The sequence below is a fragment of the Euprymna scolopes genome, chromosome 21 (genome assembly GCF_053919585.1).
Source record: "Euprymna scolopes isolate OS-2025 chromosome 21, ASM5391958v1, whole genome shotgun sequence".
In the NCBI taxonomy this organism is placed as follows: Eukaryota; Metazoa; Mollusca; class Cephalopoda; order Sepiida; family Sepiolidae; genus Euprymna; species Euprymna scolopes.
Genome location: NC_136502.1, coordinates 126403338 through 126520353, shown reverse-complemented (window position 1 = coordinate 126520353; position 117016 = coordinate 126403338). Strand labels below are relative to the sequence as shown.

The 117016-nt window shown below is 36.7% G+C and overlaps 2 protein-coding genes across 2 annotated transcripts; one reads left to right on the top strand and one right to left on the bottom strand.

Annotated features, from left to right (window-relative positions):
- Positions 1–22972: 22972 nt before the first annotated feature.
- On the bottom strand, positions 22973–101825 carry LOC145242889 (uncharacterized). The gene is made up of 5 exons (XM_080105997.1): positions 101442–101825; positions 94638–96344; positions 93542–93788; positions 54920–55654; positions 22973–25021 (listed from the first exon to the last, which is right to left on the bottom strand). The coding sequence occupies exons 2-5, from the start codon at positions 95296–95298 to the stop codon at positions 24073–24075; spliced, it is 2592 nt and encodes an 863-aa protein (XP_079962123.1). The 5' UTR covers positions 95299–96344; positions 101442–101825; the 3' UTR covers positions 22973–24072.
- On the top strand, positions 62674–78790 carry LOC145242742 (uncharacterized). Its single transcript, XM_080105885.1, has 2 exons — positions 62674–62764; positions 76704–78790. Exon 2 carries the CDS (start codon positions 77167–77169, stop codon positions 78217–78219), a length of 1053 nt encoding a protein of 350 aa, XP_079962011.1. The 5' UTR covers positions 62674–62764; positions 76704–77166; the 3' UTR covers positions 78220–78790.
- Positions 101826–117016: the final 15191 nt, after the last annotated feature.

Here is a 117016-nt window from a genome sequence, read left to right as displayed (position 1 = left end):
TCCTTTGAATTTCAGCATCAGGGAGGTCTTCGCGTTGCACTTCATTTTCGTTAACACAAGCAGCCGCATTTTCCAGAATCACAGGCGGGTCCAAACCAGTCTCTCTCCCGCCATCTGTGCAATCAGCCTCGAGATGCTCATCACGTTGCTCTCTTCCTACATTCGCTCCTTTCACGCACCATCCAATCACCAACAACAGCACAATTATCGTTACCAGCATGCTCACTCCCGCTCCTGTAACCACTACCTTGTGAAGCCTATCCCTAGCTTCTGTAATCTCCAGGGCCTGCAATTCACTCAAATCTATTCGTCTAACTCCTCCCATAGCTTTTGATAGCCTAAGTCGAGTATATGGCGGTGAACGATGGATCAGGGGGTTCCAGAGGTCAGTGAGGTTAGTCAATTGGTCATTCGCCCACTCTACCTCAGGTGCTTTTAATAAATACCGTTCCTCATCCTGATAATACGCAGGTAACCCTATGCCCTTTCCTCAGGCTTCATAACCCCTGTCCAGTTCTACCATAGTTAAAGGTGGTCCCACCTTGATTATCCCAGCAGCCGTGTTACCGCATACCTTAGACAATTCCATCTTCTGTTGCGTGGATACCAACCAGGTGCCTTCAGCTACGCTTATAGCCAGTGGCAAAAGACCTTCACTTGCGACTTCAACCTTGCAGACGCTATTTATCACTCTCTCATCCCCCCCCTGAAATAATCCCAATACACACAACTCATGATCTCCAGTGACATACAATGGACTCTGTGACTGGCAAATTCCAAGACCACTATTTCGGCATATTCCTGCCTCTCGCTGATTCAACAGCATAAATCTATCTCTTGCCGTATTAAGCGCTACACATTCTGACTCCACTCTATAACTGGCTATAAACCCTAACTTGGATGCGTCCAGTGAATAGAGTACAATTTGATAAACCTTATATTTGGTTCCTCGACTTATCGAATCCTCTTAGATAATTCAAACACAAACACTAATCCTTTATCCTCCAAGAGTTAATATTCGGTATATTATTCTACTCCCCAAATATCTCTTATATTCATTAACGCAGCCACGACTGACAGTCATCGATCTCCCCAACCGTCCTCCAGGCGGAGCGCTCATCAATGCTATTTTTTCCTAATCACAAGCAGAATGAACGGGGTGCTCAGGGCCACCGAGGGTCAACAATTCGCGATTCTTTCCACGTCACATTACACAGCTCCCTCCTTCTGCCAGCTATCGCTCGCCGCTCTGCTATCAGACCATCTCTCCTGATCTCCACAGATACACCAGCTTGATCACGTCCATCCCCGGAACAAGCGAGGAAAATTCCGTCTGTCAGTACACAACTATTTACAAAAAGTCATGTACCTTTCTGTCACAGGCTGTTTAAACAACCAATTTAGTTTCACTAAAATTACTCCGTACCCTCATGGATAGTCAAAACAATAACCAAAACTACAGGAAGCTAGATACGCCCCATAATTTATCGAATTCCTTTCGATATTTCAAAACACGTTCCCATAATACACTCTTTCTCCGTGTGACACACACACGCTCGTGTAGACAACGACCTCAATTTCAACATCTGTCTCCTTATGGACGGTTAATCAAAAAAACACACGGAGTTATCCACACGCCCCCAGCGTCCTCCCAGGCAGCATGTCCGAATGGATCCATATCTAGAAATGCACCACGAGGTCACGCAAGGATCGGCAAACTTAAATTATTACTTGAGGAGCCGTTCGTTGGTAGGTAGGCCAGCCATTGAGGCACTTAAGTTCCTAACAATCCACCCAAACTTACATACCATCAGGAGTTAAAAAGGAAATTTCCTTTTTAACCCCTGATGCCAGAACTATTCACAGGATTAAGCACATTTGGGAATGAATATAACATAGTATTACACTCGGCTACGAGTCCACACTCAGTACCTACACCACAACGCGTATCACTACCCTTGATGAAGAAAACACAGGCAGAACTCTAGAGAATGGAAAAGCTGGATGTCATAAGCAAAACTGACAAAACCACCGAATGGTGTTCCCCAGTGGTCGTAGTACCAAAAGCAAACATGCACTGACGACCTTCATAACCCCATTCGGACGGTACCAATTCAACCGCCTCCCATTTGGTATTTCATCAGCTAGTGAGATCTACCAGAGGTGCATGTCACAAGTACTAGAGAATCAAATCGGAGCGATATGCATGCAATATGACGTGTTAGTATATGGCAAAAACCAACAAGAGCATGATGACCGATTAAAAAGTACACTAAAAAATGAATGCTTCTGTCAAAAAACTAAACTCAGAAAAAATGCGAAATATCCAAATCATTAGTGAAATTTCTTGGACATATACTTAGTGCTGGAGGGTTTTCACACAACACCAGTGGGCGTTTTCGGATTTGGTCTGCGACCAGACCAGGAAAGGCTCATTGCTATCTTCAAATTCCCAACACCAACGAACATGATGGAAACCCGCCGGTTCATAGAGATGGTGAATTAATTGGCAAAATTCATGTCAAACTTGGCAGACATGACTAAGCGATTAAGAGACTTATTAAGTCAGCAATACGGGTTCGTTTCAGTCAATGCACAACAGGATGCATTCAGCTTCATCAAGAAAGTATTGTATTCAACACCTGTGCTATGCCTGTACAACCCATCAAATGAGACTGTTATTTCCAGCGTCGATCCATCTAACGAGCTGGGAGCAGTATTATACTACGACAGGATGACACAAAATTATACTCCATTTTCTATGCTTCACAAGCCATGTCAGAGACCGAAACTCGTTATGCCTAAATAGAAAAGAAGGTCATAGCAATAACATGGGCTTGGGAATGCTTTTCTAACTATCTTGTTGGACGACACTTTAAAGTGGGAACAGATCACAAGCCACTGGTGCCACTATTAGGTAGCATAGACCTCAGCGAACAAAGAAGTTTCGTATATGTTTAATGAGGTATAGATGCGCAATTCGCTATCTCCCTGGTAAGGAACTATATACAGCTGATGCTCTGTCAAGAGTGGTATCCAGCAATGCCCCCACCAAACAAGACAGGGGCCTAGAAAAGTTCGCAACAGCATTCGTCCACACCATGATGGAATCTTTACCTGCCACAGTAAATCATGTAAAAGAGTTAGAGGAAGCCACTAAAACTTATGAAACCAGCAAGTACATATTACAATATGTAAGAAACGGCCGGCAATCAAAGGACCATGTTCAGCATTGATAAACCCCTATTGGGCCTACCGCAGCAGCATCATGTGCGAAAGCAGACTATTGTTGTATGGCTCACGGATCATAATCCCATCTGCTGAGACCAACTATCATTGCCAAAATCCACTCTGGTCATCAGGGAATTACCAGGTGCAGACAAAAAGCTCGCCAATCCATATGGTGGCCAGGACTGTCTGACCAAATCAAAAGGACTGTAGAAAACTGCCCAAAATGCGCTGAGCTAGGACACCAACCGCCTGGCACTTGAGTGCGATATTGTCTTGTAGGAAGCTTAGTTGTCATAAGACAACTAAGCTTCCTACAAGAACAACCGCCTGTCATAAGACAACTAAGCTTCCTACAACACCAACCGCCTGGCACTTGAGTGCGATATTGTCTTGTAGGAAGCTTAGTTGTCATAAGACAACTAAGCTTCCTACAAGACAATATCGCACTCAAGTCTCTGATCTATTTGAGTTGAAAGGCAGCAGATATGTCATAGTTATCAACTACTCTCCATATGCCTATCGATATGATATGAATATAAAACCGAACTCCACAGCTTCGAAGAAACGTTAAAACACAAGTACTGGTCGAGTAGTGAGGATGTCATTGAATTAACTTCTTTGTTTTCCCCCAATTGTAGGGTTACTGCTCTTACGACAGAGGGAAAAGTTATATCTCAGGTCCAAATAGTGAAACAAAAAAACATTCCCCAAGAACAAATGAAAAAGGTGTTGAATGTTGGATCTGTGCGGGTTCGCACTTAAGAAAAATTTGCCCTGTTAAAGACTAACCTTGTGCCAAATTTGGTTTAGTCGGACACCGAGGCCCCCAATGCGGAACTAAACAAAATAAACAAAGACAAAAATTTAAGTCTAAAGTAAATGTTGTGTTTTCAAAAGAAGTGAGACGAGAGGGTGAACGAAAATGGTTACATAGCGTGTCATTACTTATTGAGGATGTCAATGGATTAGAAAGACAGAACAATCGATCGGCTTTTACATAATAGCGTCTTTATCACCATTGAAAACAAAGCAAAACGTACACCGGTAAGGGACGCAACTCGAGACGGTGAAAACTCTTATTAGTCCCTCATTCAACATCTTCCCCTTTCTCAATGACAAAACAAAACAAAAAAAGTCTAAGAATGAAAACAGAGTCTATAAAATATAGTGATCTAGGTATTCATTGTGCTGACTACCCTCATACGTAACATGGATTATTCTTATGTTGTGAAATTCCTGAATCTCACAGGATCTCTTACTATTCTTCCCGACCGTGTTATCCGCAACCTTTTCGGGCTTGGTTTTGTTGGAGATGGGGTCGGGTTTGGCCTTTCTCTTATTTCATCTTCATATTGAGGTGGTTCTATGGTGCATATCTCTTCTGTACCCGCCCTGCATTCTTAGGTAACTCGCTCTGCACTTCATATGGCTGGTGTATTACTGATGTGAGTGGGAGTGTCTCTGCACTTTTCTTAAAATCTACTCTATTCAGTCTTTTATATTCGTATATCCTTCCATATTTACATGAATAAACCAGAAAAGCAGCAGCAGCTGCGACAATAATGGTGACGCTAAGAAAAATCCGTTCGTTGATGCAATGTAAATGAATTCACTAGACACTCACGACAACTTCAAAGCTCATTTTTCATATATACACATCAATGGAATAGCTAACACATCACTTCAACCAAGAAAATCGCCAGGTGAAGCCGCACAACAGAAAAAAAAACCCCGAAAAAACAAAACAAAAAAAACAAAATACAAAACACAAACATCGCAGTAAATGCAACTCAGGAAGCATATAAACGCAAATAACTATTTCACAAAACACTGCAACAATAAAACGCCGACTAGGTTACATTCACAACTTTCTAAGCTTTGAATCGATATAAGACATGCATACATACACCAAACAGATGATTTCCTACAACGCCTTAAACCACATAAAACAAACACATTTAAAAAGCAAAGCTCAAGCTAATGATCAAACTTCTGTTTGCTCTCACCTACGTCCGCGGCATGACTATAAAAACGCCAGCCTGAGCGACGAACAGTCAGTTGCCCAGACTCACAACAAGTCGACCAACATGGGATAATTATCGGCTCCGTCGGAATACCCCCAACCCCCGATAATTAACCCACTTTCGCGCACATCATCCATCCATTTCTCCACGTGGAAGAACCAGCATCGTGAATTAACATTTTCACTTCTTATTTCATCACAATTTGCTATTAGCGCCCGAATTTTCTCCCCTAAGAAGTTACAAACATTAACTTTATGCCAAAAATCTTATTTCCATAACATTCTCACATCCTTACGATCTTTGAACACTTTGTTTTGTTTTCTCGTTAAGTTTGTTTTTATAAATAAATGATTGAGAAATCAATCATTTAAAATTTAAACATATATTGTTTGTCTGGTTCCTTCTCACCACCATACGCTTATTCCTAATATAACACTGGTGTCAGAGGTCGATATAATTCCCCATCCACTGTTATATGGTATGATTGCTCATCCAGTCTCCCTCCTACCACTTCTTTCCTCCACTCTTTTTGACCATTTATATGTGGTTTCATCCGTACTACATCTCCAGGATACAATGCTTTCAGTGGTTTTACTTTGTAGTTGGAAGAATGTTCTTGCCTCCTGCGGTCTTGCTTCACCATTTTTCTTAGATTTTTTAGCAATTCTGGCTTGAATAAATCCTCTCTGGTTGGGAAAAGTGTTTTTGTTTTCCTTGACATCAGCTTCTGAGCTGATGATAAGAGACCCCTGCCTGGCGTATTCCTGTGATCCAACATTGCTAGATATGGGTCAGCCTTATTTTCCTCGCTTTCCGGAAAAGTTTTTTTTTCTCCATCTTTACTGCAGATTCCACCTTACCATCTGCCTTGTTATTGTATGGATTGGTCGGTTAGGGTTAGGGTTAAAACACCACCTTTTTTGCAAAGATAGAAAATTCCTGGATACTAAACTGAGGCTCATTATCAGTTACCACCTGATCTGATATTCCATGTCGTGCAAAATGATGTTTCAGTTTAGTTATCACTGTCTTTGCTTGTGCATTGAGAAGACGATCAATTTCCCAAAAGTTGCTCATGTAGTCAACTGTGCAGAGATAGTCCTTATCTGCAAACTTAAAGATCTATTCCCACTATCGCCCAGGGTCTGTCAGAAACTTCCTGGACCCTTAATGGTTTTGCCGGATTGGCTACTTCATATTTTCTACACGTGAGGCATTTGGAAACGTAGTCCCTTATGCCACTGTTCATATTTGCCCAATACAAACATTCTCTTTCTCTTCTGCAACATCCCTCTACTCCCAGTTGTGTGGAGTGCAGCTTTTCTTTCAACACTCCCCGCTGTGTCAGTGGGACCACTACCCAGTTTCCTCTGAAAAGTAACCCATCTTGCACCGCCATTTCACTCCGCATATTAATATGGTCTCACCTCTAGGTCAAAATGTATTTTGTCTCCTGGCTAACCTTCCAGAATTACTTGCTGCAGCTGCTGCATGCTTCTGTCTTCCTTCGTGGCTGAGCGCAGTTCAAGCAACCTTCTCTCTGTTACAGGAATACATTCTGCTTCCTTGACATCATCTTCATCGTCCATATTTACCGCCCAATCCATAGATGTATGCTCTTGATAGCGTGTCTGAAAGGAACTTTTTCTTACCTGGATGGTACAGAACTGTAGCATCGTAAGCCTGTAGTCGCATCAGCATGTTTTGCAGTCGTTTTGGCCATTTTACCAATTCTTTTTTGATGATCGCTTTCAGTGGCCTATGATCAGTTAGTACTGTTATCTGTCGACCAAACGTATATTGGTGAAACCAGTCACATGCGTAGACTACTGCTAGTAGTTCCTTTTCAATCTGTGTATACCGAGTTTCTTTTGCGGACAACACGGTTGGGAAGAATAGTAAAAGATCCTGTGATATTCAGGGATTTCACAACATAAGTGAAAGGGCAAAATAATCCCTGTTAGGTATGCCCAATTAATGCCTAGATCACTATATTTTATATACTCTTTTTCATTCTTAGACTTTTTGTTTGTCCTGAAGTGCCACTGATATTCTCCGTGTTGCTGCAACATTTGATATTACTCCTGGATCCACCTGCAAATGTACCTCTCCTGGTAATTGACCCAATTCTTCCCTAAACACATCTCTGAGGTCATTAATAATGTTGTCTGAGTACTTGCTGCTGGATTCATTAATTTGTGAAACTTTGGCGACCATTTTAAATTTGTCGTTATTGATTGTGACAAGTTCCATTTTCTGGATTGCATTTGATTCAAGTAAGGGATGGAAATCCTCTTTCCCAATGATAAACTTGACTGCATATTTTTGTCCATTTTTGAGGTTTATCATTTTTACTCGACACTTTCCCAATGGCTTCACTTATGCTCCATTCAACATGACAAGAGTCTTATTTGAATGTTCCAGTGTTTTTCCAATCACGTGCTTTTCATTCAATGTGTTCACGGACGCTCCACTATCGAGCTAAAGACAATTGGTTTTCCTTCCACCATCATTTCCGCTTTTATCACCTCTTGACTTATAGCATTCACACTCTCCTTTATTGTTACGATGTCTACATGTCCATAGTTTGAACAACTACTACTGGTGTTTTCCTGGTCATAATGCTGGGGTTTGAGCGTCTGCACCTTCTTTTTCCTTGATAATTTGCATTTCACGGCAAAGTGGTTTTTCCCTTACATTTATAACAGGTTTTACCAAATGTAGGACATAACTCTTTGCTCGCTCCATGCCGCAATGCACACGCCCAGCAGTCTGTCAGATTGTTCCGATGTCTTTCTCCTGTGTTTACAATAAACCCTATTCACTCCTCAGGCCTTAGGATTCTGGACTGGACTGTAGCATTTTCAGACAGCTTACAGATGTCAATACATTTTTGTAAGTCTAACGGTCTTATTTTCAATAACTCAGCTTGTGTCTGGGGGTTGTGTATTCCCAGTACTACCTGATCTCTGGGAACTGATGAAATGCAATTGTCGCAAAAATTGCACGTTTTTATAAACGTCCGAAGTGCCGTAATAAAGGATTTCACAGTCTCTGACTTTCCTTGCTTTCTAGAATGAAATACGTAACGCTCATAGGTTTCATTCGTTTTCCCTATAACATATTTATTAAATGCCTGAATAATTTCGGTGGGTGTTCTTTCGTCCTCGGGTGTTGAAAATTGAAACCATGATATATTACAATATCAGGGTTTCAATTTTCGTCAATTTTCGTCAAACACGTAATAATGGTGTAGTTATACCATTTCAGTTTAAACAACTTCCAATTCGTCGCTAAATTGTCTTCCATACATAGGGGCGCAGGAGGCCTTATGCCAGCCACTGGTCTGTTTGTTTCGTCGATGTTCGCTTCCGACATTTTTTCCCGTTCACGTGGCGCACGTATGAATTACAATTTGAAACAAAAACAATAAAGTTATTTATCTGTCTCTGCTAATAACTTTCCGCTTCTTACTCTTTTCTACATCTTATTTGGACTGTTTCTATCGGCGCTGCCCGGCGCTGCCGCCATGTGTCAATCACATCTTATTGAGGATGTTGTGGAGAAATGCGTGACTTACCTGGATAGACCACGTGCGGGTCGGTCACCAAAAATAAATAAAAAGAAAGAAAAGAAATGGTCAAGACTCTTATTTATAGAGTAGTGATCACGTGAGTTAGAAGAATATGCAAATAGAGGTGAACGATTTTGCGATATAAAAAGCCTGTGTTGTTAAGAGGGAGGGGAGACTGTTGGCAGAAGTCAGTGCTGTCAGACGTGCTTTAGAGTTTTGTTTTGTTATTATATGCTGTGTTCGATTGTTGGGAGAGAGAAAAGAGAAGAGAAGGAACCAAGAAGACATTCTGCAGATACTTGACTTTGTGTTGGTTTTAAGCTATCTCGGCGCTTGGTGTGCGGTTACTAACAATGGACAGATTCGACATTCGCTTAATACCCGAGTTCGACGGATCTACCACTGGACCGGCTGTCGTTGAATGGATTGAAAAGGCAGAGAAAATCTGTAAACTGTGCAAAATTAAAGAACCAGCCACAGTTATCCCTTTGAGGCTAACCGGAGGGGCCTATGCAGTCTACCAACAACTCGGGGATGAACCAGACTGGGATGAAATCAAGCAGAGCCTGTATACAGCGTTTGGTACAGATCCATTTGTTGCGTGGCAACAGTTCACGAGCCGGACACTTCAACCCAAGGAAACAGTCGACGTGTACCTAGCCGACCTGCGAAAATTATCTGTACCGTTTGGTGGGGTCAACGATAAAATATTAAGCTGTGCTTTTTTGGTAGGCCTACCCGAGGAGGTCAGTAAACTGTTGCGGGCATCATCAAGAATCGATGAATTGTCAACTGATGAGTTATTGGTCCGAGCTCGAAACATCTGTAAGGAACAGGAACCAATTGCAGCAGCAGCTCGTTTTCGACATGGAGGCAATGTGGACTCTCTTCCAGATAGTAATAAGCATGCCACCCCAGTGTGCTATAAATGTGGGGAGGCCAATCATTTTGCTAAAGAGTGCCGGAGTGATAGGAGAGGTGTATATCCACAATCAAAGAGACCAGTGCAATGCTATCGCTGCAATAAGTTTGGGCACATATCTCGCAACTGTTCGGGAAACGAAGTTGGGGGCAAGGTACTATCGCTACCCTTGCCCCCTGCCAACCAATAAACACAGGATTGCCTGTCATTAGCGTTAAACTTGATGATGTGCAGTGTTCAGCACTTATAGACACGGGGTGTTCCCGGTCTATAGTTAGTGCCCATTGCTGTCCGGTGTGGCGGAGGAACCCAGTTGGCGTTATGACCATCAATGGCTTATCACGGGTATGTTGTGGTGAAGGGACAGTCACAATCTGCACTGAGAAGGGTGACACAGCTAAAGTTGACGTTCTGGTGATGCAGGAGAAACCCCTTGGCTACGACATGTTGCTTGGAATTGATGCAATACAAGCACTAGGAAGCGTTACAATCACAGCAGCTAGAGGTATCAGGCTTGGAGAAGGGAAAGACGTCTGTGCAGCCATGTCGATTGAAGAAAAGGACTTCTGTGCTACATTTGATGACAACGAAAGGGTGTGGACTGCAAAGTGGAAATGGGCCATGGGCCAGGAACCAGATCGGCTGTGCAACACGATTCCAGAGTATGCAGTTTCTACCAAGAATAGGGCCGCATATGAAGAAGAACTTCAGATGTGGATTGACAACGGTTGGTTAATACCATACCCACAGGAACGTCTGGGACCACCCAAGGGATTAATTCCGCTCATGGCTGTTGAACAACCTACCAAAGAAAAAATTCGTCCCGTAATGGATTACCGAGAGTTGAATCGGCATGTTGATGCGTTTACCGGAAACGCAGATGTGTGCGCTGCTAAACTGAGAGAGTGGCGTCAAAAAGGGAGCAATGTAGCACTTCTGGATCTAAAGAGGGCCTACCTGCAGATACGTGTCCATGAGTCATTATGGCCGTTTCAGACAGTACTACTCAAGGGAAAACTATATTGTTTGACACGTTTGGGTTTTGGCCTAAATGTAGCACCCTTGATTATGACAACCATTATTAAAACTGTTTTGATGCAGGATGAGACCACAGCAAAAGCTGCTTCAGCCTACATAGATGACATCTATGTTAATGAGGACATAATGTCTGCGGATGCAGTTCGTATAAAACTGAAAGCGTTTGGGTTAATAAGCAAAGACCCTAAGCGCCTAAAGGATGGAGTGCCCGTGCTAGGCCTCGAGGTCTGGGAGGAGGGCAATACGTTGCGATGGAAACGAGGGAGCCCACTTCCAAAGTTACCCAATGTATTAACAAGACGTACTGTGTTTTCTATCTGTGGTAAATTGGTAGGACATCTACCTGTCTGTGGATGGCTCCGATCGGCAACAGGAGTGGTGAAAAGACGAGTGACTACAGTAACAAAAGGATGGGACGATGTTGCGGATGATGATTCTCTCCAACAAATGATGGCTGAAATGTTGTCCAGAGTGCATAGGAATGACCCTGCCCGGGGTGAGTGGCAAGTGTCTGGAAACGAACTAAATGCATGGGTTGACGCAAGTTCGTTGGCTACAGGTGTCGTGTTGGAGCAACTAGGTGTTGTTGTGGAAGATGTATGCTGGCTTCGTCCGAAAAATGATGCCCAACATATAAATTTGGCAGAACTTGATGCCACGTTAAAAGGTCTTAATCTCGCATTGCAATGGCAGACTAATGTTGTGCATCTCCACACTGACTCATTGTGTGTTTACCATTGGTTAACCGACACCTTGACTGGAAAGGCTCGAGTTAAGACTAGAGCTGCAAGTGAAATGCTAGTACGAAGGAGACTAGCAATAATTAAGCGTCTAGTTGACGAATACAGCTTGCAGGTAGACATTACGTTAGTCTCGTCGATGCAGAATTTGGCTGATAGCTTGACTCGAGTACCAAAGAGGTGGATCGATGCAATGAGGCAGGGATCCGATCTTCAACAACAAACATGCGCGACTGTAACGGATCAATTAACACCTGACCAGATCCGTATGATACACCAGCAGATTGGACATCCTGGAATTCAGAGGACTGCATATTTTGTCCGAAGAGTATGCCCTGCAACTACAAAAGCATCAGTGAAAGCAGCCATACGTTCGTGTGAAGAGTGTAAGAGAATTGATCCGGCACCATCCCAATGGCAAAAAGGGAAGCTCGAGGTGGAGGGCAACTGGCAGCGAGTAGGGATGGACATAACACATTATGGGGGCAAACATTTTTTGACCATGACGGATTGTGGCCCGACGCGTTTCACAATATGGCGCCTGTTGACACGACAGGATGCAGCCAGCATTATACAACAGTTGAGAGCCGTCTTTTTTGAACGTGGTGCCCTGATTGAAATTCTGACTGATAATGCCGCCACATTTCGATGTCAAGAATTTCAGAAATTCGTGCACGAATGGGGGATTAAAATGCATTATCGGTGTGCATATTATCCCGAGGGTAATGGTATAGCAGAACGGTGTCACCGCACCATCAAAAGAATTGCAGCCAGGACGCAGTGCTCTATTCCAGAAGCTGTGTACTGGTATAATATAACACCCAAGGACAATGCAACACCAGCAACTGCACCAGCCAATGGGATTTACCAATATGAACAGCGTGTGAAAGGAGTTGATGCCATACCATCAGTGGTGAGTGTTGTCAATACACCATATCAGGTGGGAGACCTTGTTTGGATAAAACCCCCAAATGCTGGGTGCACTACGAAATTTTTCCGGGGAAAAATAGATGAAATCATAAGTCCTCAGACCATGTTGATTGGTGGCATACCACGTCACGTAAAAGATATCCGCCCTTGTTATACCTCTTCTGATTCTGAGGACGATGAGGAGGATCAGACACCGTTCAAAGATGATCCTGATCACTTACTGCCCCTTCAGGTGAGCATAGAAACACCACCAACAGAACCAGATGAGGGAATGATGGGACATACTGATGACAATAGTGAGGAGAGCGATGGACACAAGGAAGTAATGCCTCATCGAAATACTCGACAGAGACGAATACTGCCCACCCCCCGTGATTGCGAAACCCAGCGAGAAGGGATGATGGAGCATACCGAGGAGATGACGCCTCCGATTCTTCGGAGAAGTACCCGACAAAGACGGATACTGCCCCCTGCCCTGATTGTGAGACACCGCCTATGGAACCACGAGACGGGATAATGGAACAGACTGGTAGTAATGATGGTGGTAATGAAGAAAACAGCAATGAGGAAGTGCTTCTTCGAAGGAGTACCCGCCAACGACGATTGCCCGCATGTCCTGTTTGTGATCATGAGATCAGGGGGGAGTGTGGAGAAATGCGTGACTTACCTGGATAGACCACGTGCGGGTCGGTCACCAAAAATAAATAAAAAGAAAGAAAAGAAATGGTCAAGACTCTTATTTATAGAGTAGTGATCACGTGAGTTAGAAGAATATGCAAATAGAGGTGAACGATTTTGCGATATAAAAAGCCTGTGTTGTTAAGAGGGAGGGGAGACTGTTGGCAGAAGTCAGTGCTGTCAGACGTGCTTTAGAGTTTTGTTTTGTTATTATATGCTGTGTTCGATTGTTGGGAGAGAGAAAAGAGAAGAGGAGGAACCAAGAAGACATTCTGCAGATACTTGACTTTGTGTTGGTTTTAAGAAAGACAGAACAATCGATCGGCTTTTACATGATGGCGTCTTTATTATCATTGAAAACAAAACAAAATGTACACCGTTAAGGGACGCAACTCGAGACGGTGAAAACTCTTATTAGTCCCTCATGCAACACATAGTGAATCGATGAAGTGACCTGTAAGAGAATTGGGTGTCCAAAACTGAAAAAAAAAAGTTTTAAATTGTCAAAGGAGTATACGGCAAGAATTTGATGAATGATGCTCGCGAAGGTGGTTGTTTAACGCCGGGAAAAAACCCGACGGAGTCGGTGATTACAGCATGCTGGTTCGACTTAAACTATTGGTCCGACTGACTGGTTTTGGCGCGTTTTTCCCTTTTATAGTGGACAGACCGGCTCCCAGAGAACTGTTAGGCAAAATATTTTAAAATTATCTTTCTTTGCAATGCGATTGCCTGAAAACACAACATCCCTGTGACGTCATGTGCTTTCAGCTACGTCGGCGCACAGAGGCAGAGTTTTAGTTTTTACGATCGCGAAAATTGCGTGGGTGTATACAGCAACTGTATGCGCCACAGAAACGTTGATTGTACAATCACTTATATAACACTTGCTGGAACACGCTCAAGCCATCATCAGAGATAAGGAGGACCTAGGGAAAACCAGTTGCGATAGCAGCGCAGACAACCTAGAATTGTACAGGGGATACTCCTAGTCTGAACTCCACGACCAATGGGAGATGTTTCCTCTACGACCGGCATGGTCATTTCGCGAAACTGTATCGAACTTCTCATCGATGTCTATTTGCATCTGACTATTGCCAATTTTTAATTCAACATATGCCTCAGTAATGGATGATGGCAATTGGTGAATGGAGTGAAGATAAATTCTTCCCTTGAACCACTAATTTGACTTTCGCCTTGTGTCGTCATGTGGATTCGCCCATTTTTATGCCACTGTGGCGATGTTGTTTTCTGTACTTGTTTTTTTTATCTCCCATCTTCAAGCGGCAAACGTTGGTAAAGTGTCCTTTTTTGTTACATATTATGTACGATTTTCTTTGTGCTTGGCACTCTCCTCGAGGATGTCCTTTGCCACAATATCCACACTGTGTTCCTAGCCTGAATTGCATATGTACTGCTCTCTTCAACTGGGTGACTATTGCTTCAACTTGCTTGTAAGTCGCCATCTCTGTCTCTACTATGCGTAGCGCTCTTGCTATAATCAGATCATTACCTTCATTGATTAAGGATTTCTGCGCTGACTTTATATAAATTCCAAATATGAAGACATCGACTACAAAGGTATTATCCACTATTTGGTCGTATTCACATTGTTTGAGTATTTGACGAAGCTGCTTTAAAAATGAAAGTGCTGATTCTTCTGAAGTTTGTCTGCACTCAGTTCGGGTCTCGCCACGTGAAAATTCGGCCTTGGGTTCGCCTACTGTATAAAGTATTTAATGTAATTTTCGACTGTCTTTTTTTTTAGATAATAATGAAGACAATGAAAGGAAGTCTCATTTTAACATTTAAAAATACAACTCTATTTGTCATCTTTGTTAGTAGCGTGTACAAGAGAGAAACGGGTTAGTATGGGAGTTCCGTGTTTGTGCGCGCTTGCATTTATAGTAGTCATAAAAAGAGTTTCTGATGTGGGGACGTAGATTAGATATCCAACAGGCCTGTTGAAAGAGAAGGAATAGTGTTTAATGTGTTGTAGGAGTGTGCATCTGATAGTAACGATGGGACAAAGAGTTGGTGTCTCATGGTAGGAAAGACTATGCGTGTGAAGCGCACGTGGAAGCAAGTTTTGACAGTAGCCATGTTGGCTTGTGATACTCATGTTAGCCTGGGGCCAAAAGCCCACACGAATGTCTGCTGTCAGCGAAAGGCAATGAGAAAGAGGAAGAAGAGTTGCCGATTTTGCCTTTTATATACTCGATCACGTGATTGAGAGCTGGCCTCTCATTGGATAAGCCAGAAAGAAAATGGATTTCAAATTTCGAGCCGCGAGAATTAACTCCTGCTACTGTGCTTATTGTAAGTTTGTCTACTACACTCTATGCCAAAAGACGATTGTGTCACTTATTTCTTGTCCTTCGACACCAGCCCATAACAAAAGATATCTAACATTGATATTGTCTTTAACATTGTGCATTAGATCCTCACTGCACAATATTAGTGGTGGAACTTGGGATGGAGCTGCAAAGACAAATAATATCGATTAGGTATAAGATACTTATTTTACCTTTCGTGGTTAGCGGCTATGCATGTGGTGTTTTTTTTTTTAACTCGTGTGGAAAAACAAATGTCACTGCTTATTCATTATTTCCAATTCGATTAATTTTGGTAAAAAATATGTTCTGGTAATCCCACTTCTGACACCATGTCATGTTGGGAGGGGATTTATCCCATAGGATGGTTGTGATACAGAATGGATAAGAAAAGAACGAGAATTAAAAAATAAGCTTTACTTACAAAAGTCGCCATGATAGTAAAAATGTACAAGGGAAGTAATTTTTCCAAACTTCCGATTTGTTCAAGGGACTTAACTAACACAGCTACTCACAGAAACGGACCCATATAAAAAATGTGACCTAATTAGAATATTTGAAAATAATCAAAGTGCTATAATCCTTTTCAATGATCCTGGCTGTACACTGACAAGTGTGTAAATATATAGATATAAAATACCATTTTATCAAGAATGCCCTAAATAACAAGAGTATAGAGATAACTTATTGTCTCACAACAGATATGCTAGCTGACATCTTGACAAAACCTCCAACTCGAGCAGAACTAGAAAAAAAATAAAAGGGCTTTATTCGGACTTTAAATTTGTTTACTGATATGATGCTCTTACATATTTAAAAATAAAAATAACACAAGAATATTCTAAGAGCAAGTGGGGGTGTTGAAAGTCCAATAACTCGGGTTGAAAGTCTGATAACTCGTATCTTTTCATCTCCCTTTGTAACTATCCCATAATCCTTTGTATTTAATAAAATTTCTTCTCTCCATCCGTCCACATGTGTCATAAATTTCCTCCCTGGGATTTCTGCATATTTCTTAATCCCTTCCACTCACAATGTAATTCACAACAATTTACATTCAAATTGTATCTTGAATGACGTAATATCAAGATGTACTAACTACTTGCTGGTAACCGCTTGTTAGTGTTTTTATAAACTAAGTAATTCATTCTGTCGGTGTATCAAGTTCTTTCACGATATCACTTTTATGGACAGTTTTATTTACAGTCAAACCAATAACATCTGTGTCTGCTTGCCTTAGACAAAAAGGGATACATACCAACTTATTGGTCCAAACTCCAAAAGAACACGATAACGAGTTATATTTTAGAGTTTTTATTTGTCTTATGATTCCCTTTTCAGAGTTTGGCACATTGAGACTCTTTTTCCATTTGCACTGGTTCTTTCCTTTCTGCATCCAATAGGGTCATCTGCATGTTTGTTCGCTAACACTCCAACTCATTAGTTTGATTTCTACTAACTACTTATTAGGTTAACAAAACCCTAATCACGTGTACAAAGACACAAACAGGTGATCTCTCATGTAGGCCAAATCTGTTTACTTTAAGCAAATTCCACAACTACTCGAAAATTCCTAAATCGATTTTGTTTCTTTTATTTTTGAGTTATAGTCCTTACTAAACATTTCATGCTATAATTCTACATATTCCAAAATTTAATTGTTTTATTTTTCTAATATTAATAATCGATCAACTTACTAAGTGTTGCCCCGGTATGTTAATACTACAATAATTTCTTATGACACCACACTCTATAACAGACATGAGAAGACGAATGAACATATATTCAAAGAAATGGCACAAACCTTAGAGGAAGACGTCCAGTCTGTATGGGGAATAGAGATGTAAATGGATAGTAGCAAGACTAAACTTCCGTCATTCAATAATTATAAGAAACCTTCTCAACCACTGATAGCCATGGCTAATGACACATTACTTGAAAAATACTTCGTTCAAACTCCCCGGTATAACGTTCACTGGGAACATGAATTGGAACAGATACATTGAGGGCATTGCCAAGGCTGCTGCAAAGGTGGGCTCTCTCTATCATGTTAGAAAGTTATTTACACCTACAAGGCTAGCATTCGCTCATGTGTGGAGTATTGGTACCAAATTTGTGTTGGTGCACCTACTATCTAGTCTCTCACTCTTAAATAGGGTTCAAAAGAGTCGCCAACCTAATAGGTCACGCACTGTCAGGTAGGCTTTAACCTCTGTTCCATCGACGAAATGTTGCATCTCCCTGCCTGTTTTACATGAATTTTAATAGTAGATACTCTGACGACCTTCAAACATTTGTACCCCCTCGACGTAAATATCTCAAACAAACCCGACAAGCAACTAAATCACACCCCTATATACTAGAGATCCCTAGATGCCAGGAAGCATTTTACTCTAATAGTTTCTTCCCTTAGACTGCTACACTTTGGAATTCCTTTCTGGGTCCTTGCTTCTCTGACTGTACTAACATGCAGAAGTGCAAGTGTAATTTTAATAGGTATCTTGCTGCTCAAATTATGCCCCATATAGTAGCCCAGTAAATCAAAATAGTACTGTGCCTTATTTGTCGTGAAAATGCAATCTAAAAAAAATGTCCTGCAAAGCCAAAAAAGAAGCCATTTTCATTTATTTCCTTTTCTCCTTCCCTTTGTCTCACTAAATTGGACCAACAATTCCTCATAATTGCAACTCTGACACTTAAGGACATGATTCAGCGACTGAGAAGTTCATAACCCAGAAATTGGATATGCATCCCATAACCCTCTACATTGAACTTATCCTAGACAAGACAAGTTGGAGAGGCTCAATCCGATCAATTGGATGATCCTGTCAAACCCCAATATATAAAACCCACAGCAACCTACTCATAAAATTAATATTCTTATTTCAATCAACTAATTGGTTATTTGAATCTGCAAACGACTATTACTATAAAAATCTTTACCAAAATTACTAGATTTTTCATCACTCATTTCTGGTCTTTTCTCAATCAAAGGATAATCCATACGAGTCTTCGCTCTTCTAGATTTTTACATGAGATGGCTTTCCTTTTTCTTAAACAAAAAGAAAACGCCTAAAATCTTTTGCACATGCTCCAAAATAATTGGAATTTGAGGAATATTTATCAATGGATGTGTAATTTTCATAAAATTTTGAAAATGTCTCAATTTTCATGGAGAGACTTCATATATTTACCGGTTTTGAATAAACGTAAATAGAAATAAATAAAGCTAATATTATCGAGATTAATGCTTAGCAGCTATGTTATAACATTCATAATAGTAGATAATTAGTTAGGAGTGAATCTTCTATATAGAAATATATAAACATATGCACTGCATTAACTTTATATTTGTGCTTAATTTATGTTTCAAGATTTTTCAGATGAGAATTGATTTTCCTATTTTGGGGATGCTTCGAACTACTATCATCATTTTGAGTTTTATTTTAACAACATTTTGGTTAACCTCCGACCTCCTTCAGATGTATAGTTTTGGAATTGAAAATGTTTCATCCCCATGCCGAGAACATTTAAAGAAATCTTTCTCCTTCAATCATCATATGCAGTTCTTGTACTTACCTCTTGGTCTCAATTTCTGGTTACTTCAATTTTTTGGTCAATTGAATAAAAGTAAATTAATATGCCTCGGATAAAATTCAACTAATTATAAATTACCGTTTTTGATCTATTTTTTCTTGGTGTTTTTGTACATTATGGCTCTATGTCAGTTCATTGAAAAGAAAAATGAAATTCTATTTTTTGTCGATTACATGTAAACTACATAAAAACATGTTTAAAATAAAATGAAAATATCTAAGTTTCAGAATGAAGGATCAGCTTGATATATCAATTTAACACAAAATGAGCACCCACTTTCTGACGAGATAGATTTTGGAACGATATAAGTATTTTTAGGTTTTAGTTAGTTGTTTTTATTTGTAAAGTCTGTTGCGAAGATATGTTTCCAGTATGACCATTTAAGTATAAAATATTTTCTTTGCATCAAATTTTTTTTACAAAGGAGTCAACACTTATCAAGGCCCGGGGGCCACTTGAGGATAAGGGTTAATGGGTATACATAAGTAGTGGAAATTTTGTAAATTCGATTACTTAGGGGGGTGGTTAATGAAAAACTTGTTTATGTTGGGCTTGAAGACAATCAAATTGTAGTCAACTGGAAAGCAGGCAAATGGAAGAGTTTCACAGGCGTGAAGTTCTAAGAAAGAAGCTTTATTCAAGGAATTTACGTTTATGTTTGGGCACATATAAGGAATGTAGGAAATTATTGATAGTGGTTTTGGCTAGACGAGTATTTTTTGTGAAAGTTTGGCTAGGGGGACCATAGATTGAAGTTCAGATGAGCACTTGCCATGAAAATAATGATAAAGCAGAGACAGGCTCGCAACATCTCTTCTGTGAGAAAGAGGTCGCAGGGAAGAAAAAAGGTCATCCCCTACTAAGCTACGAAGTCTATTTTAAACTGTGTCAAGGCAGTTTCAGGTTCTTCTAGAAGCTCCTGCCCAAATGTGGCAACAGTACTCCATCATTGACTGTACCTGGCTTTTATATAAGTAGAGAATTGCATTAGGAGTGAAATATCTAATGGAGCGGTAGAAGAATCCTACCATTTTTCCATCAACCTTGGCAACAGATTTGATGCGTGTGTTCCATTTCAGATCAGGGGTGAAGGTCAAGCCCAGAACCTTGTCAAAACATGGAGCCTCCCAAGACGAGAGCCATTTATTCAATTGATGTCAGATGAGGATCAGAGCAGTAATGATGTAAAGATAGGAGCCTGGTTTTAGATGCATTAAAAGTAACCAGCCACCGCTTTCCCCATTGTAGCATGTGCTCAAGATCAGAGTAGAGATAGTCAGAGATAACTTTGTCCTTTATGGCTTTTGATGTGTTGCCACAGATGGTAGTGTCGTCAGCATAAATGTCAAGAATGATTTTAGGATGTTATTTGGAAGATCATTGATGTAGACCAGAAAGAGAGAGGAACTCCAGCATCAATACTGAGAGCTTGATTTCTACCCATAAACTACTACTCTTATGAATCTATCCGACAGAAATGATTTAATAATTGAGAAAACATTTGCAGCTATACCATAGCTGGATATCCTATGAAGTAGACCTTTATGCCATACCCTATCAAAGGCCTTTGATATGTCAAGAGTAATTGCCCTAGAAAGGAAGCCTCTGTCAAGAGATTCACTAATTCTCTGAGATATAATCGTCAACACATCTGCTGTAGATTTGGCAGAACGGAAACCGTATTGCATGACACTAAGATTATTTTTGCTGGAGTGGTTTACTACTTTCCTATTTAACACAGATTCCAGCAACTTATGACGCACAAGACACTAATTGGTCTGTACTGAGAGGAAAATGACCGATCACCAGAATTCTTAAATATAGGGCATACTGATGAGATTTTCCAGGGCGTTGGGAAGCAATTCTCCTTAAGACAACACTTAAACAGTTTTGTAAGTATGGAAGTTAGTTCTGGTTGAAGATTTTTCAGCACTATAATTGGAATGCCATCAGGGCCAGTTGCTTTACAATTGTTACAGTAATAATAACATATACAAAAACAATGCTATCAATGTTTAAAAATACACTTGTAATGAATTAATACAAACCTCATTAATCAGTTAAATTTAAGTATAATCTGTCACATGCACAATTCGTGTTCTCCGTTCTTTATATTGCTGTAAATGCAAAGTTGTATAACATAATTAAAAAGAATTAAAGTAATAGTTCAGAATATAGCGCTTTTTTAAGCTTTTGTAAACAGAGATTTTTATAGTCGGATTTGTTTTAGGATTGTCTCTAATTTCTCTTGCCTCGTTTTTGATCAGCCTTTCAATGCCAAAAACGAGAGAAAAGTCTCATCAGTCCATGTGACAAGGGATAAGAAAAAGAGTTAACTGTGGAGTTTCCTTTTTACAGTTTTATTAAGTCTCAAAACAATATCGCTGATTTTTCTTCTAAATGAATCTATTTTAAGTTGCAGATACTCAAGAAATTATGATTAATGTTAGATAAAATGTTAAAAATTAGTTTGTCTAGAAATATTTTAGATGAGCAATTATAACTTATATAATCAACATGTGGTTAGTATTCGTAAATTGTAATGGTAAAACACCAAATTATACCCAGTAAGAAGAGGTTATGAGTGAGACAAAGATGTCCTTTATCATTCCTGCATAGAAGAGTCTTGACATTTCTTACATTACCAGAATAATGCAAAACTCTTGGTTCCACAATATATAATCTGCACTTTTGTTTCATTTCGTTAAAATAATAGCTTTTAAAGCTGTTGTGGAGATGCCCACTAATTAACGTAGGTGGGTGAGTGAGATATATAAAGGTATCAATCACCAATACTGGGGGAGTCTGGCAACGACCGCCAAATAAGCAAGATGCCTATGCTGCCTCCAGTAAGACATGCAACACGCCACCTGCCAGAATATCTTCAACTGAAGTATATCTGAAGATATGTAAATATGTATGTAACTTTTCTTCCTAATATATTATTGTATACCTTTACTTTCGTATTCTTGTTAATTATTTGTGCAGACACAACAAAAGCAAAATTATTTAAGGTTGAAAAGACCCCCCCCCCCAAAAAAAAAACTTACATTTTGCATCATCTTTCAAAGCCATATAGTTATGTATAAAGATATATTAAACCAAGAACTATCAATTTCAGTAATTACTGTTAGTAAAAGATGGGGGATTAAAAACAAAAGTCAAAAAATCACATGTTCAGCAGGGACCAGTTATACCTCTCTCAGCTTGCCTATACAATGAGTGCAAGATGCAGCGGTTATAGCCAGCCCATCAAGGAATGGGAATGGTGGATATAAGTGAGCAAAAATTGATTTCTCAGTATTTGTAGTACCTCTCTCTTCAATTCATTTCTTCTAAATCTCTCTCATGCACATTCTCAACTAATCAGCTAGGAACAATGTGAGATTATGATGGTAAGTGTATACAACATTACTATTGAGTTCTTGTGAACTAATGACCTTGTAACCTGTAAGTGATCTTATATTAGGAAATATTCAAGAAATACAAAACAAATTCCCGACTTAACTTTTTAATACAAAGTGGTATCTTGCATTTTTCATTTGTAGATGTAAAACAAATATTGCATGAGTGATAAAATATTTGTACATGTGTGATACTTTAAGTGATAATTTTGTACACAATTGATAAATGTAACTTCTTAAATACAATAGATTGATAAAATTTTACCTGAGCTTCACATGTCAGTTTATACGTATAACATATATGCATAAGATTTTTCAATGAAGAGATGCTGATAGAAAATTTGCAGCTAATTTAATAAAGATTGCAACAAAAAAGACAAGTCATCATGTAACATTCAAATAGATACAATCCTTTAACTTAAACTCTCAAATCCACTGAATTCATATGCATACATTTACAGTCAATATTAAAACTATTTAACATACAGAGAAAAAAAAGAGTTTTTTGGCAATGAATTCTTTATTTAGACATTGAAATAATCAAAAGGTCATCTATTATATAAATCTCACCTGTCTGTTTAAATACATGTATGCCTGTCTAAAACTTTTGACAGAGGCAACAGATTTTCACAAGATCAGTATCGTTTTGAAGCATGGCCATTCGAACGACAAATACTATTACTACGATACTATTCCACTGATTACTGTACACACAATGACCCTTATTCCTGAGTGGCTTCTGGGCCTTGATAAGTGGTGACCTCCGTGTAAAAAACAAATATATCGAAACATTGGCTAAAAACATTAATTCCTTCATCCGCAACTGGGTACTTTTCTACAGGGAGGAGTTGCTTTTTTCACCAATATTTTTAAAAGTCCTCACCTCTTTTCGATTAAGTAGCCCTAATTTAAACCTTCACCTTTTTCGCTTTGGCAATGAATGCAACAACAAAGATATCATATTTTATTGTTTATCATATTCTTCTTCTCTGCAGTACGAGTCCGAGCCTGCCTACCTACTACCACTTTTCTTTTTTTTTTGCTCAACACACACCTCCGGGCACACAGGCTAGTCATGCTGTAAAGAAATAAATCATCAAAAAATGAGATTCTAGAAACAAAATCAATGGTCTGTTACAATACTACACTTAAACTCATATTAACAATGAAATTTTAAGATTAAAAAATGTGTGGATTTTTAAGGTCAACTCATCTTCAAAACTGAAAATATTCAGGCAAATGTAATTATTAAAATGTCGACTGAGTTAAATGTAAAATGCTCTAAATCAGCAACTGCTGGGACTTTCATGCTGAAATTTTTAGTATTCCTTAGTTTTCATGATGTCCATCTGTGGTGTAAGTTACAACAAAATCAGAGGATTTGGAATTCAAAACTCTACATTTCTGAATGATTTGACAAGGATATATTTATATATATCCATGTCAAATCATCCAGAAATGCATATATATTCTTTTATCAAATTTAAGAATGAAAAAATGTGACCTTTTCACATTTAGTCATTTTAACAGTACATTTAAACTAATAAGATTATAGAATATTTTGAAAAAAATAGTATTTACAATAATATATTTAAACAACACTACACTAAGTGTTTTCGCATATGTATCTTTAGATATCCATTTTGTGAAAACGTTGAACCACAAACATCGCATGGAAAAGATTTCTCTCCAGTGTGTATTCGAAGATGTGTTTTTAATGACGAATTTTGTGTAAATGTTGATCCACAAACTTCACATGAATAGGGTTTCTCTCCTGTGTGTGTTCGCATGTGTGTCTTTAAAGAACAACTTTGTGAAAATGTTGATGTGCAGATTTCACATGCATAAGGTTTCTCTCTCGTGTGAGCTCGCATGTGTGTTTTTAAGTACGACTTTTGTGAAAATGCTGAACCACATACTTCACAAGAATAAGGTTTCTCACCAGTGTGTCGTCGCATGTGTGTTGTTAGAGAAGAATTCTGTGAAAATGCAGAACCACACACTTCACAAGAATATGGTTTCTCTCCAGTGTGTCTTCGCATATGTGTTTTTAATGAAGAACTATGAGAAAATACAGCTGCACAAATTTCACAAGAATAAGGTTTCTCTCCACTATGTGCTTGCATGTGTCTTTTTAAGCAATAATTTTGTGAAAATGCTGATCCACAGATCGCACAAGAATAAGGTTTCTCACCAGTGTGTGCTTGCATGTGTTTTTGCAGATACGAATTGCGTGAAAATGCTGCGTTACACACTTCACATGAATGTGGTTTTTCTCCAGTGTGTATACGCATGTGAGTTTGTAAAGAAGAATTTTGTGAAAATGCAGATCCACATACGTCACAGGAATAAGGTTTCTCACCAGTGTGCGTTCGTATGTGCGTTTTTAAATAAGACTTGGTTGAAAATGCTGAGTTACAAACTTCACAAGTATAAGGTCTCTCTCCAGTGTGTATTCGAACGTGGATTTTTAAATCACAATTTTGTGAAAATGATGAGCCACATACTTCACAAGTAAAAGGTTTCTCTCCAGTATTTGTTTGCATGTTCCTTACTCAATAAGAATGACTTTAGTTTTAGTGATAGAATAAGTTTTATATGTGGGTCCGTTTGTTCAAATATTGATTTTATCACAATAAAATTTTATCTCGGTATATAATTTCGTATAAGAAATGGTTTTCAAGAAGAAATTTTTTCCTTCTGCCAAAACACTTATTTACATACATTAGAAGAATAATGCTTTTTCAAGTATGCAATTTTATGAGAAAATATCTTCTGAAAATCCACTGCAAAAGTGGAATTCTTTTCTGTCTTTCCTTTTAATAGGATGAGTTAATTCATTCTTCAATAAGTCTGTTATCTGTAAATAAAAAATGATATTATTAATCAAAAGAGGTTAATGTAATTTGCTTACAATTTATAATAGTCATAATATGCATGTTTAAAAATTGAACACGTCTGATGAATTACAGATTTCTGAAAATATTAAATATGGATTTTCCATCTGACCATGCTTACACAACTAACAGCACAATACATGAAATATAAAAATGCATACATATTGTATTAATAACCATGAATCTGCCGAGTTATTTTAACATTATATTTTAATTTACTTCAGTTTATGTCTATCCACTACACCTCTGCATTGTATTTCCTTCTTTGAATTAAAATTTCCTTTGTATCATATTCATGAATGCTAGAGCTGCATATGTAAAAAACTGATAGCTAGATTAAAGAAAGCAAGTTTATTCAATACTAAAATTAAAAGATCAGACATCCCTTTAATGGCAGTGGGTAAGAAGTTAAAAGTACAACTAGTAATACACAGAGGTTTACACAATTAAGTATTAAACTGCTCAGGAGAAGTGTTATTTTATTTTGTTAATGATCATTTTATATTAAATTTATATACAAAACAAAACTCTCCACTCTAAATAATTGCTTTATTCTTTCGACCAAGTTTTTTCCAAGGTATTTACACATCATTCCATCCAAAAGTATGTGTCATTTCAGGGATGTTATTAAACAAAGGATATTAATCTGCAAATTTACAAATATTATTAGTAGTATCATTGTTATTATCTTATTTTGTTTTTTTCTTTTTACATTAAAATTAATCTAAAACATATCTGTTGACAGAATCAATAATCGATCAACTGTTTACAATTAAGAAAATAATACAAACATTCTTTGACAGAGAGAAGATACGGAATCGTTAACAAAGCCCCTTACACACTCTTCTCATGTTAAAAATCTTTTTAAATAGTAACATGATTATTTAAAAACTTTTTAAATATGGAGAGAGGGCTTTCTTAATTATTCTATTTTGACACCATCTTATTTTGCATACCAACTATTGATTATTTTTAATATTTTATGAAAACATTCAAATAGCATTTTGTCAATTAACAATGAACTACTTAAAATCGGTTTTGTTTTAAAGGAAATAAGTCTTACATTTTTCAATCATTTACAAGGAAACCAATTAAGAAAATATTTAGGAAGATCTACTTGTGTCATAAAAACGTTTAACAGATAGGTGTAAAAAGAAATGCAAATATTTTAAAGGGGTTAATAAAAGGATAGGCGTAAGTAAACTCTAGAATATTAAATTTGTTTACCACAACTTACCATTTATAAAAATAAATAAATCTTGGAGAGTATATGATAAATCTGAGAATGGTATTGCTAATCTGCTGTCCTAGGTCATAAACAAAAAACCTTCTAATAAAGAAATGCATTGTTTATTTCATTTGTTTATTGATAAGTAAAATATTTAAAGAATAATTTTTAAAATTGGGAATAAGGCTGACATTTTTTTCTGAATATGATACTAATAACAATACTCCAAATAGTTCTGATTTTTAGATTTCTGATTCCAATTAATCATCTTAAAACTAGTTTTTGGTTAAATGTCATGATGATACTATTAATTGTATTGTGTTACTTCAAAAAAAAATACTTCAATGACATTGCTATTAGCAAAAATGTAAAATAAGTGACACAAATTCAAATAAAATTGACAGAAGTTGCATGAAGTATTATAATCCAATTGCACAATTTAATGTTTTTATTAATGAGGAGCAACACATAAAATGTTGACTGATAATGACACGACCAATTGCAATTTGCAAGTTTGGTAGATTTTTTTGGTGAATGGAAAAGGAGGGGTTACTGCAGATACAATGGACATACATTTCATCAGACAATGACATCACAGAAAGTAGGCACTGCAACAAAGAAGGTAAAAGCAACTCTATTTATTTTGGGATTACATGTAAGTTAAGAGATGATAATCAGTTGATGCATATGTTAATGGAGACAGAGTAGAATTCAGATATTGAGAAAGATGGCAAAGTTATTGAGATTGTTCATAAGTTTTGCTACCTTGGTTATACTTTTAGAGCACAAAGAATAACTAGTGCTGGTTTGAGTCTTAGAGGTACATTTTGTAAGTTCTGTGAATTTCTGTCATTACAAATCAGCAGAGAACTACTATTGTTAGCTAAAGGATGAGTATCAGCCACGTATACACCTTGTAATGATGGAAGTGATACCCAGCCAGTGAAGATTAAGGATGTACTGCATGGAGAAAATTATGTGAAAATGATACATTTCACTGGATTGGCCAGGCAAAAAAGAGCTTATGTTGTTTTCAATTTTTGCTTAAGACTTGTAAAACTTATCATCCAACACTATTGTAGCCATAGTAATTTAAGATTGTTACATCAACAATGAGAGCAGTCATGTCAGGTACAATAATGCATATTATTAAATTTAATTGTTGTGTAAATGAAATAAAATCCGAACTCAATCACACAAGAATATTTTTTATTTCAAAGCCTATGTTGCTTACAAGGTTTTGCTGGGGTCTTTTACAATTAATGTGAAAATATATTAGAGACCTATACTGTGACTGTTGCTTTTCATTTGTTTTAAATGGTTTCTTTATGTTTTTTAGATATGTTTTATGCTATTGTTTTAGTGTTCGCTTATGAAATAATAAAAACTGTACTTGTTAAGACTTTTAGAGCATATAGAAGTAGTAGTGTTAGTGAGAGTGTTAGAAGTGAATTGAATAAGTTTGAGAAACTGCTACCATTACAAATCTATTGTTTACTAATAAATGAGCATCAATGGGATAATGCATAGAAATTAAATCAAGTCAGCGAGGGTTGCAGATATCTATTGCATGGAGAAAATTGATCTGAACATAATACAATGGAGGAGAAATGCAAGTCTTAGAAACAAACACGAAATTACAAACTGAAGTTATAGCCTAATTACATTGACTCACCGTTCCTCATTAGATCAGTAAAATTAAATGTTAACCCCAGTCAGTACCAAATCAATAAAATTATTTAAGAGATACTGTATGTAGTCAAGCGTTAATATCACCCTAAGCTAATATTGTCAACTTCTCTGACCAGACTATACATACAACTAGGGACTGCTTGTGAATTTACTATTCTCTAGAAACTTCCTTCTTTGAAGGAAGCTGAATTTAACTGCCTAGAGTGAATGTTACTTTAATTTGCAAACTTAAGCACAGTGGTACATGTTACTTCAAATGTAAATGGTTGGATCATATTTCTCTGGATTGGTCGGATAAAAAACGGGTAAGAGAACTATAACTCTGCAAGGTATAATCTCAGTATGTGAAGATAAAAAGATGTATCTGACTAGTTGACTCTGAATACTCCTGTAGTTTAATAGGTATGCCGAATTTGGTAGAATGCAGATATATGGACTTGTGTTTATCAACCTTGAACTGAGAAACTGAACGATAATTGTAACTAAGGTCATGACAATGCTGGAAAACCTGTTTAGGATTGAGGTCCTGATCAAGATAGATGCAACAAAAACTCTAGCAATGCTATCAATCTCTGGGACAAAGGTATAATTTCACAATCAGATAGTTTCTACCTGTATGACTGCATCAGCTCCTCATTAAAGAATTTAACCAAAATTAGTTTGTGATACTACTGATCTGCCCCCAGCTTAAGGGTTAGGAAGTAAAAAAGAAGAAAAAAATAATTTAAAAAGGAAAATTTTATCGGCTGAACGATGGAGAGGAAGTTGTTTACCCAGGTATACAAAAGATGAATAGGATTGTTAATCAATATAACTTCTGGTGAGAGTTTTAATTTCTCAATTTTATTTATTTATTTAATTGTCAGGTGAAAGTACAGAATAGTTAACAAAGAAGCTTCGTCTTCATGTTAAGAATGGCTTTCTAAATAATAACGTTATTTCAGCATAGTCAGTTAGCTGCAAACTATTTAGGAAGCCATCCTTAAAATAGAGGTGATGTTTAATTAACTATTCTATACCAACAGTTTAAACGTAAAGTACTTAAGATCAGGAATTGAATCTGAACAAATGCAGTTGTTGACTTTGTTGTCGGGGACTCTTTTAAATTGCTTGAATATTCACTATTCAGTATTTATAAAATACTGGAAAATGTTTAAAAATTAAATAAAAACATTTTTGCCAAGAAAAATAATTATTATGAGTAATTATTATAAAACGATGAATATATAAGTATTTTTATTTTTTTTAATTTATTTTTTATTAGTTTGTGTTTGAATAATTTTGTTTGGTCACCAACTGACACACACCTACTGCTTCAAATAAATCATTGACATAGAATGTACTAGAAAAACAAAAATTACACTGATTTTATAATTACTAATTTTACTTACCGACATCGTCAAGGTGGAGACATATTGTTGAATGAAGGTATAGAGAAAAATAATTCAAAATACATACATTCTTTTTTTGTAAACAGGATTTAAAAAATTTCCTTTAGTTTTTTTTTTCTCTTATATTATTTTGGCAAACTTTAAAATTATAGTTGGGTAAAGAGCTGTCAAAAAAGTTATATAAAATTGTGTATAGGCAATTAAAAACACAGATTACGAAAAATCAGTTTAATATTACACATTAATAGAAAGAAAAACATATCTTAACACGTTTTAAATTAGGACAGCGCCATATAAAAATAAGCAGAAATTAGTGAGCAGTGACTCTGACACATTTGTAGTCTCGATAATGGCTTAAAAATAAAACAAAAAACTGGTAGAAACCCAACCCAATACATGCTCTGTAACAGTTACTGGGTGGATTTCTACCAGTAATCTGTTTATTTTTATTCTTTGGTCATTATTATGATTACAAAGATATGACTCTATCATGTCGGTCATTTTTTCTTGTTCTCATGTAATGCTCAACACTACTTGTTTTTCAAACAGAATACATGTTTTAAAGTTTATTGTAAAACAAACCCCACATTTTTATTATAAACAAGTTTTATTTAATTATTTGTAAATGTAAGTATATAAATGAATTTCGCCAGTTTTCTGTATTATATGTTTTTTTAAGTAAAACTCTTTTTAGTGAAATAAAATTAAAAGCAGTGGGGGCATATGATTAAATCATTTAATTAATTTTCCATTTTCAAGACTTCAAAAATAAACTTAATTTAGGTAAATATGGCAGCAGTAAAATTTTATTTAGACTTTTTTCAAATTATTGTACATAAATATTTATTATAAAATAATTATAAAATAAAACGTTATAATTATTCTTTTTCCGTGCTTCTACAGAATTTGAACCTAACCAAACGAACTTTTCCCAACTAAAGCTAAAGGAATTAGCCCTATTTAAACTAGAGAAATGAGAGCTTAGCCTGCACTACTCGAACGATGCTAATTTTCCGTTGTCAAATTGTCGTTTATACCTATTTATTCACTTTTAACCGGTGCCCTTATATATATATATATATATATATATATATATATATATATATATATATATTAGGTACGGGCAAAATGAATGCTGATGCTCAAAATGTATAAACATGTTGACCCCTCCCTTTACTTAAAAAATCACCAAAAATCAGGAAATTACCAATTTTAATGAAATTTTCATTATTTATCAAATGATGATCGGGGAATGTATTTTTTAAACAAAAAATACCTTTACTAAAGTTATAGTTTTCAGTAGTAAATAAAAAACGCAAGACTTTATTTTTGCTTTTTTTTATATAAATAAAGCATCGTAATTTGTAACAATAAAAATAAAATAAGATAATTTTTATAGGAACATTACGAAAAAAGCCCATATATGCGTATTAATGAATTCTATATGACTCGAAAAATGAATTCCTCAAACTACCGATATTACCATTAAATTAAGCATTGCTTATTTAATATTTTCCCACAAAAAATTATAATTACAAAAAATATTTCTATTTTTTTTTTAAATTACGGGTTTCGCATAATTTTTATATGCAAGATTTTAATAATTTCCTTGCTCGTAAGAATGTGAAACTTTTGGCGTAATATATTTTTTATATAATATTGAACAATAATTAAGAAAAAAAAATAATTTAAAAGTAGGAACATAGGAAAATAATTGAATTAAAAAATGCAAAAATTAATACAAACGTTCAAAAAAGGAATGTACGGATGTGTGACTGGGGGAGGGAGAAAGAACTTCCTCCCTTTTAATTACATGACGTCATTTTCAGTCTTTCGACTGCCTGAAATTTTGGGCCTTCGTAATTTTCGTGTTTACAAAATTTTAGTTTGTTACGTTTTGCAAACACCAGAAGCACTCGGTTTTGGGCTAATTAATTTATGTTTTGTACGAACAAGGTGTTTTTTTTATTATTATTGTTCTGGGGTAACTGACACCCCTATTCCTGTCTTCACACGGACTCTCCCATCGCTGTGAAAGGCAGCCATTTTGGACTCTCTAATCAGAGATTCCATGCCAGCCTAATCGCTGACATGACTTTACAGACTCTCCTGTTTGATATTGTGAACCCCTAAAATAAGGCCACAACATCTGGCGACGTAGGAATGAAAAAACCTCACAAGGACCCTTTCCTTTTGACTAATAATCAAAAACGTCTATTTTCCTATTTTTCTGACTATACTTTAAATTTTTCTACCAGCTTTGAAAAGTTCAACAAGTTTACTTCTTTTTTTCAACAACAAGAAAAAAAAAGAAAGTTATCGCCAAACCAAAACTGTGAGTAGAAAAAAATATATATTGCTATCCTAATCAATTTCTTGTTTTAAAACGAAATAGATTACATTCTATGCTGGAAAAAAAAGTTATTGGTGAACTTGAATTTACACTTTTGTATTTTTGAACACACGTGTTTCCTATTTTTCTGGTTCAACTTTAAAAAGTTCAACAAGTTTACTTCTTTTTTTCAACAACAAAAAAAAAAGTTATTGGTGAACTTGAATTTACGCTTTTGTATTTTTGAACACACGTGTGGTTAGCTGGCAAGCAACCATTTTTTTCTCTGTCACGGTGAACGAGAAAAATAAAAACAGAAACAGAAAAGTCATTAAACCGACTCTACATAGGACACTTGCATCTAACCCACAATTATTTATTGAAACAAGTTCTACCAACGTGCCAATGTGGATATGTACTGACCATAAAAGCATATTCGAGGATTGTAAAAATACAACTCTATAAAAGGAAAATATTTCAGCAACAACAACAACAAAAGGAAATTAGAAAAATACTGAAATTCGAAACTAAAAAAGTTTATGGACTTCAAAAAAACAAAAAAAAAAAGAGAAAAAAAACCCGGTAACTTTAAAAGATTTTTTTCTCTCTCTGATATTTCTTAAATACTTTTGATGTTGGCAAAATTCTCTGACTTCAACAAATAGTACAGTTATTCACTATTTTTTTTTTCCTTTCATGGAAATTAAACAAAAACTTTTTAAGTATCTATTACATTTTCTGCTAAGATATAACACGGAACTTTTTTTTTCTTTTCCTTCTGTCCCTCCTCATGTGTGAATATTTATTTCATATATCATCTTCATAAAATTGTTTTTTTCTTGGTGAAATTTCTCAGACCTAGAAATTCGGAGACTAGTTATTTTTCAACATGGAAGAACTTTCAAAACAAATAGCTGTTATGATACAGTTGCAGCAAACTCAGTTCTCCGAAATACAAAAGCAAAGAGAAGAAAAAAGAAAGCAAATGGAGGAGGAAAAACGACAAAGAGAAGCAGAAAGGTTCGAAGAAAGAAAATGAAGAGAAGAAAGAGAAGAAGAAAGAAAACAATTTAATGCCTAAATACTTGAAATTCAAGAACAAGCAAAGAGAAAGTTGGAAATATTATCTAAGGTTATATCTAAAAAAGACAGTAGAGAGTCAGACAAGGACGTTTTTTCCCAAACTGCAATCTGGTCAGCGTTGGAAACTTTTCAGTACCGGCCTGATGAAGAATTAACTTTTGAAGCCTATTTCCGCAGATTCGGCGACGTGTTCAGAATTGATTGTAAAACTTGGAGCGAGCAGATGAAGGTTCGTCTCTTACTACAAAAATTGGGAGCCATGGAACATAGTAAGTTCCTGGACTATATACTGCTAAAACAGATGAACGAATTGTCATTTGACGAGGCTGTAAAATCCTTAATGGAGTTATACTGCCCCAAAACTAGTTTATTGCATAAGAGATGGAAATGTATAAACCTGACTCGCAAAGAAGACCAAGACAACACAACATTTGCATCAGTCGTGAACAGGCATTGTGATAATTTTAAATTATCTTCGTTAACGGCCGACAATTTCAAGGTCTTGATTTTTATTCAAGGTTTAGTCTCAACCAAGGACGCTGAAATCAGACGCAGGGCATTGAACACACTCGAAAAGGAACCGGACATTACCCTTCAAAAATTGGCTGAGGAATGCCAAAGAATTATTTCTGAGAAACAGGACTCCAGAAATATAGACGAGGCAAATGTATCATACATCAAGAAAGTGCAAAATAAAAAAACGTTCTTCCCAAAAAGTCAAGTGAAAACCAAACGCAATACTTAGGAAACATACCAAAATAAGCCTTATTTACCACGTCACCCATGCTGAGGATGTGGAGAACTCCACTGGCAGAAAGCTTGTCCCTACCGGTCCCGTAAATGCGATCTATGCAGACGCAATGGCCACAAAACCTCGCATTGCAGAATAAAAGGACCTCGCAAGAGTTACGTCAAAACGATGAGAATTCTAGGGAAAGATGAAAATGTACGGAAGTACGTAATAGTCAAAATCGGGTACAAAAACGTAAAGCTTCAACTTGACAGTGGCTCAGATTTGTCCATAATAAACTATAATACTTGGTGTAAAATTGGCAAACCAAAAATGAGACAAACCAACAGAGTGGCTCACTCGGTAACGGGAGAACGCATTAGGTTTGAAGGCGAAGTCACTACAAATGTAACATTGAAGGGCAAAACATTAATACTAAAAATGTTTGTGTTAAAGAAATCAAATAATCTTTTCGGGACAGACTGGATTCAACAATTTGAACTCTGGGACTTGCCCATGAGCGATTTTTGTCAGAAAATAGACAGCCCTACAGCTGAAGCAAAAAAACTTAAGGAAGACTTGATGGAGTCATTTCCTAATGTTTTTTCGGGCAAATTAGGCTGCTGCACAAAAATGAAGGTGAAGTTCGAATTAAAAGATAACATCACCCTGGTTTTTAAAAAGAAACACAGCATACCATTTGCCTCCATACAAAAAATTGACGAGGAGCTAGATAGACTCATCAAGGCAGGAATACTGACCCAAGTCGACTACAGTGAGTGGGCTGTCCCCACTGTATACGTAAAGAAAAAATCAATGGATATTAGAGTCTGCGCAGACTTCTCGACAGGGTTGAATGCAGCACTAAGGGATCACCACTACCCGCTACCTAGCCCCGAGGAAGTATTTACGAAACTCAATGGAGGAAAAATTTTCTCAAAACTAGATTTAAGCAAAGCATACCTACAAATTCCCGTGGAAGAAGAAAGCTCCAGACTCTTGTGTATTACCACCCACAGGGGACTGTTCAAGTTTAATAGGTTAGCTTTCGGGATCAAGGTCGCCCCAGCTATCTTTCAGCAAATAATCGACACTATGTTGAGCGGCTTTGATTTTTCTATAGGATACCTAGATGACATTCTAGTAAAAAGTGAATCTATAGAAGAACATAAAAGACATGTTTTTCGGGTATTTGAAAAAATAAGTGAGTATGGCTTCACACTGAAAGACACCAAATGCAAATTTTTCCTCAACCAAATTAAATACCTTGGTCAGATAATAGACAAGAACAGTAGACGGCCCGATCCTGAAAGGTCCACAGCGATAAGAAATATGCCTGAGCCACATGACTTAACAAGTTTGCAAAGTTTCTTAGGCTTAGCCAACTATTATTAAGCTTTTATTCCAAACCTGCATACTTTACGTGCACCTCTAAACGAGCTACTTAGGAAGGACAAAGTTTGGGATTGGACCACAGAATGCCAGACTGCATTCGAAAAGCTAAAAAATGTGCTCACATCAGAACTGTTCCTGACCCATTATAATTTGAAACTGGACATAATCGTCGCTAGTGACGCTAGCGCATATGGAATCGGCACATGCATCCTACATAAAATGCCGGATGGTTCAATGAAACCGATAGCACATGCGTCTAGAACCCTACCACCGGTGGAAAAGAATTATTCCCAAATAGAGAAAGAATCTCTAAGTATTATTTTCGCTGTGACTAAATTCAATAGATTTTTACATGGAAGACATTTTAAGCTTCAAACAGACCATAAGCCGCTCATCGCTATCTTTGGTTCAAGAAAAGGATTGCCTACACATACGGCAAACAGACTGCAAAGATGGGGAACAATCCTACTCAATTACGACTTCGAAATGGAGTTTCTACCATCAAAGAAGTTAGGACATGCTGACGGGCTATCCCGGTTAATACCAAAAACTGGAGAACCGCTTGAGGATTCTGTTATCGCATCACTTCAATCAGAGAAGGACTACAGCTTGATTCTTTGTAACACAGTGAAAGAACTTCCGGTTACCCTAGACGACATAAGAAAAGAAGCCAAGAGTGACGATTTTATAAAAGAAACCAAAGCAAAACTGGAATCGGATGAACAAGTAGCAGAAGCTTTCTCAGTGTGCGACCAGGTTCTACTATACAGAGATAGAGTAGTTATTCCAGCGACCCTACATAAAAAAATCCTCAAGCATTTTCACACAGGACACCCTGGCGCCACCAGAATGAAGAGCCTCATGCGCTCATATGTGTACTGGAAAAGCATGGACAAGGACATTGAAGAAAAAGTGAAATCATGCAGAGGATGTGCTCTAGCTGCGAAAGCACCACCTATTCAATTAAGTCCATGGCCCAAAGCCGACAATCCATGGTCACGAATACATGTGGACTATGCAGGACCACTTGATGGACACTACTACCTTATAATAGTGGACAGTTTTTCCAAGTGGCCCGAAGTCTTTAGATGTAAGAGTCCAACTACGGACTTCACCATAAAAACTCTTCATGAGTTATTTGCACGATTCGGAGTGGTCGACTGTTTAGTGTCAGATAACGGCACTCAGTTTACGTCCGGGGACTTTAAAGAGTTCATTAGAGACTTCCAAGTGGACCACATTACAACTCCGACATACCACCCCAGGTCAAACGGCCAGGCGGAAAGATTTGTGGACATACTGAAGAGAGCTTTGAAGAAGGCTAAGGACACGCCATACGAAAAAGCCCTACAACAATTTCTTCAGGTGTACTGCATAACGCCCAATGAAAACACACCATCCCAGATGTCTCCAGCGGAAGTAATGTTTGCAAGGAAAATACGGCCAGTTTTTGATAAGTTATTACCAAAGCAGGTAAAACACACCAAGCTGACGATACCCAAGAAGAACGACATCCCGGGAGAAAAGATATTTTTCCAAATGCATAAAGATAATAGTACCTTCTGGGAGCGGGGAACGATCATTAACAGGATCGGTCGTATGGTCTATATGGTGGAAGGACCACACTCCACACATAAGAAACACTTAAACCAAATTCGCAAACGCACTTCAGACGAGCCAAGTGAAATTCCATCTGAAGAAGAGACGATGGACCTCCTATATGAGGCATTTGATCTGGAACCTCCTCAAACCAGTACGGAAATACGTTGTTCCACTAGAAAAAGGAAGCTGACGGACCCCTTGGAAGTCAACCCTAAGAGAAAAAATTATATTTCAGGGAAATAAATCTTCGGAGGGGGGTGTTCTGGGGTAACTGACACCCCTATTCCTGTCTTCACATGGACTCTCCCATCGCTGTGAAAGGCAGCCATTTTGGACTCTCTAATCAGAGATTCCATGCCAGCCTAATCGTTGACATGACTTTAAAGACTCTCCTGTTTGATATTGTGAACCCCTAAAATAAGGCCACAACAATTATTTAATTCAATATCTTAGGAATTTACTAATTATCTTTGAAATAGACCCAGAAAACTAATATTTATCTTTTAAAGGAGTTTTACAATGAATTTATTTAACTTCAAAATTTAGCTGAATTGGTTAGCTCGCCATGAAAACATTTTCATAACTATTATTTTTTTTTTTTTTTTCACGTGTATAAATATTTTTTTCCGGGTTTGTATTACTGTACACATAGATTCGAAAAAGTTGTCAAAAAACAAATATATAACAAATGAATGTTATCAAAGGCAAGATAAGTTACTTTTCTACCAAACTGGATATATTTTTCGTGTTTTTATTCAATGTAACATGTTTATTCAGCTCGAAAACAATACAGTGTTTACCGATGTATTGGAAAATTCAAGATGGCGTCTGATTCTCTCTTTAACACGGTAAGTTTGTGAAAAGGTGTTATAAATAAAAAACTATACAAAATACTATTAAAAACCCGCCGAATACATGTCAACCTATGTCACGGTAACATATATTGAGCGAGTTTTTAACAGTATTTTATCTGGGTTTTTATTTATAACACCTTTTCCCAAACTTACCGTGTTAAAGAGAGAATCAGACGCCATCTTAAATTTTCCAATACATCGGTAAACACTATGTTTTTCGAGCTGAATAAACATGTTACACTGAATAAAAACACGAAAAATATATCCAGTTTGGTAGAAAAGTAACTTATCTTGCCTTTGATAACATTTATTTGTTATATATTTGTTTTTTTGACAACTTTTTCGAATCTATGTGTACAATACAAACCCTTTTTTTCTTTTGGAAATTAAGTTTAGTCCTTAATCTTTTAAATACAATCAAAAAGTAGTCGAAAACCTACAAAAAAAAAAAAATTATGATAAATCGGCTTTCAAAACTTAGTTCCCCATTTTTGTCCGTACCTAATATATATATATATATATATATATATATATATATATATATATATATATATATATATATATATATATATGGCATTTTCGTGCCATGATGAGTACGTACATAAAGGATTTTCTGTATTTTTGCTTTTTTGTAATTAGGTTGAATTCTGGATAAGAATCCCATATTAAATATACATTGTTATTATTATTATTATTATTATTATTATTATTATTATTATTATTATTATTTACTGAATATGATTTTTTTAAGCTGTAGAGAGGGTGACTTCTCCGTTTATATGCAAAAATGAACGTTGGCGCATTTTGACATCTATATGTAAACGAACAGGAAACATAATTGTTCGGAAATGCCTAATAGTAAAAAAAAAAAAAGAAAAAAAAGTTAAAACTGAACCCCCAAAAGTAAGTAAATCCATGTAACACTTACTTTTTTGTCAGACAATCTGCATTCGAATGACTTATCTGCTTTCAAGAAAGAAACAATATTTGACATTTTTAATATTCAAGATGGCGACCGGAAGAGCTAGTTCGCAGAAAATTAAAGACGAACTTTAAATGAACCATTGAACCATTTCTATAATTTGATGAATATTAAAACTGCAATTATTACAATTTTATTTATCACAATTTTTTAACGCGAAATGGAATATTGGTCTTATAAATATACTCCGCCGAATATAAGAATGTTTCCTTACTAAAACGAACATCCTGGTATGGTTATAAATAAGTTTTCAAATTGGCATAAAATAGGCACGGGCAAAAATGGGCGGGCAAAAATAGAGAGGCCTAGTTTTGAAAGCCGATTTATCATAATTTTGTTGTAGGTTTCCGACTACTTTTTGATTACATTTGAAAGATTAGAGACTAAAGTTAATTTCCTAAACGAAATAAAAAAAAAAAAAAATTGTACACGTGAAAAGAAAAAGTGGTACTAGTGCACTAGTGCAGAGAGTGACCGGACGAAAATAATAACGTTATTATTTAAAAAGCCATTCTTAACATGGGGAGGGTGTTTTGTAGATATTCTATACTTTAACCTTACTATTGAATAAAAAAACATATCACAAAACTTTAATTAAACTTGAAAAATCACTCTCTGACTCTGCACTAGCACCAAAAAAGTTATGAAAATGTTTTCACGGCGAGCTAACCAATTCAGCCAAATTTTGAAGTTAAATAAATTCATTGTAAAAATCCTTTAAAAGATTAATATTAGTTTTCTGGGTCTATTTTAAAGATAATTAGTAAAGTTCTAAGATATTGAATTAAATAATAATAATAAAAAAAAACCCACCTTGTTTATACAAGATACAGCTTAATTAGCCCTCAAAAAGCAAGTAATTAGGCCGTTCGGCAAAACGCAACCGATAACAGTTTGTAAACACGAATCAGCGAATCAAAACGCTGTTTCAAAATGAAGGCATGATAATAAAAGGAGGTAGGGGTGTCAGATTTCTTCTTTTTTTTTCTTTTCTTTTTTCTTTTTTTTCCAGACGGTCATCCATACATTCCTATTCTGAACGTTTGCATCAATTTTTATAATTTTTTAATTTAATTATTTTTTATGTTCCTGTTTTTAAATTATTATTTTTTTCATTATCGTTCGAGATTATATAAAAATTACGCCGAAAGTTTCATGTTTTTGCGAGCAAGGAAATTATTAAAATCTTGCATATAAAAATTATGCGAAATCGGTAATTTAAAAAAAAAAAAGTAATTCTCTTGCAGTATGCTTCCCTCAAAAAGATAATGTAAGGGAAACAATCAAAGGTTTTTGATCAGTGAAAATAGTGAAAGAAATGTGTGGTAAAATAATAATCACTTGAGAGTAGTCTGCACCGGTCTAGGAAATTGCCTCCCTTTGTTTGATATACCGAGTCGCCATCTTGTATATGTATCGTGAGTTCTTCTAGTCGAATAAAACCTAAATATCCTAAAGGTACTCTTTATTCTTGTAATTCGCCACAATTTATTCGACTAGAAGTTATTCAAAACTCATTCAAAACTTATTCAACACAAATTTATTCAAATGGATAAGGTATTGAAACCAGAACGATTCAATCAGGACGCTAATTCAACTGTCGCCGTTAAAGAGTGGAAGTTTTGGTACCGGACATTTAACAATTATTTGGACGTTATTGAAATGCTTGGATTACCACTAAATAAATTGAATGTCTTGTTAGGCAACATAGATAGGACTCTGTATGATTACATAGAACATTGTGACACATACGAAGAGGAAGAGGTTATATGGACACTGGAGAATGTTTACGTTAAGTCTATAAACGAAATATTTGCACGTCATCTCCTGTCTAGTTGGCGCCAGAAACTGGATGAGTCTATCAACCAATTCGTACAAGCTCTGCATGAATTGTCTAAAGACTGTAACTACAAACCAATCACAGCTGAAGTTTATAAGGAAGAGGCTATTCGTGATGTGTTCATCAATGATCTGGAGTCCAATTCTATTAGACAGAGGCTATTGGTGAATAGGACACTAGACCTATAGAATGCTTACAGTCAAGCTCGGTTTCGCGACCTTGCTCAAAAGAATGCTATTGCCTTTATCCAGCAATATTCTCCCGCACCTACTATGTCTGCTGCTGCTAGAGAAGAGGGGACATCTATGGAAGCCACGTTGGCCGCTACAAAACCACAATGTTGCTTCTGTGGAAATCTATGCCACCCACGAAGTAAGTGTCCAGCAAGGCAAGTAACTTGCCATAAATGTTCCGAAATCGGACATTTTTCAAAATTGTGCCATTAAGGCAATTCCAGCACTCATTCAGCTGCAATTCTCAATTTTATTCAGTCAATATCAAATAGTAAGGGCCTTACACTCTCAACCATTTTCTGCTGCTACTGAGTCGGGGTTTAAAGTATCCACTAATTTGTTTCTAAAAGGACATAAACTGAAAGCTCTAATCAACAGTGGAAGTACTGATAGAAGCTTTACAAGCCACAATGTTGCCAAAAGACTTAAGCTGAAGCAACACAGAAGCTTAGGATGAATTCGCATGGCTGCGGGAGCACAGACCACAAAAATTACAAGATATTGTTTTGTGGACCTCAGCCTTCTTGGACGTGGGTACAGGAACTGTAATTTAAATGTAATTAATGATTTGTGTACTGATGTGATCCTTGGTACTGATTTCCAAAAACAACATGAAAAGTGTTGTCATCAAATATGGTGGCAGTAAACCCACATTAACATTCTGTGCCCTCACGAATATCAATGTTGAACCTCCAACCCTGTTTGCTAACTTATCGAAAAATTACAAGCCTATCGCAACCAAACCATGGAGAATCTCAAAGCCAGACCAGCAGTTCATTGACTTAGAAATACAACGGTTATTGAAGGAGGGAATTATTGAGCCAAGTCTATCCCCATGGAGGGCACAACCATTGGTCGTGAAAGAGGATGGAACCATAAAAAAGAATGGTTATTGACTATTCACAAACAGTCAGTAAATATACACTGCTAGATGCATACCCCATGCCCAACATTGAAAGCACTGTGAACCAACTTGCACAGTATAAATACTTCAGTAAAATATATCTGAAAAGTGCATACCAGCAAATCCCTTACATCCCGATGACAGGCGTAATACTGCTTTCCATTCTGATCTTGTAAAAGATACTTTTGCAGCCACGTCAGCATTATCTACTGGATGCGATTAGCAATAAAACTAGCCCCAAAGCTCATGAGAGTAGAGCTTTTTGAACATCACAGAACTAGCATTACACCGCAACCAACAGGGAACAAGTCATAGCAGGAATGGTCTATCTCTGTTGATTTGAGAGTGGAGTTAGGAAAAAAACTCTCAGGCCATGCTGAAGGTATTTATTTCTCTCACACTGAAAGAGATGTGACACCAGGATCAGAAAGTGGAATAAAAATATCGTTCCAGAGGAGAAGCACTCTGACCCTCCAAAATATGCCTGTCGGCATTTCAGTGAGGGTGCCTCAGAGTATTTTAAATAAAGTAACCTCTTCTAAAAGAGAGAAAATAAAGCCTTAAAGGATAAACTTTCAAGAATTGCACAGAACTAACATTGTACTACAATAAACAGGATACAGGTCATTACAGAAATGTTCTAATCCCTGTTGATTCTGTTATACTCGCATATCCCTCCATATTCACATGAATAAACCAGAAAAGCAGCAGCAGCAGATGCGACAACGAAAATAATGGCGATGCTAGGAAAAATCTGTTCGTCGATGCATGTGTTATATAGGGGTTTCATTATTATTTCATTGTTCTTGTTGTTATTAATAGTGAGAGTCTTAGAGTCTTATAGAGAGATGTTGTTGAGAGTCTTATTAGAAGCACAGTCTTGGAGTCTTATTGAGAGTTTTATTAAGAGGGATGTTGTAAGAGAGATGTTGTTATAAGAGAGAGGGATGTTGTTGTAAGACTTAGAGATTGTTCGTTTTATGATGATATTCATATATTTTAAAATGTTCATTACTTAGAAGTGTAGAAGCTCTTGAGTGTCGAGACATTGTATTGAGACTTCTTAGTGTAGATATGAGATGTCGAGACGTGTATGAAAAGACATTTTATAACACAGATATATAGACATATAATAACAATTCACTTTACCTTTTGGTAGAATCACAACACAAAGGCGACGTTTATAAAAACACATGATGGGTTTATTTCTTCTCACGACCGGCCGTGGTTTTCTCATCAAGAATTCAAAGCTTCACATATTAAGTTTCAAAGTGACCGTCTCGCTTCTAGACGTTTGAATTCCAAAACTGCAGACTATCGTCTGTCGTTCTCAAACTCTCTCTCCGTCTCTCCCCTGCTTCTCTCTGCTTAACTCCAAAGTTTTTCTATCTATATCTAGAACTTCCCATTTTCCATGACGTCATACACATGTTAAAACATGTCTCTTCTTTCACGTGTTCTGGACATGCGTGTCCAAAACTTTTCCTATTTTTACAAAAGGAATTTTAACCTATATTCTCAGTAACCTATATTTCCAATATGTTAAAAACGTGTTTATTAAATTATCTTGTAGCTGCATTCTTTCAATTGAATTTTCATAACAAAATTGACAGTGCACATTCTTTTCTTGAAACTATTTTATCTCTATTCTAAACAAATCGTTTGTTTTACATTCCATTCTCTAATTCTCATACGTAATCTATTTCTAAACCTAAATTACGAGGTTCGAATTTCTCCTATGCTATTTCATTTCCATTTTAACTAAATATCTCTATTTTTATACTTACATGAAAAGGGGACAGCCCTTATCATGTAACACATACAATGCAAATGAACTCACTAGATACACACGATAACTTCAAGCCCATTTTTTCATATACACACATCAATAGAATAGCTAAGACATCACTTCAACCAAGAAAAACGCCAGATAAGGCCGCACAGTAAAAGAAAAACCAAAATACAAAACACAAACATTGCAGTAAATGCAACTCAGGCAGCATAAAAACACAAATAATTATTCCAGGAAACACTGCAACAATACAACACCTACTAGGCTACATTCATAACTTTCTCAGCTTCATATCGATATAACACATGCATACATACATCAAACAGACGATTCCCTACAGCGCGTTAAACCACATAAAACAAACACATTTAAAACGCAAAACTCAAGCCAATGATCAAAGTTCTGTTTGCCTTCACCTACGTCCGCGCCACCACTATAAAAACGCCAGCCTGAGCGACAAACAGTCAGTCGCCCAGAGTCACAGCAAGTCGACTAGCATGGGATAATTATCGGCTCCGCCAGATCCCCCCCCCCCCGACGTTAAACCCACTTTCGCACGCATCATCGATCAATTTCTCCACTTAGAAGAACCAACAGCGAGAATTAACATTTTCACTTCTTATTTCATCACAATTTCATATTAGCGCCCGAATTTTCTCCCCTAAGAAGTTACAAACATTAACTTTATGCCAAAAATCTTCTTTCCTGAACATTCTCACATCCTTACGAACTTTGAACACTTTGTTTTTACTTTCTCGTTGAGTTTGTTTTTTATAAATAAACGATTGAGAAATCAATCATTTAAAATTTAAACATATATTGTTTGTCTGGTTCCTTCTTGCCACCATACGCTTATTCCTAATATAACAATTCCGTTCAATTCCACTGAGTGCTGGTCTCCCCTTCCAACTGTTCCAGCTGCTTTCCAAGAGGGTTCGATGCAGTCCCAACCTCTAAATCCCGATATAGTGCCTTTCTAGACTGGGTGAGGTCAGAAAATCCTGGCAGCCCACAAATGCAACCTGGCATTCATTCAAGAACTGCGGTTGGTCTCTGTTGTATTATTCCGTTGTATTTGTTAGGACGAATAAGTAAACATAAAGGAGAGATAATGATGAGTTCTTTTTAGGGTACAAGAAGCCATTTTTATTATATTCCAAGGGACGTAACTTGTAAAGTTAAAAATACAAAACAAGATGATATAATCCATATCTTGACATCTCTCTTACATAAAGGAAATGTTTGATCAAGCAGGGTTTGCTGGAAGAGTTTTCGAATATGAACCTCTTCTACAGGTCGCATCTTTTGGGTTTTTTTACAATACTACCCGATCTTGTGGTTGCTTCAGATGGTTTATGAGTATTGGACTGTGTTATATGTGCAGGACTGTATGTTTCTGCAGATGAGTTGCAGATGCTTTTATGCATATTGGGAGTTTCTGCAGAATGTATGTCTGAAATATTGGGTGATGTAAGCTGAGTATGATGTGAGGGTGTATTATGTGTAAGTGACTGTGTCGTATTAGAGGTGTGAGCAACTTTCTTGCGATGCATGTGGCTTCTGCGAAGAATCTGTCCTGATGGTGTCTCGACAATGTAGGAATGCGGTTCAGCGCAGGCTTGTCTGATGCCAGTTGGAGTCCATTAACTCGTGTCTGGATCTTGTACCTACGCTTATTGTCCTGCACTAAGATTAGGGAGTCATTGTTGATATATATTCAATTGCTATAGGGTTATCTGCCCCTTTCCAAAACCCTTTTACTGTGGGGATTCTCTCCCCTTTTTATTGTGACTCTTCGGTGCTCAATGTTGTAAATAAAATACACACACATTGTGTGCGTCTTAGTATTTCGTCAAACAAAATGTGTTCATAATAATTTTTAAAACCTTTCTGGATGTCGCAGGCTCCGGTGATGAGGTATGTGTCCCCACATTTTTATTAAATGACTTCCACTCATTTTTCAACATTGGTTATGGACCCAGTCTACGTGATAACGTCTTGAAAATAATAGTGAAGCAAACACGTGTGGTAATTTTTCGCCATCTTGGATTTTTTTTTCTTGTCGTCGAATTTTTCTGTCTTGTTTTTTTTTCTTTTAAGTTAAATAACAATGGAAAAAAAACTAAGCAACTTGGTTCCACTAAATGGTTCAAACTTATAATACCTGGAAGGTCCGATGCGAAATGGCATTAATTAAGGATGGACTATGGAATATAGTTAATGAAACAGAAATTGTTCCGGATAAACGAAATGAGCCAGCATTCCACGTGAAATATTTATCGAGAAGAGACCGGGCTCACTACTGTATTTAATTGGAGACCCTGACGACCCTGCAGTTGTGTGGAAGAAATTGGCAGACCAATTTCAAAAGAAAACATGGGCAAATAAACTAGCGCTGAGAAGAAAATTATACTCCCTTAGATTAAAAGACGGCGACTCTGTCCATGAACACATAAAGACTATGATGGAATTATTTGACGAATTGGCTGTCATTGGCGATTTCATTGACGAGGAGGATAGAGTTGTTCACCTTCTGGCTACTCTCCCAGACGATTATAATATGTTGGTAACAGCACTTGAAGCAAGTCAGTACGTTCCTAAATGGGTGTTAGTGACTGAACGCTTGTTGCATGAAGAAAGCAAAATTAAAGAGAGGGAAATTAACAGTACGGAATTGAAAGCCATGACATCAAAACATCATGTCAACAAACGGGGACCTAAATGTTTTCACTGTGGAAAAAATGGACATATTAAACGTGACTGCCGTTTACTTGAAACAAAGAATGTTAAGTCGAACCCTCCAAGAAAGAAAGTTTTCTTTACTAAGAAAATACAGGACAACTCCAGCGACTCTGGTGAGGGTGAGTGTATTGGACTTTTTACACATCATGCATTATTGTCTAATGGAAAAAGGAGTGATTGGATTGTGGACTCTGGAGCCACATGTCATATGTGTAGTGATATTGAAAAATTTTCTAACTTTCGAAAATTGGATGTAGCTGAGGAAATAACCCTTGGTGATGGATTCTCAGTTGAGGCAATAGGAACAGGAACAATAGAGCTAAAAGTGGGTGTACCGGATGGGAAACACCAGAAATGCAGGTTGTATGAGACCTTATATGTTCCTAAATTGTCCTACAATCTTTTGAGTGTGTCCAGAGCCACTGAATCTGGAAAAACCTGTATCTTCAGTGACTCAAATTGTCAATTTTTAGATAACAAGCAAAAGGTGGTGGCTACAGGTTCCAAAATTGGGAACCTTTATTATTTAAACTGTTCTGATATAAATGAATCAACCAATGCAGCAAACTCCTGTTTAGATGGTAACACAAAGGAGGAGATTTGGCATAGACGCTTTGGCCACCTTGGAGAAAAGAACTTGCAAAAACTAGTAAAGGACCAACTAGTTACTAGCCTTGACTATAATATAAACAAGGAAATTAAGTTTTGTGAGCCTTGCTTGGATGGAAAACATCATCGTTCATCGTTTCTAAAATCTGGAGGAAAGCGAGCAACTCAGCTTCTTGAAATTGTGCATAGCGATGTTTGTGGAAGGATAAAGGCAAAATCGCTTGGTGGTGCCGAATATTTTGTCACGTTCATTGATAACAAATCCAGATTTGTGTGGATATATGTGCTCAAAAACAAACGAGATGTCCCCCAAAAATTCAGTGAATGGAAAACTATGGTGGAAAAGTTCACTGGTAAAAATATAAAGATTTTACGAACCGACAATGGAGGAGAGTATACTTCAAAAGAATTTGAAAACTACCTGAAGAAGGAGGGGATTAAGCACGAGTATACTGTTCCAAAAACGCCGGAACAAAATGGTGTTGCAGAGAGGATGAACCGAACATTGGTGGAGATGGTTCGATCAATGCTATCGGATTCTAAGCTGCCTAAGAAATTTTGGGCTGAGGCATTATCAACGGCTTCGTATATTAGAAATCGGAGCCCAACAAATGCAGTAGAAGGTATGACACCATATGAAGTGCTGAAGGGACGTAAGCCTAATGTGAAACACCTACGCATTTTTGGATGTGATGCTTTTGTCCATGTACCGAAGGATGAAAGATTCAAAATGGACTCAAAAGCAAAGCAGTGCAAATACCTTGCTTACGGGATTGGTATAAAAGGGTATCGACTCTTTGATACCAGAAAATCCAGAGTGTTCCATAGCAGAGATGTCATCTTCAATGAATCAGGTTCAATAGCTGAACAGGAGAAAGAAGAAATTGTAAATCCATCTCTGGTAGAAATTGGACACCAAGATAGCTCCGATGATGAAGACAACCCACAAGAGCTAATAGGACCCTGAAGATCATCAAGGCTAAAGAAAACCCCAGATCCGTATGGCGAATGGGTTTACATGGCTCATAACTTAAATGACCCATTGACCATGAAGGAAGCACTTTCTGGTCCTGAAAAGAATGAATGGTTGAAGGCAATGAATAACGAAATTTCTTTCTTACATTCTAATACAGTATGGGACCTGACGGAATTGCCCAGTGGACGAAAAACTATTGGTAGCAAGTGGGTGTTCAAGCGAAAATACGATGCTGATGGTAATATGGAACACTATAAAGCTCGACTTGTAGCTCAAGGTTTTCTTCAGAAGCAAGGAATCGATTATGACGAGACTTTCTACCCAGTTATGAGATTTGAATCGGTGCGAACAGTTATTGCACTAGCAGCACAGCATGATCTGAAGCTGCATCAATTGGACATAGCCACTGCTTTCCTGAATGGAGAGCTGAAGGAGGAAATCTACATGAGGCAGCCAGAGGGTTTCAAAGTTAAAGGCAAGGAACATCTTGTCTGTAAATTGAAGCGAAGTATTTATGGCTTGAAGCAGTCCCCAAGATGTTGGAATGATGCACTACATGGTCAGCTGAAGAAGATGGACTTCAAACAGTTGGAAAGTGAACCTTGCATCTACATAAAATCTTCAGGAGGAGACATTTTCATAACAGCTGTTTATGTTGATGACATCATTGTGGCATGTAAATCCACAAGTCTTATTGAAGATTTCATGAAAGCGATATCAAAGATTTTCCAAATAAAAGATTTGGGAAAACTACACCATTTTTTGGGTGTGAAGATTATTTATCCCGAAGCAGGAAAAATATGGATTGGACAGCCTACATACACAGCAGATGTCTTGAGAAAGTTCCAGATGGAGAATTCCAAACCTGTGTCTACTCCAATTGATCCCGGAACAAAATTGATGAAGGTAACGGAAACAAGTAAACTGGTCAACAAAGAGTTGTATCAGTCTGCAGTTGGCAGCCTATTGTACCTGTCGACAAGGACACGACCGGATATTGCTCATGCCATTGGAAATGTTTCGAGATTCTGCTCTCAACCTACAATGGAACACTGGAAGGCTGTGAAACATATCCTCCGGTACTTAAACGGTACACAAGGATATGGTTTACTTTATGACAAGAAGAAAGCCACCAATCTCCTGGGGTACTCCGATGCTGACTGGGCTGGTAATTTGGATGATCGCAGATCAACATCTGGATATGTTTTTTAGCTGAGTGGTGCGGCAGTCAGCTGGAGACGCAAAAGGCAAACCTGTGTTGCTCTATCAACAGCCGAAGCTGAATACATGGCATTGGCAAGTACAGCACAGGAAGCTGTTTGGATGCAGAATCTTCAAAGTGCCTTGCTAGGATCTCCAGTAACACCAACCCTTATATATGAGGACAACCAGTCAACCATATGTATGGCAAGGAGTCCACAGTATCATGGAAGGGCCAAACATGTAGACATAAAGTTCCACTATGTTCGAGAACTGGTCAAGCGGGAAACTGTTAAGCTCAAATACTGTCCAAGTAAAGAGATGGTAGCCGACCTGCTAACTAAAGGACTTGGAAGCACACAGTTTGTAAGGCCCAGGGAACTTTTGGGACTCCATAAACTATAATGCAGACTGTCAGCAATTGAGGAGGAGTGTTGATATATATTCAATTGCTATAGGGTTATCTGCCCCTTTCCAAAACCCTTTTACTGTGGGGATTCTCTCCCCTTTTATTGTAACTCTTCGGTTCTCCATGTTGTCAATAAAATACACACACATTGTGTGTGTCTTAGTATTTCGTCAAACAAAATGTGTTCATAGTAATTTTTAAAACCTTTCTGGATGTCGCAGGCTCCGGTGATGAGGTATGTGTCCCCACATTTTTATTAAATGACTTCCACTCATTTTCAACAAGTTTCTGCATATTATATATTTCCGTCTGCTACCGACTTAAATCGCAACGTTAAAAGTGTGCGTATTTAAAAAAAAAATAGCACAATATTTTGTGTACAAGAACACGTTATGTGCAGATGTTAATAATAATTTTAAAAAATATAAGTAAACCTCCTTTTTTTCAATAACAATGTTATCATATCTATACAGGCGCACACTCTAAGCAAACAGCGAATTTCACGACACGGAACTGTGCCAAGCGACAGTTCCTCAAGAGGCTTTCATCAGCTGCCTAAAGCGTCTAATCCGCGCATGCGTACAAGAGAATTTCATTAAGAAAGTGTAACTGTGAATTTCACAGCTCCAAGCAAGTTTTATTTTTGTTATTATATGCATTTGGAGATACCGACATTAAAGTTAATGATTTTATAATGTACACATAGAAAAATAAAATAATAATAATAATAATAATAATAATAATAATAATAATAATAATAATAAACAAACGTATTATTTTAAATGTTATCATTAATATTGTGTAGAAATAACTTTGGGGTGCTGCTGCAGTCCCACAGCTCAATGCACGAGCCGCCACTGATCTGGATATTGTTTCAGCTTAACAAAAGGCGGTCCACTCATTTCCTGGAAGTCAAAAAGACAACCCATGGTAGCGTTATCCACATGCGAAGCCGAATATGTGGCATTAGCAAAAACAACCCAAGAAGGTATGCACCTCACACAATTACTAAAAGAAATGGACTGGTATAAGGAATACACACCCATTAAAATATTCGACTACAGTCAAAGCGCTATAGCACTTTCTAGAGACCCAGTGCATCGACAAAGATGTAAACGCATAGACATAAAATATCATTTCATCAGGGACGCTTTGAACAACGGCAACATAAAAATTATCTATTTCCCCACAACAGACATGCTAGCAGACATCATGACCAAACCCCCAACCTGAGCAAAACTAGAAAAATTCAAACCACTTTTATTCGGGCTTTAAATTCGTCTTTTTGCCGATATGATGTTCTTATATATACGCATATTCTTTTTTTATAAACACCAAAAAAATAAAAAATAAAAAAAATACGCTCACACTCTAAGAGCAAGCGGGGGTGTTGAAAGTCTGATAACTCTTGTATCCCTATTACCTTCCTTTTCCCTGTACATATCCCATAACACCTTTTTGTTCTTCCCCTTTTTACAATAAAGAGTTCTCCTTATCAGTCAACACGTGTATCTATTTTCTTCCTTTGAATTCTTGTTCATTTTTGTCTCCATTCCACTAAAATGCACCACTCAACACACTTTATTGGAAGATTACTGACTAGTTTGCGATTAAAAATTCTTCCGGGGAAGGGACAACATGATCTGCTTTGACAGTATCTACACAGCTGTTCGATTGGGAGTATCTGGAAGAAGGGTGATGTGCTCAAAATCCCATGCTTTAAAAAATTCTTTGAAATACTGGGAGCTAAAATGTGGGCCATTATCACTAATGAGCCTTTCTGGGACTCCTTGCTCAGTAAATATTTGCTTGAGAAAACTAATGACTTCCATGCTGGAGAATTCCATGAATCTGTGGATTAAGGAATACTTCGAGCAATAATCTATGATGAAGAGATAATTAGCTCCATTAAAGTTGAAAGATCAGTGGCTAGGATTTGCCACGGCCGCACAAGAATCTCATGTGGCATGAGGGTCTCAGCAGCTTGAGATTTTTACAGTTCTTGGCATATGACGCATTGCTGTATAATTAGGTCAATGTAATTATTGACGCCACTCCAGAAAACACAGGTCTTGACTCTTAATTTGAACTTATCACTTCCTTAGTGTCCATAATGCACCTTTTCCAATACTTCTGGTTGCATTGATTTAGGGATCAGAATTATGTCATCTTTGAGTAATATGCGATTCTCAATAGAGAGTTCATCTCGATAGGACGAGTACGGTTGAAGAATCTTGTATAATTTTCTACAAGATTCAGTCGATAATTGAACAACGTCTACTTTGATGTCCAGATCTATGACTTCCTTACTCCCTTTGTTGGGTAGCATGGATAGTCCATCAGTCAGTAGCATTTCATTACTTGATCGATATTTTATGATCAGGTCGTATCCTTGGAGCCTCAAAAGCATCTGTTGAAGTCGAGGAGGCACTACTGTAAAGTTTTTGAGGCACATAATTCCCAATGGTTTGTGATCACTCTCAACTTCGAATGAAGAGCCGTAAATATAAGTTTGAAAATGTTCAGAGCCAGGAGCTCGCACTCGATATTGGCATAACGTCTCGGTCAATGATTTTGAAGCAAAAAGCTATGGGTTTGCCTTCTTGTATTAGTGCTGCTCCCAATCCTCGGGATGATGCATCAACTTGTATAATGGACTTTTTGGAAGGGTCATAATATCGAAGTAGCATCTCCTTGCATATTAAGTTCTTTTATTTGTTGCAGTGACTTCCTGTGGCTATTACTCCATTGAAAGTCAGCATCTTTTTAAAGAGTTCCCTAAGGTTTGCTGTGAGGTCTGAAAGTCTCGGAGTGAATGGTGCCACAGAAGTAATGATTCCCCGTACTTTTTGCAATTCGGTAACTTTGGTTGGGCAAGGAGCGATTCTATTTGCTCCAGATTTTGAGGATCTGGGTGCATCCAATTCTCATTGAAGATCGCATCGAAGAATCTAATTTGCTTTTGGTTGATTGCACATTTGCTGCTGTTGAATGTGGGGCCAGCATTTTGTGCAGTTTTCATCAACTTTCTTGTGGTCGTGCTCCTCTTTGCTTTTACCCTGGATGATCACATCAATTAATGCTAGGGTATGTTTCATTGATCATGTCCATTTTTTGTTGAAAAACATCCAAAAGACAGTCACTTAAAACAATATCTCACAAAGGGTGAGTTGAATGTGGTTAGTAGCTGTGATTCTCTGTCGAGCTAGATTGACCAGTAGCCATTTTTTGCGAAGAACTTGGCACCAGGCAGTCTCTGTGAGAGTTCATTCATGGTTAGGGTTTTGTAATAGCAATGTTCAGATTTTTAGGATTTAAACATAGGCTAAGTTTGACATTACTCTTACACACATGCCTAATACTGCCCACGCTATCTGTTGGTTCATCTATTTTTTGTATTATCCCCTGGGACACTATTTCACCCAGTTCTACATTTATGTTGATGGGGTATTTTCTGGATCCGTAGATTATGGGATAATTGTTTGGGAGGAGTACAATGTGGTATCTCCCATCAAAGTTACCAATCAAATTGAACTGGCCCGGATAAGCTTCCATCAGCTATCTTGTAGATTTTATTGTGGTGTTCACATAAGATCAGCTGGGGTACATTTTGTTCTCTCAATGGAACAGTGTGGGGTGGCCAAATTTAGATCTCGGATGGAGGGTAATCCTAATATGGTAGGTCCATTGCATGTGACCACATAGAATTTTACGAACCTCCATATGTCATTGTAGGCACATTTTATTTCAATGGATCCGTGCTGAGGGATATTAGAACCATTGTACACTGTAAGAATTGTTGCTTCTTTATGTGTGGTGTCTACACGTAGGTGTTCATTTTCGTCCACACATTCTGGAAACATTTGTTAGAACATACGCAAGGGGAGTGTATTTCCTTTTGCTCCTTTAATCTTTAGTTCATGAATACCTTTGTTGTTTGGGAGTGCAACATTCAGTTTAGCGAATACTTCTGTCCTAGATGCTTTTTCTTTAAGTTCATGCACTGAATAGAAAGACATTCTCTTAAAGTCACTATCCATTTTATCTTGCACGTTTATGCAGATCTGCCGGTTTCTTACTGTGCCCCGTGCTGGCCCAAATGTTTTATGCTTGGTCAGCTTGTTTGTTTGTGTCTGCCTATTAGTGATGTGATATGTATGATGAAGAACATAGGCGAAGACGGGTTAGGAGGGAACGGAACACGTGTGTTTTATTCAGGTTAATTACATAGAGAGTAAAGCTATTATTAGTTTCGTACTAAGTTTGTTTGCATATAGTTGGTGTTAGTTTCATATCATAACACCCCCCCTGTTTAGTTATGTGTTAGTGTGTTTTTTTTGTTTTTTGTTTTTTTGTTTTTTGTTTTAGTCCTCCAACTTTGTAGGGGTTTTTATGACTCGTCCAAATCGAGTACGGGTTGGACTTTCTTGGACTGGGTCTTCCTGTGTGCCTTTTGTATTGTTGCAGTGTGTGTTAGTTTGTTTTGTCCATTGTGTACATGGGTTTGTCCCGTGTTCTGCATTGTTGTTGGTGCTGGGTCGTCAAAGCAAACTCTTTTCATTGTCGTCCGTATTGGCACAGCACGAAGGTGGGCTCTGTTGCGGCGGAGTCTGATCCCGTTTGGAGTCTGTACAGTGTAGCCCCTTGGGTTGTCCTCATCCTTCCGAACAATTGTCCCGGGGTACCATAGCTTATCGTCTTGGTTTGCTATGGTCACATTTTGACCTGGGTATATTGGTGGTAGCTCTCTGGTTTGCATCTTACCGTCGTGGTTTCTCTTCATTTCGTCTGACCTTTCTTCTAGTTGCTGCCGGTGCTCTTCCCTTATTAGCTCTAGTGTCGTGTGTATAGCTCGCCCAATAGTAGTTCAGCGGGTGATGGTAGGTTGCTATCTATTGGGGTTGCTCTTATCTGCATTGGTGCTAGTTGCATGTCACCTTTGCCTTTAAGGCATTTTTTTCATTACTGATTTGACATATCGCACAAGTCTCTACATTAAAGCCGTTGCTTCTAGCGAAGCGTGGTGAGCTGGTGATATGTTTAATACCCCACGATGTAATGAAGTTCTGGAAGGCTTGCCCGGTGAATTGTGGACCATTGTCCGTTATGATTTGGTCAGGTTGGCTGAATAGGAATGCGTAGTTCTTGATTTTGTCAGCTACTGCTTTGCTGGTAATGGGTGTGGGCATTTCGTCAACCACTGGGTATTTTGAGTACCTGCCCATAGTGAGGAGATATTGCCATTCATTTATTTCGAACAGGTCCGATGCAATGTATTGCCACGGTTGTGATGGAATGTTGTGTGACTTGAGTGGTTCCCGTCTGTTGGCATCCTGGTGTTCCTGGCAGAGTGAGCAAGACTGGCACATTTTTTCGGCATCCTTGTTGATATTAGGCTAGTATATGCTTTCTCTTGCCAGGCGACGCGTTTTTTTCTATGCCTTAATGGGCCTCGTGGAGTTGGTGCAGGATGTCACTCCTCATAGATTCTGAGATCAGAACCTGCCTTCATTTGAAGAGTATTCCTCCCTCGAGAGCCAGTTCTTCACGGAATGACCAGTATGTTCTGATGTCAGTGGGGACATCCCGGATAGTTTCTGGCCATCCCTGGAATACGATCTCTTTCAGGAGGTTTAGAATTCTATCCCTTGTTGTCTCGCTACAGAGCAAGGCTCTCTTCTCCGCTGAGAAATTGATGGTTGCAATAGTGAGGTGTCCATCATCGACTTCTGTGTCTTTGCCATCAATTCTTTCATCTAGTTCGACAACACTGTTGTTTTCTGGGTTGGGCAGTCGGCTAAGTGTGTCTGCAAGGATCATGTCTTTGCCTGGCCGGTAGACTACCCTGAAATTGTAACCTTGTATCTTTAAAATCATACGTTGTAGACGCAATGGTGTTGAGTATAGCGGCTTTGAACATATAGTGACTAATGGTTTGTGGTCGGTCACTACGGTGAATGTACTTGCATAAAGGTACATATGATAACGCTGGATACCGCGCACAGTTGCGAGCATTTCGCACTCGATGTTGTTGTATCTGGATTGGCATTTGGTCAGCGTTTTAGAATCAAATGCGATTGGCTTGTCTGCCTGTGTCAGTGCTACCCCCAGACCCTTCTGCAATGCATCCACTTCCAGTGTTACTGATTTTGTTTGGTTGTAGTAGGATAAAAGGGAATCGGCGGTGATCATTTCTTTTAGGTCATCATAGCATTTTTGGTGGTCTGGATCCCATATCCAGGGTGTTTGTGATCTCAGGAGACTGCGCAGAGGGTGTGCTTTCTCAGCGAAGCTTGGTATATATTGGGAAAAATAGTTCAACATTCCTAAGAAGCGCTATAATTCTCCCTTGCTTTGCGGCTGTGGCATCTGTTGGATACCATGTACTTTGGTAGCGTCTGGCTTGATGCCAGTGGGTGTGTATGTGTTTCCGAAAAATGAGATGCTGCTTTTTCTGATGGCACATTTCTTACTGTTAAACACAAGACCAGTTTTAACTGCTCTTTCCATTAAGTTTCGCAAATTTCTGTCATGTTCCTTGTCGTCCTCTTCATAAACTGCCACATCGTCAGCTATACTAGCTACACTTTCCAAACCTTCAAGGATCTGGTCCATCTTTGCTTGGGATATGTCTTGCGAGACACTTAGGCTAAATGGTAATCGTTTCCAACAGACCCTTCCAAATGGTGTTCTACAGGTTGTCAGTAGCTGGGATTGTTCATCCAGCTGAATCGACCAATATCCTGCTTTGGCATCTAGCTTACTGAATACTTCTGCTTTCGAAAATTTCGGATTCAGTTCTTCAACCGTGGATATTTTGCATGAACACCTTTTCAAACTAGAGTTAAGTTTCTGTGCTAAAAGCCAGACTGGAACACCAGTCTGTGTGCTCCTCTACTTTTCTTAGCACATCCTCTTCTATCAATCTCTCAATTTCTTGTTTGATTTTGTCCTTGAGATGGATGCTGCATTTATGAGGAGGGTCAATGAATGGCTCTGCGTCATTTTTTAGCAGGAGTTTAGCCGTTCTGCTGAAGTTTCCGATTCTGTCAAACTGTTCTGGATACACGTCCTTAAGTTGTACGACATTGTGGAAAGGTGTATGTGGAAGTTCTGGCGCTGCCTTCTTTATAGCGTCAAAATTTATCATGATAAGGTTGAGCTGTTCGCTTTTAGGCAGGCCTACAACGGCTGGTCCTGGAACATCTACTACATAGAATACAGTGTTTATCAATTTGGAGTACTTGTGTCGGCATGGGACGTTGATGGTTCCTGCACAGGTGATTGTGTTGCCACTATAAGATGTGAGTCTTATGTGTGATGATGGTTGTAGTGTTCGAACATGTTTTCCCACACATATACACACCCACACGTACCCACACACATACGCACACACGCACGCATATACCCATCCTCATACACACACTCACATTCATGCGCATGCACACACACACACACACACACACACACACGCTAACGCACACACACACACCCGAGCTGTGATGTCACTTCCTTTTAAATGAAAACCAGACATGCACACCCAGAACACTAACTCCAGTATAAAAGTCAACGAAACCTGTCAACTTCCCTTTTTCATCTGGACCAGCGTCCGAGCTGCTTAGTCTACGAACCGACCACATATTCTAACATCACTTTCCCTGCTACTGTAATGTGGGGCAAGCGCAAGCACACTTTATACGCTTTCTCTCTCCATGAACTGGATTGACTTTACCCACTCTATCTCCCCTTCACTTTGGCCCATCGACACAGACATGTGCGCGACGTTCTACTGAGCTAACCCTTTCTTTCTACAGACGGCTTGCCACTTCGCATTTCTCTATTGCATTCCCTTTCCTTCCACGCGCGTAGTCGTCAACGGCTAAATGAACATGTGTACACCGAAGACTTTCATTTCTCAACAGAAAATAAACGACATGTTTATTTTATCCCAGCATTTGAGTTCATTGTTTTCTTCATTCAATTCGTTTCATTATTTTTTCTTGTAGCGAGTTAGGGTATTTTATATCCTGGTCCGCAACATGAAATGGTGACCTCTTTATTTAAATGAAATGAATGAGAGTGAACAGAACATGCGGTAAACTAAACTTTCCCACAAACATTCACGGCACGCACGAAAAATAATTCCCCCCCCCCCCAAAAAAAAAAAAAAACTTGTCAACCACGAGGAGGAACAATTCCAAACCACACACACGAAATTGAAATATAAAAATTTCAAAACAAAATGGAACTTCAACAGACGGATTCCTACAACGAAACCATGGCATTAAACATTCCCTCTTCAACCCGACAAATACAAAAATATGGTTCATACAATGACAAGCCATATTTGACGCTTAACAGGTAACGTCACAACGAGCACATTACTGTTATTTAGTGGAAAAACTGCCGTTGGAGGTGGAAGAGGAAGTCACGGATTTCCTCGAAAATGTACCGGAGGAAAGACCGTACGACACGTTGAAGCAAGCAATCCTGCAACGAACTGGTGTTTCTAACGAAGCCATGCTTCATAACTTGTTCACACAAGTGGAGTTAGGAGACCATACGCCTTCTCAACTACTTCGCCACATGAAAGCCTTGCTGGGAGACAACAAAATGTCGGACAGCATTATAAAGAGTCTATGGTTGGGTAAATTACCCCCAACTACCAAACAAATCCTCACTCCGATGTTGGAGGAGACAGCAACAGAAAAGCTCGCCGACATAGCCGACAGAATCCACAAAAGTATACGCCCACCAATGGCAACCTGACCAAAACCAAGACGAGGGACTAGCAGAATTAAAGCTGTCGGCTGAGAAGCCTTCGAAGTAGCTTGCTGACGCACTTCAAAAGCATCATAACAATAATATGTGGTCAACTTGTTTGCTTTCGTCAATGCCTCTGACTGCAAAATATAACTCACATTATTGCTTGAAGAATTTTAGGAATTCCTCCAAATTATTAGTATCCCAGCACATCTGTGGTTCTATTGTCCGATTAGAATTTTTTTTTTTAACAATGTAAGGGAATGAAAAAAAATATTAAAGAAAAACAACTCCCAGTTTTATGAGTAAGAATTTTATATGGCGTTTTTGGAAACGCAACCGCAACACATGTGTTTTCTCGTTGTCCGGTAAGAAAGCTGAATTATTGTTGGGCTGTCCTCAATGTTCTCTTTCTCTCTCTTTTCCTTTTTTTTACATTAAAGTTTCATGCTTGGGTTTTATCGCTGCCACTAAGTTGTATTATTTCGTTGTATTTGTTAGGACGAATTAGTAAACATAAAGGAGAGATAATGAAGAGACGTCTTTAAGGTACAAGAAGCCATTTTTATTATATTCCCAGGGACGTAATTCGTACAGTTAAAAATACAAAACAAGATGAGATAACCCATACCTTGACAGTCTCTTGGCCTGCATTGGCATTCATTCTATTTGGGAAAGGTAATCTCTCGGCATGTCTGTGACTTGCCAAGTCCAGCATTTCCAAGCTTCTATCAATCATACGTTTAGTGCAGACTGCAGACCTGCTTGTGGACAAGCGATTTCCCCTCATCTCACAATAGTGAGAAGAGGAGACATGTCAGCGACACTAGGTGGCCCATATTCAGGAGTAATGCAGTCAATTGGTAAAAGATTAATGGAAGATGTATATGGCATCTGCCTCCCTTCCAGCATTAAGGGAAAAATCTCTTTGAAGCTAAATATTTACAGACGCTTCAGCTTTTGCCTGTACTTCTGACTAATTCTTGTCCAACTGGAGATTTTGTCTAAATCACATGCCAAGAATTTGAACTGAACCATCGGTCTAGTTGAAACGGCCTGGTAGTGCAGCCCCGCCCCTCCAGGTAACCAACCATAGCCCATTGGATTTGATAGGTTTGACTATGACCCCTTGTTGTCAATATGGATTATCTCTCTTAATAATCTAAGATACAAGCTGTGTATTTCCGCTTGCTGAGTAGACAAGGAGTCAAATTCTTAATTGAATAATAAAGATTACTAGATGGAAACTTGTTCTGTTTTCGTTACAATTTATGCAATTAAAGAATGGAACATTTTATATGACTGGAGCGATTTACAACATATTCAGAAAGCGATTCAGCCGACAAGTGATGGATGCATTAAGAGAGACCTTTACAAAGCCAGGAAGAAAATGGATTTCAAATCTCGAAGTCATGAGAAGTAGCTCCTGTCTGTGATGTAGCGGGTGTTGGTTGCTACAGATACCCTCTTGTTGGATTCGTTTTCAGAAGAAAACCAAAAATGTTTATCGAAATAAAAGAAAGGTTCTTTTATGTGTGTCAGTTGTAATTTAAAAATTCAAAGTAGTGAGGATTTTGTAATATGTCTGTCCGTAACAGTTGCTTGTAAAATCCACTTTTTGTGTCAACACGAGGCTTGATGCTTGTGACCGTGTTCAAATTTGTTTCGTAAAATTGATTATAATTTCTTTAAATCTGAACGATTCCTTTGGAATTTGAAGTCGTTAAGTTGCTCGTTTCTAAACGTCGGTGACGAGCTATTTTGTTGACTGGTTTACTTCGGTGGAGCTTGTGGAAAAATAAATGTGTCAGGTGTGTTCTCTGCCATCTCTCAGAGTGGGAGACCAGGTCAGGATCCAAAATCAAACTGGCCCTTGCCCAAGAAAATGGGACAAAACTGGAACTGTCATTGAAGTTCATCAATATGACCAGTATGTTGTACGCATGGACGGATCAGGCAGAGTGACATTATGCAACAGGAAGTTTCTACGAAAGTACATGCTGGTGTATTCCCCTCCTGAAAAACATACCATCGACCATGACATGAGATATCACTTTAAAGGAAGAAATCCCAACCTACCTACACCAGTGAGTTGGATACCAATAGCCCCAGCTGTTCCATCTCAGACCATCACAGACTTGAAACTACAGAACAGTGGGCATGCACCAGCTTCACGAAGTCATTGTTCACCTCCTGTCTGTATTACACCAGCTGAGCAGGGGGGGCCACCTCATGTCACCCAGCCTAAATCACCAATGCCATCAGTCTTGGACAGACCACCACCAGTGGATGACAGTCAACCTCCCACGCCTGCGTCTACCAGGCCACCTCCTACACCACAGGCTCCAATGCCTCCATCCACAGTACCAACTACACCGAGAAGGAGCGTGACACCTAGAGTAAGACCAGAACAACTTTCCTTCGACCAGACTCCAAGACACTCCAGTCGCCCACGACAAGAACCAAAGTGGCTTAGTGATTATGAACATTAAACGGGGCAGAATAATCCCCAAATCAGAGGGCAGTCTTCTAAATGATGGTTCATGACTGTCTCTTTATTTTATGTACAAGCAATACACATATTAATTGTTATTTTAATTTCATTTTCCCACATGATTTGAAGTCATAGTACAAAGACAGTATAAAGACACTATTAATATGTGCTTTGAAAAGAACATCATCCTATCTGTAATCATCACCAGTAACAGATATTAAATCAGTCATTCAGAATACTCTCAAATGACTCAGGGAGGGATAGAGGATAGTGTATTACATAATCATAATCCAGCCATTAGTGCATCTTAGATTTATCCAATAGATAGTTGAATTGTTATGTTATACTCATGTTACCATGATATCATTGTATGTTTATACTCATGTTACCATAATATCATTGTATGTTTCAGACCTCCATCATTTTGGATGAATAAAGTTATTATCTGAAAATAGTATCAGCCTACTTATCTAGAACTGAAGACTTTTGCTGAAAAAATTGCTTAGTTTATAAAATTGCATTATGGTTACAGGAATTGGATAGTTAAACATACAAATGACTAAAATTAATTCCAGACTGTAAAAAAAAAATTTACAGTTAAAAAATATTTAGGGATTTTATTGTCTGTGTATATATGTATCTCGGTCCAAAATTAAAGTCAGTTGTTTTTATTTAGATTGCAAAAAAAAAAAAAAAAAAAAATGAAATTTTTGTTTTTCTTTGTATGCAAAAAGTCATCACTATTTGCCATATACATTGTTGTGATATGTTCGAAAGGAGTGTATCTGTCACGTGTCTTGTTTCTGTCGGCAGGCATATTCATGGTTGTAAACAAAATGTGAGCAGTAACTTGACAATTTATTTTTGGGCACAAACATAATCTTTTTAAATATCTATATTAAATTTGAAATTATTTAATTCATTTTATAGTTTTGATTTAGAATTCTACCTCATTACAAAAATACAGAAAAATCTTTTTGGTGTACCTTCAAGTTATAAATGTCATATTCAAAAAATTACCCAAATTGATCAAATAGTTTTATTTTTATAAAGAACATCATTTTTAAACAATTTAAAGCGATCGATGTGAAGGATCCATCACAAAGCTAGCATCGCAAGTTGCAGTTATTGTGGACTTATCTGGCCTTATTCGAAATGCGATACAGCCCTTTCGTTTATTCATAAATTTGATTTTCTTAGTTAAAAATAAAACAATTTGATCAATTCACGTGACTTTTTTTTTTTTTTAAATACGATATCTTCGTTTCGTGACGGGTACATTTTGGGCGAAATTTTGTCGTGGATAAATAGAGTTTTCAGATAAAAAAAAAAAAACAATGGCTTCAATTGATTTTTTTTGTTGTTGTTAATTCTAATAAGTTACAATAGTAGCCTCCAAATTATGCACTAGAAATTACCTAAATATTACTGAATTATAAAACAAAACGACTTTAATTGTGTTAGCCGGTGGAAATTTGCCGCCATCTTGTTTAAATCAAAACGGAAAATTACCTCCTTTTTGAACTATCCTGTGTCTTACGATCGTTTTCATCAACTTCTATTTTTATTTTCTTTAATAAATAATTTTCCACCTTATCGGTTTTCGTAATTTTTTTACGAGGAATAATACGTAGATACCGTTGTTTTCATGTGAAATTCAGTACGATTTCCGAAATTTTGTTCCAATAGTTTAGAAGCGCCAATTTTTCTATATTCTCGTTTTTTAATTTTGTTGAATTTTAAATAAGAACCGAATTTATTTTATAAAAAATATTTCACTTATTTCAACAAAAAATTCGATTTTTCTCACGTGCTGCTGACCTACATGTTTGCAACACAAACAGGGGAGACATTTAGGAGAAAATGGCTTATCTCAACAACCGGGTTCGGAAATGTGATATTTTGTTTTATTTCCATTAAACTATCAAAATATTGCGAGAAATTAAATAATAATTTTATACGTAATATTTACCGAAATGATCGACCGTTTCGTAATGGCATATTTACATTAGGTAAATTCTAATTTTCTGCGAGCTTGCTTTTCCGGCTGCCATCTTAAATTTAGACTTCCACCCACCTGTCGTTTGTTTTAATTAACAAACTTTATAATCGTTTCTTTCGCAAAAGCAATTCACCAAACAAAAGGTAAGCATGACTTGAATTTAATTGCTTTTATGGGATTCTTTTTCCTAGAAAAGCAAGCCCGAGCCATTATGATTCCCTTATTATTATTTTTATATATAGAAATTAATCAACGTCTTTGGTTTGCACGTTAACGAAGAACGATAAGGCCATAATAAAGGCGGACCCCCCCCCCTATAACAGATAATAACAGTAAAAACTTGTTAAATAAAATTGATTCATTGTAAATTTTTGCAGTATTCTCAAGAAGAAAGATTTTTTAAAATTTCATTTCTTTTTTTTTGTTTGTTTGTTTTTAGCAAATGTTTACTTTAAGCAAAAAAGGCAGAAAAAAGGGTCTGTAACTCTTACATGACTGGAGAGGATATTAAAAGGGATCACATCGTTACCAACGTTACCGTTAAGACGTCAATATGAGTCATTAAAGAGTTGTATTTTCTTTTTTACAGAACTTTATCAAATAAACTTTTTAAATAATTGTTTAATTAGGTACGGGCAAAAATGCCAGAATAAAGATAGGGGGACATAGGTTAGCAGTGTCAGAAATCGCCATTAAAAATGCGTGATAAAAACTTGAATTACTATCTTTCAAACTTATAACTATTTGAAAAATGTAATTTTAACCCTAAATTATTTTTCAATAAAAGGAGCAAAGACCAAATTTTAAAATAATAACAGGTTTAATAGCAATATTTGTTTTTTCTTAATCGATTTTCTTTAAAAAAGATTTAAAGAAAATCAACGAATTTTAACTTACTTTGAATATAGTAAATTATTAAATATATATAAATTCCAAAAAATCACTTACCTATAAAAAATACTAATCAATGGGTACTTCCATTCTTCATTGTTAAGAATTTATTCATATTTATATTTTATATTGCATGTACTTTTTAAATAAAATAATTTTTTAAGCAAGGATTCAAAAATACTGCAATATCAGATGGTCACAACTGGAAGAAATGGGAGACAAACGTTTCCCTTTCTTCCAGTTGAGAACTTCGGTGGCCTAAAAGCGCCAGAATTAATCTCCCCTTTCTATTTCTGGCATGTATTTGCTGTAAACAAAAGTTAGACATATGGGCCACCGTAATTGAAAAATGATCAAATTTCACTCATCAGTTTTTGCCGTTTAAACAAATTCTACTCAACCAATTTTCCATTTTTTTTTATTCTCTTAAAGAAATACATGAGTTTTTGATTTAATATATTTTATTTCTTCTCTATGAAGTGATTTTTTTTTAATCTAAAAAAAACATTGAATGAAGCAGAAAAAACTGTTGTAGGCATTCAATCTTTTCAGGACAAAATTTTTAAAATGTGAGGTTTCACTTTAAGAAAAAAATTAACGTGTTTAAAAAAAAGGTTTTAAACTATTGACTTTACAGTTAAATTTGCACAAAAATATTCTTTTTTTTGTTTTAAATTAGATTATTTTATTTATTGATCTTTTATCTTCAATTTGTGATATATAAAAGGTGAGAAAATTATTTTCATTTTAATAGACATTTCAAAATAGGGAATTTAAAAAACGTTTGTCTAGAATATTATATTCGGTTTATTGGAAAAGCATTAAATTTCACATTAAACCTACAAATATTGTAAAAATTGAACCAATAGGAAAATTTTGATAGATTTTTAAATTGAAAAAATTTAACTTGTAAAATTTCATTCATTTTATTACGTAGAAAAAATGGCTGCTTGAGTGTGTGCAGGCACTTTGTCAACAGTGTTTTTTAAAAAATAAAAAAATAATATTTCTATGATATTGTTCAAAACTTTAATAGTTTATTTTGAAACTATATTTCATAAAGAAATTAAACAAACTACTTTACAAAAATAAACTACGAGTTTTGTATATTTTATTCGCAGTTTTGTGTTAAGGGTGTCAAAGATTCCACCAAAATTCTGACACACTTAGACATAGGTGTGAAAGCTGGTTTCTTATAATTTTTTTCTAGGTTGTTAACTACTTTTTGATTTATTTGAAAATTTAAAGTTAAATCCAAAAAGAAAAATATATTTGTATGAGTGAAAAAAAAAAAGTTGTAATGAAAAATGTGTTCATGGCAACACAGCGAGCTTACAAATTCAGCTAAAATTTGAAGTTAAATAAATTCATTGTAAAAATTCTTTGAAAGATAAATATTAGTTTTCTGGATCTATTTCAAAGATAATTAGTAAAGCCCTAAGATATTGAATTAAATCGAAAAAAACACCTTTTTGTACAAAAAATAGCTTAATTAGCCCCAAAAAGTGAGAGATTTTGCCGTCACAGAATCACAAAAACCAAAATTGTATAAACATAGATTATACAGAAGCTCAAAATATCATTAAGTCGAAAGGCTGTCTGAAATGACATCAGGTAGTTAAAGGGAGGTACTGGTTTTCTTTTTTTTTTTCCTACATCCATACCCATACATTCCTATCGTGAACATTTGTATAATTTTTACCATTTTTTATTTTAATTATTTTTCTATTTTCTTGCTTTTAAATTAAAAAAAAAATTTTTTTCAATATTATATAAAAATTATGTTATGCCGAAAGTTTCACATTCATGCAAGCAAGGAAAATATTAGAATCTTACATATAAAAATTATCTGAAATCTGTAATCTAAAAGAAGTAGAAATATTTTTTGCAATTATAATTTTTTTTGAGAAAATATTAATTAAACAATGCTTAATACAATGATAATATTGGTAGTCTGAGAAATTAACTTTTCTTTGAGTTATATCGAATTCATTAATACAGACTTTGGGGTCTTTTTTCATAATATTCCTGAAAAAATTAATTTTTCTTTCGTTTTTTTTTTACAATTTATGATATTTTATGTTCATAAATTAATTAATTTTTTTATACTGAAAACCATAACTTTAGTAAAGGTGTTTTTTGTTTAAACAAAATAATACATTTTCACTAAGATTCAAATAAAAATAATAGATTTATTATATTCAGTGATCATTATTTAATAAATACTGAAAATTTCATTAAAGTTGGTTAATTTCCTGATTTTTGGTGAATTTTAAGTAAAAGGAGAGATCAAATTGTGGCGCTGTTTTAGAATTTGTTACTATGCAGAGTGAGACAACTCTCGTTTACTAAAGGATTCATTCATTTTTTCCTCTCATAATTTAGGATGCGATATTTAAAAAAAAAAAAGAAAGATGCGACAAATTTTTTTGGATATAACAATTTAGCCTTTACATGACTATTAAGAGAAAACTAATGAACCCACAATATTTTCATTAGATGAAAACATTTAAAAAAGGATTCCGGACACTTTTTTCTTAATTAAAAATTAAATATTATGGTAAGGTTTGTAAGAAATTAATCTTTAACCTTTAAAAAGTACCAAGAATGAAACTCTTTAATAAAACAAGGATGAAACTTTTAAAGCTTCGGCAACTTTTTTTTTTTTCGCTGCAACAAAGCTTATAATATTAATAACACCAACATAGTGTTTTTAACATTGCAAAAATTGAAAATATGATGATAGATGTAAGCTGCGGTAACTTTTTTTTTACATTTTTTTATGACATAATAAGAATGTTACGATAGGAAATTATATTTTTTCAAGCAAAACGTTTTAATAAAAGATAAAAAAAATATGCAAAAAGGGCTGCAGCATCTTTTTTTAAATTTTATTTAAAAAAATTTTTTACTAAACAAAACTTATAATATTAATAACACCAACATCTAGTTTTTAACATTAATAATAAATCAGTTTTTGTGTAATAAAAATTACAATACCTCTACAACTATCGTCGCATTTTCATTTTTTGCAATGTTAAAAACTAGATGTTGGTACTATTGATATTACAAACGTTGTTAAAGTAAAAATAAAAATTTGCCGCAGCTTTAAATGTTTCATCTTTTTTTTTATTAACGAGTTTCAGTCTTTGTATGTTTTTTAGGATAAAGACTAATTTATTAAAAACCTTACCATAGCAACTTGATTAAAAAGAAAAAGCTGGCACAGCTTTATTTTTAAATGTTTTCATCTAATGCAAATATCGTTGGTTCGTTAGTTTTAGCATCGTAAATTATGATATGAAAACAGAAACGATTCTCTTAATAATCACGTAAAGACTACATTTTGTATTATTAATGTTATCAACTTTGTTACATTAAAAAATAGTCACAAATTTATTTTTTTAGTGTTTTGATTTAATAAAAAAATATTGCGTCCTAAATTATGAGATGAAAAAATGAAGATCTTTTAGTAAACAAGAGTTGTCTCCCTTTGCACAGTGACAAATTGTAAAACAACACTTAGATGTTTATATATTTTGAACATTGACATTAATTTTGCAGGTACTTATGTTTTACTTTTAAACAAAAAATTAAATAACTATTTTATTTATAAACAATGAAAGCAGAGCAGCAGAATTTTGAACTTTATTAAAGAACATTTTTAAATAATTTTACAAAAAAAAATATTTAAAAAAAGTATTCTGAAAGAGTCCAATTCTATATACCTCACATGTGTAGATTTAACAAAATTAAAGAAAGAAAAAAGGTTTAATAATAGATTCTTAAGAATGGAATAATATTTCTCTTTTTTTTTAATTCTGTGAAAACGGTTTTTAAAAATATATATTTCATTTAAGACATACTAAAATATAATAAGTGTAAGCCATTTCTGAGTTTCAGATGGTTCGCTGTTACACACAAGTCCTGGGAGGTAACTTGTTTGTAGTAGACAGTTCCACAGAACAAAATATTCTTACCGTGTCGAAACCCGGGAAAAGAACATGTGAAATTGCTCCAGAAAAGGTTTAATATTTATGAAGCAATTCTAGTTTCTGATTGGTTGGTAGCAGAACGTGAATTAATTTGATTCATCAGTTCTTAGCAGCATCGTTTATAAATAGAATCTTCCGACTGTGTGGGATCATACCCCATTAACCTCAAAATATTGCAACATCCTCCCTATTTTTTATAATGGGGAAGTCCCTTGTGTTTGTTCTGCTCAAAAATAAATATATATTTTTATATTCACTTAGACATAACAAAAATTAGAAATCATTTGGATCTTAGAATTTTAGCATTTAAAAAGACGCCATTTTTAATTCTATTCAAATGTCAAAAAGGAAAATTACAAAGATTTTATTTTTTTAAGCAAAAATATTAGTTATGCATTAGTAGGTTAAAGTGTTAATACAAATAAAATGGATACAGTTTAACGTCTTGTCCAGGACTTTTTTTTTTTTTGGATATATAGAAATATACCTCTGTTGGCTTTAATATTCAATTTACTCTTTTTCTCTCTATATGCGAAGCAAGTTGAACCAAATATATGCATTCTGCTTAAATTTGTTTTTTTTACCGCAGAAAGATTCATCTGGAGTTTTAGATAGTGTTTTGTTAAAACACCTGTTGCGTATATAGGCTGCCGCCATAAGTGCATACGTCCAGAGGTTTTTAGGGAGTTTTGATTCAATGAGTAGGCATCTTGCCATTTCAAAAAGTGTCCGTCACGCACGTTCAACAGTCCTGTTTTGGTGTGGCGATCTAGGAGCTGATGTTTCATGCCTGATATGATGGTTAATTAATAAAAGTTCAAAGTCTTTATTGGTGAATTCCGTACCGTTGTCAGTAAGAGCGAATACACTTGATTTCACCATAGGGGGCCATGTCGGCTAGATATTTCTTAGTTGCTAGCAGGGTATCAGATTTGTTCTTTAAAAAGTAAACCATTATTAAACCTGAATGGTCATCTACGAAATTCAACACATATCTATAATGTTCTCTGGCCATCGGTTCTACGGGACCGTTCAAGTCACAATGCACCATTGATAGGATTGTTTTGGCCTTTTTATCTGGTATCTTGTTTTGATAGTTTGTCATTTTCCCTTGCATACAGACGTCGCAGTTGAAGGTTTTTGATGTTTGTATTTGCATTCCATCAACTACAGTCGGCAACTTTTTGATATCAGGAATATTGCAGTGTCCAAGAATTTTATGCCATGTCTGTAGATCATGGCAGGCAGTTTTTGATGGGACTACACTATTTAAATAATATAGTCTTCCATTTTCTTTAATGTCAAATACAGTTCCATTCGGGTATACCAGTTTTGATTTATTGGGGCTAAAGTTTATATTTGCACCTTGTTTTGTGGCAGCTTGTACAGAAAATATATTTTGTTTAAATTTTGGGATTAGAAGAGCATTTTCTAGAATACAGAAACACAGTTCACTTTTATTGTTCTTTAGCGAGATTTTCGCATTGCCTGTTTTCAAAATGATATCATTGACTCGACTCCCGTCAGCTAGTTCTACAAAATGATTTTGTGGCTTAAAGTTGGGATCAAAATTGATAAAATTAGATTCCTTTGTAATCACATGTGTCGTGGCCCCACAATCGACAAGAAAATTATTATTGCTTGTTGACGCATCAAATGTACACAAAAATAAAAATGTATGTTTGCTAATAGAGCTCTCTACATTTTTAATGTAGTCGCCATTTTGAGTCCTGTATCTACATTGGAAACTCTTGTGATTAGGTCGTCCACAATTATAACAAATAATTTTTGTACTTTTCTTAGGAAAAAACCTGCTTTTGGCAAAGTTGCGTTTTTTATTCCTGGCATGGGTATAATTCGATTTTGGTGTTTTTATGTGTGTATTTTTAAATTTCATGATATTTGTGGATTCGTTTTTTTCTGTGATCATTTTTTCAGTTTCTTCGTAACTTCTGAGTGCTACCTTGAATTGGCTAAAAGTCATGGGTTTTTCTTTCTGGGTTATCACGGTGATAAATGGCTTGAAATCGCTCGGTAATCCCTTAAGGACCATGGAAATTAAGAGACTGTTACTTACAACTTCACCAGACATTTTTAAAGAATTTGCAGTTGTCTCGGCTCTTATAATATAATCAGTAATAGTTTCGGCTTCCATTCATTTTCGAGAGGTCAGTTCAGTGTACAAAGAAATAATTTTGGGTTTTCCTTTCGATAAATAATGCTCTTTCAATATGTTTAATGCTTTGCAGCCATCGTCCAGGGCTTCTCTCATTACCAGTGATAGACTTTGGTCATCTAAACACTGTATTAATTCCGCAAAGACAGTTGCGTTCTTTTCAATGAAGTCGGGGTCGTTTCTGTTTTCAGGTTGTGTTTGTAGTACTTTGTGTAGCTTTTGGATTCGTAGATATCCTAGAAATTTAACTTGCCACAATTCGAATTTTGATTCGGATCCGTCGAAATAAAGACGCACGCTGGGCGCATAACCTCTAGAAGTGTAAGCCATTTCTGAGTTTCAGATGGTTCGCTGTTACACACAAGTCCTGGGAGGTGACTTGTTTTGTAGTAGACAGTTCCACAGAACAAAATATTCTTACCATGTCGAAACCCGGGAAAGAACATGTGAAATTGCTCCAGAAAAGGTTTTATATTTATGAAGCAATTCTGGTTTCTGATTGGTTGGTAGCAGAACGTGAATTAATTTGATTCATCAGTTCTTAGCAGCATCGTTTATAAATAGAATCTTCCGACTGTGTGGGATCATACCTCATTAACCTCAAAATATTGCAACAATATATTTTAGATCAATATATTATTTTTTTAATTTTAAAAATGTGCGAATACTTTGAAATAAAAAATTCTAATTATAAAATTCATGTACCTTGCCTCTATTGTCAATATGCATGCCACCAAATTTCTTGATGATGCCCATTCTCAGAGAGAGGTCAAATCCCAATTAATGCTAGCTAGTATGTCAGGTTTCAGGAAATTCCTGTTGGTCACTGTCAAAGTTATGCTGATAACATTGTGGTTTAGAAAGCATTTTCAGCCTGCCATCAGAATCATGGTACATTTCCTTAGTTTGATTTTACATAACAACCCCCCCAAAACAGATGAGGAGCTCCCAGAATCCACCAACGATATTCAATCTAACCCAATTATTATTTCATCATGAGAAGTACTTCTAGTTCATGTGGGGAAATAGTTTGCTGGCCTCTCGCCCTTTGCCTTATTTTCTGGGCACCTTGATGTGACATGTCCTTATTACTGGCACTGATAACAGTGTATCTTAGGGAGCGTCCTTGTTGCTTTGCCCCCAGCTGCCAGCAGTTTCTAGCAAAGTGATTAGGACTTCCACATTTGTGGCACTGTGACTTTGTCCTGCTGCTTGGAGATTAAAGGTGGACCAATAGGCACACAAGAAAGAACCTTGCATCGCCAGACCACCTCAGCAATAGATTCTTCTGCCTCTATCTCTTCTATCATGAGATCACAAGCCCTAGCAAGAATCTGTTTCATTTCATGTGCTCAATCCTACAGGATTCATAATTTTTTGCCACATTGAAGCAGGGGAATCTTGACACAAAAGTGCAACTAAACCATTGGTCAGAGGGGTTTTCTTCGATCAGATGTGCCAAGTCCTGTTGATCACTCAAGTATACATCCATAGTTTCCATAGGGTATGAACAATGTGAAACAAATTTATCAAATGCAACAAAAGAATAGAGTATGGTACAAAAGTTATGAGGAAGGCTTGTTTCACTTTTAGTCCCAAATTAACCGTCAGTATACTAACAGAGTCCCACCTCTCAGCCTGAGTGGTAAAACATGTTTCACATTGTCAACACCAAACATTTTGCACATCAGCTCCACCTGTTCCAGATCTTTGGACACTGTTTGATTGAATGAGAGACTATGAAATTCAGGGATTTCCAGTATTCACCATCTCTTTTGAAAAAATTTGCAAATTAGTTTGCATTATTGCAATAGCCGTTTACCATCGATTTCTTGTTGGTAGTGACCATTGGTCTTCATCTGAATTCCAGTGGCAATAAGCCTTCACACTCATCCAGTGGAGGTCTAATTAGTGATTTCTCTCCTTTGCTCACTCATTATTTGGTGGATTTATTTGGAAGAGGAACTTATAATTATATAATTTCAGTTTTCATGATTCCATATGGTGTTTCTATTTGTTTCACTCTAGTAGTTTCTATATGCCCGACTCATGTGCATTAGTCTCCACATTCAAGGGTTTTATTTAATTTTTCAGCCGTTTTCATTATTTTTATCCATTATATCTTCCCAGTCCTCTCTCTGATTCCAACTGGGAGATTTGTATTGAAGTGGTTTGAAAGTAGAGCCAGTATTACCCTCAGGAAAATGAATTCCTCAATGATTAGTTCTTGCACCCTTTTTTTTAAAAAAATTTTTTTTTTCACAGTGATCACCACTTATCAAGGCCTGGAAGTAACTCAGGGATAAAGGTTATTGCAAGTACATTACGTTAGTGTGGAGATTTGATGAAGTGTTTAATTAAGGGAGCGGTTCATTAGGAATTTGTTAACATTGAACTTGAAGACATCCAAGTTGTAGTCTGGTGGGAAGCAGGCAGACGGAACAGAGTTCCACAGGCATGCAGTTCTAAGAAAGAAGCTTTGTTCATGGAATCCGCGTTTTGATTTAGGCACAGATATAGAGTGGGGGAAATTTTTCACAGTGGATTCAGCTAGACGGGTATTTTTCGTGAAAGATTGGCGAGGGGGGGACCAGAGATTGGAGTTCTGACGAGCACCTGCCATGGAAAAAACGATAAAACAAGGATAGGCTCACAACGTCTCTTCTGTGGGAGAGAGGTTGCAGGGTAGAGAAAAGGGCATCCCCCATCAAGCCACAAAGTCTATTTTGTACTCTGTCAAGGTATGATAGGCTGTTTTTAGCAGCTCCTGCCCAGATATGGCAACAGTATTCCATCCTTGGACGTACTTGGCTTTTATATAGATAGAGAATTGCATCAGTAGTGAGATATCTTCTGGAGCGGTAGAAGGATCCCACCATCTTTCCAGTGACCTTGGCAACAGACTTGATGTACGTGTTCCATTTCAGATCAGAAGTAAAGGTCAAACCCAGAAGCTTGTCAAAACACGGGGCCTCACCCAGACGAGAGCCATCCATCACAATCGATGCCAGATGGGGATCAGAGCGTTGATGATGTAAGGATAGGAGTTTGGTTTTGGATGCATTAAAGGTAACCAGCCACATCTTTCCCCACTGAACCACGCGCTCGAGATCAGAGGAGAGAGAATCAGAAAGAACTTTGTCATTTACAGCCTTTGATGTGTTGCCGTAGATGGTCGTGTCATCAGCATAGATGTCAATGAATGATTTAAGTATGTGTTTAGGGAGGTCATTGATGTTGATCAGGAAGAGAGTTGGGCCTAGGATGGACCCCTGAGGGACTCCAGCATTTATATTGCAGGCCTCCGATTTTTGTTCATCTACCACTACTCTTATGAGCCTATCGGAGAGAAATGATTTAATGATTGAGAAAATATTTCCAGTTATACCGTAGCTGGAAATCTTGTGAAGTAGACCCTTATGCCATACCTTGTCAAAGGCCTTTGATATGTCAAGAGCAATTGCCCTAGAAAGGAAGCCTTTGTCAAGAGATTCACTAATCCTGTGGGATATAACCGTCAGCACATCTGCGGTAGATCTTGCAGAGCGGAAACCATATTTTGTGTCACTAAGAAGGTTATTCCTGCTGAGGTGGTTGACTATTTCTCTATTTAATATGGATTTCAGCAACTTACTCATAACACACAGGAGACTTATTGGTCTGTACTGAGAGGGAGATGACTTATCACCTGAATTCTTAAATACAGGGCAAACTGATGAGGTCTTCCAGGGAGTCGGAAAGCACTTCTCCTTAAGGCAGCGCTTAAACAGTTTCGTAAGTATGGGAGCAAGTTCTGGTTGAAGCTTTTTTAACACTATAATTGGGATGCCATCTCTTTTTTACCACTATAATTGGGATGCCTACTCTTTGCAAATATATACAACTGACCAAATTTTGTGAAATATATAGCTTCATCTCTGCAAATGATCTTCATTTAGTGATGCAAGGATTGGACTTCAAAAACAATGGCTTTCAGACTCTCTTAATACCTTTATGTACATTTGACTCTTTTTCATCCCAAACAAAGCATATTGCCACTTAGAACGTAAGGGGCTACTATTTGGAAGCATGTCTGACAGTGGACTGTGGGGAGTCGAGCAGCAAGATATCTGTCCACATTACATTTATTCTGCAGTTTAGTAAAGTCAGGGAAACAGAAAACGGTGGGAATTCCAAAGTCTAGCAGCCCAAAGAAGAACCTATTAAAGTATAAGGTTTTCCAGAATCTAGGGATTAATACAGTAAAAGGGTGAGAGTTTGCTGCTTATCAGTTTAGTTATGGTCATATACACTGAATGAGCACAAGTGCTATGAATTTATCAGAGCACATTACATTAAATTACTTCTAAAACAACTGCTGGGATTAGACATCTGGGGGGGAAAAGCCAATCCGCCTAAAAGCAATACACTTCCAAGTGAACTGATATCAGATACTCTTGATATTGGTACTTTTCCATTTAATATGAATGATTTGACAATAGCTACCAAACAGCTCAAGTCATCTAAAGCATTTAGTCCTGACAACATATCAACAATAATCTGAAACAATAAGCTTTTTCACTATTTTGCTTAATTTATTGTTATGGGGACTCACACATTAAAGATCAAACTCTTCCGAACTGCATAAATTAATTGAGAGTTATTACTCTTGAGGTGGTCAGTGTACTTTCATAGTCTGCTATTTTAGTGGTACTTACTATGGTGGTTGCTCTTTGTATATGCTGTTTTTTTTTCAATATGTTTTACCTTTTCTAATACATCTCTATGTCCATCCACAACAACTTGATGAAAAGGGATTTGAATTCACCAATGAGATACCCACCACAACAACTTGGTAACAATAGATTCAAACTTTCAAAGGGAATATCCACCATATCTATACAACACAACAACTTAATGAATGAGAGTTTGGGAATTGATGAGAAAGCTGGATTCAAAATACTCTAGGGTTTACAACATTTTGGGAGATCAAACATTTAAATTCACAAAAGGAAAACCTCGCAATAACTGAGAAAGGACCAACAACAAAAGTTTTAACTAACTGAAAATATTGTACCAATAATTTCCCACCTAAGCTATTGGATTAGAAAAATCCCATGTTTTTTTTTTACAACTACTGTGAAAAAAAAGTTTTTTCGACACCGAAAAAATAAAAAAAGGCTGTACGCGAAGAGTTTTCTCTTTAAAGTAAAGTGAATAAAAACAGTAAGCTCCTTTTGCTCAATTAAATTTTTATTCTTTCAGAATAAAACAACGTAAAATGTACAGTAAATTGTGATTAGTATTATTACAGTAATTATTTTTTTGTCAAGTAAGTAACTTTCACTCTTGAAAAAATAAAGACGGACAACTTTAAAGAGATATTTTTTCAGATTTTACAACAACAGAACCAACACCAACAGCAAGCTAAAGAAAAACAGCAGAAAATGGAAGAAAGGCTGCCCCTACCACAACAAAAAGTTCAGAAACAACAAATACTTCACCAACAGAAAACTGAAGAAAGACAGCAGAAAACTGGAGAATGATTAATTCAGCAACAGTAAGAAATACAACTTGAAGAGGATTGCCAAAGCATTGTAAGCATGAGAAGTGGCTCAGCATTAAAGAGTTGGGTTTAACTTTGTTTTTTCTCTTTCTGGAGGTGTCATTTTTAGAAGTGTAGTTTAGATTTCTGGCATAAGTTAAACCCAACTCTTCAATGCTGAGCCACTTCTCATGCTTACAATGCTTTGGCAATCCTCTGCAAGTTTCTGTAAAGTAAGCTTAGGTTGTATTTCTTACTGTTGCTGAATTAATCATTCTCCAGTTTGTTCTCTTTCTGGAGGTGTCATTTTTAGAAGTGTAGTTTAGATTCCTGACATAATATGCCCAGTCTCAGTATAAAATAAAGGGTAATTTCCATAGAAAGAAAAATGAAAATGGCTACTTACAGGTTAAGACTGAAAGAACTTTTCAAAAATAAGAAAACTTACCCCCTGAACCATATTACCAATGTGGCGAACTGCATTGGGAAAATTCTGCCCATTTTTAAATAAAATGTGTTAAAATTATGGTAAACTTGGTCACAAAATGTCACAGTGTCAAAATGGAAAACAATAAAAAAAATATTCTTAGACAATATCTAGCACAAAGACTGACAAGAATTTGTGTAAACATGTAATTGTCAAGATATTCAACAAAACTGTAAAATTACAATTAGACACTGGATCCAATCTGTCAATTATAAATTTGCATATCTGGCGAAAACTTAAACTGCATTGAAAAAGAAAATTCTAATCAGCGTGCACAGTGACTGGAAATAAAATGTATTTTATTGCAGAAGTATTTTCCCAATAAATTTAAATGGGACTATTAAAAAGTTGAAGGTGTACATTCTAAAAACTTTTCAAATCTATCGTCTATATCTATTGAAATGAATTAATATTTTTAAACTTTGAAATTTATCAGCCAACATTTTTAATCAGAAAATATGTAATCTGAAAAACAAAAAAAAAAATCTCTTGAAATCAAGCCATTTATAAGAAATACAAAGATTTAAAAAATGAATTGTATACAGTAAAAAGGATAATGTGTATAATTCAAAAATACATAAAAAAATAATGAAGTAACAATTAAATATCGTGGTAATAATACTTTGTGGATAGGCGAATTGTAGGTTTGTAAAGATATAAGATGCATTCTGGTGGGATTAATTTTCTAGCATGGTAGAGGAAGCCCACTTTTTTGTAGCAACCTTGGGAATGTCCTAAATGTATATGTTCTGATTCATGTTGCCTAGCAATGTTAGTGTGAAGAATTTGAAAGCTGGGTTCTCAGGTAGGGTGTAACTTGTCATGGCAATCATTGGTTGAGAAACTGTTTTGTAGTTGTTGGAGAAAAGAACCTTAATTATGATATCATTGAATATTGCCAACCATCTATTTCCTATAAAATATAATTGTGCATTTAAAATATGTTTTGAGAATTAGTGTAAAATTAATATTTCTTTTTGAAATTAATCTTTTGTTTTTAATTTTGCAGAATACTGTTCATGAGAAAAACAAGTATCATTGGATTTGAATGAATCTACTTTCTATTGGTGTTTGAAATATGAAAATATTTTACAAAAATATATTTTTAAAATTTAACACATTTTTGTGTACATTGCCATAAACAAGAGAAATTCTACCGTTATGGACTATATAAATCTCATCTGACTTTGAATCTGATTTTTTGAAGATATATTTGACAACACCTTTTCTTGTTAACTGTATGCCTTTTATTTCTTATTAGTTTTATTTAGTAGAACACATGCTTGAATGCTTGTCACAAATCCATGTGCTTAATGTACATATGTTGCATATGATTTATGCACTAATTAATTTATACATATGACAAAGTTTCTATTTTTTAAGTTAATGCTACATAATTTATTCTTTTTCTCACATTAAAGTATGATACAAAAAAATTGAGTATCAAATTGTAAAATATTTAGCCTTCAAAAATGAGCTATAAATCTAATATTGAAAAGAATTCATATTCTTGTGAAGTATGTGGTTCTTTTTTCACAAAAAAACACTATGTGTCTATTCATATGCGAACACATACTGGAGAAAAACCCTTTGCTTGTGAAGTATGTGGTTCGTCTTTTACAATGAAGCAACACATGTTGCAACATATGCGAACACATACTGGAGAGAAACCTTATTCTTGTGAAATATGTGGCTATTCTTTTACACAAAAACAAAGTATGTTGAGACATATACGAACGCATACTGGTGAAAAACCATACTCTTGTGAAGTATGTTGTTCTTCATTTACACAGAAACCTCACATGTTACAACATATGCGAACGCATACTGGAGAGAAACCATATTCTTGTGAAGTATGTGGTAATTCTTTTAAAACAAAACCACATATGTTGCAACATATGCGAACGCATACTGGAGAAAAACCATATTCTTGTAAAATATGTGACTCTTCTTTTGCAAGGAAAGAAAGTATGTTGCGACATATACGGATGCATACTGGAGAAAAAATATATTCTTGTGAAATATGTGGTTGTTCTTTTTCACAGAAATCACATATGCTGCAACATATGCAAACTCATACTGGAGAGAAACCATATTCTTGTGAAGTATGTAGCTCTTCTTTTAGAAGGAAGCAACATATGTTGCAACATATGCGAATGCACACTGAAGAGAAACCATATTCTTGTGAGATATGTGGCTCTTCTTTTAGAAGGAAACAACATATGTTTGAACATATGCGGATGCATACTGGAGAGAAACCATATTCTTGTGAAATATGTGGCTCTTCTTTTACACAAAAGCACAGTGTGTTACAACATATTCGAATACATACTGGAGAAAAACCATATTCTTGTGAAGTATGTGGCTCTTCTTTTACAGAGAAAAAAGATATGTTGCGACACATGCGAACACACACTGGAGAGAAACCATATTCTTGTGAAGTATGTGGTTCTTTATTTGCAAGGAAAGATCATATGTTACGACATATGCGAACGCATACTGAAAAAAAACAGTGTACCCAATGATACAGGGCTTAACAGAGCTGAGAAGGAAAAGATAAAGTATCAAGGACTTATGTATGATATGAAACGAAATTGGAAATTTAAAGACGTTTCAATTATACCAGTGATTATAAGAGCAACTGGGCTTATGAAAAAGAACTTTAAAAAGTACATAGCAAGCATACCCGGTGAACCAAGTGCAAGTGAAATACAAACGATTGCACTGAAAGGGGTGGCTAGAATCCTGAAAAGATCTCTTGGTTTGACTCACTAAAATAGGAGTAGATGTCAGACATCTGGTTGGATGTCCCACCCCCTAGAAGAAAACGTTTAAGAAAAATGAAAAAACTATAATCTTGCAAGGTGTGCAGCTCTATTTTCAGAAGGAAACAACTTACATTGTAACTTATGAATAAATACTATACAGAAACCATATTCGTTTCAATTATTTGTCTTTTTTTAAAAGAAAATAAATATGTTGCATGCGAACATATAGTGCAAACAAAATTATATATTTATGGAGTATACATAGTATACCTTTTGCACAGATACAGTGTAAAAGTATACCCGAATATATTGCATAAAAACTAGATTTCTGTAACATGTGGCTCTTCCTCATTAAACAAATGTGATATGCCGATGCTTAAAAAACATATTCCCATAAAGTTTTTGCATTATTTACAATATAGCATATATTGCAACACAGGAAAACATATGCATAATTGAAACTAAATTACTTTGCAGTCTTACATATATGCCACATTTTTTACCCTTTATAACAGATAACTGAATTGTATCAAAATAAAACAAATATGAAAATGTAAATTTTTGTAAAATATATGACACTTGTTTTTTGTTTTAAAATTCTATGTGTTGCAGCATAATGAGACTATGATTTCAGTGAAACATAATTATTTACACAGGTTAAATTTATCTATATATCTATAAAAGTGAACGTGTCTGTGTGTGTACATTTCCCTATGCAATAACTCTGTCAATTTTAAGTCTACAGACTCGAAATTTGATATACAGGGTACTGAGATTTGGGAAAATTTTTGGAATCCGCTTTTAGACAGAAATTTAGCTGTTAAGGGGTCAAAGTTCAACGATTTAACCTTTGAAAACTCTACCAAACTCCTCCGACAATTTTGGGTCTAAACACTTGAAATTTTAGATACAGGTTCCTTGGACATGGATCTAACGTAATAACTTGATTTGAGACCAAAAGAATTAATGTTCAGGGGTCATAATAGGGGTCAAAGTTTTAAAAAAAATAACCTCTGCAGTCTCTACTAAATTACTCAGACAATTTCTAGTCTGAACATTTGAAATTTTACATAAAGGGTATTCAGAGATATGACAAGCTTTTTAATCGATTTAGGTCGAAAATCTTTAGTTACCAATATATAAATGTATGTATGTATGTATGTTTGCATGTCTGCCTAGCACTTTCCACAGAGGCGACGGATTTTTATAAGATCAGTATCGTATTGAAGTTCAACCTTTCAGACAACAAATATCGAAAAATTGGCTAAAAACAATATCTTCACCTTCAACCAGGCAGTTTTATACACGGGAGGGTAACTTTTTTCCTCCTGATATTTTTAAAAGTCATCCTCTCCTTTCGATTGTATAGCCTTAATTAAAACCTACATCACTTCCAGTTTGGTGGTGGTCGTAACAGCAAAGACATCAGTTTTTCCCCCGTTCTTTTCCTCTCTTTCGTGGTATGTTTTTAGCTCAACACACATATCCAAACACCCGGGCAAGGCTGGGCTGAAATGCTAGTATATCTATAAAAGTGAAAATGTGTGTGTGTCTGCCTGTCTGTCTGTGTACACTTCCCTACCAAATTACTCTGTCAATTTTCAGTCTACAGACTTAAGATTTGACATAAGGGGCATTGAGATTTGGGAAAATACTTTAATCGGTTTTCGTCCAGAAATTAGGCTGATAAGGGGTCCAAATTTAACGATTCAGCCTTTGAAACCTCTACCAAACTCCTCCACCAATTGTGCGTCTAAACACGTGAAATTTTAGATATAGGTTCCTTGGACATGGATCTAACTTAATCATTTGATTTGAGCCCAAAACAATAAACATTATGGAGTCATAATTGGGGTCAAAGTTTTAGAAAAAATTGACCTCTGCGGTCTCTACCAAATTGCTCATCGAATTTGGGTCTAAACATTTGAAATTTCACATTAAGTGTATTTAGGCATAGGGCAAGCTTTTTAATCGTTTTTTGCTGGAGATTTGGTTTCCAAGGGGTCAATGGTCAAAAGATTTGACCTTTGCAGTCTCTAGTGGACTATTGAGCCAATTTTGGGTCTGAACATTTGAAATTCTACATAAAGTGTATTCAGACATGCAGCAAGCTCTTTAATCAGTTTTGGGGTGAAAATTTAGCTGGCAAGAGGTCAAAGTTTAAATAGTTGACCTTCGCAGATTCTACCAAACTCCTCTGCCAGTTTTGGGTCTAAACACTTGAAATTTAGATGTAGGTTACTTGGATATGGGTCAGACATTTTAATTTGATTTGAGCCCAAAACTGTAAATGTTAAGAGGTCAAAATTAGAGTCAAAGTAAAAAAAAATGACATCTGTGGTCTCTAGCAACTTTTCTCTATGGTAGTTAAGGAAGCCTATTATATAGAAAGGCATTAATATATACATATGCATATAAAGGTATGAACAGTATATAGGGCTCAAGCAAAGCTAATATTATATGAATACGTGATCAATAGAAACCAAATACTGTGAAGTTTCTCTATTGAAATAAAACTCATGAGACTTGAAAAACACCGTATTATTGTCAGTTGTAATTCATCTCTCACAACAACATTATGTTTGTTGCAACACGTGGTTACATACTGGATATAAATTTCAGTAATTACACTCGCTATTTGTGCTTAAAAACATCTCTGAATCCTTAAATGATTTTTTAGTTAAACATTTGGATCATATTAACAGAAATAAACACCAAGAAAAAAAAAATAAATATGTGACAATTGGATCATGAAAAAGAACTATAAATACGTTACAATTAGATCATGAAAAAGATCTATAAAATATTAACTGAAGAATATACTTGGTGAATTAACACAAGAGTGTAAAGAAGTAAATCTACTTAAAAGAAGCGGTTTGAATTCTTAAATGGGTTTTTCTGTTTTAATATTTGGATACGATTCATAGACAATATATTGATGTATTATGTATGCAAACATTTAATACATTTTACTATTATCAAAATATAACTAAGTATTTTTATGTAACATTTATTATTTTGTACGAGCCTTTTTCAAGCCTCATACAAAAACACACATTCACATTTCAAGCTATGTCATATACATACGTGCACACAAACATACGCGCCCATGTCCACACACGCACATATATACATGTTCGCGTACATACACTCACATTCACGTGTATATACACACATGCTAACGCACACATATGTACTCCCACGCACACACACACGAACGCACACATGGACGACGTCACTTCCGCTTCCTAAGGAATTATACACATGCGCAAATGACCACCAGAAACCATATTAAACAAAGAGCAACAACCGGCTTCTTCCTTTTCGAGACTAGCCTCCTAGGTGGCTGGTCGGTGCGCTAGCCACCGCCGTTTCGGCGCGCGCACATGCGTACCTCACGCCCACTTACTACTATGTATGGGGCACGAGCTAACAGACCGTATGTACACATTCACACTCTTTCTCTCTATATCTACTACTGGCCCCTGAGAACACCTTCGCGTAGCTGACTACTAACTGATGTCAACTCTCATATCCTCTTCTTTGTCTACACGCTGAACTAGCATTCTCATTTCCACTACAACACTTATTTCTCTTCCCATGCGCGGACAAACGATAGTGAGATGAATACACATTTCCTATCCTTCTACAACACCAACCCCACAACGAACATTGGTTACACTCGCGCGGACATGAACACATGTTATAACTAAAACGTTCATTATTTCAACAGCAAATAAACAACGTTTATCTTATCCATCAATTGAGTCTTTGTTTTCTTCAATTCCATTCGTTTCATTATTCTTTTGTAACGGGATTGGGGTATTTATATATGTCCTAGTCTCCTACAAATTTAATGACCCCTTTATTTAAAATGAAATGGATGAGGTTGAACGAAGCACTCATACACACACAGACTCTCTCTCTCTCTCTCTCTCTCTCTCTCTCTCTCTCTCTCTCTCTATAAAGATAAACTTTTCCTCTTCACCAGCTTACAATGAGAGACACACGCCAAGCTTTAGACCTTTCTCTTTACCAGCTAACAGCGAGAGACGCACGCAAAACTAACCATGTGTGGTACCCTTTTCTTTCACGAAACAAATTCCTGTTCGTTTTATTCAATTTAACACGTCGTTCGTTTCTTCCTCGAGACAAATTATTTTCCCTAATTCGCACAACCACCACAAAATGGTGACACCCGAACGCGAACAACCATTGCCTCCTATACCACAAGTCCACAACAAACTGGCGCCCGACTGACGCGAAAACGAACAAGCATGATGACCCTACCTTTTTTTAAATTAATTGTTTTGAGCGAGACGCGCGTTTTATTTGATAAAGAAAAAAACTAACTTTTCAACAAGAAAACCGCTACCGACAAGGACCTCAACGAGCTACAATGACGAAACCCTCGTCAGACTCGGCAAAAAATGAACACGGAGCTGTCGACTTTCATACCGAATTTAAAGAAAAATTCGAGCTCGACAAACATTTCCATGGTTTCCTGACACTACCCTGCAACAAATGCAAGGAGCAAAATCACATAGGCCTATGCAATTCCCTCATGCACAGCAGATGCAACAACAATTACAGGACATACTTATCAACACATAGGAAGAAGTTGAATCAACAATACGAGTTGAGATGCACCACACACGCTGATAAACTCAAAACTTGGAAGTTTCGTTGATAGCCGGCAACCACGAACGAATACACAACAAACGCCTGTACAGACAATGTACACACACTACCACAGACGCACATGCGAAGACAACGGCAACCAAACTCATTGTTCAACAAGAACGAATGCACAACTAGCGCCAGTCCAAAGGATGCACACATATCCGCAGACTCACTTGCGAAGATACCGTCGACTGGGCACACACATGACGTCACCACAAAACAAAAAAATTTTCTTTCCAAATGAACAATTCACTTCTCTGTCCAAGTAACTCTTTGCACATGTCAGCAGCACACAACAAAAACCAAACATACAAATGTCAGCCTAAAAAAGAGTAAACGCATTTTCCACGCGTAAGTAAATACTTTTTTTTACAAATACACTTCATTTTTGACATTCCGTTCTTTTTGACGTTTTTTTCAAACAACCACTCCAACAACAACAAAAAAAACAGGACGAAAAATCAACTGCCGAAAACATTACTCACAAAAAAAATATATATATAAATATATATACATTGCATGTATTTTTTTTTCTTAGGAAGGGAAGTATTGTCCGAGCCTTTTTCAAGCCTCATACAAAAACACACATTCACATTTCAAGCTATGTCATATACGTACGCGCACACAAACATATGTGCCCACGTCCACACACGCACATATATTCACGTTCGCGTACATACACTCATCTTCACGTGTATATACACACATGCTAACGCACACATATGTACTCACACACACGCACACGAACGCACACATGGACGACATCACATCCGCTTTCTAAAGAATTATACACATGCGCAAATGACCACTGGAAACCATATAAAACAAAGAGCAACAACCGGCTTCTTCCTTTTCGAGACTAGCCTCCTAGGTGGCTGGTCGGCGCGCTAGCCACCGCCATTTCGGCATGCCCACATGCGTACCTCACGTCCACTTACTACTATGTATGGGGCACGAGCTAACAGACCGTATGTACACATTCACACTCTTTCTCTCTATATCTACTACTGGTCCCTGAGAACACCTTCGCGTAGCTGACTACTAACTGATGTCAACTCTCATATCCTCTTCTTTGTCTACACGCTGAACTAGCATTCTCATTTCCACTACAACACTTATTTCTCTTCCCACGCGCGAACAAACGATAGTGAGATGAATACACATTTCCTATCCTTCTACAACACCAACCCCGCAACGAACATTGGTTACATACGCGTGGACATGAACACATGTTATAACTAAAACGTTCATTCTTTCAACAGCAAATAAACAACATTTATCTTATCCATCAATTGAGTCTTTGTTTTCTTTAATTCCATTCGTTTCATTATTCTTTTGTGGCGGGATTGGGGTATTTATATATTCTAGTCCCCTACAATTTTTACAATATACCCTGAAAAAACAAATAATTAGATGAAACCGATTTTCATATTATTTATATTGAGGGGAAAATGAGTATTTTTCTACATTATTTAATTTTTAACAGAAATGAATAATTTGTCTTGAATTGACAAAAACATTATTCTGAAACGAAATCTATTTAAAAGGACTGGCTCATGTTAAACCTGTTTCTCATAGTACAATTAGAATACTAAATCTATGACTGGTCTCAAATTTGTTTATGAAAAATGAATTTTTATTTATTTTTATAAATATTATGTCATTGATCGTGGAAAATATTTTCCTATTATACTGATTTTTGTTAAATTAACTTTTATCTAAGAAGAGCAGCATCTATACCGTGTTGACTTTTTTTTATAGAGAAAATCAAATAAAGACTCTAAAATGTTACCATTTTCAATTTGTGCTCAAACCTTGATGTACGCAGACAGAGTCGTCATACCGATTACGCTTCAGAGAAGAATTTTAAAAGAATTTCATAGTGGTCATCCAGACATGTCGAGAATGAAAGCTTTAATGCGTGGATATGTGTATTGGCCTAGGATGGACCAGGACATTGAAAAACTCGTAAGAGAGTTTCAAGGGTGTCAGCTAGCAGCAAAGGCACCAACTGTGCAGATACAACCGTGGCCAAAGACTGATACACCATGGACTCGGTTACATATCGATTATGCAGGTTCTTTAAATGGACATTATTTCTTAGTGGTCGTCGACAGTTTCACAAAATGGCCAGAAGTGTTTAAATACAAACACCTTACTTCGATGAGTACAATAGATGCACTAAGAGTTCTCTTCAGTCGTTTTGGAGTGCCTAAAACTATTGTCAGCGACAACGGCACCCAATTTACCAGCAAAGAATTTGAAGAATTCTACAAGGCTCTAGCCATTGAACATTTAACAACGGCAATCTACCACCCAAGGTCAAATAGCCTAGCAGAGAGGTTCGTCGATACATTCAAAAGAGCCTTGAAGAAAAACCAAGGCATGGACACTGACGAGAAGAGTCTTGAACAATTTTTATCGGTGTACAGGATAACTCCGAACCCAAACACTGATACCGGTTCGTCACCAGCCGAACTGATGTTTGCACGGAAAATCAGATCTGTATTTGACAGAATTTTACCTAGTGCAACCAGAGTAACAACAACAAAAGAAACTTTTCCAACAAGTTTTTACAAACATGGTGACAGAATATTCTTCCTGAATTACAGGAATGGAAAAAATTTTGGGGAGGAGGGGATTATCATGAAAAGAATCGGACACATGCTATATTTTGTAAGAAGTAATAAATTCGACTGTCGCAGGCATATAAATCAGCTAAGACCTCGACATACTGATGACTACAAACAGGCAGAAGAAAATGACCTGCCCCTAGAGGTTTTGTATGATTCTTTTAATATTCCCCAACCCTTAACAGAACTTACTCCAGATTTGAGAGTTCCAGCTTCTCCACCAACTCTTCCCACTCAAACGATATTCAGGAGAAAAAGTACAAAGGTGAAAAGAAAAGTTAACCGGCTGAACCCCAAGCCAAAAAGCAAACGATATTAAGCCAAATTCTTTGGGAGAAATTGTTTTGGGGGAGGTGTTATGGCGAGATGAGCAATTCACCGCCGGAACTTTTTATCGAAAGAACGTTATCACTGGTCACCGGTTGTCAGAGCCTTCCCTGGGCGGGAACACTTAAGAAACGTAACATGTTGTCTCTGTAAATACTCTCAATAAACTTCTCTATTTCTTTATTAACTTCAGAACCTCTTTATCCATTTATTTTCCTTGTGGAATACCTTTCTTGAATATCCTTTTATTACGGCCACCCACCGCAGGATATATCAGAAATGTGTATTACATATTTTAGTGAAATACTGTCAAAAAAATTAACTGTAAAATTGTTTTGAGGAAAAATCATTCGTGCTCATACTAAGATAAAATTAAGTATGGAAGAAGGGAGATTTTCGGTGAACTTGAAGTAAAATGCATCCTTATAATTATTTAGTTTATCTTAAGAGATAATTTGATAATCTTTGAAAGAAACTATTAGCATTGGAATCATTAAGAAGATTGTGAATGTATAGGTAGAAAAAGAAAATGATTGAAAGGAACAAAGAAAGAATGGAAATTTTGAAAAGCAGAAATTATTAAACCAGAAATATCTTTTTCTGATATTTTCCAAATATAAAACAGAATTTTATTGCATATCCTTCTTTAAGTGTCCTCACGTCCAGATTACATTTTTAAATTCAGTTGTGATAATCAAGCTTTAGTAGAGTGTATTTCAATTCCTTCTGTAGCTGTTCATTTGAACCTGACATTATAAACATTAGTCAGTTATTTCATAAGATGTATAGCAGTAACATACTGAATTGTCAAGAGTCTACAAAAATTTTAAATGCCTGCACAAAAAGTCTGGAAACCTTGTATATGATATGTTGCAGAGGGTAGAGAGGTGACGGTAATAATCCACAGTACAACTAAGTAGACACAAAGGCAAAGTAACGGCAATAGCAAAAATTTGACAAACAAAGATGATCAGTTAAAGATGACATGTTTTATTTACCAAGTGAAAACAGTGAATCATATGGCAATGAGGATCGTGAATCAGGATCGAGAATGAGTGTCTCACAGAATTGATATTCATGTGTGCCTGAGGTAGGATGACATGACTCAGGTTGTCTAGGTCGTATAGATGGGATTTGATACTGAAAAGAGAAACCAGGCGTCGACTGGAACTGGAAGCTAGACATCAGTGAGAACTGGAAATAATAGCGAAATCTGTAACTGTATTAAGAAATAATAAAGGCGAAATCTGTAACTGTACTCTAAAGAATGCTCTGTTCAGACCTACATTTAAGCAAGACATATTTTCCGTGCAGGCTGCAATTAAACAAGGCGCGAATTATACAATTTGGCCAAAATACATCAAAATTGACATACCCCAATGGAACTGTATTTGACATTAAAGAAAATGGCCGACTATATTATTTAAAAAGTATGGTTCCCTCAAAAACTGTCTGTCACGACTTGGAAACCTGGCATAAAATTCTAGGACACTGCAATACAGCTGATATTAAAAATTTACCAAATGTAGTCGAAGGCATGAAAATAATACCTTCAGAAGATCTCCCAAATTGTGATGTGTGTGCACAGAGGAAAATGACAAAAGATATAAGCCGAACGCCAGACAAAAAAGCTACAAAAATTCTCTCACTTGTGCATTGTGACTTAGCAGGTCCGATCAGACCGATTGGGAGAAACAATCTAAGGTACGTTTTGAACTTTATTGATGATTTTTCCGGTTTAATTATGGTTTATTTTCTAAAAAACTTAACAGTTTCTATACTTTCCTGATATTTTGATCATTTCTGTGGTAGCTGATGTTGCTTTCTGCACTACATATCTCCTTATCACCTTTCCATATAATTCTCTGTACACTGTTCGCTCTTTTACATGTAATCATCACATGCTAGTGACAGTTATAACAGCAATGATGGAGTGTGCTTCTCATATAATGTTTATTTCCAAATATTACTGCTACCTATTGTTCTCCCCTCTTTCTATCTTACCTCCAACTCGATATTTTCCCAATCCACTTATGCAAACTTCAATCTTTGTTACTTGTAAATTGTATGCAAATTGTTACCTGCAGGTTGTGGTCTGCCAGTTCAGTGACATTCTTATGCTATCTACTTCCCTTTCAAAATAGTCTGCTCATCCATAATGTTTTCAGCTGTACATCCAAGCTCAAAAACACTGAATCCAATTGTCTCATAATATGTGATGATGAGGGCTTGTCTTATTTGCTTCTTTCCCTTTTACAAATCTGATGAGTTTTCATGTGCAATGCTCTTTTCCTTTGTAGCATTGGAATATATTATATTAATCATTAAATAATAATTTTAAGATAATATAAAAAAATTACAATTAAATCAATTTTAATATTTAATCATGAAATAAGATTTTCTTCAGAATGTCAGAAAATAATAATTGTGAATGGTGAAACATGTTGAAAATGATAGTCTCATTTTTGTGACCTAAATAAACTAACCCTTACCCATGCCTAATTCTTTGGCATATAGATTCCTATGATAAATCGACCCTTACGAATGTTCCATTAGTAGGGGATCTAGGTTCCTATAATCAACTGGTCCCTACTAGTATATCATTTTAAAGGACCATGATTCTTATGATAATCTGACATTTAGTAGTGTCCTATTTTTTGGATATACATACCTATGATAAATTAACCCTTACTAGTTTCACTGTTGGGGCATAGATTTTTATTATAAACTTACATTTACAGATGCCCTATGCTGGAAATATTGATCTTTCTGATAAACTGGTCCTTACTAATGTCTCATTTTGAGGATGTTAGATTCCTTTGATAAATTGACCTTGTCTCAAACATTGATTTTTCTTAATTTTATAGCAAATCATTTTTGCATATTCATAATAATACAAATTTGTTCATTTCATAGTTTTCGCAATTAGTAGATAAAATAGATTTTAAGATAACATGATTATTACAAAGGATCTGCATTACAAATAGCACCTGATAATTATGAATATATTAAGAAAATTATTTAAAGAAATGATTGCATAATTCGCAGTAGATTTTTTTCTTAATAGTGATAATATTTAAGTTAAGAAATAATAATTCAAAGGAAATAGTGTCGCAGTACCTGAAATATTGCAAAATTATTTTCCATATTTAATTTACTACATTGTATTCTTGTGCTTCGTTACAACCATAAAATAACTTTCATTTTAAATAAAAAATGTAACAGGTTTAATGAATTACAAAACTCGTCTCAAGTAAAAGCTATCAATCAATGTAGGTAAAAAATGAGAGCTGGCAGAATCCAAACAAAATTCAATATATTAAAATTTTCTTCTAAATTCGACTCTCATTTACTGACAAAAGTACAAAACCAATTTCTATCAACCAATAATTGACATCAGTCAAATTTCTTAACTTGTAAAATGAGAGCAAAAATATTTTTTTTTATTATTATTATTGCCATTCTCCTACATTCATAATATGATTGTTATTCTTCACCGTGAGAATTTTTAGGGATTTTGAGTTTGCAGACATCAACAATCATTTACATAATTTACCAACTAAACTGCAAAAATACCAAAGTTTGCTGAAGGATTTTAAGAACAGCATTGTGTAAAAAAAGCGATTGAACAACCAGTTGGACATATGTGTTCCTTGTAATATCAGGATGCATTTAATTTTGAGTCATAAATAACCTTTAACAGCATGTAGAGACACATTTAGTGCCACAATTAGATCACACACTGCCTACAAGTCGAGTAGGAGTGAGATAACATACAGAGCAAGTGTTCAGTTTTTAGCTTGAATAGTTATTTTAGATGCATACAAGAAATTGAATGAGAATAAATACTTTAAAGTTTTACTATATACACAACTCATACGTTATTGTTCATCACTTTGTAGACCAAACTTCAATCTGACATCCCAATTGCTGTTTTTGTTGAAAAATTGCTAACTTAAAGGACGAAAAATACAAGAGTCGTTTGTAGAGTTCATATGAAAAATTATCACAAAACTAATTAATTCATCTTAAAAATAAAAACAACAAAAACTTATTTTGCTTCTTACAAGTTTTTATTCTTTGAAATACAGGGTTATTCAAAAATCAAGAGACTTTATTCAAAAATATAAATACTTTATTCAAAAATTAAAAGACTTTATTCCAAAATATAAAGACTTTATTCAAAAATCAAGAGACTTTATTAAAAAATATAAAGACTTTTTCAGATATAAAAAAAAATTATTTTTAAATTTTACCCTTAATGGTAAAATCAAATCAAGGTATGGAGAACAATATGAACTCGGATGGTTCTGCTAACAAGAAACTCAGAGTAATGATGAATGAATCTCTTTTTGAGTTAATAAAAAGGCTTGTTGGGCAAAATGAACCTGCAACGGAAATTATGCAGATGACAGGACAGAGCAAGTCTACTGTGTATAAAGCAGTTTCAAAGATAAGAGAAAATCCAGATTCCTCTTATTCTGAGAATTATGGAAAATCAGGGCGACCTACAACACAGCATCCTGACTTGGTAAACAAGGTTAAAAATATTATTAATGAAGCCCAGTCGTTAACTCAAAAAGGGATTCAAACAAAGTTTGAAGAAAAATTTGGATTTACCCTGAATCAAACCTCCGTTTGCAGACTTTTGAAGGAAGCGGGGCTAACAAGAAAAAGGCTGAAGAGGAAGGCAGCTGTCATTAACACGAATAATCACCGTGAAAAAAATGAGAGAATACGCCATGGCTTTTGTGGGATATTGAAACTGCGAAGTTTTGTTTCTGGATGAAACAGGCTTTAATTTGCACACATCCAAAAATTATGGATATTCGCAAATTAGTGTAAGCCCAGTTACTTATGTGCCCCCTTCTAAAGGACAAAACCTATCAGCCTGCTGTATTATTTCACAGTTCAGCCTATCCTATTACAAACTGATTGATGGATCGTTTAATGGGGAGAGGTTTCTTGAGTTTCTCGTCGGGGCTGTTAATGAGGGTGTTTTAAGGAGAAATGTAGTCTTAGTAATGGATAACGCCCCAATCCACAAGACAATTGTTGTTAAAGAGTTTTTAGAATCTCACCAGATTGAAGTTGTATATCTTCCCCCCTACAGACCCGACCTTAACCCTATAGAAAATTTTCTTAGTATGGTTAAGTCTAGATACTCGGCCATAAGACCTCGTGTTGTTACTAGGGAAGAATAAAAATTAATGTTGGTAATGTTTTGGAAAACTTAAATGGGGAGGATATGCAAATTTTTGAAAATCTCATAAGAAAAATGTGGGACCTAATCTACCAAGTAATAACAGGTGTTGAATAAATGAAATTATAAAGTCTCTTGATTTTTTAATAAAGTATCTTGGTTTTTGAATAAAGTCTTTATATTTTTGAATAAAGTCTTTATATTTTTGAATAAAGTCTCTTGGTTTTTGAATAACCCTGTAAGTAAAAATACATGCAAAGAAAAGAATTTGAAATAAAATTGAAGATTTTTATTATTTTCTCAAATATTTTTTTTTGTAATGATTGGCTATATTTTTAAGCAAAATCTGGTTTTATTTAGTTTGTAATTGCAAATGCTTTAATAGATTTGATTTCATTGAGAAAGAAGTCACATACTTAAAAAATGGTTTCTATTTTTAGTTCTGTTAGTTCTTAAAGATCAATGAGTAAATCTCTAGTGCTATCTCTTGTTCACTTTTTCATTTTTCTTATAATTTTGTTCCAGCTGGGAATGGGACATCATATCAGATTCCAAACATTCACTAGCTATCTAATACATTTAAATCTTCACTTTTTGTTTCATTTTACTTGAGTAGAAGTTCACAGAAATCAAGGGACCCCTTCATAGGGGTTAACACTTTATTTCTATATGTGATACATAGATATGCAAATATTTCCTTAAAGTTATATTTACCTAGCATATATTGAGTTAGTAAAGTGATTAAGCATGTTAATTTTTCTTTTCTATAATTGATAAATAAACTGTTATAGTATTTTATGATTTTCTCAAAAATGTTTTTTCTGTTGTTGATTGAGTACCTTTTTATGCAAACCCACTGAATATGGCTTTTATTTTGCATTTGCTAGTGTTTAACAAATTTGATTTCCTTGAAAAAATACTCACAGACTTCAAAACAAAATTGTTTTTATTTTTACTCTTGTTGTTCTTAAAGATTAAACTATTTCTGGTGCAATCAACATTTGTTTTATTTTAGTTTAGTTGACATTCTCAGAAATCAAGGGAGCTCTTCCTGGGGCTAACACTTGATCTGTATATGAGATACATAAATATAAAAATAATCCATTAATGTTTTCTTTATGTTTATAATATTGCGTTAGTAAAGAAGTTAGGAATTTAATTTTCCTCTCGATGATTGACCAGTTAACCAAGTTATAGTATATATTTTGTAGCAAAATGTTGTAAGCAAAAATCAGGAACAAAGATAGGAAATAGTCAGTTTCATCCTGCACTGCCCACCTCTAGAAGAGAGGGATTTCTTGGCTGTAATAATCGTACAGAAAGAAGGAGACAGAAAATAAGTAGAAGAAAACTCGCTTCTTGCAGATTCTTGGTTCGTCACAAAGAACAATCCAACCGCCAGAACCACCAACACACAATCTGGAGGACACTGCCTGACTGCTTCCCAGTGTCCTGCCTTTATAGTGTCCGGGAATTATATATTTGCATAATCGAGTCCTGCCTTGCCAATTTCCTCCAAATGGAGAAACGCGATAGACCACAGTCTGTTAGAGTTAAAAAATGGAAGGTGCCATAATGTGTGATATCCATTACAATTCTCTACCAGTGTAAGAAAATGCTGCACAGCCTACAGTTTCCTCCTGGGATAATACTTCGCTGACAATAGCTCTCATTATCAGGGAAGCCACATTCAAGCCGAACCCCAAACAGGTCAGACAGTATTTTTTCTCGTCGATTTCCAGTCTGGTATGGCTACAATGTCTCATGGACTCGTACTTGTAGGTATGCACTCTTGAGGTCCAGTAGAGACACGTTAGCATCTTTTTGTTTCCATTTACGCAGCTTAGCTGCATAAACATCTGTGTTGGCCATAAACGCATCTACGTAATGATTTAGCTCTCGGTAGTCCATCATCGGGTGCACTTTAGCTTTGTTCTGCTGTATCACAGCCATCAGGGGAATGAGGCCTTTGGTGGGGGTCCCAATTTATCCTTTGATGAGCCAACCATTATCTATCCAGGTGTGGAGCTCCTGCGTGTATTTGTCATGGATTTTTGCCAGCGCTGTGTATTCTGACACTTGATTGTGTAGCCTTTCAGGGGGTTGGTCCTCAAACCACTCCCACAATGCGGTTCACGTTCGGCTTTAATAGTCAAAGGTGGCAGTGAAATCCGGTTCATTAATAGAAATGACTGTGCATTTAATATTTTTCTTGCCGCCCACCCACACTGACCCTGTAGGCTTGACAATGGCACCTCCCAAAGCTTTTATGGCATCGATCCCTAGAAGTAAGTTAAACTCCAGCAATTTGTCAAGCACCACCAACATATTGATTCTGGCAGACACACCTTCATCAGTGGATACAGAGACAACTCCACCATAACAGCACGCATGGGATATACCACCAATCATTTCCATATTCATGTTTGTTTTTCTCCAAAACCGGCACCAGTCTGCACTTAAAATCGTCGTAGAGCATCCTGTGTCAATAAGCATCAGCATCGCATTCCATCAACATGGATGCTTGTCACCGGGAGCTTCGTGTTCGCATTTTGGTGGCACTTATGCTTGTTTCCCGAGCAGTTCCAAGCCCAGTGTCCACTCTCACCACACAGGTAACGTTGTGTTCCAAGCCCAGTGTCCACTCTCACCACACAGGTAATGCTGTGTTCAGCAAAGATAGCAAATAGTCAGTTTCATCCTGCACTGCCCACCTCTAGAAGAGAGGGATTTCTTGGTTGTAATGACCATAGAGAAAAAAGGAGATAGAAAAAAGGTAGAAAACTTGCTTCTCGCAGATTCATGGTTCGTCACAAAAACAATACAACTGCTAGAACCATCTACACACAATCTGCAGGAAACTGCCTGACTGCTTCTCAGCATCCTGGAATTATATATTTGCATAATCGCGTGAGAGCACACACGATTCTGTGAGAATTGCATGGGGTCAACGCCAATAAAAATCTATGGACGCTATCTTGGAACTCTCTTCTCCTCGGCCCGCAACACAACAACAGATGTATCCGAGGTAAGCTCTTTATTTCTCCCATTTCGGTTATTGCCATTTGCGCTTTTGATCTCACTGGATCATAGCACAAGAATTTATCTAGTCTGTTGGAGTATCCAGCTTAATGTTGTTACTATAGGCAGCATCACTTAGAGAAAATGCACCAATCCTTGCATAAGCCAGTGTAGACATACTGAGAGGATTTTATTTGTGCTTTATATACTATGTTATTTCAAATAGTTTATCAGGATTTACTTTCAGAAGAAAGTAGCCTCATCCTAACTTGTTGTGACAAGTTACTGTACAAAGAAACATTAAATACTAGATGACAATGTCTTATGTGTTTGCATGTGTGTCAATAAATGTGCTTTCTGCCTAAAAGAAGATTCACACACTTCACAAGAATATGGTTTCTCTCCACTGTGAATTCGCGTGTGTTTCAACAAATTTGATTTCTCCCCAAAGCAAGCACCACACACTTCACACGAATATGGTTTTTCTCCTGTGTGAATTCGTGTATGGATTATCAAATGTGATTTCCTTGAGAATGAAGAGTCGCAAACTTCACAAGAATATGGCTTCTGTCCAGTGTGCGACTGAATGTGCCTCAACAAATCTGAATCCTTCTTGAAAGAAGAGGCACATACTTCACAAGAATATGGACGCTCTGCAGTGTGTGTTCGCATATGGCTCGATAAATGCGATTTTCTTGAAAAAGAAGAGTCACATACTTCACAAGAATATGGCTTCTCACCTGTATGCGCTTTAATGTGCCTCACCAAGTTTGATTTCTGCCGAAAAGAAGAGAAACATATTTTACAAGAATATGGTTTTTCTCCAGTGTGGGTTCGTACATGAATCAACAAATTTGAGTTACTTGCAAAAGAAGATCCACAAACTTCACATGAGTATGGCTTTTTTCGAACATGTCTTTCTCTATCCTTTCTTTGGTTACAGTTCACAGAAGATGTAGAATCAGACATCTTTATCACCAGTTTTTAATATGTTATGTTTAAACACTATTATATTTAATCAGATTAAAGATGCACTTAAGGTCTGGAGTTAATGCATTGAAATTGACGGTATCTAAAACTATGTTTCCAGGCAGTTATTGTTTATATTATTTACTTACAAAAGAATATCCATATACTTCACAAGAGTCTGGCTTCTTTCAAACATGTGCTTCTCTATCCTTTCTTTGGTTACACTTCACAGAAGATGCAGAACTAGATATTTTTAACACAATTTTCAATATTTCATGTTAAAATACTACTATATTTAATCATATTTAGAATACATTTAAGTTTTGCAGTCAATGAATTAAAACTTAAGGTATCTCAAAATATTATATTCTTTTTTAATGTTTCTATGCAGTTTTTCATATTATAGAATGAAAAAATATTTTTGCAGTTAAAACCGTATTCTTAAGAGCACATGAATCCAACCACTATTTGTATTTCCATCTAAATTTAAGTAATTAAATTTCCGAAAATGAAACAGATTTTATAGAACATGTACCTCTTTGTTTGATATCTGATTAGACTTAAAAATTAAAATCTACATTAAACTTAATTCACAAAAAATTACACAAATTCTCAAAGTTTTTTCATTTAAAAATCCTCTAATTACTATTAAATTTCAGTAAAGATAAAAAGATTTATTTTACACATCTCGTCGAATGCAGAAATTCTTAGAAGAATAAATTGTTTATCTAGAAAATGTTTTACTACATTTTTTACTTATGAAAAAGTTGAATCACTTACACAAGAACACGATTTTTCTCTTTTCAGACATGATTCACATCAAGAAATTTCTCAATATTTCTTTTGCTGTATATATTTGCATATTTTAAGACATCCAGTTAATGGAGATCCATCCAAAGCCAACATACGATTTCTCTTTTTTTATGACTTGTTAACTTAAGGTAATTCACATCAAGAACTTTTATTTTCAAGACATCCAAGTAATAGAAATCCATTCAAGGTAAACAGTTGATTTAATGTCAGTTTGTTATATCTTGCTGGATAATCTGAAAATATAAAATTAAACTGTAAAGATGCATTTCCAGTAATTATATACTATCACTTTATAAAAATGAAAGATTTATTTAGATTTCAATGTTCTACCTTCTCAAATTAAGAGAGCACTCATTATCCCAACATATGAAGGGTTTGGAATATCTAAGTTTGCAGGCCATGTACTAATATAACATAACTTCACTTTCCACATCAACTTTATCCGTGACATATTATCCATAAATTTTGCCCGGAGATAAAAATGAAAAAATAATAAACACTTGAAATATTACATTTTGAAGATTTTGCTTGATTTTTTTTTTTTTTTTTACTATTTTAATTTGAACATTCCCCATGAATGCACAGTGAACCAGGCATAAAAAAATGACTAAGTTCAGCATTAGCTCCCCCCCCTTATTTAGCCCCCATAGTCCCCAGGGGACATCAAATCCTGGTGAAAATGAACAAACGGTGCACTTTTAGGCTTTTAGGCTTTGGTATTTCTGCACCATGCAAATAAGAAATTACTAAGTCCATCATTTGCCCCTCCTCATTTAGCCCCAAAAGTCCCCAACGCCTTAGCATATTTAAATTTGAGTTCAGCACCATGCAAAACTGCTAAATAGACATACACAGAAAATTTTGGAAAAATATGGTAAAATAGTCCCCAAAATGGAGTTTTTATTAGCCCTAAGAGTCCCTGGAGCACACTCAAGAGTTATCGCGAAGTATAGACAAACAAAATTATATAAAAATCAGTTAGTTATAACTTTTCACAAAATTTTATAAAAATCCAACGCATCTATTTTTTCAAAAGTGTCAATTTTAGCCATTTTAACCTGAAAGGCGCCCCCAGAGGGAAACCGGAGTTTTCCTGGAAAATCCATTTTGTTACTTTTTTACTCATATCATGCTTAATGCTTTTGCAAAATTTAAAAAAATTCCAAGGCGTAGTTATTGAGAAAAGTGCAAACAGATGAATGGACAAACGGACAAGGGTGAATTTACAGGCCCACCCTCCTTTTGTCGGAGGCCAAAAATTTTTTTAAGGCAATTACCCCAAACCCCTATTTTTTTTACACAAAATAACATGTTCTTCTTTTTTTGAAAATGTTCTGAATTTCCATTAAAATTTGATAATTCTTCAGTCTTGGGGGAAGTTTCTATTTAAAATGAGAAAAATATTCCAAGGTTTAACTAGTCTTTCATGTATAATACATGACATTTTTTAAACTCCAAGTTAATTTTACTTTTAAATGAAAAACCTATATCTTTATTCAGAATATTCTTACTTTCATGAAGATCAAATCAGAAGTTTAATTGCTATTTTGTTCCGATGATAAAAAAAACATTTTTTCAATATGTTTACATTTTACCACTATAAAATTATGAAAATACATGGTACTAGTGCACTTATTGATCCGTGCTGAAATAATAACACTATTATTTAGAAAGCCATTCATCGGGAGGGGAGGGTGTTTTGTAGCTAATCTGTACTTTAACTTAATAATTTAATAAAAACAGACATCATAAAACTTTAATTAAACTTGAAAATACTATTAAAAACAGTGCGGATCAATAAATGCACTAGCACCAAATACATTTTAAGAGAAACCTTACCATGACAATATGATTTTATCTTCTTTTATGGGATTTTAACAGCATGAAGTTGATATAATTACAGTTGAGGTGATGGTTTTATAGTCACTCTTAAACAGCTGTGTGATCTGATTTCAAACGAGTATTTATTTAATTCATTCAAATAATAAACTCTTCTTCAGATGAATACATAGAATATCATCGGGTGCTGACCCCCACTCCCCTTAAAAGTGAGATTCTACCTTGAATCCTGTGATTAAACATATAAACACACTTAGAATGTCAACAAAAAAAGAAAAAAAATTATTTTAGAATTTAGATTGGTGGATCATTGTTATTACTTTAATTATCCCTTATTTCTGTTTTTTTATCTTTTAGAGCAATTAATTATTATACCAAGTCTGAGTGGTAAAGTTGCAAAATCAAATCCAATCATCTAAAAAAGTAAATCCCCCTCATCCGAATAGCACATAAGATTTATTTCACATAGACCATAAAAATAATTTGACTACATTCATATGCAAAACTGATCCACTGTTCTGAAATATTTATTTTTTCATACGTTTTTCATTGAGTTTACACGTATTGCATAAAAAGTGGAATTTGATTCTTGCAGACAGTGATGCAACACTTTTTCGCTGGAAAAATGGTGGGATCTTTCTATCGATCCAGTAGATATCTCACTGCTGATGCTATTCTCTACCTATATAAGAGCCAGGTACGTCCAAGGATGGAATACTGTTGCCACATCTGGGCAGGAGCTGCTAGAAAGGACTTGTCCTGCCTTGATAGAGTTCAAAATAGACTTCGTAGCCTCGTAGGAGATGTCCTTTTCTCCTCCTTGCAACCTCTATCTCACAGAAGAGATGTTGCGAGTTTGTCTCTGATGTATCGTTATTTTTATGGAAAGTGTTCAACTGAGCTTCAATCTATGGTCCCCCCTCGCCAAACTTTCACAAGAAACACTCGTCTAGCTGTAAACACTATCAATAATTTCCCTCACTCTTTATCTGTGCCTAAACCTAAACGTAGATTCCATGAACAAAGCTTCTTTCTTAGAACTGCACGCCTGTGGAATTGTCTTCCGTTTTCCTGCTTTCCGGCTGACTACAATATGGTTGTGTTCAAGTCTAAAGTAAATAAGTTCTTGATGAGCCGTTCCATATAAGTTATTAAATTTACCAAATTTTCATTACTAATGATTACGATATTGACCAATTTCTACTGTTCACTCTTTAACCCTTATCCTTGAGTGGCCTCTGGGCCTTGATAATGTGGTGATGCCTTTGTAAAAAAAAAAAAAAAAAAAAAAAAATCTATGATAATAGACTTATTTTTGTATCAATACAATTGTGATAATCAATTAAAAAAATCATAATTGCTGAATATTCACATTGTTTATAACAATAAATAAAAAATATGTTAAAATAATATCCATTCAATTTTGTGTTTTGAAACACGGTATATATTTGTGTGTGGACAATACTTTTTGCACCCATGAAAGTTGATATAAATAACCGTTAATACAACTTTTGCTTTTAAATCATACTATTAACTAAAAAAAATAGTAATTATTTATGTCTGTTGATGGAAAGGGGATCCTTTTTTAATTAGTTTTTCAACCAAAACTTTGGTAAATTTTTACTTTATTTCCACCTTAACACTTTTTAAAGACACTTTTATAGGTTTTTGGCATCTGCTAAAAATGAATATCATTCAAATTTAGGACAGACAAATATTTTTCTGAATATAAGAAAATGTTTTTCAATATATTACTTAATGAATGTCAATGGCGTTCGTCATTCTTAACATAGGGGAAAGGGGAAGGGGTTTGTAACATGTATGCACATTAGTACTTTTCATTAGTACTGTTTTTAGGAAAAAACATAGCCTCAAGTAAAAACATAATAGATTATTATCTAGGGTTATAATCAGGATTCGGTTCTGGGGTTCGGGAAGGAGTGAGTCTGTGGCAAAAGCTGTGAAAATGAGGGCTTACCGTTCAAACGACCTAGGTGTGCGTGTGTGCTTTGTCATCGCTGCGAAGCTAGGATAAGAAAAGAATTCCAAGATGGCGTCGACAGCGTTTTGTAATGGTATGATCTCGGAAACTCTAGCAAAATCTTGTGCATATATGCAAATCAGTTGATCTTCGACAATTATAAATTCAGGTCGTTTTGGAAGTCAAGGTGAGAGAAAAGAACGGCCGGTTGGTAATTGTGTATGCTGGATCGTGTTGGTGGCGTGTCACCATATCTGTGTGTGTACTGATCAAACCGCTTTCCTGTCCCTTGCACATTGGACTTTGAATTGGTTTACATTGGACTTGCACATTGGACTTTGAATTGATTTACATTGGACTTGCACATTGGACTTTAAATTTGTTTAGATTGGACTTCAACTTCAGACTCTCTCGACAACAGCACGTTTCTGCCCTCTTTTTTTCCAATCGACCATACCTGGCCTCTTGCCACCAATGTCACACCGCACAATCCGAACGTCAGCAATATGAAATTCTTTTCAAGAAAAGATGTTCACGACTCTTTTCTCTCTGCTCCCCCAGGGAATTTTTCCCAGCTTTTATATCCTCCTATCTAGAAAAAAAAAAGGAAGAGACAGGAAAAAAAATAGCTTCTCCCATCATGCTCTGCCTTCCCAAGATGCCCTTCGCGTATACAAATGCGCTGGCCATCCTTTCCTTCTTTCCCAAAGATGCAGATATGCCCGGCACGTTTCTTTTTTTTTTCTTCTTCTTTTCTAACCCCACATTGGATAATAAAGGTCTTAATATCCAGAAAACTACTTGCCTGGCCCAAATGTAAATGTGATATTCGTTTTCAGCATAATTTAAAAACTGTAAGTCATCACTTTAACGGCGAATACTAAGGTGGAAAGAAAGTAAAAAAAATATCAAAACTTTAAAAATATTTAGGAAAACATTAATAATTACTACTTGGAGTAAAATGTAAACAGTAACCATATTTTTTATTGAGTCATCGATCTTATTTAGAATTCAACTTATCTTTTTTTGATTATTGTTGACTTACCTCCCTTTGATTTTGATATTTTTTTTCATGACGGGCAAGTTACTTCTCGGATACTATAAAATTTTATTTTCTTGGTTAAAAAAAAAAAAAAAAATTAATGATAAATTTACTTTTTACTTGGTCAAGTTATTTTGGGGATATTACATCTTCGTTCCATGACGGGTACGTCCATTACACAGACTTTTCTATTTTTATTTTTTTATTTTTTATTTTTTTTAATTAATCTGAATTCTAAATTGGTCATCTTATGGCACTTAAACCTGAGAAGATATGAACCTGAATTTAATAACTTATTTTAACATACAACTCGTTTTAATCACTTATCTTAGTGTGTGAAAATCAAACTGAATTAAGTTGAATTATTTGGTATTGGATTGAATTTAAACATTTACAGCGATAAGCTTTCTCGAAAATCTAGTCATAAATTGAGTTCAGTGAAAAGTATTTCAGTAATGTTGGACTCACCTTTAAGCATTTCTTTCGTGTTTTTTCTTATTTTTTCACAAAAAAAGGTAAATTAATAAAATAATCAGTAAATTATGCTTGTTGTAGTTTCAACAGAGCGACATTCTTTTGTCAAGAAGGAAATAAAATCGAACAGTCAACAAGGGAGATAATTCCGTATACAGTTCTACTTGAATGAAAAGTTCTTTTAAAAAGTTATATTCAATGCATTTAATCACTAACGATGCTTTAATAAAAAGTAATTTAATTTTCAACACAATTACAACTTTCACAATAAATTGTAAAAAAAATATAACTACCAGCAATAACCAGCATATACTTGGTTCGTTCAAATAAAAGCTTTAAAATCGCATTGGATTTTTATGAACGAAACTAATCTTACTAAGCTGGGTAATGGTCCATGATGGAGACACTAACTTTTATACACACCGGAAGTTGTAACCCGCGTCTCTCAATTTAGGTATGGAAGCATAGAATTGATACAATTTTCAATTATATTTTATGTTTATTTTTTTCGTAATATGGCTTGAGATGTGAACGCGTGTTTTTGTGTGAGACTAGAAAAGGCTCGTGCAACCCCCTCGTAATAAAAAGATATAAAAATACGTAAACTTTTCTTTATCAATTATTTTTTATATTCTTTAATTGCATATATATATATATATATATATATATATATATATATATATATATATATATATATAAAATATGCATCAAGTGTGCGCGAGCCTTTTCTAGTCTCACACAAAAACGCCCATTCACATTTCAAGCTATATTACTTATCATATACATACACGCACACAAACATAAGCGCCCACGTCCACACACGTACATATGTTCATGTTCGCGTACATACACTCATATTCATGTGTATATACACACATGCTAACGTACACACATGTACTCACACACGCGCACACATACGCACACAAGGACGATGTCACTTCCTTTCAAAGGAAATACACACATGCGCAAAAAACCACCGGGAACAAGTATAAAAGAAAAAGCAATAAGCGGCTTCTCCCTTTTCGGCCCAGCTTTCGAGCTGGTCGGTCTATGAACCGACCGCGTGCCTCACACCACTTGCTACTATGTGGGGCAAAAAGCTAACAGACCGTACATACACATTCTCACTCTTTCTCTCTCTACATATACAACTTGTCCCTGAGAATACCTTCGCGTAGCTGACTGCTAACATGGCGCACAGCTTAACCTCTATCCTTTTCTTTGTCTACACACTGGACTATCATTCCAATTTCCACTACATCACTCACTTCTCTTCCCACGCACGAACAAATGATAGTGAGATGAACACACATTTCTTTTTCTTTCTGCAACAACAGTCCCACAACAAACGATGGTTACACCCGTGCTGACATGGACACATATTATATCTAAAACATTCATTCTTTCAACAGTAAATAAACGACGTTTTATCTTATCCATCAATTGAGTTTTTGTTTCCTTCAATTCCATTCGTTTAATTGTTTTCGTGTGGCGAGTTAGGGTATTATTATATGCCCTAGTCCTCTACAAGTGCGCTTGAAACCTAATGACAACGTAATATTAGGAAAATACACAAATATTTTACTTGTTTGAATTTATCACAAATATATTTCGATGGTAGACGTCATCTTCAGTGTATTCTTTGTTTCTTTTTTTTCTTCTTCTTCCTTGCCATGTTGTAAATTTGGAGAAAGAAGTCTGTATAGAGCCACGTGTTGTATCTGGTGGTTGTATTTTGAATTGTTTGAACTGTGCGCAGGTAACGCGAGAATAATGTCAGAACTCACATTTATTCAAATTAAAACAATGTTTCTATATTGAACTTTCATTCTTGACGTTCAACGCGTTACCTGCTGCACCCATCATGTCCATCACCCAACTGTTGTCTGATTTCCCAAATTAATTTGATAGGATAGGAAATTTTAGTGGGACTGCCAAACTTCTACTGAAGGAAGGTGCCGAGCCTTTCATTGACCCTCCACGGAAATGCAGCATCCACCTCAAGGATAAAATAAAAGAGGAAATCAATAGGCTCATTGAGGAAGATGTGCTCATGAAGGTCGAAGAACACACAGATTGGTGCTCCAGCCTCGTGTACAGCACAAAGAAAGATGGGTCGCTCCGAATATGCATGGATCCACAGAAGCTTAACGTGTCTCAAAAGGTGCCCACACAAAATACCCACCGTGGAGGAACTGAACCCAGCTTTTGCAAAAGCCAAAGTATTCAGCAAACTCGATGCCAAGTCTGGATACTGGTAGATACACCTAGATGAAGAGTCACAGCTCTTGACAACCTGCAGGACACCTTTTCGACGGGTATGCTGGAAACACTTACCATTTGGCCTTAACATCTCCCAGGATAATTTCCAAGCAAAAATGGACCAAATCCTAGAAGGCCCAGATGGTGTGGCCAGTATTGTTGATGATGTGGCAGCATTTTGCCAGAACGATGAAGACCACAACATCAATCTATGCAAGCTCATGACCCGAGCAGCCAAAACGGATCTCATTTTTAACAGCCAGAAATGCTTCATAAAACAGCCCACCATATCCTTTTTGGGGAACGTCTACACCCCTGATGGAATAAAGCCAGATCCCGACAAGGTACATGATATAAAGAAGATGCCAAACCCACAAAACAAGGGGGAACTGTAATGCTTCTTGGGTATGTTGAAATATCTATCCCCATACATTCCCAACTATGCTGAGAAGACACACCCACTACGCGGTCTTCTTAAATCCCAAGTACCAAAGGTGCTACAACAAACTTAAAGAGATGGTCTCCCAGGACACATGCCTGTCGTACTATGATCAGGCCAAGCCTATAATGCTCGAGGTGGACGCTTCGCAGAAGGGCCTGGGAGTAGCCCAGATCCAGAATGGCCAACCGATTGCATTTGGATCAAAGATGCTTACCGATGCCAAAACCCGGTACAGCAACATTGAAAGGGAAATGTTGGCCGTGGTGCATGGTATACAATGGTACCATACATACCTTCATGGAAAAGCCTTTTCCGTTATCACGGACCATAAGCCACTGGTAACAATCTGAGCCAAGCTACTGCATTCAGCGCCACACCGGTAACAGCACATGCTGCTAAAGATCCAGGGGTACAGCTACAACATCATATATAGACCGGGCAATGAAGTGATCCTCGCTGACACCCTAAGCCGGCTACCTAACCCTGACAACAACAAATCAATTGAGCTGGATGAGAGGGTTGACAACATAAACACAGTGGTCAACAAAGATCAAACTATCTCCATCAACTTCTTACAGGAAAAGCAGAAGATGCTATGGATGGAAACTATCAGAAACCCAACCATGAATCTCCTCAAGGAGCTCATATACCAAGGATTGCATGACAACATCCGTGATTTACCTACAGGGATCCGCCCATACTGGTCTTTCCTCAATGTACTTGCTGTCGAATCGGGAATTTTATTTAAAGGCAGACAAGTTCTCATCCCAGAAACCATGAGAGAAGACATTCTCCACCAGCTCCAAAAAAGCCCACCAAGGTATTGAAATAACCCACCGATTTGCCAGAGAATGTGTGTACTGGATCAATATCAATAAGGACATTGAAAAGATGTACAAGTCGTGCACACTATGTCAAGAGCACCAGGATGCACACAGGCACGAGCAACTGCTTTCAGACGACATTCCATCTCAACTTTGGAAGCTCATCACATCTGACATATTCGAAATTGATGGACAACAATACCTACTCACTGTCGACAGATACTGTAAATATCCCATCATCGATGAAATGACATTGCCTATAACCAGAAAAGCAGTGGCAGACAAAATCAAATACTATGCCTCACTTTTTGGTCACCCGGACGAAATTATGACTGACAATGGCCCCCAGTACTCTGAACATGCGTTCCAAAACTTCATAAAATCCTGGGGCATAAGACATGTGACAAGCTCACCCCACTATGCCAGAAGCAATGGCTTTGTGGAAAGACATGTGAGACATATCAAGTCAATCATAAAGAAGTGCAAAATGGAGAGAACTGACATCCATGTTGCTCTGCTTCAAACCAGGGCAACACCAATAGATAGCAAACTCCCTTCACCAGCCAAAATGCTGTTTGGCAGACCAATACCTACCACTCTACCCAGCCGGTCAGAACTAGGCAAAGAAGACCACCGCGGCCAACAACTGGCAAGGTCGTCAAAACCACCATGATCAGTACAGTGGAGCCAGACCTCTACCACCACTATAACCAGGTCAATGTGTGCAGATACTCAACAGGACGGATCACACATGGCACCCAGGGGCCATCCTCAAAAATGATGAGGGACCCAGTAGTTATATAGTCGAAACGCCTAATGGCACAAGACTCCGTAGCAGTCGCACCCACCTGCAGGCCATACCTTTTCCAGCAACTAACAAAGTATGTTTTCAAATCCCTGAACATGATATCCCACATGATATGACCAAACCAAAGATAACAAAGACTGAGGAAAATACCAATGAAACTAACAGCAACACACCCCCACGGGACAAAAGCGGGTATGGCCCACTCCAAACCAAATCTGGCAGAACTATAAGAACACCCTCACGATACAAAGACTGACCCCACTCCACAAACCAATGACATGAACTGTCAAAAAAAAAAAAAAAAAAAAAAAAACACACACACACACACACACACACGCAAATATACACAATGAACTAAACAGGGGGTATGTTGTAGTAATGCACTAAACCAATTACCTCCCTTTATATAGGCCCAGATGTAACCTTACCGGCTTAGCTTTCATGCTCAATAAACGTCAATTTAATCGGCTGTATTTCCTATAAATAGCACCCTAATAAGTAACATTTCAGCGGGGAGTGAAAAAAGGGATTATGGAATTACAACGTAAAAGGGAGGTGATCATAAAAGGTCTATGATAAGAGTTATCATACTTACTTTCAACACCCCTCCCTTGCTCTCAGCATATTATTTATTTATTTATTTTTTCTTTACAAAAATAAAGATATGTGAGAGCAGATTAGTGTCAGTTTAGGGCCCGAATAGAAACTTTTTAAACTCATCCAGTTTCGTCTGGGTTGAAGGTTTTGTCATGATGGCAGCGACCATGTCTGCTGTGGAACAGTAAATTAATTGTATTTTGTTATCATTCAGAGCTTCTCTGATAAAATGGTACTTAATGTCGATGTGTTTATATCTCTGCCGATGAATGGGGTCTTAGAAAGTGCTATAGTGCTTTGACTGTCTCCGAATATTTTCATAGGAACATGTTCTCGGTGTGGATCCATTTCCTTGAATAGTTGCACAAGGTATAGTGCCTCTTGGGTGGCTTTTGCCAGCGCTATGTACTCAGCCTCACACATGGATAGAGCGACCGTAGGTTGCCTTTTTGACTTCCAGGAAATAGATGGCCCATCCTGGGTTAGGCTAAAGCAATATCCAGATGTACTGCGTCTGTCTCGTTAATCAGACACCCAATCGGCATCACTGTATGTGATTAGATGAATTGGGTAATTTGTTTTCGTGTAGTGCAGTTGGTGTCGCGTCGTACCCTTTATGTATCTCAGTACGTGTTTAGCTGCCACCCAATGCTTTTCTCATGGCTTGGACAAATATTGCGACAATTTCCCGACAATGTAGCATAAGTCTGATGAGGTACAGATCATCAGGTAAATTAGACTCCTGACGACCTCGCGGTATTTCCTGGGATCAACCATGTTATCCTCTCGCCAGCTAGATCCAGTTTTTGCTTGCATAGGGTCATTTTAGATTTGCATTCGGACATATCAAACCTTTCCAATATTTTTGTTGCATATTTTTCTTGGTTCATCTGGTTATAACCTTCGGTTATATTGAAGTCTATTCCGAGGAAATGGTGTAGTTTTCTGAGGTCTTACATTTTAAATTCCGATGTTAATGACTGTTTGGTGTCATTTAGTGAGTTGACGTTATCGGCAGCAATGATTAAATCATCGACCCACGAGATGATAATTTTTTCTTTGCTGTTGTGTCGTATATAGACGCAATGGTCCACCTTATTTTGGGTATAGCCATGTCTGCTGAAGTAGCTGTGCAGAGTTCGATTCCAATTTCGGCCTGATTATTTTAGGCCATACAGGGATTTGTTCAGTAAACAGACTAGATTCTCGTCTTTTTCCCCTTTTGTCTCTGTCGTGATAATACATACTTTGGAAGCATTGATAAACAGACTCGAAGGTGGTGTAAAATGCGTTCTTTATTGTCTAGTAGTAAACGTTGCACTGAGAAACAATGGCGGACGAGATTCATACGTCACGGGCCAAGGGGCATAACTCTAGGCGACTAATAGTCTCTTAGCCTATATTATGACATCCCTTCCCTTCCATATATATGTATATAGTCCAAGGGCGATATTTAGCCTTTATCTGATTAAGGGATAACATAGTCTCTAATATATTATTTAGCTTGTCTCCATTGTTCTAGGGTAATGGTATTGTCTCTTTTTTTTAGGATAGTGTAACCTATAAGTTCAGTTTCTGAGGAGCATTCACTCGTCTCTGAGATCTTCTTAATTCGGGGGTGAGTTTCTCAGTTCGGGTGTGAGGCGTGCCGCTGGAGTGTTGTTCGGTGGTCGGCTGTTCGATTTGTTTAGGGGGGGGACCTTCCTTCTGGGTGGGATCCGGTGGAGAGTCGCTGGGGCGAGGTTGGTCGGATCTATTTGCGGTTGTTGATCTCCTCCCAGCTGGTCTGAGGAACTGCCTGTTCCTTCTATAGGTGTTACCGTTCTCAGATTCAACTATCTAGGATCTGGGTGTCACGCTGGAGCGCTGAATTTTTCCAGGCTCCCATATCCTTGCTTTTTCCTGCTGGACATAGACATTCTGTCCTGCATGTAGGTGGGAGTGGTGTCTGTTATGTTTCCTGTCATAGCAGACCTTAGACTGATCTTTCTGTTTCTGTATGGCTGTCCTAGTCTGCTCATCGCCAAGTTGTTGCTTGGATACTAGGGGTGTCCGTATTTTTCGTCCGTTGAGTAACTCTGCCGGGGACTTAATGTCTGATGACAGTGGAGTGGCTCTGTAAGCCATCTTGCTAGGTAGCTGTCTTGACCAGTTTCCCCTGCCTTCGTCAAAATTTTCTTGCATGTTCCCACCATTCTTTCGGCGAATCCGTTAGACTTGGGGTAATGTGGGGACGATGTCCTGTGTTGGAAGCTGTACGTCCTGGCGAAATCCTTGAAATCTTTACTTGTAAATTGTGGACCATTGTCCGAGTACAAGATTTCCGGCACTCCTTGTTCCTCAAATATCGTCTTAATACTTCTAATAACGGATATTGATGAGGCGGACGGAAGGCGTCGTACGAAAGGGTTTCGGCTGTACTGATCTGCCACAAGCAGATATTCTTTCCCTGCCAATGTGAACAAGTCTGTGCTGACGTACTGCCAGGGGTACGTAGGGGTTTCGTGCTGGAGTATTGATTCGGGCGGGATACTGGCTTGGTATTTCTGGCATGTGTGGCACTCTCGGACTATATCTTCTATGTCCTTATTTAACCCTATCCAGTACACCGCTGAACGCGCTCGTAACCTCGTTCTCTCTACTCCTTGGTGTGAAGCATGCAGCTCTTCCAGTATGCCTCTTTGCAACGAGGCTGGGATAATGATTCTCTGGCTCTTGAGTAGAATTCCATCCTGGACCCCAATCTCATCTCTGAAATTCCAGAATGGCAGGAGAATTCCTGGGCAGTCAGCCCGGTTGGAAGGCCAGCCGGTCAATACCATGCTTACAAGTTGCTTTAGGAGTGGATCCTGGGATGTTTCCACTCTTATATCTTCAACTCTCGTCGGCGCAAAGTTGAGGTATGAGATCATGCTATGGACGTTGAGATCGATCCCTTCAATGTGCCCACTGGGTCTGGGTGCTACTCGTGACAAGCAGTCTGCAATTGGAACTGTTTTTCCTGGGGTATATTTTACAGTAAAATCATATCCCTCGACCTTCAATAACATTCTAGCCAGTCTTGGGGGTGCTTGTGCTAGATTTTTCAATGCTATCGACTCCAATGGCTTGTGATCCGTATGAATTGTCGTTTTGTGGCCCCAAACGTAACTGTGAAATTTCTCCAGGCCAAAGACGATAGCCAACATCTCCCTCTCTATGTTTGAGTAGCGTGTTTCTGGTCCGGAAAGTGCTTTGCTCGCGAATGCTACTGGTCTGTCGTTTTGTAGCAGAGCCGCGCCTATACCCATTGAAGACGCATCTACCTGTAGCACTATTGGTTCTTTAGGGTCGAAGTATCGGAGTTTCGTATGATTTCCGATCTCTTTTTTGATTTCTTCGAATGCCTGTTGCTCCTGTGAAGACCATGTGAAGTCATTCTTCTTCGATGTTAACTCACGTAGGGGTTTTGTCAGTGTCGCGAGTCGTGGAGAGAATTTGTTCAAGTAGTTCACCAGGCCTAGGAAGCTGGTGAGCTGCTTTGCATCCTCGGGGGGGGGGGGTGCATCTGTGTGATCGCCTCTATTTTCCGGGGATCTGGCTTGACACCGTCTCTTGAGATTATGTGGCCGTAGAAAGGGATTTCGGAGGTTTTCACCACAAATTTCTCTGAATTAAACCTGCAGTTTCTTTCCCTTGCTCTAAACATTAGCTGCCTCAGTGCCTTGTCATGGTCACTGCCGTCTTCCTCGAATCCGTACACTACTATGTCGTCGCATATGGATAGGACATTTTCGAGGTCTCCGAAGTTTTCCTGCATGGTTCTTTGGAACTCATCTTGGGCAGATTTGACTCCCATGGGGTACCTGTTGTACATGTATCTGCCATGTGGGGTAATGAATGTTGTGAGACGTCTCGATTTTTCGTCCAGTTTCAAATGCCAGTAGCCGGACTTGATATCGACTTTTGTGAACCATCTAGCGTTGTCTAGTTCCGCAGTGATGTCTTCGAATGTCGGAGTCGCATAGTGTGGTCTGTGCACTGCTTTATTTAAGTCTCGGGGGTCGAGGCATAGCCTGACCGATCCGTTCCTTTTAGTGGTGCAGACGAATGAGTTTACCCAGGGCGTCGGGTCCTTTACAGGGGAAATTATTCCCTGGGCCTCTAAGGAGTCCAACTCCAATTTCAACTTTCCTTTTAGGGATATTGGGACTCGACGTGGTGGGTGGACAACTGGTGGTACTTCGGGGTTTAAATGGATTGTGTGTTCACCTGGCAGACAACCAATGGAGTCGAATACGTCTGGAAATTCCTCAATGATTTTCCTCCTTTCTCCAAGGTTTCCCATCGTACATGGTTCCTGCACGGGGACCGGTTTCATGTCGTGCGGGGGAGTAGGCCGGGATGCTTTGTCCGTCACATGAGTTGTGTCCGTTTTTATAGCCAAGTTAAGGGTGACTAGCCCTAATTCTCTTGATGTTTGGAGTCCTATTAGTATAGGGTCTCTTGATTTCACCACGTGAAAGGTCGCTTTAACGAACTTGTCGCGGGATCTGACCCCTAAACGACAGGTCCCTTCTTGGTCTATCGTTGAGCCTCCAAACGCAATTAGCCTTATAGCTGATTTTTCCAGTGGTACTCCTTTCAGTTCCTTGAATACCTGTTTAGGTAACAGGTTGCTCATTGCACCTGTGTCGATTTTCGCGTCAACCTCTATTTGGGCTTTGCTGTTGCCTATCTTCAGTTTTGTGAAAGCTTCTGTGGTCGCTAACGGTAATTCCTTTACTATGTGAAAGTACAGCTCCTCTGTGGAACTGTCGTCGTTGCTACCCATATGTGCTGCTGCCATGTGGATTTTATTCTTATTATATTTCCTCTGTGGCTGGAATGACTGTCTGCGTGTGTGCCCCTCGTCTCCCATTTTAGAGTGGCAAACTTTAGCAAAGTGTCCCTTTTTATTGCATTTTAGGCAGTATTTGCCTTTAGCTGGGCATTTATATTGATGGTGTTTTGTGCCACAATTACCACATGTGGTAGGTCCACTGGGCTGTCTGGCTCTAACTGCGAGTGTAGAGCTGTCTTCTACTGCTGTTGTACGTAATGCTTCCATTTGTTTACACGTGGCTTCTTCTGTCTCGACGATTCCGAGTGCTTTCTCGATCGTGAGATCGCTTCCTTCTCTTATTAGGGACTTTTGTGCAGACTGTAAATAAATACCGAATATGAATAGGTCCAACACAATGGTCTCTTCCACCGTCCGACCGTATTCACACTGTTTGGCTGTCTGACGCAGCCGACTTAGAAATGCGTGTGCCGATTCATCCGCGTTTTGTTTACATTTTAGTAGGTTGTGTCTAGCTACACGAAAGTTCGATCGCGGATTCGCATATTCCTTAAAAAATTGGATATATTTATCCAATGTCCTTTCTTCTCCCTGTCGAAAGGGAAAAGTGTCACTTATTTCCTGGCCCTCGATACCAGACCATATTAGCAAGTAATTTAACTTTGTGTCTGAATCTACGTCTTTCATTGGGCCGTCGAAATATAAATGAACTTGCCTGATAAATCGGTCCATTGATTTGGCCAAATTTGAAGTGTTCCAATCGATTGTTGGAGGTGGTAGTTGCGAATATGTATTCATCGTCGATTGCGAGAAAAATACCGACACCACGTGTGTTTTGTATTAATTTTTTTTTTTAGATCCCGAAAATGTTCGTTTTTTTTTTTTTTTTTTTTTTAGGGTAATATTGTTACTATTCCTTTGATTCTTTAGAGGATCCCACTTCTGACACCATGTCGTGATAATACATACTTTGGAAGCATTGATAAACAGACTCGAAGGTGGTGTAAAATGCGTTCTTTATTGTCTAGTAGTAAACGTTGCACTGAGAAACAATGGCGGACGAGATTCATACGTCACGGGCCAAGGGGCATAACTCTAGGCGACTAATAGTCTCTTAGCCTATATTATGACAGTCTCGAATCCCTCCGGTTGTTCCATGTAAATTTTGTGGTCTATTGGAGCATGGAGATATGCCATTTTTACGTCCATTTGATGTACTCTTAGATTATACTGGACAGCTATTTGCATTAACACGTGGATCGATGAGATATCGGCCATTGGAGAAAAGTCTCGGTGTAGTCTACTCCCTTAATTTGGTTGTACCCTTCAGCAACGAACCTAGCCTTGTATTTAGGGGACCCATCGGCATTTTCTTTGATTTTATATACCCGTCTACCGCTTACTGTTGTTCTGCCTTTGGTAAGGGTGTTAGATAGTATACATTGTTTTCCTTTAGGGAGTCAATTTCTTCTCGCATCACTTGGATCCAGTGGTGTGTTGCTGGGGAAGTCACAGCTTCTCTTTAAGTGTGGGGTATGCCGTGTGCGGCCTTGTAGCAGTAGTCAGTGTCGATTAATGCATGGCCGCTCCCATCCTGGACTACTGTCAAATCGTCTTCTAGGTAGCTGGGTATTTTGTGCTCGCACATCGGATATCTTTGCGTACAGTTAGTTTCTACTGTAGACTTGGTTTGTTTGGCGGTATTGGACTGTTCAGGGGGTTCCCTTGACTTTAAATTTTTTATTAAGTTTCTTGGGGGAAAATTTGTGTCATCATTGCTTGATGAGTTGGTTTGTGTTTGAGTGTGTTAGTCATTGGTATTGTTGGTGAATTTTACCATCTGTGTTTACACACTTTCCTGTTTTCTGGGTGGTAGATAAGATATGTCGGGCTGTTTGTATCATATCCGACGAAGATTCCCCTATGGCACCTTGGGTATAGCTTTCTTTTTATGTTGGAGTAGGCGTAGCAAGCCGAACCGAAAATGTGCATGCTTGATGAGTCCGATTTTCTCCTGGTCATCTTGTAGTAGGGCGTCTGTTTTTCGGTAAGCCACTTTCTATGATAAGGGATCTTGCCATTTCGAATAGAGTTCACCAGTTTCTTTTGGCCGTCCCGTTTTGATGAGGCGAGTATGGCACTGAGGTTTTGTGTGTTTTGCTGTTATGGCGGAGTAGTTTTCCGAAGTCGTTTGATTTGAATTCCGAACCATTATCTGACTTCAGTATTTTTATTTTGCCGTATGAGGAAATATCTGCAAGGAATTTTTCGGTGGCAAGTGTCGCGTCACTTTTGTTCTTAATAAAATATACAAATACGGCGCCAGAAAAGTCGTCAGTGAAGGAGATGGCGTATTTGTTACCATTTAAATCCGTTGATTCTATGGGGCGGCTAGGTCTGAATGTACTAAATGCAGAATATTTGCCGCTCTTTTGTCAGGAGATTTATTTCTTTTCTGGGGAAATTTTCTCTTGGATGCAGACCTTACAGTTTTGTTGTTTGCAGTCTTATTTTTTATTTTCATCCCTTCGACTACATCCGGTAGTTTTGTTATGTTGTCGTAATTGCAATGGCCGAGTATTTCGTGCCACGTGTGGATATCGTGATATTAATGACAACTGTTTTCTGCATTTCCTTCCTCCATAGTTTTTAGGTTAGTATAGTCTGTTGCGCACATGTATTTTGAATTTTGTTCCGTTTTTATGTCTTAGTATATTCCCATCTTCTTTGAAAATAACTGTCGCTCTGTTTTGGGTCGCAGTTTTCACAGAAAATATATCCTGTGGATATGGAGGTATAAGTAGTGCCCCTTTTAGGGTAGTCGTAATGGTGTTTCCATTAGTGTCTAAAAGGCAGACTTCAGCATCTCCTCTTTTTAAGGCTAAGCCACTGGTTTTAGTTCCATCTACCAACTCCATGTAGTGGTTCTCAGAACAGAATGTTGGGTCGGAATTCTTAAATTTCTTTGCGTCTGTTATAATGTGCGAAGTGCCCCTGTGTGAACTAGTAGGTTCGTATCCGGTATTAAGTTCCAGGTATAGTATTAGTCCTCTGTTTTGAATGCGAAGGAGTTTTCTCCAGTGTCAGCTGCCTTTTTCATTGTATCTTTGCGCTTATAACGGCAGAACGCCCTTTTATGGGTGTTACTTTCACAGTAACTATAACACTGTTTTCGCTGTTTGTGTTTGTTGTTGGGAGATTGTTTCGATAAATGTCCTTTTTCGCCACATGGGAAGCACAATATTTCACTTCGTCATGGAGGTGATGGCTCTCCATCGTATTCTCTGAAAAAGACGATGTCAATTTTATCACTTTGTCACTGGTCGACTGGATTTTATGTTTCAATGTTTCGTTAAAACCATGAAATTCTGTTTTAAATTCCAGGAATGTTATTTCTTTGTTGCTGTGTGTCAGATAAATCAAAAAAGGGTCGTAGTATTGTAGCCCTGACACCGCCGCGTCGAATCTACTCAAAACAAAATAATGGCGCGCTGCCTCAATTATAAAACCCAGTTGCGTGCACGTGGATGTATAAACATGTTTATTCAACAACGCCTCAAATTCAAACACGCCCACACACTTCGCTGAAAATAACAAAAGTAAAAATAACATTTTTTGGCGGATGTAGTTGAGAGCACCATCACGTGACACAACCAGCCAATGAGAAAATTTAAGATATAATCTTTTTAGCTAATTTTCAAAACGCCAAAATATCAGCAGAAGCTTATGTCTCCTGGAGCCGATCGGGATCTATAAAAAAGCATTTTGTACCCAAAACAAGTCAGTCGTAAACACCAATGCCAACCCGTCCGCATTTGGATGTAAAACACGCATACTCCACGCACATAGATTCTCCACATGGAAACAACAGCGAGAATTACTATTCCCATTCCTTATTTTATGGTTTCTTATTAACTTGTGCATGCACGCATTCATCTCACACATCTTCTAAAATTTATAATGAGAAAGCACTCTCTTCTCAAATATACTTTCTTCATGAGACTTTTTAAGCAAGGCGAACTTCGCCAGATAAACACAAACTTTAAATCCCTTTTTCTATCTCTCCACTAAGTAAGCGATGAACTTTTTCTATTGTTGAATTCTTTGTAAAAGAACTTCCATTTTTCTACATCTTTTCATTCAATCACCTCAGTCGCAGGTAGAGACTTTCAATTAAGAAGAAACTTTTTTATTTTCTCTTTTCATTCAGTTACAATCTTTTAAAAAAATAAATTTTTAATTTAATTTATCCATTCGTCTCAGTCATCTCTGCTTGGTTGTTTCATTGAAATTGAAATAAAGTGTAAAATAAAGTTTCATTGAAATTGAAATAAAGTGTAAAATGAAGTTGAAACAATGTTTCAACTTCATTTTACACTATATTTTTTATCATTATTATTTTGAATTTGCGGGATTAACATCAACGCCCATTAGTCCCACAACAGTAGCAGCTTGGTAGTCCTTTTAATATCATGGCGATAATTAGGGCATCGTCAACTGCTTGCTCGGCATTTTTCAGAGCTGTTAAAATTGTCTCAGTTCTTATTACGTATTCTGTGACACTTTTGTCTCCTTTCTTCTTGAGAGACGTGAGTTGGGTGTACAAGAAGATTACCCTTGGTTTTCCTTTGCTTGCGTAGTGTTCACATAATACTTTGAGAGCTTTTCTCCCATTATCTGTAGCTTCTCTCATTATTAAGGATAAACTTTTGTCGTCCAAAAACTGTACAAGTTACGCATAAGCATCTTTGTTTCTCTCAGTGTCGCTTCCGTCTCTATTAGGATGGATACCTAAAATGGCGTTATTTAGGCCGAGCGTGCATAAATAGGTGTATCAGGATTTTGGGGGAATTTTTGACACCCCTAACACAAAACTGCGAATAAAATATCAATAACTCGTAATTTCCCAGTTTAAAGTGGGTTGTTTATTTTCTTTATGGAATATACTTCCAAAATAAACTATTAAAGTTGTTTAAAAAATAATAGAAATATTATGTTTTATTTTTTAAAAAACAGTGTTTACAATGCATGCAGCCATTTTTTTTTACGAGTTAAATATTTTTTATTTTTTAAACTTTAAAAATCTATTAAAATTTTTCTATTGGTTCAATTTTTACGATATTTTCAGGTTCAATGTGAAATGTTATGCTCTTCCCCCCCCCCAAAAAAAAAGAGAAAAAACGAATATAATATTCGAGACAAATGTTTTTACCCCCCCCATTTTGAAATGTCTATTAAAATTTAAATAATTAATTTATGTACCAAAGTTTTATATATCACAATTTGAAGATAAAAGATCAATAAATAATATATTGTAATTTAAAACAACAAAAAAAGAAGTGTTTTCTGGAAATTTACCTGTAAAGCCCAAAGTGTAAAACCTTTTTTTTTAAACCCCCGTTGATTTTTTTTTAAGTGAAACCATATAATCTTCTTATATTGCACAGAAAAGTTTCGTTTTATTACGAAAATTATTTCTATTTCATTCAATGTTTTTTTTTAGATATTAAAAAAAAGAAAAAAGATCCACCCCATGAAGTGGAAATACAATATATTAAATTAAAAACTTATGTATTTCTTTGAGAAAAGAAAAAATATTCTTCAACTTTTTTTTTTTAAGGCAAAAAACTTATAAGTAAAATGTGACTCGTTTTTAACTATGGATGCACAAATTTCTTCAAGCACAAGGCTACACGGCTAACGCAATTGTGTGTTTTTTACGTCCTTCTGTTCGTCCATAGTTCAAAACAAGGAGAAACACTACTTTCGGTTTTTCGAAAGATGCTTACATTATAGCGCATTTTTCAAATAGTC

What these genes read in the sequence shown, in the direction of transcription:
- LOC145242742 (XM_080105885.1), top strand. Translation starts at nt 77,167, where the DNA reads ATGAGCTATAAATCTAATATTGAAAAGAATTCATATTCTTGTGAAGTA.
- LOC145242889 (XM_080105997.1), bottom strand. Translation starts at nt 95,298, where the DNA reads ATGTCTGATTCTACATCTTCTGTGAACTGTAACCAAAGAAAGGATAGA. An exon ending in ACATAAGACATTGTCATCTA is followed by an intron (nt 93,789 to 94,637) that starts GTATTTAATGTT and finishes TTATTGACACAG; the next exon opens with GATGCTCTACGACGATTTTA. An exon ending in GCCATTGTCAAGCCTACAGG is followed by an intron (nt 55,655 to 93,541) that starts GTCAGTGTGGGT and finishes ATATATACCAAG; the next exon opens with CTTCGCTGAGAAAGCACACC.